General features: G+C 36.6%; 1 protein-coding gene and 1 long non-coding RNA gene across 5 annotated transcripts; one reads left to right on the forward strand and one right to left on the reverse strand.

The window, feature by feature from the left end:
* Window positions 1–2,187: 2,187 nt before the first annotated feature.
* SNX16 (sorting nexin 16) lies at window positions 2,188–45,159 on the reverse strand. Of its 4 annotated transcripts, XM_005563626.4 has the most exons (9): window positions 44,977–45,159; window positions 42,685–42,928; window positions 42,458–42,597; window positions 32,306–32,392; window positions 26,667–26,815; window positions 18,173–18,242; window positions 5,693–5,829; window positions 4,977–5,096; window positions 2,188–4,198 (listed from the first exon to the last, which is right to left on the reverse strand). In XM_005563626.4, exons 2-9 carry the CDS (start codon window positions 42,830–42,832, stop codon window positions 4,102–4,104), a joined length of 948 nt encoding a protein of 315 aa, XP_005563683.1. In that variant the 5' UTR covers window positions 42,833–42,928; window positions 44,977–45,159; the 3' UTR covers window positions 2,188–4,101. The 4 variants fall into 4 exon arrangements, 3 of the variants coding, with proteins under 3 accessions (XP_005563683.1, XP_005563682.1, XP_073855165.1); XM_005563625.4 differs by having other exon boundaries at window positions 42,458–42,928; XR_012416481.1 differs by lacking the exon at window positions 18,173–18,242 and having other exon boundaries at window positions 42,458–42,928.
* Window positions 44,806–116,630, forward strand: LOC135964762 (uncharacterized). Its single transcript, XR_010577363.2, has 3 exons — window positions 44,806–45,493; window positions 75,898–76,020; window positions 115,783–116,630. It is a non-coding gene; the product is annotated as an uncharacterized lncRNA (long non-coding RNA).
* Window positions 116,631–144,179: the final 27,549 nt, after the last annotated feature.

Here is a 144,179-nt window from a genome sequence, read left to right on the forward strand (position 1 = left end):
TTACCATTAGCTAGCATTTCTAAGTGCATTCCATATTATTCAGTGATCTTCTTTCAAGGCGTTTTCTTTTTTTTTTTTTTTAATAGTATTTTGCTCTGATGCCTGGGCTGGAGGGCAATGGTGCAGTCACAGCTCACTGCAGCCTCAACTCTGGTGCTCAGGTGATTCTTCCACCTCAGGAGCTGGGACTACAGGCACAGGCCACCACATCTGACTAGTTTTTTGTAGGGATGGAGTTTCTCCATGCATGCTATCCAGGCTGGTCTCCTGAGCTCAAGCAATTCACCCACCTTGGCCTCCCAAAGTGTTGGAATTACAGGCATGAGACACTGCACCTGGCCCCCAAAATATGTATGTTCTAATAGAACTAAAATAGGGGGAAAAAATGGAAGAAGATAAAAAATAAAGTCATGATTACAACAGAAAAGCATAACCATACAAGTGAACTACAATTTGGCCTAGAGCTGCCCAAAAGAGAAAGAGGAGCAACAAAGAGAGCTGCCCAAAAGACAAAAAGAGCAACCAAAAGACTCTTTAAGATGAAAACAAATCCCAAATGCCCATCAATGATAGACTGGATAAAGAAAATGTGGCACATATACACCATGGAATACTATGCAGCCATAAAAAAAGGGTGAGTTCATGTTCTTTGCAGGGACATGAAGCCGGAAACTAATTCTCAGCAAACACACGAACAGAAAACGAAAAACTGCATGTTCTCACTCATAAGTGGGAGTTGGAACAATGAGAACACATGGACACAGGGAGGGGAACATCACACACTGGGGTCTGTTGGGGGGTGGGAGGCTAGGGGAGGGATAGCATTAGGAGAAATACCTAATGTAGATGATGGGTTGAGGGGTGCAGCAAACCACCATGGCACGTGTATACCTATGTAATAAACCTGCATGTTCTGCATGTGTATTCCAGAACTTAAAGTATAATAAAAATAAAATAAAAAACCGCTAATAGAAAAAAGAGAGAAAAACAAATTAGGCTGGTTGCAGTGGCTCACACCTGTAATCCCAGCACTTTGGGAGGTTGAGGCAGGTGGATCACCTGAGGTCAGGAATTTCAGACTAGCCTGGCCAATATGGTGAAACCCTGTCTCTACTAAAAATACAAAAATTAGTTGGACATGGTGATGTGTACCTGTAGTCCCAGTGACTTGGGAGGCTGAGACAGGAGAATTGTTTGAACCTGGGAGGCAGAGGCTGCAGTGAGCCAAGATTGTGCCACTGCACTCCAGCCTGGGCGACAGAGTGACTTCGTCTCAAAAAAAAAAACCAACCAAACAAACAAACAAAAAAAACAAAGAAAAAAAACCCCACACTACCCCCACTGAAAATCAACTGTTTAGGAGAAGCACATATTTTGCTGAGATCAAGACCCAAGAGAACTTTCTCCTCTGGGTCTTCATAAAAGGCACACTATGTGATATATTTAATAGTAGCCATTAGCCTTAAAAACACATGTCTTGAAAATATGTTTTGATGACTGTGTTTGCTATTAGGAGCCAACAGCATAGAAACAAAGTGTAATGCAGTAACAGTAATTCTATGAAGAGCCAAAATGGGGATCACATATGTAGCTCTCTGAAGATTTCCTAGAGGATAAAATTTAGATTCCTCTCTCTGCTAGTTGGGAATACAAACTTGTCTTATCATAATCTCCAAACTCATGTGTTTCTATAAGTAATAAAATCCATTTCAAAACCAAATTATTTTTTATATCTAAAGCCACTATTCCCTTTTAATATCACAGACTGAAGTAGACCACATAATTTATCTAAGCATGGTTTTCTAAATAAATGTGCTGTAAATGGCTGATCTCAGTGTAGTAGATACATTTTAAAATGCTGTCTTATGGTTGTACTAACTATATGTAAACTTATCTTTAAAAGGTTAAGTTAAAAGATTGTCCACAAAAATGTTATGTTTCAGTTGCATTCAATTTTTAAAATTATTAATACAGGTTATGTTAAAGTGCATTGCAACTATTCACAAAGACTTTCAAAAAATGATCAGCAACATAAAGTGTAAACCTAGAAAGAAAATCAGACTCATTCCACATCTGTGAAATTCACCACTTAAATATAATTCAATTTACAATAATTGTAAAAGATAGGGAGAATATAGAAAATGGAGGGGGAAAACGGTATTCAACATATGAACAACACTGCTACTGTTGTAGTGAAAAAATAATTTATTAAATGAACATAATACTGGGAGTAAAATGCATTACAAAAGTAAAAAAAAAGTAAATTATAAATATAAATAATAGTGGTTTACCTAATTAACAGATTTTTTTCTTCATCCTTGCAGAACTTTAAATACAATCTTCCAAAAAGCCAGATTGAAAAAGTAGGTGGTTCACTTTAGAACAGACAGTCAACACTATAATATCTAGAATTTGGCAAAGATCTGTTATATAAGATTCAGAATTGTACTTATTAAATGATTGTTCTTTTTAAGACTTTTGCAAGTCCAGAATAATAATTTTAATAAATAAGCAGATCAACTTGTTATATTCATTTCTGTCTCTAAGGATAGCAAACATATTTCTAATATACATTATGAAAAATGTTCTGAGAGCATACCTGTGCACTTTGATAAAGACTAAAAATTTTTGGTTATTTGGTAAAAAGTTATCTCCTTTTTACTCCAAAGGTTAACAACAGCCATTGGATGTGTTGATATATGTCAGTAGAATTTTAAACAGCCACACCTTAATATATAAATCAAGATACTGATAAACTTTTAGATAGTGAAGAAAAAAATGGAGGTTGTTATTCTACTTCTTCAGTAAGTTTCCCTCAGTTTTTAGAAAGCATACCGACTGGGACTGCAAAATGCCAGCATGATTACAATGCATATTAACAGCAATATGCAAAACAGTGAAAACAGAAAATAAATAACTTCACACTATAAAAATGAAACAAGGCACTTTCAATGACTGTACACAAAGCTGAAATAAACAAACATTTTTTCATAAAGCTGACTCATAGACTCTAGGAGACTTTTGTAGAAAGTGAAATAGTAAAGGCACTACATAATTCTTTCTCCTAACTCTACTTACTAAAGAAATCCACCAATTAAACTTGGCACAAAAGAGTTTAATGATCATAAAGTGCATCACTTGGCTAAATATATTAAAAAGAAAATCAGCCATAATACAGTATAATAACATCTTCACATATATAGAAATAAAAATGCAATGTCAGGAATCAAGCCAGTTAGGAACTTTGCAGTATATATGGCTTTTTATTTTTTTTGTATAAGCCCCTATTTATATAGAATCTATATTTTCAAAAGAATATGCCTTAACAAAAGGAGGTAGTATTCTGAAAGAGGCAAACTCACTAAATCTAGGTAGGTAGAGATAAAGATTATGTGGAAACTAAACAAATGCAACATATTAATAACCATGACACTTATTAAAGTATTTTGACATTAATGAATCAGCTTTTAAAATCAAGGCTTTCTTATCATGTTAGCTATATGATTACAGCTCTTTCAAGTAGTTTTCCTTTGGTACTAGAAAGTCATTTTTTTTTCTGAAGAGCATTAACATTTCAAATAAGCAAATTTTATTTAGAGATGGTAAACATGTAAACATTAAAAACTCAACTAAATTTTATCTTTACTATGATGGTCACTGATTTATACCATTAATGAAAATATGTCATGTCAGAGATATAAAGAAGAATATATCACTCAGATAGTAACATGCAATTAATTTCCATTTGATTAATATAATTGGTGATTTAACACACATACATATATACACAGTAGTTTGGAGCAATATATAGGCAAAACACCATAATAATTTATGCACAGTATTTAAGAATGTGGGCCTTGATAACAGAATTCCAACAAGATTTTTTTTTTAGTGTATTAAATATAATTGGATAAAATTAAAAGCAGCAGTGAATATATTTCCTATCTTAATAACTTAAAAAAATTCTTTATGTAAACTTCATACATGTGCATTCTTGCTCTTTTCTATATGTTTTACAGTTCTTTTTTGCTTTTAAAATAGTATTTGCCACTCTTCTAAATTTGCTGAATAGTCTAAATGGAGGGAACCGCTTGTGATATATTAGTCTTCTTCAGCATCATATGCCACTTCTGCTACTTCTATCTCTGATACAGCATTTTCAGGTTCACTAAAACTTAAGCATGGTTTATTATCAGCTCTGCAAAAAAAAAAAAAAAAAAAAAAAAAAAAAAAAAAAAGCAACGTGTCAATGACAGGATTGGATGCATGCTATTATTTCATTTCACTATTACCTTTAAAAATCTTCTACCTTATAGAAAGAATATTTACGTATTTAGTGTGAAAGTATTTAATGTAAAAGAATATTTAAACATTCAATCAGAAATTTAATATTTTTAAGTTGTCATTGCCAGGTAAGACCCTTGGAGATAGGTTTTAAACACTTTCAGCTCTCCAAACTACCATTTACCAATAAAAATCTACTTGGTAATTACCTTTATCAACATAAAATTGTTCTCAGAATTACAGTCGACCATTACCACTAAACTATTAACAATTACCTTGGATTTGTATGCAATAAAAACTCTATGTGCTTTTAAATACATTACCTTTTCATCATTCCTATTAGGTAGGAAGGGTAGTTTGCTATTATAGTGTCCTATTTTTTTAATGGAAAAAGGGTGATATTGAGGGAGATTAAGGTAATCTGTCAATATTTTAAAAATTAATTAATTACCCGAGTCAGAGGCCAGTTAATGCAGACACAGCTCTAAAGTAAGTAATGAGAAAACTTACAGCCTGATGTCAAAGATACTTTTTTAGGAAGAGCCTAAAATATCTCCAATCATTCTCTGCTTGCTTAGTAGATTCGTGATACAGTAACACTGAGTTCATAAAAAAATACTCTATAGAGTATCAGAATCACTTTCCTCCAATTATTCAAAGGATTAAGCTATCATAAACGAAATATTATGTACCTAGATTCTTCATCCAGGACATCCTGATCAACCTCAAGTGCAGAGGACTTCACCTTTAGGATCTGTTCACCTTCTGTTTCTGACACATCCAGTGATTCTTCAGGTTCTACAGACAATGTTCTAAAAGTATGTTATAGCAACAAGTTATTTTCTATGAACAAAACAGGCATATGTTTAATGTTGTGAATACATGTAGCTATCGCAGTCTTTAGCTATTAAGGCTTAATGTAGTCACATAGCTAATAAACAGCTCACTCTGGAAGTCAACAGAGAAATTAGTAGCTGTGATTAATTTAAAATGACTTTAGCATCAATTCAAGATATGCTGATGAGATGGCAAACTAGAGCTTTCATATGTGAAAAGTTGGCATAAATGCCTAGAAACTAAAATATTACTTAAATAAAATAATGGTATTCCATTTAATAGGGATTATTTATTTAATAATGATTTAACAATGATTAAAATGAATAATGTTTATCTTGTTGAACAGTTAGCGGCTTATTTTCCTGATGTTTCCCATCCTTCAATGTTCAAAATTTATTTAGCAAAATTAAATTATGCTAAATAAAGTATACTTTTCCCAATGAAGTATGCCAAAAGCCTACAACTTTCAGAATCAGAAAATTCCTAAATCATATTAAAATATAAAGGGCATTTAGCCCAAAGTATTAAGGGTTGAATTAGTTAGAGTAGAAATTCAAGTATCACAACACACCTGATTCTGTTCTCTAAAGTGTCTATATGAAGTTGCTTCTCACTGAGCAGTTTCTTTAGTGATTCCATCTCCTTTTGTTTTTCAAGTAGTTCTTTCTGTAAGCGGTAGTTAGTCTCTTCTAAAGTTTCACAGAATGCCTTAAAAAAAAACAACAAACAAAACTAAACACATGCAGAAAAAGAATACAATTAATTACAAATGCAGGATCTTTCTCAAGGGCATTATTGAAGAGTCAAAGAACACAGATAATCAAAATAAAGTATGAAACTCCAAATGATTTGTTCTCTACTCTCATCTTTTTAGGTCACTGGTATGTTAACTTTCTTAGCCTCATCCAGCAGGGGGACATAACTACAAGTTCTTTTTCTTAAGATTTATAGTAGTAAGCTAGTGTGCCTGAAGTGAGTATGTGATATCCCTTTAGTGTAGAACTGGGATAAAAAATAATCAGCAACTATTGCTTTAGTTTTTATTCTCCTTAATCTACTTTTGCCTAGTCATACATGATTACACTTAAAAAAAGTCAATTGTGGTTGATTCCATCTGTATTAGCTCAGTAGACATACTACTGTAACAGCATTTTGGTAATATTGACACTTGGGATGCAGTAACAGGATGGTGCAAGAAATGAGGAGTCAGGTACATTTTGGGAAGTGAGTGACAAAAAATGGTAGATTCAGGAATAAAGCAAAGAACCTAAAGAGCAAAGCCATTAATAAAAGTCACTCAACAACACAGGAATACATCAAGAAAGACTGTTTGTTTCAATCTGGTCTCTAGGTGGGCGAGGTAAAGTCTCTCCTGAAGAATCTAATCTAAAAAGCCTCGTATGGATTTTGGGAAAAATAATGTATCCCAAGGAAGACAAATAAAAACAAATACATACATAAATACAGGATACTGAAATTGCAAATACCAAAATCAAATAGAAGATCTCTAAAACACCAGGAAGACAAACCAGTTTACTATAAAATTGTAGGACAGTAGGGGACTGAGAATAGATGTCATAAAACAGTCTATGTCAAAGGCAGTGGAAAACACTTTAAAGCACTGAGAAAAATAACTATCAAGGTAGAATTCTACACTCAGTTAAATCACACTTCAGGAATGAGAACAAAATTAAAAGACATTTGAATATCAAAGATCTAAACATTACCAATACACATTCACTGAAAGAACTATTAAATTACATACTTTAAGATGAAGTTAACTGAATCCCAAAGGAAAGAGAAAGATGAAAGTAGGAATGGTGAGGAATGAAAGTGGCAAACACTCAGGTAAATCAAAAGAAACACTGTGTGAAATGATAATGATGGCCAACTTTGAGGAGGGCTGTAAACAATCTGTTTCCAAAATATGAGAACATATGACCATTAAATAAAAGACAATGACTACAGAACTTAAAAACCAAGAGCAGAGAACAAAGAGAAAAACTCATTAAATAACATGAAAGGAAAGAAAGAAGGAAAAAAGCATTTTATAAAGCAGAATAAAAAGCACAAAATAATAGAAATAAATACAAATATATTGGTAATTACCATATATAAAATAAACTCAAAACTTAACAGATTTTTCAGATTGTATTAAAAAAACTATGATGTTTAAAACAGACATATTTAAAATACAAAAGTAGAAACATACTTATCAGGCAACAGACAAATGTTAGCCTTTTCTCCCCTACCAAAAGTTGTAGTTTTCTTAATATCTGACAGAATGCAGTTCAAGATGATAAACATTATTAGGCACAAAGAGTCTCTATCTAATAATAAGAGTAATAATTCACCAGGAATATTTTAAATGCATAATTACAAGAAATTGAACAAATCCACACCATAAGGGGTAAATTTGACATAACTCTTGGCAATTAATGGATTAAACAAAAAAAGAGTTAAGATTAAAAAAATTTAACAATACAAATTAGTAAGTTTGATCTAATGAACATATATTGAACTCAGAGTCTAACAATTAAGAAAGAAATACATATTCTTTTGAAGCACACATGGAAAATTTAGAAAATTTATTACATATATGCAGATCCCAAAGACTGCAGAACACTGTCAACAATAACCAAAACTGGTGTCAGAGAGAACATAATCTCTGAAAAAAATGCAAAGAGACTAAAAAACAGTCAATAATGTATGAAAAAAATGTTTGAAAAATTAAAGAGAATTCTAAATTTATGGAGCAAACAAGATATTAGAAGGAACAATATAAGATATGAATGATAATGAAAATATTAAGACTTGTGAGATGCAATTTGACTGTTATATAAAAGAACTGTATAATACTAGAAACAACTGAGAAAGCATCCAATTCAAGAAGTCAAAGAACATACTAAAACCAAGTATAAGAAAGGAATTAAGAGAGAGGAAAAGAATTTAATCAAGAGAATCAAAAAGGCAAAAAGTGGTTCTTTGAGAAGACTATTAAAATACACCCAACCCAAGGAAAAAAGACCAGTGGAAACAATAGTGAGATTGAAAGTGTATATATAACTAAAGATAGCTTAAGAGATTTTAAAAAGTCATGTGATACTACTAAGAACAACAGTCTCACGGTGGCTCATGCCTGTAACCCCAGCACTTTGGGAGGCTGAGGTGGGCGGATCACGAGGTCAGGCGATCAAGACCATCCCGGCTAACACAGTGAAACCCCGTCTCTACTAAAAAATACAGTAAAATTAGCCGGGCATGGTGGCTGGCGCCTGTAGTCCCAGCTACTCAGGAGACTGAGGCAGGAGAATGGCGTGAACCCGGGAGGCGGAGCTTGCAGTGAGCAGAGATGGAGCCACTGCACTCCAGCCTGGCGACAGAGCGAGACTCTATCTCAAAAAAGGAAAAAAAAAAAGAAAAAAAATGTATTTTAAAATCTAAACAAAATGGTCAATTTCCAGAAAAATACAAATTTTCAAAACTGAAACTCCCGCCCCCAAATAATCTGAATACACTACAGACATTAAAGAAACAGAATCAGTTGTTAAAAGTCTACTATAAGACAAACTAAAGAAAATATCAAATCCAGATTGTTTTACAGGTGAATTCTAACAAACATTTAGGGAACAACCAATACGCATTTATTCAAATGGTTCTGGATAACAGAAAAAGAGGGACTATTCCTTATTTTATAAAACTGGTATAATTTTGATGCCAGACCCAACAAAGGGTAGTAACAGAAACAAATATTATATACGCCAAAATTCTAAATAAAATCATTACAATTCAAATCCAGTAATTTAAAAAATGCTGAATTTGAGTTAATCTCATAAATGTTTTATCATCTGAAAATCTATGAATGTAATTTACTACACCAATAAAAAAACCCCTATGATCATCTATACAGATGCAAGTGAAAGCATTCACACAGACACACGCATACACACACACACACACACACACACACACCCCTACAACCTCTTAACTAGAAATAGAACTTCTTTATCTAAAAACAACAAACATGATAAACAAATCAACATAACTCACAACTACCACTAGCCAAGAGAAAACACCATATCCAACAGCAAAATACAGGATCATTTTCATTAAAGTTAGGATGAGAGGAAAAGGATGTCCACCATAATGGCTTCAATTAACGTTGAAAGAACCTATCTAGCAAAATAATACAGAAAAATGAAATGAAAGATATTAAGTATTAGGAAAAAATACATTGTTAATATTGTAGGGGATATGATTACCTATATGGAAAATCCAAACAGATCTATAAACTAATGAGAGAATGAGACATACAAAATAGATATATAAAAATCAATAATAAAACCAATGGCTTACAATGCAATAAAAATACCAATTATTTCATCAACAAAAATGATGAGAAATCCTATGACTTTCCCTAGAAGTTTAAGAAAAAAATGTAAACTTTTATTGAAGAACTTAAAAAAAACCTTCTATATGCAAAGATCTATTAATAAGAGGATTCAATACTATAAAGATACTCTTCAAAATTAATAAATAAATGAATTAAAATTCCAAACAAAATGGCAATAGGGTTTTTTCATGGAACTCACGAAGTTGTTCTAAAATTCATATGGAAAAGTGAATAACCAACTTGGAAGAATAAGGGCACCCTTGTTCTGCCAGTTAATAGGATTATTTAATTATAGTACTTAACACAATATAGTACTAGCAGAGGGATGAGACTACTAAAAATGAACTGAGTGGCCAGGCATGGTGGCTCATGCCTGTAATCCCAGCACTTTGGGAGGCTGAGGCAGGCAAATCACCTGAGGTCAGGAGTTCAAGGCCAGCCTGGCCAACATGAAGAAACTCCCCCTCTACTAAAAATACAAAAATTAGCTGGGGGTGGTGGTGCACGCCTGTAATCGCAGCTACTCAGGAGGCTGAGGCAGGAGAATCACTGGAATCTGGGAGGCAGAGGTTGCAGTGAGCCAAGATGGTGCCACTGCACTCCAGCCTGGGTGACAGTGAGAGACTCTGTCTCAAAAAAAAAAGAACTGAGTGATCATAAACAGACCTGTTCACACTGAACTATTTAGAATAGAACCATTACTAATCAGTGAGGTAGGGATGAACTTTTAAATACATGAGGTTGGGATCACTGGTCATCCATACAGAAAAAGTTAAATCAATTAAAAGACCTGAGGTCAGCTTGCTCCTTTCTGCCCGTCGATGCTGCCGAAGCAGCATCATTAAAGTCTCTCTTCTCCCTGCCGTCATGTCTAAGTCAGAGTCTCCTAAAGAGCCCAAACAGCTGAGGAAGCTCTTCATTGGAGGGTTGAGCTTTGAAACAACCGATGAGAGTCTGAGGAGCCATTTTGAGCAATGGGGAACCCTCACGTACTGTGTGGTAATAAGAGACCCAAACACCAGGCGCTCCAGGGCTTTGGGTTTGTCACATATGCCACTGTGGGGGAGGTGGATGCAGCCGTGAATGCAAGGCCACAGAAGGTGGATGGAAGAGTTGTGGAACCAAAGAGAGCTGTCTCAAGGGAAGATTCTCAAAGACCAGGTGCCTACTTAACTGTGAAAAGGATATTTATTGGTGGCATTAAAGAAGACACTGAAGAACATCACCTAAGAGATTATTTTGAACAGTGTGGAAAAATGGAAGTGACTGAAATCATGACTGACCGAGGCAGTGGCAAGAAAAGGGGCTTTGCCTTTGTAACCTTTGACAACCATGACTCTGTGGATAAGATTGTCATTCAGAAATACTATACTGTGAATGGCCACAACTGTGAAGTTAGGAAGCCGTGTAAAAGAAAGAGATAGAGATGGTAAGCTACAATGATTTTGGCAGTTATAAAAATCAGTTTTCAAATTTTGGACCCATGAAGAGAGGAGGCTTTGGAGGCAGAAGCTCTGGCCCCTATGGTGGTGGAGGCCAATACTTTGCCAAACCATGAAACCAAGGTGGATATGGCGGTTCCAGGAGCAGCAGTAGCTATGGCAGTGGCAGAAGATTTTAATTAGGAAACAAAGCTCAGTCGGAGAGGAGAGCCAGAGAAGTAACAGGGAAGCTGCAGGTTGCAACAAATTTGTGAACTCAGCCAAGCACAGTGGTGGCAGGGCCTAGCTGCTACAAAGAAGACATGTTTTAGACAAATACTCATGTGCATGGGCAAAAAACTGGACGACTGTATTTCTTACTAATTGTATAACAGGTTATTTTAGTTTCTGTTCTGTAGAAAGTGTAAAGCATTCCAACAAAGGGTTTTAAAGTATATATATATATATATATATATATATATTTTGCATCCAGGCTGTTGATTGCTAAATGTAATAGTCTGACTGTAACGCTGAATAAATGTCTTTTTTTTTTAATGTGCTGTGTAAGGTTAGTCTACTCTGAAGCCACCCTGGTAAATTTCCCCAACAGTGTGAAGTTAGATTTCCTTCAGAGTCATGACAGGTTCTATTTGGAATTTATACACAACCTGCTTGGGTGGAGAAGTCATTGTCTTCAGAAACCTTGTTGTAGTTAAACTGATGGTTACTGTTGTGACCTGAAGTTCACCATTAAAAGGGATTAAAGCAAAATCGTGGAATTATTGGTTATAAAAATGATTGTTGGCACATCCTATGCAATATATCTAAATTGAATAATGGTATCAGATAAAATTATAGATGGGAATGAAGTTTGTGTATCATCCATTATTAGGTGTAATCAATAAATGATTTAATTCCCTTAAAAAAAAAAAAAGACCTAAGTGTGAAAAGCAAAAGTTTACACTCATGAGGAGGAAATTTAGGAGAAATATTTTTATGTGCTGGTGTGTAGGGAACAACAGGAGCCATAGAAAATGTGACAAAGAATGTGGAGCAGGAAATTTACAGAAGTCTCAAACAGCTACTATGGAAGATGCCAGAGCTGGCTGGTAATCAAGAAAATTAGGCTAAAATAACAATAAGATACTATTTTATACCCATCAGACTGACAAAAATTAAAAGATTGACAAACAAATTGTATTTGTGGTGATACAGAGCAAAAGGAAAATATATTGCTGGTAAAAGTACAAACTGCTATAACCAATGCACTCTTTAGCATATGCAGTGAAGCTGAAGAGAAGAATATCTAACAATGAAACAATTGTATTCCTAGGAAAGTACCTTATATAAGTCCTTGGGTTTTTTCCAAGATTAACATCCATCCCTATGAGGGAGGTACCTTAGGAAAGATGTATATAGAAATGGAAACTGTCCTTATAATAATCATTGGAAGGCTATATTGATATAAATTTCCTTCTGGGATAGAGATCAAACAGTTCCATTAGGACTGGAAAATCTGCTAACAAGTGATTCTAAGAAAACAGCTTAATTATATATTACAATTCTCACTGCATTTTTAATCTGCCTTTCTGGGTTTCTCACACTTAGGAACAAGAAAATTAAGTTCTTAACCTGTAGCATAACTGAAGATTAAAATTTAGGTAGAGGATAGATGGCTTAAGAATTCTGCTTTATTTGTACTTATAATTCATATAAAATATTAAAAATTATAATTTTTTAAAATTATAATCTATTCATTAATGCTAATACAGTAAGACTTCATTTCTTCCAATTATATTATCTCCATACAAGTAATATATTTGAATTTTCCCAAAAAAAGGTAGACTAATTTATATCCCTAACCTTAATTCCCTCTTTTAGTACAAGTATATGAGGGGTAGAAATGACTACTTTAAATAGAGAACAGAGAAAAGTAGGTTAAAGATTTGCTGAACTGAGTATCCTTTGAATAAGTTTAATTTTACACTCCAAGAAATGTGGGTTAATAAGTCATTTTGGGATTTTTCTTAAAATGAGAGGCTGCTTAAGTAAGTCTGCAGACAAAAGAGATATATATCTCATTAGGTTACTGTAGATTTTACTTTGAAGCAGAGGAGCAAGCACAGAATTTTTTCATTCACTGTTCAAACAAACACATATTTTCAAATACACCTGTAGGAAAATGCATTTATTTTAGAGAAAGAGTCTAGGAGATACATTCCACAGTACTCTGTTGAGTATATAAACTTAATATTGCCTTGGTGATTTATTTAAATCAGTGGTTCTACACCCGGAGTGATTTTAAACTCAGAAGACACTTGGTAACGTCTGGAGACATTTTTACTTGTCATGAGTGGGTATGCTATTGGTGTCTAATATGTAGAGGCCAAGGATGCTGCTAAATATTTTCAAGGCACAGGTCAGGCTGTGCCCTAGCCATGGCCACCAAAAAGTTATCCAGCTCTAAATGCCAGTATCATGGATGAGAAATCCTAACTCAAATCAGTTAGGATTCCACTCTTCCCCTGCCCATTATGATACTTGACACTTACTAACTAGCATATATTTTGAACTAAGAACACTAAAAAGATATTCAAATTATTATTATTTTTGTAAAAGGGCTAATTTAAAAATTAAAAATGGGCCGGGCGCGGTGGCTCAAGCCTGTAATCCCAGCACTTTGGGAGGCCGAGACGGGCGGATCACGAGGTCGGGAGATCGAGACCATCCTGGTTAACACGGTGAAACCCCGTCTCTACTAAAAAATACAAAAAACTAGCCGGGCGAGGTGGCGGGCGCCTGTAGTCCCAGCTACTCGGGAGGCTGAGGCAGGAGAATGGCGTGAACCCGGGAGGCGGAGCTTGCAGTGAGCTGAGATTCGGCCACTGCACTCCAGCCTGGGTGACAGAGCGAGACTCCGTCTCAAAAAAAAAAAAAAAAAATTAAAAATGAACTAAAGGCTGTCTTGCAAGAAGAAAGAATACTATACTTTAAAGGAATAAAAATCCTGGAATCCTTGAGCTGGAAAGGAGTGATAAACACTTAGCTTCGTTAGCCCAATGTTCACTTAAAATATAAGTCAATTTTCTAAACAGATTCTGAATTGAAGTGACAAAATGGTAGCTAAAAGGCTGAATGAAACCTAGAAGCAATGATCTAGCCAGGATTTAACAGGGAGTTCTGGAAAACGATATATCTATGGGGCCTTGATAAGCTCTCCACAGATCCTGGGACCACATATCCTAGGACAACAGAGCCCATATACGTGTATAGAATAGGAGATGGGAGAGGATTCAGCAGAAACTAAAATCTATGGCATATCTGAAAATGACCTTAACCTTAAATGCACTCCTTAGACTATATACAGATCCATTACCAGAGTGTAAAAATCTTACTAGTTCAAGGTATATAAGCAAAATTTATGACCAACTGTTGACTGAACATTAAGCTATACAGAAACACAAGAAAGGCTTAAAAATAAAATGAGGAAAAAAAACACTGAGAAAAGACAACAGTGACCATACATTGCTGAGGAGACAAATTTCACAGATTTAGTCCAGTCAAGTTACTAAACAGACAGACAAAATAACAACAACCACTATAAGAGGCAGAAATCAGAGTCAAGAGTTACTAGAGTATATCACCGAAAACATCTTGTATTCAAAAAAAATGTATAAAACACTCAAAGAAACAAGGTCAATCTAAGCATACTCAGGAAAAAAGTTAGTCAGTTGAAGCCATCTCTAAATGGTCCCAAATGTTAGGCATATCAGGCAGTGATTTTTAATGCAACCATTATATACAGGAAATACACTAGAAAAAATTGAATTAATGATAAAGATAATGATAATGACTCAACAAATAGAAAAATCTCAATAAACAGAAAGAACAGTTAAAAAATAAGCAATTGAGAATTCTGGAGTTGAAAAGCACAGTAACTGAAAAACTAACAAGAGGGGCTCAACAGGAGATGAGACAGGAGATGACCAAAAAATAAATCTGTGAATCTGAAGATCAATAGAAATTTTCCAATCTGAAGATCAGAGAAAAAAGCAATTGGAGAAAAATGAACACCACTTCAGAGACATTTTGCACAACATAGGGTGTACAAATATACAAGTAATGAGAGTCCTAGAAGGAGAAGGGAGAGAAAAAGGGAGTGAAAAAGTATTTGAAGAAATAATGGCTAACAAATTCCAAAGTTTGATAAAAAACATTAATCTGCCAAGTCCAAAAAGCTCAATGAAGCCAAAGTATGAGAAACAGAAAGAGATCCACATCCCAATACATCATAATCAAACTGCTGAAAGTCAAACAAACAGAATATCTTGAAAGCAGCAAGGGCAAAACGGCTCATCATGCACATGGAAACAATATAATTAAAGGTTGATTTTTTTTTTCTCAGAAATAATAGAGGCCAGAAGGCAGTGGAATGACACATTCAAAGTGCTGGAAGAAAAAAATCTGTCAGTAAAACTATCTTTCAAAAATGATCATTTCCAGATAAACAAAGACTGGGAATTTGTTGCTAGCAGACCTGTCTTACAAGAAAAACTAAAGGAAGATTATGAGACTGAAAGGAAGTGATACCAGATGATCACATCAACCTACAGGAACAAATGAAGAGGGCCAGAAATAGTAAACATGTGAATTAAATAATAATCTATGAAATATATTTTCCCATTTCTTAAGTTCTTTAAAGCACAAAAGATTGTATAAAGAAATAATTATTGCACTGTATTGTTAGGTTTATAAGATATACGTAAACTAGATAACAATAGCAACACAAAGAAAGAGGGAGGAAATGGAGATATATTGGAGCCAAGTTTATATTTCACTGAAATATAATATCTTGAGCAGTCACTGAAAAATAAGAAAAAGTAAAAAATTCTATAGAAGAATCAAAATGGCATACTAAAAATTATTTTACACAAGAAAAAAAGAGGAACAGGATGGAGACAGAGAAACAGAAAACAAATTGCAAAATGGCAGATGTAAAAGACAGATGTCAGAAAGAATAAAAGATCAAGACTCAATTACATGCTATGTAGAAGGGATGGATCTCGAGTTGAAAGATACAAACAGACTGAAAGTAAAAGAATGGGAAAAGATATGCTATGCAAACAGTAACGATAATACAGTTGCAGTAAACAAGACAGTATCATACTGGCACAGGGATAGGAAAAAAGATCAATAGATAGAACTAAGAGTCTAGAAACAAACCCTTCTTTTCATGGTCATTTGATTTCTGACGGAAGTGTCAACATAATTAAACAAAAGGAACTAAAAAAAAATTAAGATACATATAGGAACTTAAGTCCCTTACTTAACACCTTATTAAAAAATTAACCCAAAACAGACCATAAACCTAACTGTAAGAGCTAAAATATAAAATTAAAAAAATATGAGAAAATATTTGTAATGTTGGGTTAGGCAAAGAGTTTTTATAATACAATAGTAAAAGCATAAGCCATTTTAAAAAGTGATAAAATAAACTTCATTAAAATTAAAAACTTTTGCACTTCAAAGAATGCCATTAAGAGGATGAAAAGACACCTACAGACTGGAAGAAAATATCTACAAATTGTATCTCTGATAAAGGATTAATATCTAAAGTAAAGATTTTATAACTGAATAAGATAAACAGTTCAAGTTTTTAAAAAATGGGCAAGACGTGAACAGACATTTCATTGAAGAAAACATGAATGGCTAAAAAGCATGTGACATGATGATGAATATCAAAAAATCATTAGAAACATGAAAATTAAAGCTATAATGAAATATCAATACCTATCCAAGAGAATGGCTATAATCCAAAAGACAGATAATATCAAATGTTTGTGAGGACATAGAAAAACTGGAACTCTCGTACAGTACAAGTGAGAATGTAATACAGGAACTTTCAAAAACTTTACTGGTTTCTTTAAAAAGTTAAACTTGTTACATGATCAAACACTCTACTCTCAGGGAAGTAGAATTTCTCAGTCCATGAGAAATAAAAACATATGTTCATACAGAACATTATATGAAATTGTTCATAGCATTACTCATATCACAAAACTGGAAACAATCTAAGTATCCCTCAACGGGTGACTGGATAAACAAAATCTGGTATATGCAAACAATGAAAAATCATTTAGTAATGAAGTAATTATAGAGGATAACATGGAATACCCTAAAAAGCATGCTAAGCGAAATAAATCAGGTGTAAAACATTATAATACTATATATTAGGCAGACTGTATATCTAAAAGTTATGTATATGGTAAACTAATACACATATACAAACACACATTGTATGATTTTATTTATATGAAATATCCAGAAAGGGCAAATGTAGAGAATGAAAGCAGATCAGTGGTTGCTTTGGGCTGGAACTGCAGACTGATTGTAAAATGGCTTATAGGAATTCTTTTTGAGGTGATGAAAATATTCTAAAATTGGGTTACAGTGATGATGGTGTTAACTGCTCTATAAATTTACTAAAAAGTATTAAATTGTACCTTTTCAGTAGAATAGCAAACAACAAATTAGTGAATACTATAGATGAAAATCTTACTCCAATAAAGCTGTTTTAAAAAAAGGCCATAGCATTCAATCTAACACAAAGAACTGACTCAGCTTGAGTGAAAAACATCACAAACCTACCAATTAAATCTGTTCCATTTAAATACCATTAAACATTTGGGGAAAAAACTTGCACAAAATCCTAGGTAATCTACTATTACCAAATCTGTTTTGTGAATCTAGGCTACTGCTTCAAGAAATAGGACACTTTAACATGTCAATTAATGTAATTTGAGAAGCATCAGGCATGAGCTAAACCGATAACAAGACAATCACTCCTACCCCTGAAGTTTTAAATTTGATTTTAGCTGTAGGTTCCTTATTTTGACACTCAAATGGAAGAAAACTCAGTTTGCACATAGTATTATTAAATATAAAAAGGTTCCCCAAATCATTTTATTTTGAAACGGTAAAAATAAATGAAAGGGGATTTAATTTTAGAGCTTTATTGACTATATGACATGTATGAATTTTTACTTTTTCCTTGAACTAAGTCTATGTATTTCAATGAAAGAAACCTTTGACTCAAACATTGAAAGCTTTCTGTGCAAAACTACCATAGCTTGAAATTATAACATTTTGCTGTTTGCTATTCCATTCAAGAAACAATGTAGTTATTGTACTGTATTATTTGTTCCTCTTTTCATGTGCTATATAATACAGCACTTACCCTGCTTTCTTCTAGGCTATCAAATGGACCCGGTGGATCATCCAAACAAAGAAATTCTCTCACTGCAAGGCTTTTCAAAGGAAAAAAAAATTATCTGAAGTACAAGTAAGTTTGCAAAAGACAGCAAAAAGCAAAAGTTACTTTGAAGCAATACAGTGTTTTAAACAAGTTGGTTATGTGCTTTCATACAAGTAACTAAATATAAATATAAAACTATAGAAGATGCAAAGATCTTAAGGTGTTTTCTAAGATCTTAGAACATAAATATCACAAATTTATTGTTACATACAAACTATTGGACATAAAACATACTTCACAATAATGGTTCAAGAGACCAACATAGTGAATAGCCTCTTTATGATTTTTCAAAGAAATATCAGTCTGAAGTAGTCTAACAGTCATTATCCTTTTATGAATAAATGCAATTTCTAATTTATACCTCATTTGTTTTTGTTTGAGTAGATGCTTCTAAAGTGACTGAAAAGCATTTATTCTTAAACAAGTTAAAGACTGACCTTGCTATCATGTTTATTATATTAATTTCCTTATTTTCCCCAGATAGTTCGAGAGAAAAAATTCTAACCATCCTATCTCTAAATGACCACAAATTTTAAAATTATTATTAAAAAATGATATTGTTATGCTTATACTTTGCTATTATCAGAGAAACAGGTTAAGGAGGTAGATAACCAAACTTCCTTATAATAAAAATGCCTCCCTGCCTTTCTAAAAAGCAATTCTGGACTGAGAGACAATTCTATGTACACATCAAAATATAAATGTGGATCCTTATTTTAGATTTGCAAAATAAAATCTTTACAAATTTCCTTTCACAAAGGTTTTTTTTTTTTTTTTTTTTTTTTTTAAGACCAAGTCTCGCACTGTTGCCCAGGCTGAAGTCTGGAGTGTGGTGATGGGATCTCGGCTCACTGCAACCTCTGCCTCCTGGGTTCAAGTGACTCTCCTGTGTCAACCAGCCTTCCAAGTAGCTGGGATTACAGGCTCCCATCACCATGCCCAGCTAATTTTTGTATTTTTAGTAGAGACAGGGTTTCTCCATATTGGCCAGGCTGGTCTCCAACTCCTGACCTTGGGCGATCTGCCCGCCTCCACTTCCCAAAGGGCTGGGGTTACAGACGCAAGCCACTGTGCCCAGCCAGGATTTCTTGATATACTACACAGGGGATGTCAACTTATTCTGAAAAGGGAATGGGGCTTTTGGGATCAGATTAGGCCAGACAGTTTGATGATGTCAGGAGGTGTCCATGAAGAGATAAATGGAATTTTACATATCCTATTGTATTTAATATGCTCACGTATTCAACTGCATTTAATTTTCACAACAATCATGTAAGATTCGATAAGTATTGGATCTCCATTTCACAAATGATACCAAATTTCAGAGAGGTGAAATTACTTGCCTATTGTCAAAAAGTGCAGGTGGTAGAGCTGTACCTTCAATCTGTTCCCTGAGTGTGAATATGTGTCCTTTTCTACCTTTAAATTCTTTTGTCTTATGCTTTGGTTCATTTGGATTCTCCTTGCTGGACACTTCTCTCTGAAAATATTCTATTTATCTGCATCCCTCTCTAGTCGTGGCCTCTAGTAGAACACTGCAGTTGGTCTGATAGCACAGAGTAGAACAAGGTCTTCTGATGTAGATATTATACTTCTATCCACCCATTATTTATACTGGGACACCTGCTATTACATACAAATGACTCCTAGGAAATCAATTGATCTGGGATTGAGAGGTCAAATTTGTATGAAACCCTGAGGAAATAGCACTTAAGACTGAAAGCAAACTGCTAAGAAATATATGGAAGGGTCCTGTTTAATACTTTCAGTATATGACAAATGTGAGACATGATTTTCTTACAGTTTTATATCCAAATTCCCTCATGCTTTAATGTTGTTTTTATGTTTACAAATTACTCTATTGGACTGCTGCTGCTAGGAAAGAAAAAGTGGGTAAAGGAGTACACATATATCCCTTTTTATATCTTTGGTTTACAGTAGAAATTTAGCCAAGATCGACAGTGAATGTTGACCATGTATCCAGCTGGAGAAATCTGTTTTTGGAGTGGTTATTCTGTTTCATTCACCTTCCCTAAAAATCTTTACAATGTATGGCTCACTAGAGTTCTACTTAAACGAAATCCAATGGATTCTCTAAGTTTTTATCCATATAGTTCCAAGGTTATAGTCTATGCTTTACTTTCTTTAATCAGTAGCAGAATACAATTTGAAACTGGCTTTACAACTTTAATTTACATAAAACCTTTTCAGTGGTTCATTACATTTCCTCTGCTTCAGCAAGACTCAGTCAGAAAAGGAAGTAGTCAATACCCTCAAACTCTATTTTCTATCTAAGGAGAGGCCACACAAGAATCTCTGGAAGATGGTAGTATTTGAGAAAACAATTCCTTTCTTCTTAGAAATTCTGATACATTTTTTCCCCTAGGAAAGGAAACCCTCATCCTTGCTTGAGAATCACTGACTACATAACTTTACTTAGATCCAGTGAATATTTATTGACTGTCTATGTGTGCCATTATTCCTTTTATTACCTGGAATACATTTTTACTGTGTTTGGGAAAACTATTTTAAAATTGGGATCAGGTGTTGACTTAAATTTACTAAAGGTAGATAAGGAAACCACCTATGGTATCCCTCAGCATTGTTTTAATTATCAGAGCAACTCTGTATTGTAAGTTCACCTCTTTCTTTGAGTCTCTTGAAGTTTTTTTTTTTTTTTTTAAAGAGTTTTACTGTATTTTCAAATTATGCTCTTAAGAACAACATATTTGACTTTATTGCAAATTTTATAACTATCTGTAATTTAATTTCTATCAAACTAACATTTTGTAACAAAAACCATCCAACCAACCTTGGTAATGTGTGGATTCTCATGAGATAGCATTATATGAACTACTGTATAGATAACTGAATTCTTCTTTCATTTTATATAAATACTAAGATTAACTTCCCTGAATATCTTAAATTTTCTTTTTTTAAATTAAAAAAATATGAAAACAACTTAGAGACATTAATGATTACATTTCCTGTGAAAAGATAGTTCAGGTTGCAAATGTACAAAAGTTATCTTTAAGTATTCTTGTTCAAGTAGAGAATTATTGAATTTTAAGTAGAAGAGACCTAATTTGTCATCTAATCAAACATATTCCATTTAATAATTCCCTCTTTGATACCACTGATAGTTATTTACTCTCTTCAAATAGTTAAGATAAAGAGAAATCTACTTTTTCAAAAGGCAGAACATTTTTATATTGGACAGCTTGAAATGACGGTAACTTTTTAAAATCTGAGCTGATAGTGCCTTCCTCTAATTTCTTGCCATTATTCTTATTTTATATGTTGGCCTTGCTATTCAAAATGAGGTTATTAGACCAGTCAGTCTCATCATCAGCTACAAACCTGTTAGAAATGTAAAATCTTCAGTCCAAGCTTGCTGAATCAGGGTCAGCATTAACAAATCCCAGGTGATTCACAGTCACACTACAGTTGGAGAAGCACTACTCTTAAATATACATGATAAATCTTTCCTTCCAGAAACAATCTTTCAAATCTTTCAAACACGTAAAGATGGCTATCATATCTCCCAAGCAGTTTTTTAAAAGGATATTCTCATTTCTTTCAATTGTTCTGTCATATTAATGTTTGGATACTATTTTCTTTTCTTTAAAGTCATGAACCGCTATTAATCCAGATCGATCCTGAACTTTTTTTTTTTTTTTAAATGTAGAAATAAAAATACTGAATTTTGGTACTGAACCCCTTACAGATAAATGAGAATGTGAAGACAAATACATAAGTTTAACTTTTGAATTTTGAAAAATCAAAAAGCAAAAAATGGCAAATAAGATATATGTGAAGTACTTCTAAAAATGGAGAATTGGAAAATATTTGCTGTGCTGATTGATGTAATAATTTAAAAGTAGTTCAAGACGGTGTAAAACAAATAGCTATACTTTAACTAAGACTGTGCAATGTAAGGCTATATTCAGCTTGATAAACTGACTTGTGTGTTGTTACTGGTACAAGACCTGTACCTTCTTGCTTCTGAGTTTTGATTATGATATTTCCTATCATTTGCAAAGTCCTTCTTCATCTTTCCTTGCTCGTCCAATTATCACTAATTCTTTAAAGTGCAGTTCAACTATCACCCTCTGCGAAGCCTTTTCTACTTTTCCTAGTCAAAAGTTCTCTTTTCCACCTTTAAGAGGTCTAATTCTCTATCCATTATGATTTCTGGGGGTATGTCTTCTTTCTATTCAGTTTATTTTAATAGGATGAGTATCTAACTCATTTTTATATAGTCAAAACATCTTTTAAATAGTAAGTCCTAAATAAATATTTATTGAACAGATAAAATCTCTAAATCTGTTTATTATGTAAATGTTAATATTTTTATCTGCATCCTTACTTTGAACTTTCTAAATAAATCTGGAAACAACATTCTTTTAAAATATTCAAATCAATAGTCCTTAATATTCATTCAGTTCGTATTTTCTTCCATTTCTGCTTTGTTAAGAGTTGGAGAATATGTAACATTAAGAGTTGCCCATTGTGTAACGGTAAGTGCTTAGCCAAGAGGAAGGTTAAAAATTAACCTTGTTGTAAGGTGATAAGAATATAAAAAGTGAAAGAACAATTAATAAACAATTAATATTAATGTATAAACAATATCAAATAATTATTTGGCCAGCTAAAGATACTGAGTTTTTTCTATGTTGCCATTCCAACTGTACCAAAATGCTAACAGGCATCCCAGCAGGTAAGTGCAACTAACTGATGTTTTTATGTAGTGATTCTTACATGCAGTTTTATGTTTTCATAAAGAAATGCTGAGATTTTGTCTTTTTTCCTTTTCTCCCTTAGGAGGGATTTCCCCCCTTCCTTTTCAATTGTAAAAAATGAGAGAATCTTCTTTCACTCTTCTACATTGTTGGATACAAATAGTAGTTGGAGCTTTTGTCTGATGAACTACCTTACGCTCCAACTACTATTTGAATTTAGATTGCAGAGATAGTTAAAATCTTGGCTATGCAGTACAACAGTAATACTGATGACAGAATCACTGCAATAATTTAGTCTGTGATACATTTAGAATTAGGTATGTATTTTATAGAAGCAACAGTACTAAGGGATGAAAAGATAAAATCTCAAAAAATGTAGGCAAGTACTGTGCTAGTTTTTTAATGGATCAACCATCAATTCATAAATATTTGGCAACCTCAGACTTTCTATACACTTTCTAATTATTTGTTTCTGACTCATATCCATCTTCCTACCCATAATCTTAAGCATTCCAGGCTCTCAAAATCCCACTCCCAGTATTGCTTGATCATTGCAAACAGCACTGATCTCCCCGCTTCTTTGAGTTCTTGTTACTTTTATAAACTGTATCATACCAGTAGCAATTCCCAAATGTCATTATTTTGTTCAAACAGGAGTCTATTTTTCTAAGTGATTTTTAAAACCACTGAGTATATCCCCTCTTTTATACCCTATGATACAGGGCAAATGCATAAGATTTGCTCTGTATCAGTAACCCTTCCTCCTCTTCCCCAACTCACATTTTAAGCAATATGTTATTAAGAAGTTTCTAACATTGTGAAATAAAAAATGCTACCTATCACCTATAAAAAAGATAGTGGGTACCAAGGCACAAGTACCCTGTTTTTAATTGAATTGAAGTTATCTTCCTGCATTCCCTAAATATCTGATGATATATGACAAAGGCAGGTAGGCAAACAAATGCAAGGCATATTAGATTCTTTCATGCAAGATTTTTTAGAACCTTTAATCCTCTAGGAATATCAAATGAAACCCTCCCCCAACTTATTTGGCCAATAAACCTTTCTTTCCCTAAAACACCTATTTTATGAATTGAGCAAGACCATTACCACTGTTCTGAGCTATGCAGCTTTAGAAATGACAGGATCTCAAATGGCCCTAGTAATCTCTACTTTAGCAACTAAGATCTATTATCAGTATTTTAAAAACAGAGAATTCATTTATAGAATACATTTGATTTTAATTCACCACAACATCTTAAATATAGAGACATAAAGGTTTACTGAACAAGGGGAAAGAGAAAAGGGGAGAGGATATGTCGATTTCTTGGTGGTAGTAAAAATCCTCTTTTATGGTATGCTATCAAATATATTTTCTTCCAAGGCTTTTTCTATAAGTTTGGTGTTTACTGGTTTTTATTCCTGCTTTGTGTGTCTGAATTAACACTAATCTTTTCTCTTTTTTCTTTTGAGATGTAAAAAGATATATATATATGTATAGAAAAGTGGGGAGCACAATGTTCTCATCACCTAGACCACATAATCGCTAACTCTGTCACACTGGCTTCAATTTTTTTTTCTAATACACAGTATATCAGTGAATATCAATAGTTCTATCATTCATTCAAGAAGTACTTATTGAGAACCAACTATGTTAGCACTGTGCTAAACATTAAGAGATTGGATGGTGAATAAAATAGCCACACGACCTGTTGTTATACATCTTATAATCTGGTGGGAGAAAGACAAATATTGACAGAAAAAATTATAAGCTGAAGTGCATTGACAGTGAAGTACCAATTAACCTTTCTCAACTGAGATTCCAAGAGAGAACTGACCCCTACTGATAATGATTTAAGTGATTATTGTCTCAATTCTATTGAGACTGGCACATAGCTAGTATCATCTTAGAATACAGGAAATAAGTTAATTCATTACCTATGGGTGATGAATGGTGTCTTAAAGCATCAGAGCCAGTTGAGAAGGGAAGGTACAGACTCTGTGATAAAGAACTGACCTAGTGTTTGGTGGTGGTAGTGGTGGTGAGTGGTCAGTCAGGAGGCCAGTTACCTAAGGAAGTGAAGTTTGTGTTGAAAACTGAAGGATGGGTAAGGTATGAGGTCAGGGTTGGGTGGGGTAGAAGTGTGAAATGTTGCCTTTTCAGGAAATAGCATATTTGAAGGCTCTGAGAGACAAGGAGCAAGCTGATTTTGGAGAATTAAAAGAAGACCAATATGGCAAATATACAGAGAATGGGAGGTGGGTAGGAATAACAAAACCCAAGGTTGGAAAGAAGGCAGGTAGGCAGGGACCAGAAAGAATACTTTAAGTCAAACTGAAGCACAAAGATCACTGTGGCTTTACTGGGCTATAGTAATAACAGTGGAGGAGGAAAACCAGTGAGAAAGCATCTACAGTAATTAAGGTGAGGGATACCTGCTTGGACTAGGGTAGTGATGGCAGGGATGGAGAAAAGTAGACAGACTTGAGTGGTACTTGCAAGGGAAATGTTAAGGGTAGTGAGGGATGTGTTAAAGATGACTCACAGGTTCTGGGTAGATGATGCTGCTTGTGCAAATTGGAGGAAAAAATGTCTGCAGACTAAACTTTCAAATGTATTTTATGTTTGAGGTAATTTTCAGATATCTGAAGGAGATGTCGAGGAGGCAATTGCATATATCAATCTGGAGTAGAAAGAATGGGTTTGGCTTGCAGTTCCTTCATTAAGAGAAAAATGAGGATGGGCAGAGACCTTGAGAAGCCATCAGGCTTATGTGGCACACATTGACAAGCAAGATGTGTATATATATATATACATATCTGTATATATATATGTGTGTGTTTGTGTGTGTGTGTGTGTGTATATATATATATCGCATGTGTGTTATGCAGGAAAAAATTTGATACATGCAAAGGGTGAGAAAAAGAGATAGAAAAAATTAGATAGAATGGTTTTCTTAATTTGTTTTCCATCCTCATGTAAAAAACTGCTCAAGACAGTTATGGGCCCAAGTTATCTATAAGCTATTGCTGCATTATAAATGCTCTCTAATTTTTTTTTCGAAATAGTTTTAATTTATCTGCTAACATGAGTTCCAAAATTAGATACTCAGCTAATACTAAACCACCAAGCAATTTTCTTGTAAATATACTCTGAAGCAAAAAACCCATATAGCTCTGTTCTTTTCCTTTTTTAATGCTGTTTGGTATTTTCACTCTACCTTCTATGTAAATTAAGCCAACTTCACAATTTTAATATTTTTGCACTACTTTGGAGAAATATAAAGAATATTACCCTTACAATTACATATTATCATATTAACCAAAATTTTACTAATATGTAAGTGGTTTTGTTTAAGTCATTGCTAAAATACAAAATACTAAACGTTTACCTTTGGGTGGTTTTAGTACATGGTACACTGGATTTTTCACTTTACTGACTGTTTAAAATAAGCTTTGATAAAAATGAAATGTCAAATGATAAAAATGAAATGTCAAATAAAGTCCTTATTGAAAGAAAGCAAGAAAATCCCTTGTAGTACTTTGTTAAAGAAGACAATTATACTCCAACTCTGTATTTTTGTTCTTAAATAACTATGATCATAGATTTATTCTTTAATTTACACCAGTTATTGGGATGCTTTTATAATTTCTTATTTTAATTCGTTACATACCAGTTAGCAATGTCCTTGTGAGCTACTAAATTTTGAAGAAACGCTTGTAATCCTAATTGTCTATCTTCTAAAAAGTCGGCATTGTAATTGTCTTTAAACCAGCGTTTTGGAGGAAGTGCTAGTCGAAAACCAGGAAACATCTCTTTTAACTGAAAAAGAAATAAAGAGCAAATACAACGTTTAACTCAAGCACTATCAATTCTACAAAATCTATCCTGTTGACTACATGAATTATTCATGAAATAAGTTTAAAATAAAAGAATTAAATTCAGTTAAGCTTCGTATGCCTTATTTCTTGTTTTCTACCAGTTGTGTACACAGAAGAGTTCCAGTCTTTCCACATCCTTGCCAGAACTTGGCATTGTCCATCTTTTGAATGTTAACCATTTTATTGGGGGTGTAGAACCATTTCATTCTGGTTGTAATTTGCATTTCTTTGCTGACAAATGTTGTTGAATATCTTCTCATCTGCTCATTTGCATTTGAATATCTTCAATGGTGAATTATGTATTAAATTTTGTAGCACCTTACCTTTTAAAAAATTAGGTTGCCTTTTTATTAAGTTAGAAGAGTTCTTTATATATTTCAGATACAAGTCCTCTGTCAGATATATGTATTACAAATATTTTCTCCCAACTTGCCCTGACTTTTCAATTTAAGTCTAAACAGAGCAGATGTTTTTTTTAATTTTAATGTTATTTAATTCATCCATTGTTTCTTTTATGGTTTATGCTTTTTTTTAATCATAAACAATTTTTTGCTTACTCCAAGGCTGTAAAGATTTTCTTCTATGTTTCTTTCCTAAAAGTTTAGTTTTAACTTTTATATTTTGATTATGACCTATTTTATACATTCGGCTTAAATTTTACTTTCTTAGGGAAGACTTTCCCAACCCTGTAAACTAGGTTAAGTCTTCCCTTCTACATTCTGCTCAAGTTACCACAATGTGTAACAAATTACCTGAAATCTCAGTGATATAAGATAACCACTTATTAATATTAAGCTCACAGATTTTTTTAGGCCAATAATTCATATGAGGTACAGTGAGAACAATATATCTCTATCATACAATGAATTCAGGCCTCAGCTGAAAGACTTGAAAGCTGGGTGCTGGAATTGTCTGAAGTTCACTCACTTACATCTATAGTGGATGATGCTGGCTGCTGGCTGAGAACTTTGCCAAGGTTGTCAGCCATAAGCCTAACACTGGCCTCTCCAGGTATCCTGGACTTTTCTTGCAGCATGGAGGTTGGCTTCAAAAGGGAGCATTCCAAGAAAGCAAGCCAGAATGAAACTGTGTACTTCTTGTAATCCAGGCTTAAAAGTCACACAGCATTATTTCCACTGACCTCTATTGGGTTGAGTAGTCGCAAGACCATCCAGGTTCAAGGGGAGGGGAAATGTATTCTACCTCTTGATGGGCCGTGGCAAGATTCAGGAAGAGCATATGGGACTGAAGATACTGCTGTGGTAACTTTTAGAAAAGACAATTTGATACACATTGTCAAATCATAAATTTATTTCTTTAATGACATCATTCACAATGTAAACAGCACATTTAATTTAGGCTCTCTTATTAGACCAGTGATTCTAAACTTTGACTGCACATTAGAATCACCCAAGGAGTTTTAAAAGATATTAATGATTGTTTCCCATCTCTGATAGATTAGGATTTAATTAGTTGAAATGAGGCCTGGGCATTGTAATTTTAAAAAGCTTTCCAGGGGAATCCAAAGTGTAATTAAGATTGAGAACCCTTTTACTACACTACAATTATTACGCATGCCTTTGTCATAGTTGCATCTTTTATGTCTAGTATAGTGACTGTGACATAACAAGCAGTCAACAATATATGTTCAATAAATGAATGACTGAAATGAATCCGTGTACATTTGCATTTCTATACTTAAATATAAAATGAATATCATAACTAAAAAGGAAAAATGCACTGGATAAAATAGTGGAAAAATGGAAAAATTATAATATTCTGTCTATATTTCTATACACATGTGAAGATAAAACAAATAGGGCAAAAACTACAGAGTAACTTAGATAACTAAAAACCTTAATTTGATTTCAAGAGGTAACTAGATATTTATGGCCTTGGAGCTTTGTTATTTAATGTATCTGGAAAGAAAAGAAAATGACAAAAGTCATAAGGGAAATGAAAATAGTCTTTTTATTAATTTTAAGCTTTATAATTTAAATGGTTAGATTTTTTTCGCCCCTTAAAAAATTATCCGCAGAAAAGGAGTTGTCCCACAATTGGGTAATTCAAGAAGAGGAAGATAAGGGATAGAGAAAATAAGATCCAACAAAGGAGACAAATGAAAAAAAATCACCAGAAAGACGGTGATTTCTTCAAGGCAATCTCAGGATGCCACTTATGAAGCTCATATGGTGGGCAGATCAGTTTAAGAGAGAGCAGCGTGACTCAAGAGACAGACGTGTGGAAGAATATCACTGAACTTGTTTTTAATGTGAGGACTGAATGCCTGGTTGAATCTGCCATGGACTTTTTATATGAACCTGGAATGTCTTGACAATGAGTTGGTAAGGTCCTGCTCTCTCCTCCCTAAGCTCTGCTGCCTGGAAGCAACTGAGAACAGTAATTGTACCTCACAGAAATGTTCAGCTTTGTCCTACTGCTGTAACCTGGAAGTAGAAATATTGAGCTTAAATTTTAAATAGAATTTAGAGAAAAACTCACTTCTTATGGCCATATTTCTACAATCAATACATCTCCCAGCCCAACCTAAAACCCTGCCTGGTTGCCCCAACTCTGATAAGCCCTGTGCATTCCAGAATTTGCTCATGACTTTGTCCTCTGACTTCCTCAGCAGAGGCTTTTACCACTCCCAGAGAAGCTGAAGTCAGACCATAACCCAGGAAATAAAAATAAAACAAAAAGAAAATATTAATGTTCTATATAAATGTTCTTTTTCTAAGCAGTGTTATTTTAGTTATGTTCAATAATGTTTGTATCACCAATTAGCTATTTTTACTTCATAACTATATAACTGTGAAATGTAAATTCCTTAAAGTTAGTCATATCTATATAGTTTCTACATAACAGTAACTCCAAATTCCTAGCACAATGCTGAACTCAATCTACTCATTTCATAAATACTTCATGATTGATTTTATAAAATGAAAGATCCTAAGCTTTTATTTTTTACAATTATGTCAATAATAACTACAATTTAAACTGTGTGCCTCTTGGTGTTTGACATACTTTTAAAAAATATTGCCACTAAAAGCAAGTGACAGGTAGAGCTCTTTCTGATACCTATAACACCGACATAAACATTTGTTAATTTTAAATGCCCATCTTGGAGGATCAAGGAGATATTTACTAAATTTAAATTAAACTGCTATCATCTTTTTTCAAAAAGATTTATCTAAATTTCAGCTTGCCTAAGAAAATATTTCAGCAATAAAGATGAAAACTAAAGAGATAATAGGAAGTAAACACTAAATAACAGTGGAGTCTGAAAAGAAAAATAATGTCATATAGGGTTAAATAGGTCTACAATGAAACTGTTTGAAATCAGTCTGCATGATAAAAATTGTAATAATTTCATTAAAAGCTAAGTATTCCACTTAACTATCAGGTAACTTCATGAATTGCTTTTATCTTTCTATTTATTTAGTCATTTCAAAAAATTAACAGAAGTACAGAATTATAAATTTTAAATTCATCAGTATAATATATGAAGCTCAGGAACAGTATATAAAATACATACATAATGGTAGGTATGCATTAGAAATAACACTTTATTTTGGCATATTACAAGAAAGCATCTTAACCAAAACTTAAAATGGATAAAATATTTTAGCATTCTATATTTTACCTTTTCATTTAAACTGAGGTTTTTAGAGTGGCAGAAAAATTTGGCAGCTAAATAACTACAAAGTTACATGGGTTTCCCATCACCAAACACTATAAAAATATACTAACTTTAAAGTTTCAAGGAGTCCAAAGAAGGAGGAAAGGAAAAGTGGCAAATGGGAGAGAACAGGACCAGTAAAACTTTCTTATTAAACACCTGTCAAAATTGGAGAGTAATTTCTGCATGTTCTAAGATCATCTTACTTGGCCTCTCAAAAGCATAATAAATGGCTTGCTTCTTTTAGATAAATGATTTTTCACTTGGCTTCCAAAATATCACACTCTCTGCCTATTGCCCCATCTAAATTTTCTCTAGCTCTGGGGACAAGGCAGCTCTTCTTTTGCTATTAAATTCTAATAATAATTTACTTAATTCTTCACTTTGAGAAATTTCGGTTGCTTCCAACTTTTAACTACTAAAAACAAAGTAAAACATAGATAAACGAAACAATATACAAAACAATGAGCTAAGTGTCCTTAAAGCTAAATATTTCCCATGTTTATGACTACTTATATAGGATAAATCCTAGAAATGTGATTATAATGTTAAATTATGCAAAACTTTTGGGTGTCCTCTAGGAAGATTCATACTTCTAACACTGGGTATTATCATTTAAATATCAGTCAGCTTGACAGGTGAAAAACAGTGTCTTAATTTCCTTTTCTTGGAGTATCTGTGATATTAAGTGTTTTCCAAGTTTATTGGTCATTTATATTTCTTCTGTGAATTATCCTGCTCATACTGTTTGTTGCATTTTTTACTCTGGGGTTCACTTTCCTAATTTAGTTTTAAGGGTTCTTAATACACTGAGGTTTCTTATTCTGTTTCGTAAGCACAGTAGACAGAATTCTAGATGTTCCATGACCTTTGCCTCTGGTATTACTTCTGTGATTTTATTATGTTACATAGAAAAAGGGATTTTGCAGCTGTAATTAAGGTTACTAATCAATTGACTTTAAGATAGGAAGATTACCTGGGTGAGCTTTATCTTACCACATGACTCCTTTAGACTGTTTTCTCTAGTTGGTGGCAGAGAAGAAAGCTGGAGAGCTTCAAAGCACAGGAAGAACTTGGCTCACTGTTGCTGGCTTTGAAGACGGAGGGGCTATGTGCAAGGACTGGAGGGCACTCTCTATGATAAACTATGAATGATTTTTGGCTGACAATCAGCCAGGAAACAGAAACTTTGGCCCTACAACTTCAAGAAACTAAATTCTGCCAACAACCTGAATAAGCTTGGAAGGTAATTCTTCCCCAGAGCCTCCATGTAAGTGCCTAGCACAGCTAACAGCTTGATTTTGACCGTGCTTGATGCTAAGCAATAAACACAGCTGAACCCACCCAAAAAACTAAATAATCAACAGGTGTCATTTTAAGCAACAAAGTTTATGGTAATTTATTATGCAGTAATAAGAAAATAATATAATATGTTAAATATGTTTTTGTTCATTATCTTATAGACATATGTAATTTTATAATAATTCAAAAGATCTTATACACGTCTTTTTCAAAATCACAATTATTTATATTTCTGTTGGCAATTTTAAAGTTTCATATTTTTATACTAAAAATTTTTTATAAAAAATTTTTATTTTTTAAATTTTTAATTTAAAAATTTAATTTTCTTATGAACTAGAAAGGATTTGATTGACTCAATTAAAAAGAAAGAAAAAATATAACAGAAGTATAGGAAATAGAAAAGAATTCAAAACTGAAATGTTAGTTTGGATTTATTATAGTACTTACTTTGTCATTAAGCCTAGAGAAGTCAGTGTATCTTCTGAAAACTACCCAGCTTTCTTCTGGGGTTTTCTTTACTAGTATTTTGTACACCTATGCACAGGAAGAAAAAGAGACAGACAGAAATATAAAAGTAAAGATATTTAAAAATTCAAGCCAAATATTTTAAAAACTTTTACTTGATAACCCAGTCTATAACAATTATTATGTAAAAAATATCAAAAATCATTTAAATCATCAAAAGTACAAATAATCAATGCAGGCACCAAAAGCCAGATTTTTTCCTTAAGTATATAAATATAACAGATTTGAGACAAAATGCTTTTTCTGTGCACAATAATAATAAACTCATCAGCTTCCAAAACATGATTTATGTCAACATATTCTAAAATTGATAAAGGAATTACACTTGAAGAAGCTATGAAAAATAGCCACTTTTGTTCTACACAATGTTTAAACTTAATAACTTCAAGCAAAGTTTTCAAATAAGTGTAATGTTTTTATTGTCAAGAATAAAATATGGAAGTCCTAGCCACAGCAATCAGGCAAAATATATAAATAAAAGGCATCCATAGGGAAAAAAGAGGTCAAACTATGTGATTCTATGCCTAGAAAATCCTAAAGACTCTGCCAAAAGTCTCCCGGAACTGATAAAGGACTTCAGTAAAGTTTCAGGCTATAAAATCAATGTTTAAAAATGAACAGCATTTCCATACACCCATAACATTCAAGCTGAGAGCCAAATCAAGAATGCAGTCCCATTTACAGTAGCCGCACACACACACACAAACACCTAGGAATACATCTAATCATGAAGGGGAAAGATCTCTACAAGGAGAACTACAAAACATTGCTGAAAGAAATCACAGACAACACAAAGAAACAGAAGAACATCCCATGCTCATGAATTGGAAGAATCAATATTGTTAAAATGGCCACACTGCCCAGAGCAGTCTACAGATTCAACAGTATTCCTATCAAACTACCAACATCATTCTCCACAGAATTAGAAAAAAACTACTCTAAAATCCACATGGCACCAAAAAAGAGCTGAAATAGCCAAAGCAATCCTAAGTGAAAAGAACAAAGCCAGCGGCATCACATTACCTGATTTCAAATTATACTATAAGGCTACAATAACCAAAACAGCATGGTACTGGTACAAATACAGACATCTAAACCAATGGAAGAGAATAGAGAACCCAGAAATAAAACTGCACACCTACAGCCATCTGATCTCTGATAAAGTTGACAAAAGAAAGAAACAGGGAAAGGATCCCCTGTTCAATAAATAGGGCTTGGATAACTGGCTAGCTCTATGCAGAAAAATGAAAGCAGAACTCTATCTTTCACTATATATAAAAACTAACTCAGTATGGATTAAAGATTTAAAGGTAAGGTCACAAACTGTAAGAATCCCAGAAGAAAACCTAGGAAACACCATTCTGGACATTGGCCTTGGGAAAGAATTTATGACTAAGTTCTCAAAAGCAATTGCAACAAAAACAAAAATTGATCTAATTAAAATAAAGAGTTTCTACACAGCAAAAAAACTATCAATGGAGTAAAGAGATAACCTACAGAATGGGAGAAAATATTTGTACACTATGTATCTGAGAAAGGTCTAATATCCAGAATCCATAAGGAACATAAACAATTCAAGGCTGGGCACAGTGGCTCACACCTGTAATCTCAGTTCTTTGGGATGCCAGGGAAGGTGGGTCACTTGAGGTCAGGGGTTTGAGACCAGACTGGCCAACATGGTATGGTGAAACTCCGCCTCTACTAAAAATACAAAAATTAGTCAGATGTGGTGGGTGCCTGTAATCCCAGCTGCTCGGAAGGCTGAGACGGGAGAACTGCTTGAACCTGGGAGGCAGAGGTTGCAGTGAGCCAAGATCACACTACTGCACTCAAGTGAGTGACAGAGTGAGATTCTATCAAAAAAAAAAAAAAAAAAACCCAATAAAAATAAAAATAACTTAAAAAATTCAACAAATAACCTCATTAAAAGTAGGCAAAAGACATGAACAGACACTTCTTAAAAGATACACAAACAGCCAAGAAACATTAAAAAATGTTCAACAATACTACTCATCAGAAAAATGTAAATCAAAACCACAATGAGATACCATTTCACAGAAGTCAGAATGGCTATCAGTCATTATCACAACAGATGTTGATGATGTTATGGAGAAAAGAGGACACTTATACACTGCCGGTGGAATTGTAACTTAATTCAGCCACTGTGGAAAGCAGTTTGGAGATTTCTCAAAGAACTTAAAACAGAACTCCCATTTGACAAAGCAGTCCCATTCCTGGGTATATACCAAAAAGAAAATAAATTGTTCTACCAAAAAGATACATGCACTTGCATGTTCACTGCAGGAACTACTCACAATAGCAAAGACATGGAATCATTCTAGCTGTCCATCAAAGATGGATTTGATAAAGAAAATATGGTACATACACACCATGGAATACTAATGGATTTGAAAAAGAAAATATGGTACATATACACCATGGAATACTATGCAGCCATAAAAAAGAATGAAATCACGTCCTTTGCAGGAACATGTATGGAGGTACAGGCCATTATCCTAAGCGAATTAATGCAGGAACAGAAAACCAAATAAATAATGTTCTCACTTATAAGTGGGAGGTAAATATTGGGTACTCATGGACATAAAGATAGCAACAATAGACACTGGGGACTCTTAGTCGGGAGGATGAGAGGAGAATGAGTTGAAAAACTGTTGGGTACTATGCTCACTACTTGGGTGATGGGTTCACTAGTATTTCAAACCTCAGCATCACGCAATATACCTATGTAATAAATCTGTGCATGTAATCCTTGAATCTAAAATGAAAGTTGAAATTATTGTAAAAAAGGGCAAAATATAAGCTTGAAATACCAAAAAACCCCAATTGAATAAAATTTACATTTTTGTAATTATGTACTATTATGTAGGCTACTGAATAGAAAAACCTGAAGCAAGTCAATATATTTTTAAAAGCGCTTAAGAAAAAAGTGGATTCTATTTTTTAAAAGCATAATTTTAGAACGTATTATGAGAAAGTGTTATTTATGATAGAATCTCAGAGAAACATCTAGTAGTTTTTGATAAGGTATTTTGCACTAAACTAGATATAGGCACATACGAGATATTCAATAACTATCTGCTGGATAAGAAAATCTCTTTAAAAAAGTAACTTCTTTCCTGGACATTTGCTGTCCAATAATTTCCAAGTGTAGCTCTAGGGCTGCACTTTTGGTCACACATGGCAATTCAGCATTCAATGTGTCACTAGTCAAAACTAAGATGTGCTAAGAGTGCAACATATACATTGAATTTCAAAGATTTAATGTGAAAAAAGATGTAAATGGCATTTATTAAAATGGTCTAATACTAACTACATGTTAAAATAATATTTTGGACATATTTGGTTGAATAAGATATATTAATAAAATAATTTCACCTATTTCTTTTGTTTTTAATGTGGCTCCTAAGAAATTTAAAATTACAGATGTGATTCACAATTATGGCTCACATTATACTTCTATTGGACAGTGCTGCCCTAAAGATAACTCATTAGTTAGGGACTACAGATTATCCTTATCCTTTGATTTTTCTCCCATACAAACTTCTCTTTCAGCTTTTAAGGGGAGAATAAGGAGGAGTTAAGGATTAATCATTTAGCTTTGAAGTAAAAAAAATAAGCAATTTATCTTTGTAACATATAAGGGTGGGAAACAAGGTTATTTGGATACTCTTTAAAGTCAGCAGAAGGTTCTGATCTAAAAAAGTTGCAATCGGGATACAAAAGAAATTCTTTTTAGTAGTCACTCATTAAAAGAAGAGAGGAGTCGACTTTAAAACTTTTCAGTATGAATGACTGATACAGCATAAAAGTGCATTTCATATAATAATTAGGTTTATCTACAAATAATACATACTGACTTTATTTACTTGTCTTAGAAAATGAACTCCCTCTTCTAAATAAGTTACTCTCCACTGTGGCCACTGAATACCCCTGTTTCTCTAGGCAAGATAAAGTACAGACTTTTGTGTTTTATCTCTTCCAGAAAGTGCTCTTTCTGCTTGTTTGAGTAGTGCTTTCAATGAAAACTTTATGAACAGTACTGATCATTCCCTTCTCTATATTCCAATAACTGTTGTTTCTACTTTTTACTTGAAGCTTCCTATGTATTCTTTTACTGTTTTTATTTTAATGTAGCTGTTTTTGAATTACAAAATATATACAAAAAAGTATGCAATTCATAAGCATACAACTTGACAAGTTTTCACAAAATGAACACACCTATGTAACTTGTACCATGAGCGTATTAATCCATTTCATGTTGCTGATAAAGACATACCTGAGACGGGGCAATTTACAAAAGAAAGAGGTTTACTGGACTTACAGTTCCATGTGGCTGGGGAGGCCTTATAATCATGGCAGAAAGTGAAGGCACACCTCTTTCGAAAGAAGAAGGCACATCAGACGAAAGAAGAGAGTTTGTGAAGGGAGATTCCCATTTTTAAAACCATCAGATCTCATGAGACTGTCACAAGAACAGCATGGGAAAGACCTGCCCCCATTGTTCAATTACCTCCCACTGGGTCCCTCCCACAACATGTGGGAACTCAAGATGTGGTTTGGGTGGGGACATAGCCAAACCATATTATTCTGCCCCTGGCCCCTCTCAAATCTCATATCCTCACATTTCAAAACCAATCATGCCTTCCTGACAGTCCCCCAAATTCTTAACTCATTTCAGCATTAACTCAAAGGTCCACAGTCCAAAGTCTCATACGAGACAAGAAGTCCCTTCTGTCTATGAGTCCGTAAAATCAAAAGCAAGCTAGTTACTTCCTAGATACAATGGCGATACAGGCATTGGGTAAATACAGGCATTCTGAGTGGGAGAAACTGGCCAAAACAAAGGGGCTACAGGCCCAATGCAAGTCTGAAATTCAGTGGGTCAGTCAATCTGAAAGCTCCAAAATACCCTCCTTTGACTCCATGTCTCATTCATGTCCAGGTCATGCTGATGCAAGAAGTGGGCTCCCATGGCCTTGGGCAGTTCCACCCCTGTGGCTTTGCAGGGTATAGCCCTCCTCCTGACTGCTTTTATAAGCTGTGGCTTTTCCAGGTGCATGGTGCAAGCTGTTGGTGGATCTACCATTCTAGGATCTGGAGGACGATGGCCCTCTTCTCACAGCTCCACTAGGCAGTGCCCCAGTATGGACTCTGTATGGGGGCTCTGACCCCACATTTTCCTTCCACACAGCCCTAGCAGAGGTTCTTCATGAGGGTCCCACCCCTACAGCAAACTTCTATCTGGGCATCCAGGTATTTCCATACGTCGTCTGAAATCTAGGCAGAGGTTCTCAAACCTCAATTCTTGACTTCTGTGTACTTGCAGGCTCAACACTATGTGGCAGCTGCCAAGGCTTGGGGATTGCACCCTCTGAAGCCATGGCCTGAGCTCTATCTTGGCCCCTTTCAGCCACGGCTGGAGCAGCTGGGATGCAGGGCACCAAGCCTTCTAGGCTGCACACAGCACAGGGACCCTGGGCCCAGTCCACAAAACCACATTTTCTTCCTAGGCCTTTGGGCCTGTGATGGGAGGGGCTGCCATGAAGACCTCTCATATACCCTGGAGACATTTTTCACATTGTCTTGGGGGTTAACATTGGGCTCCTTATTACTTATGCAAATATTTATAGCCAGCTTGAATTCCTCCTCAGAAAATGGGATTTTACTTTCTATTGCACTGTCAGGCTGTACATTTTCTAAACTTTTATGCTCTGCTTCCCTTATAAAACTGAATGCCTTTAGTAGCACCCAAGTCACCTCTTGAATGCTTTGCTGCTTAGAAATTTCTTCCACCAGATACCCTAAATAATCCTTCTCAAGTTCAAAGTTCCACAAAACTCTTGGGCAGGGGTAAAATGTCGCCAGTTTCTTTGCTAAAACATAACAAGAGTTACCTTTGCTCCATTTCCCAACAAGTTCCTCATCTGTAACTGAGACTACCTCAGCCTGGACTTTATTGTTCATATTACTATCAGCATTTTGGGAAAAGCCATTCAACAAGTCTCTAGGAAGCTCCAAACTTTCCCACATTTTCCTATCTTCTTCTGAGCCCTCCAAACTCTTCCAAGTTCCAAAGTCGCTTCCATATTTTCGGGTATCTTTTTAGCAGCACCCCACTCTACTGGTACCAACTTACTGTATTAGTCCGTTTTCACACTGCTGATAAAGACACACATGAGACTGGGCAATTTACAAAAGAAAGAGGTTTATTGGACTTATAGTTCCACATGGCTGGGAGGCCTCATAATCACGATGGAAGGTGAAAGGCAAGTCTCACATGGTGGCAGACAAGAGAAGACAGCTTGTGCAGGGAGACTCCCATTTTTAAAACCATCAGATCTCATGAGACTTATTCACTATCATAAGAACAGTATGGGAAAGACCTGCCCCAATGACTGCCCCGTGCCCCTCATCTGAGACAAGGTAAGTCCTTTCTGCCCATCAGCTTGTAAAATCAAAAGCAAGTTAGCTATACTTCCTAATTACCTCCCACCAGGTCCCTCCCACAACACGTGGGAATTAAAGATGAGATTTAGGTGGGGACACAGTCAAACCATATCAGTGAGCAAGAAACAAAACATTACCAAAGAGGTCTACAGCATGCTTCCTTCCCAATCCTACTCACTACCCATCCTAGTCAATTTTTGTCTTTAAACATCCTTTTTAAAGACTAGACACTTTATATATTATCAGATCAACAATGAGTCCTAATACTTTAGTTACGAGATCAATTCAAAAGACTACATCTAGAAAAAATTATTTTACAAACCTAACATTATCAAGCTTGTATCTCCAGCTCATACCACTCCCTTAAACTCAGCTTATGTGTATACACACACACAATACATATATGTGTACACATTAACACATGTAACGTCTCCATTTCAATGTCAAACAGACATATCAAATTTAGCATATCTAAAAACAAATCTTGATCATCCCCTCAAAACCTGTCATTTAATTAAATGGCAGCCATATTCTTCCCATTGCTTAGGCCAAAACTTTTGAAGTCATCTTTGACTTCTCTTTCTTCCACACTCCACTTCCAAATCATTAGGAAATATTGCTGGTTCTACATTTAAAATAGATCTAGAAACTGATTACTTCTCAGGACCTCCTCCACCATCCCAGTTCACAATACCATCACGTCTCTCTTGGATTGCTACAAGAACCTACTAACTGCTTCCTGCTTTGACTGTTCTCCATCTTGACCAAACCAGTCTCAATTCAGTAGCCAGAAGGAACTTTCTAAAACATTAAGTCAGATCACATGACTCTTGTTTTAAAAACCTTTTCAAAGATTCCCATCTCATGTAGAGTAAAATCCAAAGACTTTACAGTGCCTCCTTCCCTATGTGATCTGTGTACCACACTTCCCTGCCTGTCATCTCATTCCCTACACCTCCCACAGCTTACTCTGCTGTCAGCCACAAGGATCTTTGTAGTTGTCCCATCTGTGCTGAAAACACATTCTCATGGCTCATTCCCTGTTAGTACTAACATCTTTTTTGTGAGGCCACGACTGACAGTGCTATTTACATCCCAACCCCAGATTTGAGGAAATTCCCTTTCTTTCTTCTCTATCTTATTTCTCTCAATAGTGCTTATCACCATGTGACATATCAGGCGTCTTGTTATTTACTTACTTATCATGCTTTCATTCAAATTGCTGTACCACTACTACCCAGAACAGTGCCTGAGGCATAATAGGTAATTAAAAAAAAAGTTGAGTTAATAAATGAATATGACTAATTTCATGTCTGTCTGTCATTTACTTCCTCCTCTCCAGTCTCTTGAAATGCTTTATGTAACACCACCTTGTATTTGGCCACATACCTGCATCTTCACACATATCATCTGTCTTAGTCTGTTAGGTCTGTTATAACAAAATACGACAAATTCGGTAGCCTGTAAACAACAGAAATTTATTTCTCAAAGTTCTAGAGTCTGAGAAGTCCAAGATCAAGACAGTAACAGATTTGATATCTGGAGAGGGCCTGCTTTCTGGTTTATAGATGGTGCCTTATAGCTATGTCCTCACATGTGGAAAGGACAAGAAAGCTCTCTGGGGCGTCTTTTTAAGGGTCCTAATCCTATTTATGGGGGCTCTGCTCCCATGACCTACTGGCTTCCAAAAGCTCCATCTCTTAATACTATCACCTTGAAGGTTAGGTTTCAACATTTGAATTTTGAAGGAACACACATTCAGACCATAGTATCAACTCAATAAATGCCTATTCCTTAATTCAGGAAATTGGCCATCAGTTTATTATAATTTCTAAAAATTTTCTAAAAAAAAGAGAGAGAGTTCTCTGCAGATTTCCTATATCACAGTCTTTTGATAATTTTAAAGACCGTCTCTTCATAAATTATGTCAACAATTTTTCCTTGGAGGTCATCCTATCGTGTCATAAATTTGCAGCAGGAAACACTGAAGTAAACATTAAACTTTATTAAAAGAACAAACTCTTACCAAAAAAGTAAACCTCTTGAGTTAATAAGTGAGTTAAGCAAGGTTGCTGGATACATAAACATAAAAGGTCAAAATAGATAAAATAGCAGTAAATAGAAAACAAAAATAGATGTCTCTCACAAGAACATCAAACAACATCCATAACCTGAAACAAATCTAACCGAAAGATGTAAGAATCCTGCACCAGAAACAACAAAACATTACTAGAAAAAATTAAAGCTTTAAGTCAATGATGAGGTTCATAGATTTAAAGACTCAGTATTGTAAAGATGTCAGTTCTCCCCAGATTAATCTATAGATCTAACAAAATCTCAATGCAAAGGGCCAAGAATAGCGAAGGCCATCCTGAAGAAAAAAGCTAGAGTACTTACACTGCTAGATATCAAGACCTATTACAAGATTTTACTAATTAAGACAGTGTGAAATTAGTAAAGGATGGAAAAACAGAACACAGAAGCAGACCCATGCATTTATGGTCACATGATTTATGACACAGACAACACTGAAAATGAAGAGGAGAAAGAGGTATTTTAAATAAGTCTGATTAATTGATCCTATCTGGGAAAAAAAAAAAAATACTTGACCCTCATCTCACACCATGGACAAAAATCAATTCCAGTGGTTTACAAATGTGAAAGGCCCAACAGTAAAGATTTTAGAAGAAAACAAAGGACAATATCTCTGTAACCTTGGAGTAGGCAAAGATTTCAAAAAGTGATAGCCATTCAAAAAATTAACAAATCAAACCAAATTAAAATTAAGAACTTTTGTTTATCAAAGGTATTATCAAGGAATTGGAAAGGCAAAGCAGAGTGAGGAGGATAGTCGTAATACATTATCTGAAAAAAACATATCCAAAATGCGTAGAAAACTACAAATCAAAAGGGAGACTTCGCAAAAGAAAAATCAACAAAAATCATGCACAGATATTTCACAAGAGAATATCCAAACAGCCAAAAAAATTTTTTTAATCCAATTTAATTAGTCATTAAGAAAATTCAAAAACCACAACCAATTACTCTATACCCATGAGAATAACTGAAATGATAAAAATGTTAAAATATCACATGTGAGGAAGCTATGGATCAACTTAAACTCTTATATACTGCTTTTAGGAGTATAAATCAGTACAACCATTCTGAAACACTGTTCATCAATATCTTTTAAAGCTGGGCATGTAATTTGGCAATGCTAAAGAAAAGAGACCAGATGCAAAAAGAGTATGTAACTCCATTTAGATAAAGTACAAAAATAGGCAAAATTCATCTAGGCTATACAAAAGTATCGGGTGAATGGGTCCTGACTGGCAGAAAACCCAGAGCATTTAAGATTCTAGTAACGTCCTTTTCCTTGATTTATGTGCTATTAATAGTTACATAGGTGTGTCTGGTTTGTGAAAATTTATTAAGGTAAAGCAAAAGTTTACAACAATATGATAGAATTCCGTGGTGTAAAAACCATTAGAATTTCATATTCAAGAAATTATAAGTACAGGTTTACATTAATTTAACACTGGTTTAAACACACAGATTAGCCAATCTTTCACTTTGTACTGGTATACAGCAGAAGTCAATACTTACAGTAAATTTAGCTCTTTCTTCCATCACTTCATAACCCAGTATAGTAGGTGTAGATGGTCTATCTTCCCAAATCACTGTTTCCGGATTTTGCTCTTCAGTTTCTCTCGGTCTAGTAGAATACTCAATGGAAGAAGCTGCACCTGTAAATTTAGTCCTAATGAGGGGACTGCTACAGACAGGTGAAGTATTATCCATTTGATCAGGAACACTTGTCTGTTTAAAATTACCCATATTTGCGTCTTCTAACTGGCCTTTAGAAGAGTTTGAGCTTGTTGAGACACTGCCAAAAGAAGAACTTCTTTGATTTCTGTTGGTCGTAAAACTGGAAGCAGAGTTTCCTATGGGCATAGGAACTGGGACATAAGGAGTTGCCATCTTCTCTTGGCTTTTGCAACAAGCTTGCACACTGTTGAGTCCACTTAGAGAATAACTAATATGCAATCCATTATTTTCTTCTTAGGAATTCACTATCTAAAAATGAAAAGGACATATTAAAAGATTAGTCTTTAATCTGCAGCAGGATCCAAAAGAACAATGTTCTTTTCAATTTTATGACACTCTATTATTTTATTTGGAATGAAAACATACCTCAAACCCCTTTTTTTAATCCCAGTTGTCTTTAAGGACTCCTATTTGCAAGGTAGAGAGAGCAAAACTGCTTCACACTCTTTATCCTTGACCCCATGTTACATGTTATCCCTTTTCCCCTACTTTATTCCCTTGTGAAGTATTTCTGTAATGTTCATTTTAACCTGATTTCATCTATGTAAAATTGGTAGGAGAAAGATTGGTAAAGACCCTTCTGAAGCTTTATTCCACGCTTATCATCCTGACAGTATTACATTTCAGTACAAGAGAGAAAAAGAGAAGGAGGAAAACTATTTACATTACCTCTGGATTTAATCAGAAAGAGGGGAAATCTATTCATATTACCTTTCAATTTAATTAGTGAAACTACGAAAACTTACACAGAGTAGTAACAATGAACCAGATGCTTACATGCTACATAGTATAATTTTATAGAACCCAGGATTAAAAATACACTTAGTCAAGTTACTAAAATAAAACCCAGTAAACATTAAACTTATACGCATCAAAATTAAATAGCGAAAAGTGTAACCGTTCTTCACAGCTTACAGGTCATCACTAATTCTGCTCTGCGATAAACTGAGGGTATTTAAATCTTTATAACTTACACTCAAGGATCTGTTATCAAAAGGACTAGTATATCTTGTGTCAAAATAGTATCAAAACACAAAGAAGAAACGGTTTGCTATTACGTTGTTAAATAAACTCATAAGAAACTGTAATAACTACAGACCAACAAAATGACAAGACTACACACAATAACTGCCCAACTTTTCATACGAAACTCTGCTAGTGGGAAAGGTAAGAAATGAGTCGCCTGGACTTGGAAAGATGCTGAAATAAGATTTTTAACTCTGGGCTGGGCGCGGTGGCTCAACGCCTGTAATCCCAGCACTTTGGGAGGCCGAGGCGGGTGGATCACCTGAAGTCAGGAGTTCTTGGCTAGCCTGGACAACATGGTGAAACCCCGGGTCTACTAAAAATACAAAAATTAGCCGGGCGTGGTGGCGCGCACCTGTAACCCCAGCTACTCGGGAGGCTGAGGCAGGAGAATGGCTTGAACCCTGGAGGTGGAGGTTGCGGTGAGCCGAGATCGTGCCATTGCACTCCAGCCTGGGCTACAAGAGCGAAACTCCATCTCAAAAAAAAAAAAAAAAAAAAAAAAGATTTTTAACTCAAGTGACTCGGTAACCTTTCCCCATTATCAAAGATTTATGAAACTTTAGCTGCTGATTCACCGCTCCTCAGTTCCGCCTGACGGCCTCCCCCAAAATAAGTTAAGTCTGAAATCTCAACCTTCTCAAGGTCCGAGGGATCCACCTGGCCTTTGCCACTCTTCTACCTGAGGCCGCCTGGCTGGGGGAGGTCGCATATCAATACAACCACTGACGTCCGAAGATGTGAGCGCTACCCAAGCGTTCAAAACAAAACAAAACAAAACAAAACAAAACAAAACAAAACAAAGCAAAACACGTGCTGTGCTCATTAGGGGCGTCTTCGCCTCTGCCCTGGTGCGGAGTTGCTCCCAGGACGACCAGTTCAGTCTCACTCTGGAAAACCTCAGGTGAGATGGCCCGACTCTGAGCAACCCCGTGGGCTGGAGGAAAGAGGCAAATACCCGGCATAGTTCGACCCTCGGAAGGTAAGGCCGGGGTCCGCGCCGGCCACGGGTCTTCCACATTGCAGGCGGCGAGACCCGCCGCTCCCCGGGCTCCCAGACTCTCCCGCCTCCGCTGCCCGGTGCGCGCCCAGCGCCTCCCAGACGCACAGTGGGGTCGGCGGTGGCCTGAAGGTGGCTGGGCTTCCTGCGGCGCCTCTCCACTCTCCCGCGGAGCCTCCCGCCGCCCGCCAGACATCGAGGTTGCAGGTGTCACCCGTACGAGAACCCGGGACAGCGACCGCCTGTCCTGAGGTAACGACCCAGTCCTTACCTCAGCCCACTCCGCGATCCCGAACGAGCGCGCTTCCCGGTGACGGTTAAACCGGACTCTCCTTAACCGCAGCTTTTCACCTCCTCCCTCAGCAGCGAGAAGCCTCACGTGACACCCCCGCCCCAAAAGCAGCTGCTCCCCGCCTCAGCCTGTCTCTGCCCGGCTGCCGGGCCCGAGATCCCTGCCGTGTGGAAGGAGGAGCCGAACTTGGGACAGCTCTGCCGGAAGTGATGTCACGCCAAGGGTGCCCGCCCACCAGAGGCGCGACTGGAGTTGTCCGGCCGGGCCCTCAGATAGCGAAGATAAACGTAAACCTGTGGCAGGAAGTCGACATTCTCTGCACTATCTTTACTTTTCCAACCGAACTTCTGAGAAATGGAGGCTACAATACCTAGTTTGCAAAACAGGAGATTAGAAGACTACAATTCCCAGAAGGAACTACGAGCAACATTGGTCCGCGCTCATACTTTGCATCATGGGACTTGTAGTTATCACCAGCTTGCGCTGGTTCTAACAGGTTATAGATTGTTTTCTAGAATTAGCAGCGCTTTAAGGGATAATAATCGATTAGAAGAGTAGGAAGATAGAACACTGCTTAGTAGCTGCTCCATTCTACATAATTCAAAAGTCCTCACTGGCAGAGAACCCCTGAAATTCTGTAGTGTCTTTTTACTACCTGGTGAGCAATTTGATCCGATGATGGAATATTAGCCTTGTTAGACATGCGCTTCTGAAGACCTATGAAGTCGGGAAAGCCGAGCTTTTTGATAGGCAAATTCCAAGATTCAGACCGGTCTACAGGTCATTTCATCATTAGAATCAGATAATGTGGTTGAAAAATCATTCCATGATTTCTGAGGCTTTGGTGTAGTCCCAGTGTTACTCATGGAGGGTCTTGACTACACGTCGTCCAGGTTCTTGGTGTTCTGAACAAAGAATTGGACAAAACGCACAAAGAAAGCAAGGAAAGAATGAAGCAAGGAAAGCAGAGATTTATTGAAATGACAGTACATACACTCTACAGAGTGGAAGTGGCCTCCAGCAAGTGGCTCAAGAGCCCTGGTTACAGGATTTTCTGGAGTTTAAATATCCTCTAGAGATTTCCCATTGGTTACTTGGTTCCCACCCTCTGTAAATTAAGGAGTAGCCTGCAACCAATCAGAGGCAAAAGTTACAAAGTTATTCTCCTATGTAAATGAAGACTAGGCCCAGATACCAGGGGCCTAGAAGGTTGGGCAGGGGGTTGCAAAGGGAATTGCCTCTGGTCCTTTTGTTACTTGAGCTTGGAAAGTTGGAGTTTTCCTTTTGATTTACTTTTAGAAAGTCAGCATGAATGGGCCTTAGGTTCCCTGCCTCCAGACCCTATTCTACTGCCCAACTAAGAGTAGGAAAATATGATAGTGGTCATTTTGAAATGAAGGTTGGAAAACAGTCTGGTTTGTGACATGATGATGGTTTTGGTTTGAGAGATTCTGCCCTTTCAGTGTGAATGAAATAAAAATAGAATTCTATAGAAACAATGTTAGGTAGGAGAATAGGGTCTGGAGGCAGGGGACCTAAGGCTGATTCATGCTGACTGGATATCAGAGGCGACTCCATTTTCAACCCCTCCTTTTCCTGCGTGGCAGTCGCTGCATGGCAGTTGCAACGCTCCTTTCTTCGGGCGGCAGTTGAAAAATGAAAGTACCTCTGATAGGTCCCCTCCCACAACCAATCAGACTGGTTGAGGGCCTACTTTTCACTCTCATTGGTCTCCTTCCACAACCAATCCGATTGGGCATGGGCCAATGGGACATCTCTAGAGGGTATTTAAGCCCCAGAAAATTCTGTAGTTGATGCTCTTGAATCACTTGCTTAAGCCTGTTCTCCCTCTGTGGAATATACTTTCCTTTAAAATAAATCTCTGCTTTCCTTGCCTTGTTTGTGTGTTCTGTCCAATTCTTTGTTCAAAACACCAAGAACCTGGACAACTACCCTCAACTGGTAACATATTTTGGCGAGCCAGCCAGGAGGTAAGCCCAAAGTTTGGGATTTGTTTTTTTCTTTTTCCTCTTTCTCTCTCTCTTTTCCTTTCCAAGTTGGGACCCTTGATGGGCAGTGCCTAAGCATGGAGGCAACTGCAGGTTTCTGGCTGGGGCCACTCTCTGGTGAAACTAAAAGGTCTATGTGGAAGCACCTGACTACCACCACCTGGTTCAGATGAGGAACCTGAGTCCTTTTATTTTTGTCTTTCAGTGGGTGTTTCCTAGTAGCCCCTTGGTAATTGAAGGCAACCGGGGCCACTCTCTGGTGTTAACTGAAGGCCCAGGAGTGAATGGGGATAGCTGCCTTGCCCAGAAGGTGGAAGGACTCTTTTCCGTCTTTTCCAGTTACAGTCCCTGATGCCTGTGAGTGATCCAACTGGCAGTGGCAGCCTGTCCAGGGAAAATTCACACACGTTTCAGATGACTTAAGCCTTATTTCCTTATGTTAAATTCTTCCCTTCCTCTACTCGACTGGCTAAGGATAAGTCACAGGGTTTGGGCATATTTGTGGTCTGTGTAACTCATGGAGGGGATTCATGAAAGGGAATCTATGTACAATTTAATCTTGTCCAGATTTAGAAGGTTAAAGAATTGTTTTAAGTGGGATAGGAAAAAAATCCAAAGGTTTGTCTGAAAGTTAATTCTAGAAGTAGAGACCTACATCCAGGGGCAAGAGGGAAAGCTCATAGTGGGTCATCAGTGGTGATCGGAATGGGTCCCTGGCACCCATCTAAGGTCAGAGACGTCTGATGGGCTAAGAGGGGTCCCTGGCACTAGAGGATTGACTGCTCCCGCTCCCACCAAGGGGCTCAGTTAGGCAAAACTCTAGCAGTGTGAAAGGAGGAATTAGATGAAGACTGAAGGGGCCTAGAGTCTTCCTCACTGGTCCGGGAATATCATAATTACTATTGCAGAGCTCTGGGTAACTAGATGTCATGGGCACCTAAATTCAGTATTGTTTTTCCCCCATACAGGGGAGAATTACTCTTTCCTTACTGCTTATGCAGGAAAACTTTCCTCCCAGTCCAAGAGTGTTATGGGAACGGAAGGAAAGCCACAAATGAGATTCTTTACTCCTCCTTTGTCAATTTGAGAAACAAATCTTCCAACAGAAATCTTTAGTAGTTCCAAGCTGTCCCATCCATCTGTTGGGAAGAGATATTATCATTAAAATAGGGGTACTAATACAATTTAAGCATCACCCAGTAAAATTGCTAATAGTCAAAAATACAGGCAATATCCCAGACCACATTAATAAACACGTTAACCTGCTAGCATGGTATGCTGGGAAACCAGGTGTATTAGTCCATTTTCACACTGCTGATAAGGACAAACCTGAGACTGGACAATTTACAAAAGAAATACATTTAATGAACTTGCAGTTCCACATAGCTGGGAAGGCCTCCAATCATGGTGGAAGGCAAGGAGGAGCAAGTCACATCCTACGTGGATGGTAGCAGGCAAAGAGAGAAGTTGTGCAGGGAAACTCCCCCTTATAAAACTTTCAGATCTTGTGAGACTTGTTCATGATCATGAAAACAGCACGGGAAAAACCTGCCCCTATGATTCAATTACCTCCCACTGGGTGTCTCCTATAACATGTGGGAATTCAAGATGAGATTTGGGTGGAGACACAGCCAAACCATATCACCAGGGAAAGCTAAAACAGTAGTGCCAGTCAAAATACCCATTTAAAGACCTCAGCTATTTCCCCAATTGAAAACAATGCCCAATTAAGCTGGAAGCAAGAAAAGGCCTGACATTCATAGTTGAGATATTACTTATCCATGGGCTCTAAAAACCCTGCAATTCTCTCTTAAAAAGCCGCATCCTAACCATTCTAAAGCCCTTGAGGGAATACCTGCTAGTACAGGATTTCGGAATAGTTTGTGAGACTGTTATCCCTGTCCACCCATTGGTGGTAGATCCATATACCCTCCTGGCTCAGGTGCCAGGGGATGCAAAATGTTTCTCCTAGACCTAAAAGATGCTTTCATCTCTATTCCTCTGGCCCCAGAATCCCAATACCTTTTTGCCTTTGAATAGGAAAATCTTAATACCAGAAAAAAATAATGCACTTGGACAGTGTTCCCTCAGGGCTTTCGGCTTAGCCCTGATTTCTTAGCCTGATCTGTGGAGAGGGATCTGAGGGATCTGCAATTGGAGAACAGGAGTATATTCCAGTATGTGGATGAACTTACTGTGTGTAGCCCAACCCAGGAGGCTTCTGACCAAAATACTGTAAAAATCTTGAATTTCCTGACTGACAGAGGATATGAAGTATCCAAAAAGAAGGCTCAGATTACCTTCCAATGGGTCCAATATTTAGGGTATGTCTTAACACTGGGAACCCGGCAAATATCCCCAGAATGAGTGTAAGCCGTATGTGGTTCCCCCGCTACCACCAAGCAGCAGCTTTGTTCTTTCTGGGAAATGGCTGGGTTTTGCAGAATACTGGTACCAAATTTTGGGGTTGTAGCAAAGCTCGTATATGAAGCAAAAAGGAGGCCTGAAAATGAGCTAATGGAATCAACCCCAGAAATGAGAAGCCTTCACCAAGCTAAAACAAGCCCTTACCCAGGCTCCTGCTCTTGGCATCCCAGACATAACTAAGCCCTTCTCCTTGTATGTAGCTGAGAAGGGCATAGCTGTGGGAGTGCTAGCCTAGAAATTAGAACCAGAACCTAGACCAACTGCCTGCTTTTCAAGGAAGTTGGATGGAGTAGCCTTGAGATGGCCAAGTTTCCTGCAGGCAATAGCCATTGCTGTGTTTGTGGAGGAAGCCACTAAAATCACCCTGGGTCAACCACTGGACGTTCTAACCCACCATCAGGTAAAGCCAGTCTTAGAGATAAAAGGACACATGTGGATGATGGAGGAAAAGTTAAACATATACCAGGCCATGCTCCTAGACAATCCAGATGTAACCCTTAAAACCTGTAACACCTTGAATCCATCTTCATTGCTACCCACAGGCCCAATAACTGATCATTCCTGTGAGCAGGTCATTGTACACACATATATTAGCTGGCCTGATTTAAAAGATTAGCCTCTCCCAGATTCTGAGGATAACTGGTTCACAGATGGCAGTAGTTTTGTGTCAAATGGGGAGTGCTGAGCTGGATACGCAGTAGTAAATCACAACACCATTATTGAAGCAGTCACTGCCCCCTGGCACATCAGCACAAAATACTGAAATCATTGTTCTTACCTGAGCATTAATGTTGGGACAAACGAAAAAGCTTAACATACATACAGATTCTAAATATGAATTCCTTATGTTTCATGCGCATGCTACAATCTGGAAAGAAAGGGGATTACTAAATAGCAAATACTCTCCAATAAAGCATGGGCCTGAAATTCCTCAGCTATTGGAAGCAATACACCTGTCAAAGGCTGTAGCTATAATCCATTGTAGGGGCGTCAAAGGGACTTACTCCCTACAGCACAAGGGAACAGAAGGGCTGATAGAGAAGCCAAAGCCACATCCCTCAGGGTGCAATCCCAACAAATCCTAGCACTGCTTCCTTTCTATGATTCCCCAATGGATCCTGATACACACTACAGGAAGAACAGTTAATAAAGGAACAAGGGGGACAAAAATAAGAATCCTGGTGGTATATGGAATCAAACTAAATCTCCCTCAAACAGCCCAATGGAGATGCCACCCTGACCGTGGTTAACAGGCTCTTCATTGGGCCTAACTTAGATTCAGTGGTTAAGCAGGTCTGTCAAGCCTGCTCACTGTGTGCACTTAACAGTCCAGGAAACAAAATGCTTCCTCTAATAGAATCAGTCCTGAGGAGAGGAACTTACCCAGGGGAAGACTGTCAATTAGACTTCACCCAAATGCCCACTTGTAGAGGATACGAGTTTTTGTTGGTGCTAATAGATACCTTTACTGGTTGGGTTGAAACTTACCCTACCAGAATAGAGAAGGCTAATGAGGTTATAAAGTTTCTCTTACAATAAATAGTCCCCTAGTTTGGGTAACCTCAGGGTCTCCAAAGTGATAATGGCCCATCCTTTAACTCCCAAATAACTCAAGGGGTCGCTAAGACCTTCAGGATCAAATACTATTTACATTCAGCGTGGAGGCCTCAATCCTTCGGGAAAGTAGAAAGGGCTAACCAAACTCTAAAAAAAGCATTAGGTAAGCTATGTTAGGAAACATCAGAAATTTCACTGACTATATCCCTCTTAAGGATCTGCAATACCCCTGGAGCAAAAATTAATATAAACCCATACAAAATGTTATATGGGAGGCCATTCTCAACTAACGATCTAATTACTGATCCAGAAACAGCTGGTTTAGTAAAATACCTAGTTAACGGACAATTTCAGCAGGCTTTAACAAAAGTTTGGAACTCAAAGACTCCCCATACCAGGAGCTAACCAGCATCCCAAAATCAGGCCAAGAGATAAGGTACTCGTTAAAACTTGGAAGGAGGTATCACCTGCTCAACAACTACAGCCCAAATGAAAGGGATCATTTTCAGTGGTACTGGCCATGATTTCCATGGTCAAAGTATTAGGATTAAATAATTGGATACAACTTTCAAGGATCAAGTCTGTGATACCTGAAGCCTTGGACCTGGAACCTGAAGTTTCCATCAGCCACTACACCTGTGAACCAGTGGAAGACCTGAAGTACCTGTTTAGAAGACAGCCAAAAGGTAAGTAAATGCCTACCAACTTTCCTTGGTGTTTTTGTTGCATAGTTACTGTAGGCTGGATAATAGTAGCCATATTTTTATATATTTTTGCAGTTTTTCTTTTTTCAAATATTTGGAATCACTTCCTTTGGAGCAATTAAGCAGAATGTTCGAATTTCTCCCTATAACAAACATTCCTGATAGCATAGGTATCAACCCCCTGAAGTTCCCATTAGATCTTTTAACCAAATACATTTCCTCTCACCTAGAGACCATTGAGCTTCATATGATCATGCAACAAGATTGCCAGGCAGTTTTAAATGAAGATAGCACCCCCGGCGATCAATAAACTACCCTGCCTCCACTAGATAGAGCAGGGAAAAAGTTCCATGATCTCCAATAGGTAGGGACTGCTCCCCAAGTTAACTTGAAGCAGTTACAGAAGAAAGACCATCAGTCCCTCTGCTTCCCATAAAGATTTATGGCAATCACATCTCTCAGGGGGAAAATAGGGTCTGGAGGCAGGGAACCTAAGGCTGATTCATGCTGACTAGGTGTCAGAGGCTACTCCCTTTACGACCTCTCCTTCTGTGTGGCAGTTGAAAAATGAGACCAATATCCCTGATGAACATTGATGTGAAAATCCACAATAAAATACTGGCAAACCAAATCCAGCAGCACATCAAAAAGCTTATCCACCACAATCAAGTCAGCTGCTTCCCTGGGATGCAAGACTCATTCAACATATGCAAATCAATAAATGTAATCCATCATATAAACAGAACCAACGACAAAAACCACATGATTATCTTAATAGAAAAGGCCTTCGACAAAATTCAGCAGCCCTTCATGCTAAAAACTCTTAATAAACTAGGTATTGATGGAATGTATCTCAAAATAATAAGAGCTATTTGTGACAAACTCACAGCCAATACCATACTGAATGGGCAAAAACTGGAAGCATTCCCTTTGAAAATTGGCACAAGACAAGGATGCCCTCTCTCAACATAGTGTTGGAAGTTCTGGCCAGGGCAATCAGGCAAGAGAAAGAAATAAAGTGTATTCAATTAGGAAAAGAGGAAGTCAAATTGTCCCTGTTTGCGGGTGACATGATTGTATATTTAGAAAACCCCATCGTCTCAACCCAAAATCTCCTTAAGCTGATAAGCAACTTCAGCAAAGTCTCGGGATACAAAATCAATGTGCAAAAATCATAAGCTTTCTTATACACCAATAACAGACAAACAGAGAACCAAATCATGAGTGAACTCCCATTCACAATTGCTACAAAGAGAATAAAATACCTAGGAATCCAACTCACAAGGGATGTGAAGGACCTCTTCAAGGAGAACTAAAAACCACTGCTCAACAAAATAAAAGAGGACACAAACAAATGGAAGAACATTCCATGCTCATGGACAGGAAGAATCAATGTTGTGAAAATGGCCATACTGCCCAAAGTAATTTATAGATTCAATGCCATTTCCATCAAGCTACCAATGACTTTCTTCACAGAATTGGAAAAAACTTCTTTAAAGTTCATAGGGAATCAAAAAAGAGCCTGCATAGGCAAGACAATCCTAAGCAAAAAGAACAAAGCTGGAGGCATCATTCTACCTGACTTCAAACTATACTACAAGACTACAGTAACCAAAACAGCATGGTGCTGATACCAAAACAGAGATATAGACCAATGGAACAGAACAGAGGCCTCAGAAATAACACCACACATCTGCAACCATCTGATCTTTGACAAACCTGACAAAAACCAGAAATGGAGAAAGGATTCACTATTTAATAAATGGTTCTTGGAAAACTGGCTAGCCATATGTAGAAAGCTGAAACCGGATCCCTTCCTTACACTATATACAAAAATTAACTCAAGATGGATTAAAGATTTAAATGTAAGACCTAAAACCATAAAAATCCTAGAAGAAAACTTAGGCAATACCATTCAGGACATAGGCATGGGCAAAGACTTCATGACTAAAACACCAAAAGCAATGGCAACAAAAGCCAAAATAGACAAATGGGATCTAATTAAACTAAAGTGCTTCTGCACAGCAAAAGAAACTATCATCAGAGTGAACAGGCAACTTACAGAATGGAAGAAAATCTTTGCAATCTACCCATCTGACAAAGGGCTAATATCCAGAATCTACAAAAAACTTAAATTTACAAGAAAAAACCAACCCCATCAAAAAGTGGGCAAAGGATATGAACAGACACTTCTCAAAAGAAGACAGTTATGCAGCCAACAGACACATGAAAAAATGTTCATCATCACTGGTCGTCAGAGAAATGCAAATCAAAACCACAATGAGATACCATCTCATGACAGAAGAGTGATCATTAAAAAGTCAGGAAACAACAGATGCTGGAGAGGATGTGGAGAAATAGGAATTATTTTATACTGTTGGGAGTGTAAATTAGTTCAACCATTGTGGAAGACAGTGTGGCGATTCCTCAACGATTTAGAACTAGAAATATCATTTGACTCAGCGATACCATTACTGGGTATATAGCCAAAGGATCATAAATCATGCTACTATAAAAACACATGCACACGTATGTTTATTGCAGCACTATTCACAATAGCAAAGACTTGGAACCAACCCAAATGTCCATCAATGATAGACTGGATTAAGAAAATGTGGCACATATACACCATGGAATACTAAGCAGCCATGAAAAAGGATTAGTTTATGTCCTTTGCAGGGACATGGATGAAGCTGGAAACCATCATTCTCAGCAAACTATCACAATGACAGAAAACCAAACACTGCATATTCTCACTCATAGGTGGGAATTGAACAATGAGATCACTTGGACACAGTGCAGGGAACATCACACACCAGGGCCTGTTGGGAGGTGGGAGCCTGGGGGAGGGATAGCATTAGGAGAAATACCTAATGTAAATGACGAGTTGATGGGGGCAGCAAACCAACATGGCACATGTATACCTATGTAACAAACCTGCACGTTGTGCCCATGTACCCTAGAACTTAAAGTATAATAAAATAAAATTTAAAAAATAGATTAATGGATAAAGGAAAAAAAAAGGAAAAATGAAAGTACCTCTGATTTGTTCCCTCCCACAAGGAATCAGACTGGTCATGGGTCTATTCTTTATTCTGATGTGTCCCCTCCCACAACAAATCAGATTGGTTGTGGGCCAATGGGAAATCTCTAGAAGGTATTTAACCCAAGAAAATTCTGTAACAGATGCGCTTGAGCCACTTGCTCATGCACACACCCACCCTGTGGAGTGTACTTTCATTAAAATTCTCTGCTTTCACTGCCTTGCTTTGTGCATTTTGTCCAGTTCTTTGTTCAAAACATCAAGAACCTGGATAACTACCCTCAAGCAGTGACAAGTAGACTAAAACATAGGTAGTTTTCAGGATAGACTTGGCAGTCTTGGCCTTGAGGTGGCAATTATATCCTTGAGTTCTGTGAGTAACTAAGAGTAAAAGAGACCAGGCGCTGTGGCTCACACCTGTAATCTCAGCAGTTTGGGAGGCTGAGGCTGGCGGATCAAGAGGTCAGGAGATGGAGACCATCCAGGCTAATGTGGTGAAACCCCATCTCTACTAAAAATACAAAATAAATAAATAAATAAATAAATAAATAAAATTATCCAGGCATGGTGGCATGCGCCTGTAGTCCCAGCTACTTGGGATGCTAAGGCAGGAGAATTGCTTGAACCCGGGAGGCGGAGGTTGCAGTGAGCCGAGATCACGCCACTGCACTCTAGCCTGGGCGACAGAGTGAGACTCCATCTCAAAAAAACAAACAAACAAAAAAAAAAATTAAAAAATTAAAAAAATAAAAATGAGAGAGAGAGTAAAAAAAAAGCGAAGATAAAAACAAGCCTTGGAATATGTCCTTCGTTTGTGAACAGGGATGAATGTGGTAGCAAAAGAGACCCGTGATGAGGAAAACCTGATAGTCCAATGTCTAGGAAGCCAAGGAGAATTATACTTTGAAGAAGTAAGGGTGTACAGATAACAGGAGGAGGATAAAGATCTAGGTCTTTGAAACTGTCCTTCACAAACTATTGAAGGGAGTATAACATACATACTACATGTTTTCTTTATCTTTCTGAATATCTGGTATTGATAAATGTTTTTGATTTTACTTTCAAGAAATGAAGTAAACACCTTTGGTAATCAAGAAAGATTATTCTGTGATTGGTCAAAGTTATTAGACAAATTTATTATTATAAAAGTTATTAGATTTTCATAGACTATATCTGATGATTAGTCCCTATCTTTGTAATATTTTAGTCTAGCTTCTGGATGCCTCTGTATGGTACAATCAAACATAATTGTTTATATTTTCACTTATAGAATAACAGAAGATTGTTTATTCTGCCCCTTTCATTATTTTAATTTTATATAAAATATATACTTCTAGAAGGACAAGGTACAGTTTTATACAGTTATATATAAATATGGATAACTGGGGAAGGGAAGAAGGAAGTAAAAATCACACCAGAAAAAAACCTGTGCAATGGCAGGCATCGTTTGAGGTGCTTTGCTGGATATCAACATTTCTCCCTTTCTCAAACATTGGTGTCTTCTACAAGGCACGGTCTCTGATGGCCGTGTTTGTAATATATCACTCTTTTGATGTATGTTTTTGTCATAGTTGGTTGTGCTTGAGCAGGACATTTGACCCAAGTTGTGTTCAACATATGCTCTTTCCTAGAAATTAAAATTTGGGGACAGGAGGAGAGATACAGGAGGGAGTCACAGGAACTAAAGTCAAACTAAAGGAAAATCTGTGGCAAGAATGTCCATGAAGTTCTACTGCTAAGGTCCCTGAAGTTGATCTGATTCCTCCCACTTCTGGACCTTTCCTTGGACTACATGAGATAATCTAATGTTTTTTCAATAGATTAGCCTTTGCTTAAATCTAGCTGAAGTTGGTTCTTTTGCTGAAAACCAAAAGTACAACTAATGCAGCCAGTTGGAATAAGGCAAATTGACAATAAATAGTAGATGCTAAGAAAATACCTTCCTAGTTTTTGCAAATAGCTGTCAGCAATTTATCATCTAAGATCTTAAAACAAAGTATGGTATTTCATAACCTGTTGTCTGTTTATAACATAAATAATGCTTCCATAATTACTAAAATAACAGAACAGTTTCATTAATTATTTTGGTTTAATTCCATAGATTCTTTAATTCATGTATGTTGTTTTTCATAGGCAGTCTTTCTTTAATCTTAGTATTCAGAATCTGTAGTCCACCTGCCTCTATCTTCTTACTACCGTGAAATTGCAGGTCCAGAGGAAGAACCACAATCTATTTTTAATGTTAGCGAGGTAACCAAAACAGTAACAGGGTAACATGACAGTTGATATTTTCTCAATGAACCTGTGACCTATGCAACTCTTTAAACCCAGGGTAAGAGTTATATTTATAATGGCACAGAAATGACACTCTTCAATAGTGCTACCATTGATGAGTGATTTTATACTGATCATATTACACAGAAAAATTCTGAAAACGTGTGGAAATCCTACTGGAAACATAAGAGATCACATTGTTCTTCAAAATCAGAGTCATAATCTTAGAATTGAAAGGAAGCATAATGACCATGAGGATTAAGTATCCATTTTTCTAGCTAAGAAAACTGAGGCAAACACAGGCTAGATAATCTGCTGAGGTCACAGAGCCAATTACTCCTTGACTCCCAAATCCATAAATTTCTCACTACACACAAGAAAACCCTCTTTCCTGAGCACTTCTACACTCTGCCGTGTCATACGTGTCTTTCAGCTTTCCAGTATATCCAGCCTCTGGTATGTTCTCAATTAGCATTTGGTACCTGGGAAGTCTTCAAGGATTTTATGGTTGAGGAAGGTCTGCACTGGGTCTTTAAGGGTTGGTAAAAATTGAGTAAGTAAAGAAGGCAGAGCACACCAGGCAAAGTGAAAGACTTGAGAGAGGACATGGGAGTGTGGGGTGTTGCAGGACAGTTAGGAGACAAACCTGATTGGAATGCAGGGAGTATGTTGGAGTATAGCTAGAAATAGATAGATGAGCTTCTGCTTATTCCTCAAGTACACCCAAATAAAATATCAGTAATATCTTCCTGCTTCCCTGAGATCAATTAAGTAAGCCCTTCTCTATGATCTTACTGCTTTTGGTACATAAATGGAGACAAATCATCATGTTATATTGTTTGTACTTATTTATGTGTGTAGCCTAAGTGCCAGGAGTATGTATGAGACATTCATGTGTTGACAATAGTAAGGTGTAGTCTTCATAATTACTTTCTTTTTTACACCTGGCCAACTTATTCACATTTTTCAAGATCCCTGTAGACGTTTGCATTTTCAGGTCCTAGATTAGAGAATAAATCCAAATTATTTGGGTACACCTGTAAGCCCCTTCATGAACTGACTTTCACACGCTTATTTCCTCCAGAATAATAATGTAGTTGGTAAATGAATTAACCAGCTATTTATTGAGGGCTTACCATACGCAATTAACCTCAAAGTACAGCTACATCAATTATTTCCCATTCTGAGCTCTCTGTTTTTTTCTGTTGCTAGCTTTTGTTGTTGCTTTTGTGTGTAATTCTTGTACTTCTCTCATCGTATTAATTAGGCTCAGCCCTAGGTCATATCCTCTCTGAAACTTTGTCCAAATCTCCCTCCACCATGTCCTCATAGTGTTACTGGTGGATGGTCTTGACTACAAGTCATCCAGATTCTTGACATTTTGAACAAATAATTGGACAACATGCACAAACAAAGCAATGAAAGAATGAAGCAACAAAAGCACAGATTTATTGAAATGAAAGTACACATCACAGAGTGGAAGCAGGCTTGAGCAAGTCACTCAAGAGCCCTAATTACAGAATAGAATTTTCTGGGGTTTAAATACCCTCTAGAGGTTTCCCGTTGATTACTTGGTTTTACCCTATGTAAATGAAGATTTGGCCCATGACCAGTCTGATTGGTTGTGGGAGAGGACCAATCAGAGTTACATTCCATTTTTCATCTGTGCACAGTGGAAGTGGGGGCATGTTGCAAAGGAGTAGCCTCTGACCCTTTTGTTACTTGGGTGTGGAGAGGTGGGATTTTCTTTTTGATTCAGTTCTAGGAAGTCAGCATGAATTGACCTTAGATTCCCTGCCTCCAGACCCTATTCTCCTGCCTAAATTATTTCTTCGGTAAGCCTCTGCTATGGCCTTACTCCCATCAATACGGTTATCTCTGTATGTCTGCCTTCCTGACCAGAACAGTAAGGCCTTAAGGCTGAGAGAGTGTCTTTTTTTTTTTCTTCACTAGCTGAAAGAAACATGGGCACTTAGTGGTGCTAAACTGAATGATTAAATAAATGAAAATGAGTAAAGTTTTCTTATTAGATCAGTGTGATGGTTTAATATAAATAAACCTATACACACACATTCTCAGTGAAATTATGTTTGGTGAAACAATAAATGGAAGCTCATTCCATAAAACAAAAGTGAAACAGCTCCTGTTAAAGAGAAAGAACACCTTTAATTATTTGAGTAATTTGTAAACCAGTGGACTATATAGATACTTTCTAAGGTCCACTTCAGATCTAACTCTTGAGTTTATGTCTATCAATGGAAATCTGAAGTCAATAACAAAACAAATATTACAGCCTAGTTAGCATTGCTAATATCCGTAAAAGGCACTAGGAAGAGCCAAAATAAAATTTTAAAAAAGTTTAAACTTCTGAAATTAAATAGACCAATGAATCAGACATTATTGTATATTTAAGTATTTGTCTTAAGTAAGTTTGAGATAACTCGTGGCATATGTGTAGAGAATAATATATACATTCTCTGAGTTCCCAGTGCTAGGGGTTTTAACACCCCAGTTTATAAGAGACTCTTCCAAAAAAGAAAAAAAAAGTTTCCAAGGAGAAAACAGCCGTGAAAAGGAAGCAAGTCTAACCCATCAACACCAGGATTCCTGCTTATCTTCTAGAGGAGCTTGATACCTCTTCAGGGAGGACTTAACCATCTGGCTTACCCACAGGTCTTTTGTCTGGGTTACTTTTGATGTTTTTCATGTGAAATATGGGGCAATAATAGTTCTTATGAGGTTATTTTGAAAAATAAAAACAATCCTGCTTGTTAAATGCTTAGCAAAGTGACTGCCAAAAAAACCCAATAACTATTATCATTACCTCCTGAGTCAACTAGGAAACTCAGCTACTTTAAAAGATGTAAACAATATTAGTAATAATGTATATAGATATTTGTTAAATGAACAAATAGCAATTAAGAGCAGAGAACTGTGCTGTTGACCTTGTCCATTAATTTTTGACCTATATTTCTGTTTTTTCCTACTGACTTTTATTTATTTGTTTTTTTCCGGTTTTATTTAGATTCAATGGACAAATAAAATCATATGAATTTAAGGTGTACAACATGATGATTCAATATTTGTATAAGTTGTGAAATGAGTTCCATAATAAATTAACACATTGCATTGATTTATTTAACCCTCACAATAATCCAATGAGATGGTACTACTAATATAATTGTATTTCACAGATTTGAGTTGCTGAGAGGTTGATTAGCTTGTCCTTTGGGAAAGTTATTCTGAGCAGTTATCTTGTTTGACATCGTTAGGACTCAAAACCAGTTCTGTCTATCTCCAAAACCCATGCTCAGATTCCCACTCCACCTTACATTCTCCTTCACTCTTGGAAGTGGAGCCTGTACCTTTAAAAAGCCACACTTGGCAAGACACTGGTTGAAAACTAAGTCTCTGAACTTAATTCCAGGAAGCCCTGGGTTCTGCACACCATTTAATACACATGGTATCTAGCCCAAATGATTTCAGTTTTTTTCTTTCACTTTGACTATTAGTGAGTTCTAGCATAATTTATGCACCCTAGCTTTGGCCCCTAAAACTATTTCACCTTGGTAAACTGATGTTATCCTGTGCCTATTCTGTCCTCTAGTCTTCTGCTGTTTTTCTGACTTACTCTCTGGTATTAGTTCTGATGTCTCACTTCTTTCATTTTCCATGTTGAAAGATTGGATTAACTGGACAGATTGGAAGATGTTGATCAGACGAAGCATGTTTCTGGAGAGGAGATGAGGAATATAGTTGGGTAGCAGAGTGTCCCAGGCAGAAATCTGTAAAGGATATTATATAGAAGTTGCTTAATAATGAGACAATATTGTTTGAATTGAAATAAAGACCTGCAAGCATAAAATTGGAATTTTTATATGGTTATAATAATGGACTTAGTTCTATGAGGAGCCAGATCCTAATATTCATTTAACAAATATTTCTCAAGCGTCTACCATATGTGCCAGTTATTGTTCTAAAACTGCAGGAATTTACTAGTAACAAGATATGCAAGTTCACTGTTCTCATGAGGTCCATATTCTGGTGGACTCTGGTGAAGGCTTATGCAGGAGCAGTCATAAACATAATAACTAAGTTTTAAGAATTTAGATTCATATTCTTTGCAGAAAATAAAATAGAGTAATATAAGAGTTGCTTAGGTGGGGCAAGTGAAGCAATTATAGATTGGGGTATCAAATCAAGTTTTTCTGAGAGTGTGTCATGACTGCTGAAATTTTAGTTTCTACAAGAAAACAACTTTGCAAAAATCTGGTGGCTGAGCTTCCAGAAAAACTGCCTCACAAGAAAAAGGGAAACTTGTTATCAAAAGTGCTCCCTTTTCCTTCTTGTAAGAGCTCTGATTCCAGGAAGTAAATGCTAGATGTTTCTCTAATCACATATGTGATACATATGTCCCTGAGACATTAGATTTCTAAATTTAATACCCAATTCCTTCTCATTTCAAACCCTGACTTCCTTGTTAAGGAATTCAGGCCCTTGTAGATTTTTCTTTTCCTGAGTATTCTTGGCATCCCTAAAAGGCATATTCAATGCTCTGGGGAATCTGTTCTGGTTATTGTTCCCTGTCACAGTTGCTGGATGAGCTGCTGTCACTGCCTTTGCTGCTGGCTGAGTCACTGCTTGCCTTGACAGCTCTGCACTGGCCTTTGCCCTAACAGAGATTAGTCATGCAGTGTCTCTTGAGTTCAACTCTGACACTATGGATGCAAGCTGGAGAGCTGTCGTTAATGCTACCTACCTCCACTAAGCTGGAGACTCAGTACAAGTCAACTGAAATGGAGAAGCTTCTTTAATTTTTACATGAATCCTAAAGTGTTACAGAGTTTGGTGAGCCAGTTCTTTCAGTTCTGTTCACAATCCTCTTTTCCTCAGGGAGCACCATACTATGTGGGTGGCTGAATTGGCAGAAGCTTCTGTAACAACTGTCAAATGGACCTTATTGGCAGCCAACTCTCTGAATCCTTTTTTGTGTCTAGGGAATACTTGCCCTCTCTATTTTGGTAAGAGGTCAGAACCCACTTCCCACTATAAAATTGTAAATTGTAACATACTTGCTTTCTCAGCCTCCTCTGAAGCTAATGTATAATAGATACATGCCCTAGGCATTGCTAATCAAATGAACCTACTTGGTGTCTGAAGTACATGGTCTAATGTTCAGTGGTAAAAGCATCCTCACAAGACTAGTTTGTGGTTTGGTTTGAAGCTTTGTTTCTGGCTGCATTGTCCCCAAGCTTTCTAGAATTTCTATGAGCTAGTCAATATCTTTAATATCTTCTTTAAATAGGACAGAGCCACTTTTCGCTGCTTGTTACATAAGCTTGTGAAGAAAAGAGCCAAGAAAGAGGCTAAGAGAAGGAAAGTACTTATTTCTTGTGCTTGGGGGAGAATATTCTCCTCTTCTCTTCAATTGCATCTGAACAAAAAAAGCACAGAGTCCTGATTGCCTTTGGCAGTCGTCTTGCAATTGCAAGGAAATCACTTCCGAATGAAGCCAATATGACGACAGCAGAGTGAAGAATGATAAAGCATTTAGATAATATCATTGAGCCTTTGATTGTACTGTACCTAGAGTGTACTCTGCTTTTGAATTTGAAATTACATGAGATAATATGTTTTCTATTGATAAGCAAGCTTAAGTTAGGATTTTCTGCTGTAACTATCTATACTGCGATAGATACAATAGATGCAAATAATAATGGCTAGCCTTTATTGAGAATTTAAAATTTTGCAGGAAACTTTTATTTATCTGACAAATATTAATTGAGCATCTACTTATATTTAACTTTATTTAACAGTTATTATAGTTCTAATGTTACAACAATACAGGATAGTCATGTGTCTCATAACAATATTTTGATCATGATGAACTGCATATCTGATGGTGGTCCCATAACATCATTTTGGAGCTGAAAAATTCCTATCACCTGGAGATGTTGTAGCCATTATAATGTCATAGCACAACACAGTACCTTTTCTATATTTAGAGATGTTTTTATATACAGACACCATAGTGCTACAATTACCTGTATTTAGTACAGTGACATGCTGTATAGGTTTGTAGCACAGGAGCAATAGGCTATACCATGTAGCCTAGTTGTGTAACAAGTCTAGGTGTGACAGAAGCTCACATAACAACTCTCTAACAGACCTTATTGGTAGCCAACTCTCTGAATCTTTTGCTGTGCCTAGGGAATTTCTGCCCTATGTATCTTGGTAAGAGGTCAGAGCCCCCTTCCCAATATAAAATTGTAAATTGTTATATACTTGCTTTCTCAGCCTCCTTGCTATTTAGGTTTGTGTAAGTATACTCTATGTTTGCACAATGACAAAATCACGTAATGATGCATTTATCAGAATGTATACCTGCTGCTAAGTGATGCATAACTGTATTATGTATGCAGCTGGATGTATATATTTATACATAGACATATACATAAATATGGATATATATGTGCATAAATATAGACATGAGCATGTATATGGATATACATATAGGTATAGGTATGGCTATGGCTATAAGTATAGATAAACGTATAAACATGGAGATAAAGATTATGCAACTAGGCGACAAATGAGATTTCTATGTTGTCCTGAAATAACTAAAATACAAACCTGAAGATACAAGTTGCTAAGCATCCCCATGTCCTAAGAGTATAGTGCATAAGTAGTTAAATCTGCCAATATTTTCCAAAATTTGTATTGAGGAGTGCCAGTTCAGAGAACTGGCCCAATCACCAACATCACCCAGGTACTGTTAGAGGAGGTCTTAATATAGGCTGGTGTGCCCTTTTGGAGGATGCAGTATTTATAAAGTATGGCTATTTCTTCCCCATCAAAGCAGTTAACAGTTTAAACAACAGTTATTTTTTCTACCTCATAATCAGGATAGCCTACTACTCAATAGAAGATATTGCCCTGTACCCTGCCTCTCTCACTGAGCCCATTTCCTCTTTTAATACCACATCCTGAATTAGTATGCTTTGGGGCTGTAAATAATAGAAACTATGGCTTAAACTTGCTGAAACATTAGTAAGAAAATTTTTGGTTTAATTCTCTGAAAAGTCCAGAAATAGGACAAATTTCAGGTTTGGATGATTGTGAGACTTTCTGTTCCCCTTTCTGTGGTGTTAGGTTAATTAGCCTCATGGATGTAGAATGACTGCCAGTAGTAATCAAGCATATGTGTTTCTCTGGTTAGTCCAGTGAGAAAGAACTTTTTTTCTAAATATGCCAACCAAGAGTCCTGAGATTCATGCTGACTAAACTGTTTAAGTCACATGCCCAACAATACACCAGTGACTTTGGTCAGGGGAATAGATCATGCTTGCTGTTTTAGGTCAACCAAAGTCTACCCCTGAGGTTGGAGAATCTGAATCAGCTTTACATAAAATATGTAGGTTACATGGGCACGAATATGGATATCTAAATTAAAACCTGAAAGCTGTTAGGAAGGGAGAATAGAACATGAATGTTGAAAAACAATCAATAATGTTTCCTCCAAGGAGAGTTAATGACCTAATGAGAGTGATCAATAGTAAGAATCTATGTACGCCCTAGATAAGAGGCAGAAAAATTCGGTATCTCAAATAATAGGTAACAGATGTGCAGCTTTTAGAGCAAGGTTGGGATAGCTTTGAAGAATTCTTTCTCAATAAAGATCTTGTTACCCTTTAGCTGGCATCTGTATTTATTTGTGGAAAGTCAGGTTAGGTGGTATCGAGAACAGGTGGAGGAAGGCTATTCCTTATAGTGATCCATTGGTAGAATCACCGACTTTATTGTAGCTGCTTAGTGATGAGGATCATCTGCCCGCTCACAACAGTTCAGCTGGAGAAACGGTAATGTTGGCCCCTGCCTCCAGTTTTCTCTTCCCTAGAAGAGAATAGGCACACTCTGTGGAACAGAACAGGAAGGAGCACACCACCTAGGCTTATTTCCAAAAGCTGGTTGAATGTTTCTGTCTGAATGTTCCATCAGTACTTTAAAGTAATCATTTCTTTAGTGCCCTCTCCTCTCTACCTAGCTATTCCCTCTCCTCTCTACTTTGGTGATGATATCACTGCCTACCAGGCCACCCAAAGTCAAAAACTTGGGAATTGTCCTAGATTTCCCTACCTGTATTACTTCCCCTTGTCAGAAGCAATCCCTGTTGATTGGTTTCTAAATATCAGCTAAAACTATTTTCTCTTCCAGCATCACCACAAATACATACCTTAGGTATTTACATATATTGCCTTGGACTCATACAGTTAGCTCCAGATTAATCTCCCAGACACTGGATACCCTTTCTTGACTTTGCTACTAAAGTGAGCATTCTGGATTCTGGAACACAAACCTACATGCATTATAATTCATCTCTCAAAATTCTTTATTATTTCAGTCATTTAAGTTGGAGCCTCTACCAATGAAGATAAAATGAAAAACCCTTTATTCTGGCAGCTGGCACCCAAGGACCTTTATAATATGGCTCCTGCCTACCAACTCTAGCCATATCAATTCTTATTTTCTTTTTCTCTCCTCTTAGTCCAGGTCCTGGATCAATCACTTTTCATAAATGTGAAATGTCTCCTTTCCTTGGTCTGTGCTGTTTCTTTCCTATTCTCTGAAGACCTCCATTTATAAAGCTTACATTTTAAATCCTCTGTGTGTGTGTGTGTGTGTGTGTGTGTGTGTGTGTTTCACAAATTTTCCAAGCTTACTTGACATTTCTTCTTCTATGTTCCTGTTAGCTTTTGTAGAGAGTTTGGTCTTTGTCACACTGCATTGAAATTGTTTCCATGTTTGTTTCCCCATTCAGTCAGCCAACATTTCCTGAACACATTTTGTCTGTGAAGAATAATTCTAGGTGCTGGTCACATAAAAGTAAATACTTTGTACATATTGACTTCAATCAGCAGTTAGGTAGAGAAAGGCATTTAAATCAGTAAAGATGATAAAAGTGTTCTAGATGCTCAGATGTGTCTTTCAACAGAGTATCTGGTCATAAAGAAGCATAAAGAAGATAGGGGCAATTTTGCTTGGAGTTGGAAATTGTGTATCAGATCAGAGCTAGTTAACTTTACATGTGTTATCTCATTTATTCTTTTCACCAACAAAAGATATTTAGTGGGGATTGGGGAAAAGATGGCCAATGAGATGCAGCCAGCAGGTGTCACTCCCTCCAAGAAAGACCAAATTGTTGAGTAAACCAACATAATTTGGGCAGATCTTCAGAGAGAAAATGCCAAGAGTGGATGGAGAGATGATGCTGAAGCTGTAGCTGAAGGAAGAGGAAGCTGGGAACCCTGCATAGGGCACCTGAATGCGAGGGCTAACTCCCAGCCTTGAATGGCTCCTGGGAAAGTGGTGAGTGAGGGAACTGATGGGTGGCTCACTCTCACTGCAGACATCTGGGATCCTAGCTACCGGGGAACCCATATCTCCATGGGCATGTGAGCCATTCTCACTGCAGACATCTGGGATCCTAGCTACAGGGGAACCCGTATCCCCATGGGCATGCGAGCCACTCTCACTGCAGACATCTGGGATCCTAGCTACAGGGGAACCCGTATCCCCATGGGCATGTGAGCCACTCTCACTGCAGACATCTGGGATCCTAGCTACAGGGGAACCCATATCCCCAAGGGCATGTGAGCTGGCAGGTGAATTGCCCCTGGGAGAAGGCAAGACAGGATTTTGGACAGTAGAGATCCCAGGAGTTTTTGAGTGCTGGGAAGCTCTGATGAAGCATAGTCATAGGTACCCATTCCCCAGAGCTCCCAATCCTTTTCTGGAAGGCTCTGGCTCCAGCTGACCACCAAGCCAGGAGAAACTGGGGTTGGCTGCCTCATGAGACTGGGACATGTCTGTTCCATAAGCCGTCCTGCCCACCAGCCTCTCCCAAGGCCCATACCTAGCCACCTCACAGGAGTGGGTACCAAACACAGCCTCTGCAGCCCAACCTGAATCCATTGCCCCACCGGAGTACTTTTCTGGTGACCTGAAAGCACATCAGATTCCCCAGTGCAGTTGGAGCCGAGCCCCAAGCCACAGAACATCCTGGTACCCCCAGAGCTGTGGCATGCAGCTTGGGAGTACCAAGCTGAGATCTGTGGCCAGCAATTAAGTGGGGGTGGAGCCCTCACTCTCAGAGCACTGAGATGGGCAAGACTTGTGGGTTTCTAGAACAGGGCAGGAGTGGGGCATACCTCCCTCCACAGGACTGGCCCAGAAAGGGTGTGGCCTATCTTTCAATTGTAGCCCTTGCCCAAGGGAGCCCCATGGCCCAGAACACCTAACAAAAAATATGCAAGTGTGGCACCAGTGATTGGAGGAGGCTTCCCCAAGGCTAAGAAGCAGACCTGGTTGGGGGGCCATCTCTCTCCCATCCCTACACTGGAGAGTATGCCTTTGAATGAAAGGAAGTCCAAAAAGGCTGTACAACTAGGTACTAGCCTAGCTACCAACCGTTACTTGTAAGCACCATCTACTGGATCAGAGCTCAAACTATAACACCAAAAATTACTGGGCTAATATGTACATTGTTGAAACCAAGTACAAGAATTCACTTACATATAAAAATTCTTTTTTTTTTTTTTTGAGACGGAGTCTTGCTCTGTCGCCCGGGCTGGAGTGCAGTGGCCGAATCTCAGCTCACTGCAAGCTCCGCCTCCCAGGTTTACGCCATTCTCCTGCCTCAGCCTCCCGAGTAGCTGGGACTACAGGCGCCCCAACTCGCCCGGCTAGTTTTTTGTATTTTTTAGTAGAGACGGGGTTTCACCATGTTAGCCAGGATGGTCTCGATCTCCTGACCTCGTGATCCGCCCGTCTCGGCCTCCCAAAGTGCTGGGATTACAGGCTTGAGCCACCGCGCCCGGCCCATATAAAAATTCTTTACAGAGCCCTGGCCTTCTGAAAGTATCCAGAAATGAAGCCAACTGACTATACTCAACTTACATCACAATTAGAGGAACATCAACTCTCCCAGATGAGAAAGAATCAGCACAAGAACTTTGACAATTTAGAAAGCCAGAGTGTCACCTTACCTCCAAAAAGTCCACTAGCTCTCTAGCAATGGTTCTTAATGAGATTGAAATGTCTAAAATGACAGATATAGAATTCAGAATCTGGGCAGAAAGGAAGCTTATTGAGATCAGAAGGAAGTGGAAACCCAATCCAAGAAATCCAAAGCATCCAGTTAAATAATACAAGAGTTGAAATACAAAATAGCTATTTTAAGAGAAAACCAAACTGAACCTCTAGAGTTGAAAAATTCACTACAAGAATTTTATAATACAATTGGAAGTATTAACAGCATAATAAACCAATCTGGGGAAAGAATCTGAGCTTAAAGACTGGTTCTTCAGATCGACTCAGACAAAAAAGAATTTTAAAAAATGAACAATGAACAAAACCTCCAAGAAGTATGGGATTATGTAAAGAGACAAAATCTATGACTCATTGGCATTCCTGAGAGAAAAGGAGAGAGAATAAGCAACTTGGAAAATATATTTGAGTATAGAGTTGATGAAAATTTATCTAATCTTGCTAGAGAGTTGGCATGCAATTCCAAGAAACAGAGAACCCTAACTATACACTATACAAGGAGACAATCCCCAAGGCACATAGTCATCAGACTCACCAAGGGCAATACAAAAGAAAAAAATCTAAAAGGCAGCTTGAGATAAGGGTCAATTCCTGTACAGATGGAAACCCATCAGGCTGGCAGAAGACCTGTCACCAGAAACTGTACAAGCCAGAAGAGATGGCGGCCTACTTTCAGTGTCCTTAAAAGAAATTCTAACCAAGAGTTTTATATCCTGCTAAACTAAAATTCATAAGTGAAGGAGAAATAAAATCTTTCTCAGACAAGCAAATGCTCAGGGGATAATTTCAACTAGACCAGCCTCACATTAAGTCCTCAATGGTATACCAAATATGAAATCAAAAGAATGACACTTGCTACCTCAAAAAGACACTTAAGCACATAACTTACAGGCACTATAAAGGAATTATCCAATCAACTCTGCATAACAACCAGCTAACAACAAAATGACAGGATCAAAAGTTCACATATCAATATTAACCTTGAATGTAAATGGGCTAATTGCCTCACTTAAAAGGCTTAGGGTAGCAAGCTGGATAAAGACAAGACCCAGCCATCTATTATCTTCAGGAGATCCATCTCACATGTAATGACACCTACAGGCTCAAAGTAAAGTAATGGAGAAGGATCTACCATGCAAATGGAAATAAATGAGCAAAGAGCAGGAGTCACTATTCTTTTTTTTTTTTTTTTTAAGATAGAATCTCGCTCTGTCACCAGGCTGGAATGTAGTGGTGCAATCTCGGCTCAGTGCAATCTCTGCCTCCTGGGTTCAAGTGATTCTCCTGCCTCAGCCTCCTGAGTAGCTGGGACTACAGGCGCCTGCCACCATGCCCAGCTAATTTTTTGTATTTTTAGAAGAGACGGGGTTTCACCATATTGGCCAGGATGCTCTTGATCTCTTGACCTCGTGATCCACACACCTCGGCCTCCCAAAGTGGTGGGATTACAGATGTGAGCCACCGCAGCTGGCCAGGAGTCACTATTTTTATATCAGATAAAACAGATTATAAACCAATAAAAATTAAGGACAAAGAAGTGCATTACGTAATGACAAAGGGTACATTCCAACAAGAAGACTTAATTATCCTAAATTTATACACATCCAACACTGGAGCACCCAGGTTCATAAAACAAGTTCTTCTTGGCCTACAAAAAGACTTAGATAATCACACAATAATACTGGAGGAACTTCAACACCCCACTGACAACATTGGATAGATCATCAAGGTAGAAAACTAACAAACTCTGGATTTAAACTTGACACTTGACCAATGGGACTTAATAGACATCTGCAGAACATTGTATCCAACAACCACAGATACATTCTTCTCACCTGCACACAGAACATATTATAAGATTTACCACATTCTTTGTCAGTCTCTGAATTAAAAAAAAAAAAAAAATGGCCAGGCACAGTGGCTCACACCTGTAATCCCAGCACTTTGGGAGGCTGAGGTAGGTGGATCAACTTCAGGTCAAAAGTTTAACACCAGCCTGGCCAAAATGGTGAAACCCCGTCTCTAGTAAAAATACATTTGTTTTTTTTTGCACCTGTAATCGCAGCTACTGGGGAGGCTGAGGCATGAGAACCACCTGAACTTGGGAGGTGGAGGTTGCACTGAGCCCAGATTGTGCCACTGCACTCCAGCCTGGGCAACAGAGCGAGACTCTGTCTAAATAAATAAATAATTACATTTAAAAAATTGAAATCATACCAAGCACACTCTCAGATCACAGTACAAAAATACAAATCAATATCAAGAAAATCTCTCAAAACTACACAAATACATGGAAATTAAATAATTTGCTAATTAATAACTCCTGGGTGAAACTCAAAATTAAGACAAAAATCAAAAAGTTTTTTGAAGTTAATGAAAATAGGGAAACAACTTACCAAAATCTCTGTGATGAGCTAAAGCAGTGTTAAGAGGAAAGCTTATGATGCTAAACACCTTCATCAAGAAGTTATAAAGATCTCAAATTAACAGTGTAACTTTGCACCTAAAGGAACCAGAGAAAAATGAACAAACCAACTCCAAAGCTATCAGAGGAAAAGAAATAACTGAAATCAGAGAAGAACTGAATGGAATTGAGATGCAAAAATCTGCGTGAAAGATCAATGAAACCAAGAGTTGATTTCTTGAAGAAACAAACAAGGTTGATAGAACAATAGCTAGATTAACAAAGAAAAAGAAAGGGAAGATCCAAATAAATACAATCAGAAATGACAAAGATGACATTACAAACAATCCTGCAGAAATGCAAAAGATTCTCAGAGAATACTGTGAATAACTTTATGCACACAAGTAAGACAACCTAGATGGAAATATGTGATCCACCAAGATGGAATCAGGAAGAGACTGAAGCCCTGAATAGACCAATATTAAGCTCTGAAATTGAATCAGTAATAAAATACCTACCAACCAAACCACCCCTGGACCAGATTAATTCATAGCTGAATTTTACCAGATGTACAAAGAAGAGCTCATATCAATACTACTAAAAGCATTCCAAAAAATTGAGCAAAACGGGCTCCTCCTTAACCTATTTTATGAAACCAGCATCAGCCTAATCCTAAAATCTGGTAGAGACACACACAGTAAAACAAAACTTCATGCCAATATCCCCGATGAATATACATGCAAAAGTCCTCCACATAATATTAGCAAACCAAATCCAACAGCACATCATAAAGTTAATACACCATGATCAATTAGGCTTTATTCCTGGGATGCAAGGCTGATTCAAAATAACCAAATCAATAAGTGTGATTCACCACATAATCAGAATTAAAAGAACAATGCGATCATCTCAATGGATGCAAAAAAATGCTTTGGATAAAATTCAATATCATTTTATAATAGAACCCTCAATAGACTAGGCATCAAAGGAACATACCTGAAAATAATAAGAGTCGTTTATGAAATCCCCCCAGCCCACATTATACTGAATGAGGCAAAGCTATATTTCCCTTGAAAACTGGAACATGTCAAGGATGCCCACTCTCACCAGTCTTATTCAACATAATATTGGAAATCCTAGCTACTGCAATCAGGCAAGAGAAAGAAGGCATCCAAGTAGTAAAAGAAGAAATTAAACTATCTGTCTTCACTGATGATATGATTCTATACCTAGAAAACCCTAAAGACTCTGACAAAAGGCTACTAGAACTGATTAACAATTTTAGCAACGTTTCAGGATACAAAAGCAATGTACAAAAATCAGTAGCATTTCTATTCACAAGTAATGTCTAGGCTGAGAGTCTAATCAAGAACATGATCTCATTTACAATAGCCACAAAGAAAATGAAATTGAAATTAAAATTAAAATGAATTTAAAACAACCCCCATTTAACCCATTAATTCCATTCTTGGATATATACCTAAAGGAAAATAGGTATATATAAATAAATTATACCAAATAAACCACATTCACTGGTATATTCATTGCCACACTATTTTTAATAGCAAATGGAATCAACCTAGGTGCCCATCAATAGTGGATTGGATAAAGAAAATATGGTATATATACACTTTGGAATATTACATGGCCATAAAAAGAACAAAATCATGTCCTTTGCAGCAACATGGATGGAGCTGGACGCTATAATCCTAAGTGAATTAATGCAGGAACAGAAACTGCCTACCACATAGTCTCATATATAAGTGGGAGCTAGTCCCTTGTTTTCTCATAGCAGTGTCTGGGTCCCAAGGGCGGGCATCCTAAGAGAGACGGAAGAACATATTGAAGTTGTATCACTTTTTCTCATTGGCCTTGGAAGTCCTTGCATTCTATTCATTAGGAATGCTTCACTAAGGCCAGCTCACATCTGAGTAAATGGGAATTAGACTTTTGATGGATGGCGTGTCAAGGAATTTGCCTATATGATTTAAATCCACTACAGCACCTAGTAATAATAGCTACCACGTACGAAACACTTAAATATAGCGAGCATTATTCTATAGCCCTTACTTGTACTCAGTTATTTAATCCTCATGACAATCTTATATTATTATACCTATTTAACATATAAGGAAATCTAGGTGTAATAAGTTAAGTATTTTACTAAGACCACACTGATAATAATAAGTGTAATCACTATTGAAGGGCTGACAGTTTGGCTCCAGGGTCTATGTTCTTAACCACTATGCTGAACTGTCTATCTATTGTACTGTCTGGAATATAGGCTAGACCAATATACATTTGTTTAACGGATAAACACTTTGTATTTGGGGCTTTCATCTAATGCTAGTAAAGCCACTCCTTAAGTGAATGATTTCATATGTCATCCTTCATTGGATATTGAATGGGAGATATGCTCCTATACAAGTGAAGAAAGAGCAATCATGGATTGCCAAGTAAGTGATCAAAGTACCTGTTCAGGGTGCCTTTCATTTAGGAGCTGCTTTCCTTAGGAGGTACCACATTCTGCTACAGTAACTCAAGAGCCTGGATATCTTCTAAATAAATACATTATAATGGCAGTCTCTCTCTCTCTCTCTCTCTCTCTCTCTCTCTCTGTGTGTGTGTGTGTGTATCTCACACACAGTCACCAGAAATCATTGAAAGAATCCAACTATTTATCTTAGATTTTTCCTCTATTCCCAAAACTTGTTTTATATCAATAATACTCACTTTAAAAGAACATTTAGGAGATAATACAGTCTTTACGGAAATTTTTAAAAAGAGCTGCTTAGATGATACAGTTAGAGTCTATGAAGAGCCACCTTGTGGCAAAAGTTAGCATTTCTCATTTGTGTATTTTTAAAGAAAAAATTATTGAATAGCAAAAAGTATTGATATTGTATACAAGTCAGATAAAATGATTTCTGAGATATATAGTGTTGATTTTAACAGCAAATATTATTCAAAGTCACTTATTGAGAATTTAAGAAACCCTAGAGTAACACATGCAGCAGATGTTACATCCACCAATGAATTTATATTTTAAATAATAATGATAATAAACTCATCCACTAGTTTATATTTAAAATGTAATTTCATTTGTATTTAAGAGGCCCCAGTTGCCTCATAATACTCTCAGTTTCAGCACTAACGTGGGCCTTAAAAATGAAAACTTAATAAGTATATTCAATTAGATTTTTTGATATTTAATTTTAATAAAGCTTATATTGTATATTTCAATGTATTTACATAACTTCAATTGTAATCCTGTATGAATAATCAAGAATATTAAATTTCATTTTTGGTTCAATTGTACCATTGATACCTTTGCAATTTTTCTTCATTTCCTTTCTTATGCTTTGGCAACTAACTAAACTTTTCTTTTTCAAATTAATTCAAAATTTTTAAGTTTTTCATAAAACTTTCCCATTTAATTGAATGTGGTGGGAAGTTTGCAATTTTAATGAGTATTCATAATGTCCACTCAAGAATAAATAGCCACACCGTTGTAGAGCTATCTTTCTCTTTTCCTTTCTCCACGGGCGCTTTGAAAACTTGCTGGAAGTGCTGAGGTTAATTCAGCATATTACTATCTGCCCTTCCCTTCTCCTACTCTATCTAGTTTCCTTCATTCCCGGTCTCCAAATTTCATTTGATACCAGTGCTTGGCTGGTAATGGTGGGGGATGGGGTCAGGATAGGTGATAATGATGTAGGTACTGGCATGGAAATATAGCAGGGAGATTTGGAATCTAAATATCATAGATAGCAAGAAGCATAGCACAAGAAGCAGGAATGAATTGGAATGAAAATGAGAGAAAGAGAAAACAATGGGTCATGCTGTTACTCCTCAGTAACAAAAACTCTCTGTGGTTCCTGCTTCTTTTCCATTCCTCAGAACTCTTCTTCCTCTAAAACCACCTCTCTCATCCAACCTCCAGTCTTAATTATTTTCCTTTCACCAGCTCTCAGTTTACAGATTATTCTTAGAACAGTGGTTCTCAAACTTTGGATTTCAGGACCATTTCATGCTCTTTAAAATTACTGAAAGAATCCCAAAGAGCTTTTGTTTTTGTGAGTTATACAGCAGCTCTTTGTCACCATCATATTGAACTTGTTTGGTCTCGGTACGGAATTCGCAAGTTATCATGTCAGGCCAGTCGAGTGATTCTTTTTGTTTTCTTTGTGTTTTTGTTGCTGTAACTGGAGTGGGACCCTGTGATGCAGTGTGGATAGCTGCATACAAGCATTAAGACTCTTGAGAAAATACAGTGCACCAGGAATACTGCTGTGAAAACTATCAGAGAATAATGGCAAGAGAGTGAAGTACACTTCTAATAGGAACTCTCATAAACTAAACAAATTAAAATCAGACAAATTTTAAAAAATAAGCCAGAAGATGAATCTACTTGTTTTAACCAAGTAGCTTGTTTGTTGATTTCTTACAATGGAGCTGCTGTCCTACAAGACACATGTATCTAAGTGCAGCAAGAGATCTTAGCCATCACCCTCCACCTTCTGCCAGCCTCCCCACCCACCCCGCCCCAGTTCAGCCAACAGGCAGTCCAAAGCAATGCTGTTATCTAAAAAAATCTTAGCAGGAGGATTTTAAAAGTTTGCTGGGCAACTAAAGCCTTTGCAGTTGAGTCAGATATAGTAGCTAATGTTTAAGACAGAATTTTAATCATATCTTTACTTACATTTATGCCAAGCCAGGGAAGGAGTATTCCACCAAAAATGCTCTCTAAATCTCAAAATCTCTCTACATGAGAGATTTATGACTGCTGACAAATTCCTCTTTATTTTATAGAGCAAATTAAGAGTTGTAGATCAATATTTAGTTTCCAATTGGATATGGAGTGACAATGGTACTGTTAGAACTTCTAATCCACATTGGCCTCTTATTTTCCACTTATTGAGATATAAAGTTGTCCATGCATGTAGTTGATGATTAAATGCTCCACATATAAAATATCTCCTGGAAGGACACAATAGGTAGTTCCCTGCGGGATGCCTGTGTGTTAGGGGTCACCAGTAGGGAAGCAATACTAGTAATATTTATCCAAGGCTTCTTTTTCTTTCTTTCTCCTTCCTTCCTTCCTTCCTTCCTTCTTTCTCTTTCTTTCTTTCTTTCTTTCTTTCTTTCTTTCTTTCTTTCTTTCTTTCTTTCTTTCTTTCTTTCTTTCTTTCTTTCTTTCTTTCTTTCTCTTTCTTTCTTTCTTTTTCTTTCTTTCTTTCTTTCTTTCTTTCTTTCTTTCTTTCTTTCTTTCTTTCTTTCTTTCTTTCTTTCTGTCTCTCTCTCTCTCTCTCTCTCTCTCTCTCTCTCTCTCTCTCTCTTTCTTTCTTTCTTTCTTTCTTTCTTTCTTTCACGGAGTTTCACTCTCGTTGCTCAACCTAGAGTGCAATGGTGTGATCTCGGCTCACAGCAACCTCCACCTCCCAGGTTCAGGTTCAAGCAATTCTTCTGCCTCAGCTTCCCCAGTAGCTGGAATGACAGGCATGTGCCACCATGCCCGGCTAATTTTGTATTTTTAGTAGAGATGGAGTTTCTCCATGTTGGTCAGACTGGTCTCGAACTCCCGACCTCATTATTGCATGATTAGAAGCCACTGACAATTAAGGAATTGGGGTTATAAATTTGTCTATAAACTTTCAAATTATTTCTCCTTTGGTTTTCTTATTAAGTTTCTGGCATACTTTAACTACAAAACCCTCACTATGGGTCTTACCTATTGTTAGATCTAAACAGTTGGATTTAAACATGGAACTTGATTATGTGACTCTAAAAGCCTCACCTTATAGAAAGCACCAGACGTGAAATTTGAATAAATAGTCACACTGAAAATAATGGTGAAATTTGTTACAGGGTAAACTTAAGGATCTCTAAAATCATGTAAGGATTTAGGTTTAACATGACATATCCAACATTTAGTGCATTTCTCTGTAGAAGCTGTTGATTATCACAGAAGCCTTAATTATCACATTAGCTTGCCACACATAAGCAGAAAAGAAACACAGGGCAACTGGAAAAATAACAAAGGTTGCATGATGACAGAGGAGAGAAATTTTGATCTGTGACCTTGGAAAAGCTGTCCACACCTAGGATGTTGTCTGATTCTGAGGAGAAACCTCTCTGGTAAGTTTTACCTTGAGGTCTCCAATAGGAGTACAGTCCCAAGAGTTTGGAAAGATTCTCTTCAATTAAGAAATGTAGACCTAATACTCAAGACCCTAAAATTTTGCTACAGTGTGGCTGGTGAGAAGAACTTGGGATGGTCCCTTCCAGTGGGGTTCAAGAGCAGTCTTTCTCTGGTGTCATTTCCAAAAGATCCAGTCTCCAAGTTCTAGGTCATAAAAGGTTTGTTTGTCCTCAGTTGGTGGATCATGAATGTTTTCTTTTACTTGGTAAAAATATACTTTGGCATAACAATAATCATTGTTTCTTGATATATTCGGGTGTTCCAAAATATATGTAATAGTGTTATATCTAGAAAAAAGCTATGGTTTTTCTATATTTTATTTTCATAGCCAATGTACTCCTTTACAGAACTACTTTAAAATGCTGGAGTTTCCACTCCAGCCTGGGCGACAGTGTGAGACTCCATCTCAAAAAGAAAAAAAAAAAAGCTGGAGTTTCTACCTGTTAATATAAATTTTCCCAAGAAAAAGATAAGGGACAACATTAAAACTTCACAATTATACTGTAACCCTTGATTGTGTTTTCAGAAGTTGTTTGGGATGAATGAAATTGTTTAGGTTGTAATGAGTTTTAGAGAAGATGAGGAAAATGGATGAATTGGAAAATAAAGTATGTCTCTTAATTGAAAAGAGACTATGATTGTTTCTTTCCAATCTAAATCAAATTATTATGACAGTGGTTTCAGGCAATTGGAAGGAGGAATTATTCTCTGGAAATAATGACCTCATTATATAACAAAAATACAAGTAAAAAAACTTCAATTGTCTTTCTGCTAAAATAAATGATTTAAAAAGGGAAAATATTTGTATTGTTTATCTGCAGAATTCATTTATTTCCTCAAAATAATATACATATAGACATTAGAAGATAGGTGTCTGGATTTTTTTTATTTTTTATTTTTTATTTTTTTTTGAGATAGTGTTTCATCCTATTGCCCAGGTTGGAGTGTAGTGGCGTGATCTTGGCTCACTGCAGCCTTGACTTCGTGGGCTCAAGCAATTCTCCCACCTCAGTCTTCTGATTAGCTGGGACTATAGGCATGTGCCACCACACCCAGCTAATTTTTGTGGGTTTTTTTTTTTTTTTTTTTTTTTTTTTTGGACAGACAGGGTTTTGCCATGTTGCCCAGGCTGGTCGCAAGTAATCTGCCTGCCTTGGCCTCCCAAAGTATCAGGATTACAGGCATGAGCCACCGCAACTGGCCAGGTATCTGATTCTTTACCAGAATTTTCATTTGGGCCACCATGATATGTAAACTACCTAGGCAAAGGAAGTTAAACTATAAAAATACATAAAATATTACATAAATATTTAGGGTAAAATGTTTATGATTTTATGGGTTTATTTTCATAAAAGTTTCAGGAAATTAATTATTAAATTTATAACTTGAATGTAATTTCAGTTTTTAGAAATATAATCTATATTTTCATAACATACATACTACTAAAAACACAATCCCAGAACATGAATGAAATACTACATTGGACACTGAGTGTCCCAAATATTGATGCTTTTATAAAGATGCCATCATTTGCCATCTGGGAGAAGAAATACTTTCAACCATTTATTTTTTAACTTTTAGGGAAAATGATCTCCCTAAACTCCAGTAGTCACTAGACTTTTTAATAATGTGAAAAAGTACCAATTTATAACCTCATGAACAAATACTAATTGTCCAAATCCAGATGTTAGAAATAATTCCTAAAGCCTTCAATCATTTTGCTTTTCCCATTTACCAGTACATGGACCATGCAAATATTATTGAGGCATAGCTTTTCAACTCATGGAGTTATCTTGATCATGACTTCCACATTTTGGAAACTGGGAAATTTGGTAAAATAATGTAATAATACTTACTTCCCTGTCTATTGATCCATCTATCTAGTTAAAATATCTATCGATTGATCTGCCAATCTATTAATATCTCTTATCAGTCTACCTATGGCACATACACAGTGCATGCTGCTCTTCCTTCTACTGAACACATACTATCTTCTGCATATATACCGTGTTAGCTATCCTTTTCTATTTTTGTATAACGTTCTATAGATTGAATATTTAGAAAAGAGGAATTTGGGGATTAAATGCTCATAGAATCATGTCAAGTCAATTCATCCTTAAATTGTGGTTGTTTGAAATATTTTCTTTGTTTTGAACCAGAACTTCAAATTCTACCCTTTGAGCCTCATTGTACTAAAAAGCAGACTTAATCTTTCCTGAAATACTGATCTTGTTTCTAGCCCTAGTGTTTGTTTCTCCTTTCATCTTCAACCCAACCCTCTTCTACAGGCTTTCACATCGAGCTTTGGAGCTTCGTTTTAAGTACGTATCTCTAAACAAAAAATATGTGTGTGTGTAAATACACATATGTACCCTCTCTTTATGGTCACTTTTCTTTCTGTGTTTTGGCTGTTAATCTTATTCTCCACAAGTCTTAGTTGCAAAGAATTCCTAAAGTTGTCACATAAGTTTATAACAATGAGTAGAAAAGGGGTAAAACAATAAATTTGAGGTGATAAACCAATATGATTAAAAACAACCTTATGATTCTAATTCAGATTCTTTCTGTATGCTGCTTTCAAATGTAAATCTTCCAAAAATAGCCTTGCTCAAATCAGTTTCTCAAAACTTTTCATCAGCTCCACACTGTTTAAGGAATAAAGTACAAATAGTATAAAATACCCTTTCATTCATCTTGGCAACTTTATCTACTACAATTTTTTTCATCAAAAACTTTAACAAAATATATCCGGTCATTATTCCCTGATAGTCAGGCTATTGCAGAGGAGTCAGGGTGCTTATGTTTAATTTTTGCTTTGCTATCTCCTCACTGCATACTTTTTATACATTTGTTAAATTGACTCTATTTAACTAAAAAATTATGCCACACTAAAAACTAGTAATAATATTTACTCTGTAGGATTATTTTACAGAGTAAAAGTGGTAATACATGTAAAAACACAAAATTGTGCATGGTACATGGTAAGAATTCAATGTATATTAGCAAAAAATGGCAGGTATGCCTCATTGAGTTTACTTTTAAATACCATTCATTTTTCCTATAAAATCATTACTTTTTTCTCTTTGTTTAAGCCCTCCCTTCCTTCAAGACATATTTCATCCTTCAGTGAAGGATGTAATATCTTTTATCCTTCAGCGATAACTCCTCTTCTGAACTTGTGGGTTTCTTCTCTGTGTCTTTGATGCGGTGCTTAGGTAGGTTGACCACATTATTTTCATTGTTCAGGCTGGGACTGTGGATATGGAAAGTGAGTACTATTGACTATTACACTGAAATAACAGGCATAGATTGAGTCTGACCTGGGCAGAGGGACAGATGGTTACCCTATGAATAATGGAACCGTAAGTGATCAAACCTGTTATTACCAAATCAAGGCAAACTTTATCTTTGTATGCAAATTATTATGGCAAATATCCCATCAACTTAATTATCAGGAAGTGAGTCATCAAAATGAACCTTAGCTGTTTCTGGCTATTCTCAGAGTACTGGTTCTCATCTGGTCCAGCACAAACCCTTCCGTTTCTCCTGTTCAAGCTTCTTCGTTTGATCCTCATGCTTCTGTCTTCTTGTCCGCTGATCTTTAGTAGAGGGCCACTCCACCTGGTGCGGCTGCATTGGCCAATTCCACTGACTCTAACTCTCTCCTCCCCACCCTCACGCTCACATGCTTTTCCAGGGTCTAGAGAGAAGAAACTTTTCTCACTTGTATCATTCCTTCCCAAAATGCAAATAGCAGGCCTTTCTTAATTATCCACAACACAACTGAGACCATTATACTATTTGTTTAGGCTTTAATGAAGCATCATGGATAAAAGAAGTGTTTATATCAGAGAATTCCTAACAACCATTGCCCCTAAATATGCCCACATCTGTAGTGACATGGGTCGGCTGTGTACTCATCTAAATCTCATCTTGAATTGTAGTTCCCATAATCCCCACATGTCATGAGAGGGACCAGGTGGAGACAATTGAATCATGGGGGTGGTTTCCCCCATCTGTTTTCGTGATAGTGAGTGAGTTCTCATGAGATCTGGCGGTTTTATAAGGGGATTTTTTTCCACCCTTTTGCTCTGTACTTCTCCTTGCTGCCATCGTGTGAAGAAGGATGTGTTTGCTTTCCCTTCTGCCAGGATTGTAAGTTTTCTTAGGCTTCCCCAGACCTGTTTAACTGTGAGTCAATTAAATCTCTTTCCTTTATAAATTACCCAGCTTTGCATGTCTTTATTAGCAGCATGAGAATGGACTAATACAATGGTAACTTATAAGCTTGTTTTTTGCCTTGTTTTCAGCCTTTCTCCTCTGACCAGGGACAGCTCAAACCCTACCATTTGAACCACTCCATAATTCTCAGATTTTTTTCATTCATCAAAGGGTGCTTCTTAGAAAGAGGCAAGTTTCCTCTATAATCCAGCTCTCCGCTCACATTCTCTGGTTTAACCCCTTTTAGGATCATTGACAATAGGAAAAATGCTCCTTTTTGGAGATACTCTACCCTATTCCCTAAAGATGTGGTCTGGTTCTATATCCTTGATTAGATAATCATAAGAGCCTAACATCATTATAGTTTTGCAAACTTCGGTATTTAACTTTATTCATCATCACCTTGTTACAAATGTCTGGTACTTCATTATTTGTCTTTTCATAGATAGGATCTGTGGCCAGGCATAGTGGCCCACGCCTGTAATCCCAGCACTTTGGGAGGCCGAGGCCAGGATGGATCACTTGAAGTCAGAAGTTTGAGACCAGTCTGGCCAACATGGTGAGACCCCCGTTTCTATTAAAAATACAAAAATTAGCCAGGTGTGATGGTGGGCACCTGTAATCCCAGCTACTCGGGAGGCTGAAACACGAGAATTGCTCGAACCTGGGAGGCGGAGGTGGCAGTGAGCCGAGATCGTGCCACTGCACCCAGCCTGGGCGATAGAGCAAGACTCAAGCTTCAGAAAAAAAAATATATATATACATATATACATATAATATATATAATCTGTATCCTCTACTATATTGTCCTTCAGGACAGTTATTTCCTTTGGGGAACTTGCTAGGGCAAGTTTCCTGTTGCAGAGACTGTGCTAAATAAAATTTTCTGTGGTTGATGAGTGTTAGTACGGTAACACGAAACACTCTCGGCTTATGAAATATCTATTCCTCCCTCAAGTATTGTTTCATTTTTACACAGTGGTTCACACATAGAACAACTTGCCATGAATCTTCAAGAGAACTCAAGTTCTCTTGGCAGAGCCATGTAGCTTACTGATCTACTCCATGCATTCTCCTTCTGGCCTGTGCTACTTATGTTGTAACAACTTCCCTCCTGGGACAAGTTGGTCTTATACTGTTGACCTCAAGCACAGGGCAGCACAGACCTTGGTGAAAGGAAGGTTTCATTGGAAAGTGAAATCCACAAGAGATATGTGTCACAAAATCACCAAGACTGGTGCTGGGCTTACCATGGTGATTGGCGTTAGGAAATCCACCCCTCTCCCCACCTCCACCTGAACATTATCTTTCTCTGAACATATCTGTCAGTAAAACTTCAGTGGCATGTTCTGGCAAAACCTCAATTGTTTAATACAAAACTATTTCTCTCAAGTATACATTTTCCTCTTTCAACTGTGATAGTGTTCACATAATAATATATCTTTGCCAACCAATACTTTCTGTATGTGCCCCTTTGGATATCAAACATGACACAAAACCAGGAAGGTCTTGCTCTTTTATGAGTGCAATGTTTCCTTCTATCATTCATGCTGACCTGGTGTCAGCAGCTCTTTTACCAGACGCCATCATCAGCACTTACAGTTAGCCACAGAGATGTATTCTCAGATTTTGACCTCTGTTTCATACACTGAGGATAAAGGAGCAGAAACAGAAAATGATGAAAAGATGGAAAAGATAACTCTAAATGAATTTTTTTACCATTTGTTATAATTTAATAGTTTTTTAAATGTACATATTTATTTTAGTTAAATATATTGAAATCTTCCAAACAATAGCAAAACTATTTTTCTTTATTTCACTGACTGCTATAGAATTTTAAGGCTTTGCATTTTTTCTGGGCATGATAGTATTTTTGGTTTTTAAAATAAGTAATTAAATCACAACTTAGTTTTGGTGATAAGTTGATATTTTTTATTTTATTAAGAATATTATACTGAAAAGTATGGAATATTATACTGAAAAGTATGGAATTTAATTTGAGGGAATTTTAAATTAGTATTTGTTGGGGATCACTGGGAGGAAAAATAAATATTACCTCTTTTCCCCAAGAAGCAAGGCAGCTGGAAGTCTGAATATTACCTTTATCCCATGTAAAGCTAGTATTCAGAATGTGCCCTGTATTTGCAGACAAGTCTATTTTTGAATACTGGATTGTGCAATTATGCAAATTTTCTCACCGAGTTATAGCTGTCTGGACTAAGGAAGCCGTCCTCTCCTGCATACATACATGCCATAAACCAAGAGGCAGGAATCTGGCTGGAGCTGAGCTGACTGTCCAATCGTTGTAGGCAGGGTCTTCCTAAGAAAATGGAAAGAGCAGGCTGGGCACGGTGGCTCACGCCTGTATTCCCAACACTTTGGGAGGTCGAGGTGGATGGATGACCTGAGGTCAGGAGTTTGAGACCAGACTGGCCAACATGGTGAAACCCCGTCTCTACTAAAAATACAAAAAAGTTAGCCAGGCGTGGTGGCGCATGCCTGTAGTCCCAACTACTTGGGAGGCTGAGGCATAAGAATCGCTTGAGCCCCGGAGGCGGAGGTTGCAGTGAGCTGAGATTGCATCACTGCACTCCAGCCTGGGTGACAGAGTGAGACTGTCTCAAAAAAAAAAAAAAAAAATGCAGACAGGGATTTGCATACCCAGTTTCCCCTTCCAGACTCACCTGTCATATAAGTCTCTCGAGGAATTGATGAGTGAGGGGGTGGATAGAGGACAAGAATATTTTACAAATGGGATTCCCTCTGCATCAAAGAAAACATCAGGAGTGGGCAGTAAACAGCTGTCACTATCAAAATTTCTTTTGCTCTCTTAATCCATTGGGCTTAACTATTAAATCTTTGTTCAACCAAAGGTATGAACGTGCCCTGGTAAAGGGAAGCAGCAGCCTCTCAGGATGACCCTTCCTTCCTCCACTTCTTTGAGGCTGCTCTGAAAATACTAGTCATTGCTCCTTTGAGTACCTACTGGGACCACTGGTAGGCCCTGTGGATTTTACATACAGAGGCTTACAATAGGTCACAGTGAGAGGCAATTAAATTAAGTCCTCCAAGACCACCATGTACCCAAGATTGAAGTTTACTTATATGCTACTTGACATCCCAAATATGTTCAGCTACATACCCAAAATGGCCTATCAGAAGTTCTTCAAAGACAGCAAATGACAAATCATACAATACAACCCCTTTCCTATTATCAAATTCCTAGGGAGAGGTTTTAAACTCAATTTCTCTTTCAAGTTGTATCCACCAGGTCCTAGTAGGAAGCAGATGGTACACTCAAACTGGGCAGTTGAGTTTAACAAAGGGAGTTTTTACACTGATGTGGACACAGTGTAGGGAAGCCAACAAGGATGGACATCGCTCTTGGGTTATCAATAGATAGTGCCTGCTACCACCTTAGGCCTGAAGAGGCATGGGGAGGAAAAGATTTTTGGAATCTAAACAATGTAGTTGTATGGAAAATGATGCCTTAAATAGAGGGATGCCACCAACTCCTGGTAAACCAGCAGAGAAGGAACCAAGGGGAAAAAAATACCCTGATCTACTTTTCCTCCTATCCTGTTGGTGCTTTCCACTGACTGAATCCAGTGGGAAGTCAGAGGGAGGGAGACTGCAGCCTCTGGGGCACAGAGCAGGGTATAGAGTAGATCTATCTGTAGGAGTAAGCAGAAAAAAATCTGGCTCATACATTCAAATTTAAGAAGAAGAGTGAAGGAAATAAAGTTCAAAAATCAAATTCTCTTGCCCTTGTGTTGTAAGATGCTAAAGAAATCCATTCTTTTTAGCTTAATATTCTGCTCAGTCTCAGCTAGAGGGCTTCTAAGTGCTTGGTAAGGTTGGAGTTCTGTTAAAAGCTGCAACCTGGGCTATCTGTTACTGAAATGGGTGTAGCACCTTCAGGGCCTCAGAACTTCTATTAGCTTAATGCCCAATGATTGGTGAACTACACTTTAAAGAGTCCAAATGATAAATAGGACACATCAGATGATCACAGCCCTAGGCCCATACCCAACACATTTTGAAATGAGCCAATCTTCAGTCCCAGAATGCAAGGCAAATAATGTTTCCAGAATCTAGGACCTGGGATCTAGTCTAATTAAATATTGTTGCCAAATACCACAGCATAGGCTCAATGGTATTTGGGTGAAGGAGCTCAGGCTGAGAAAATATTCCTGGTTTACCTATAATGCTAGCCAGTTTATGCTGGTTGTCCAGAGTTTGTAAACTCAATGGGGAGGAATCAGCAAGAGGTTAATTTTAGCATGTACATGGGGGAAACAATTTACCTCGTTGAGCTATCTCCTCTCTCAGATTTCAGCATTTGAGATACTGCTGCTGTTTTTCAAGGTTTAGAAATTTTTAATGATGGAAGCTCCAGAGAGCAAAACTTATTTGGGAACACCCTGTGCCATCCCATATTCAGAGCTTTTTATTTTTGCATGTCTCTTTGTACTGTTCATCTATGTCTGACACTGATAATGTAAACCTAGAACCTTACAAGTACAGTGTAGTACATGTAAAACTCAGATTCAGCATTGCTAAATCCTTTCCACACAATAGCAGCAAATGTTGTTCTGCCTCCTAATGTTTAATAGGCCTTGGTATAAAAAGAATGTTTCCTACATTCGAATTTTTGCCTCAGCTACACCTGTTTAGGAAGCTGCACCTGAGCGGTTGAAGCTGAAACAGCACTATCTTTTGTCCTGTATCAGCCCAAGTTTGCTGTAGATCAACCGTTTGATGAAGCTCGCAAACCAACCTTTCTTACAACAATCATCCAATTTGGTCTTGGTGTATGTGGCACTGTCCTTGAAGAAAGAGCTTCCATAGGCTGTGGTTACCACCAAATGAAAAAATGCCATGGAACCTAAAACTTAAAGCCTTTCAAGCCAGGGCAGAGGAACAAAACAAAACAAAAAACAACGACAAAAAATTGCACAATTGCAAACTTCTAGATAAGCCTGATATAAATTTCTATACATCACCAAACTCAAAACTGAAGCCATATATCACAGCTACCCTAGAAGATCCTCAGTCACTATTGCTGTTACGTCTGTTCCCCAAATTCAATTCTTATTTTGGTTACAAAGACCTTGTCCTCATGTACTAGGTATTTCCTCCCTTAAAAACAAATGCTGACCCCTTTACCCACCTTCGTAATAGTAAATCTTACATGTTTACTTGGAGCGGTAAAAAGCATAATCTTTTGCAAGGAATTCAGATGCCAAAAGGAGAGAAGCAGCAGCTAGGTAACACATGCCGTTTCTCCTGTGGCAGCCAGGAAAATGCACTGCTTGCATCTTCTGCAGCAGGGAACATAATTGACTGACTGCCTCAACTTCTGCCCCTCTGGATCCAACTCTGCAATTGCTCAGAAGCTATGCTAGTTGTGGGCTACTCCCAGTCAGTGACTGAGCACTGCTTAGGGACTGTGCTAGCCCGTTCCTGCAGACTCCTCTAATGGGCCCATTATGAGGTCCCACATTGGCCTTGTCAATCCTCTCTTGGAAATAAGAGGCTGCAATCTGAGACTCTTCTTACCCAATTCTACCAAATAAGCACCAGACTTACATCTCTACTTCCTTGGCTCACTTCCCCTCATCCTTCACAGGCGTTTCCCCCAAAGTACCTCTTGCATGTTTAATCCCATCTTAGGTTTTCTTAGGATTTGAACTAACACAACTTCCAAACTCATATTGTTGGGTAACTCCCCATCTCTCCTGGGACCGAGTAAGGAGAGAGAGGGACAAGAGTGTGAAGCTAACAAGTGTTCCACCACATGGAAGATGATGTTAGAATTTGGAAATAATCTGTTCTCCCTGCAGTTTCATTAAGAGAAATTAGAGTATATACATCTGATCTTTTGTCTACTTCAACTATGTCTACATCAAAATATGTCTTAACGGGGTTGCCAAGAGCAGAATATTGAGCAGGTCCTTGATATGGCCCCACATAGCTTTACTTAGTCATGAGAAAATACATCTGATTAAGCAGTGAATAAAAATCAAATAAGTCAATTGTTGAGTTTTCAAATTTCAATTGTCAAATAATTACTATTGCATCTTGCACATGCTGTGACCTCTGGATTCTTTCTTTTTAGTGTACTTCCATCTATTTAATTAAAGTTGTTAGCATCCATTAAGTTGTCCACACTAGACTTTTTTTTTTTTTTTTTTTTTTTACAAACTTATGGGGTGTCTGTAAAATTTTGTTACATGTCTATAATGCGTACTGATCAAGTCAGGGGGTTTAGGATGTTCATCACCTCAGTACAATACTTTTTTAAAATGTTTATTTACTCTACTCTGCTATCAAGCATTGAATTTATTCCTTCTATCTCATTGTATGCTTGTCTCCTTTAACCCACTTCTCTTCATCCCCTCCCTTTCCCCAAGTACACACTTCCCAGTCCCTATTATCTATCTTTCTACTCTCTACCACCATGTGATCAATTTTTTTATCTCCCATATATGAGTGAGAACATGTGGTATCTTTGACATTTGATTCATCTCTTTCCTTAGTGGCCCATAATTAATCAATTATCAAGTCCTTTAGCATGTATTATTCAAGGACATCCAGGATCTGTTCTCTCCTTTCCATTCCTTCTGGTTCTGCTTGTGTCATCTCATTTGACCGACTGAAATAGCCTTGTTACAGCTTTTCTGCCTTCAGTCTCTTCATTATTCCACTGATTCTATTTTAATGTATAAATCAAATTATGTATTTCTCCCCTGTTTAAAAATTACTTCCCATTACCTAAAAGATGAAGTTAAAACTCTTTATCATGATGCAAAAAGTCCTTTGTAATTTGACTCCAGTCACTCTTTCAAGAATCATGACAATAAGCACCCCCATGTTCATATTCTCTGTTGTAGTCACATAAAATCTCTGGATATTCCTTATACTTGCTGGTTGTTTCACTTTTCTGTATAATTGTGAATGTTTTTTGTTAGATTCTGAGTTTTGTTTCTTCTTCTCACCTTTCTTCATCTGATAACTTCCTCTACATTCTCTAAAGCCTGGCTCAAAATCACTCCTCTAAAAGGTCATCTAAGGTTTTCCCAGGCAGAATTAATCATTTATAATATTTACTCTGAAAATACTGCATATAGAGCTATCAGAGCACTTTAAAATTATATTTTAATTATTTTTTGTATGTGTTTTTGTCCCCTTTGATTATGAACTCCAGTGAGGGTAGGCAATTCTGGTTGGTAGATAATATTATTTAGGTAAAAATTTCAAGATTTAATAGGAAAAGGGTCTGGATATAATGAACATTAAATGTATTTCCTCTTTAATGTATATATTTCTGTTCAATAAATAGTAAATAAATAGTAAATAATATGTAATAAGTAATACAAATTAAAGTAACAGAGTCTTACTACAACCTAACTTTCAATGTCATAAAATTTCTTAGCCTTTAGCCTTTATCTAAAGGCTTTTAATATGCAGAATTACTTAAGTTATATGATTATACCCAAGTGTCTCTCATATTAAGTCCCAAAGAAAAGTTTTAGTTTAGGGTATAGTAAAGTCATAAATCTAAAACTGATTGCATACTTTACTTGGATTACGTCTTGTTGTTCCCTCTTTTATGTTTTTAGCCAACTCTTTTAATTAGAAGCAAAAATTACCAATGCAAGCTGAAAGAACCTAGATGTAGTTGGGTGTACTTGTCAATTTTAAACTAAATTACCAGAGCAAATACTAAAAATGTACATGTAGCTGATAAGGCATTGACATGTATAAACCATATTAATGAAACATTCATACTGAGTACAGATTCATTTTAGCAACATTTTAGTTGTTCTGAGAGAGGAGAGAACATATATATACATGACCTATTTAGGTCTCAATTTACTCAGCTATGAATAAAAGGGCTGGACTAGGTTTATTCATTTATTCAAGAAATGCTTTTTTGCCAAATGCTAGTGCTGGAAACACGAAGATGAGATAGGTAGAGTCCCTGTCCTTGGGTGACTTAAAAGACAGGTGAATTTAAAATTCTCTAAATTTAAATTTTAAATTCTACTCTGGGACCTCATAAACATGAGTTCTTAGGGGCGAAAAAAAAAAGAATTTTTGAAAAGTTAAATGAGATAAATAATGAAATGTTACTCATATTTGGTTTTGAACTTATTTAGAAACATATTTTACTGAAGTTTATATGATTAAAAATTCTTTTTGGAAGACAAGTATTGTTGGGTTATGATAAACATATCGTCACTACTTTGTTTCATAATTAGCTTTTAGCTTTAAACCACAGAAAATTGGTCAATGTATTGACCACGTATAGACTATGGTTTAGTTAGACATAAGCACTTTAATTCCCAACCAGAGTACCTTATAGGGATTTCACTTTATATACTGATACTTACTCAATTCCAGGTTGGCATTATTGTCTATGGCCTTGCATACGAGTTGGTAATAGGAACAAGATTTTTTTCTGTTGTTTTAAATAGTGTACAGAGGGGATATTTCATTCAAAAATATAGATCATCTAGCCCACTTGTTTTGGTAGATACAATGTTTTATTACTCTAAATATTATATATGCATTATATAAATTCTGTTGTATATAGCAAATATTTTGTAAGTTTTGTTTTTTACAAAATGTACTAATTTATACACTACCAGGTAGCTATATGAATGTGGTAGTTTCACCACGTGCTCACAAAGATTGATGATTACTACTCATTAACATTTTTACTTCTTTATTCAAGTTCAGTCACTGTCTCTTGATGGGTAGTCAAACAGGTTTTTGAGTACCTGTGAATTATTTTCCATTTCTTGAGGTGTTCAGAAGTTCTTCATCTTAAACACTGGTCTCTAATGTCTTTGAAAATACATGTTTTCTTCAATTGTGAGCACACATGTTTCAGATTCAACATCATTTGTATTTGCTTTTGAAAATGATGTCTTTCTTTACTGGTCTCCAAGTGATTATCCCTAATGTCTTCCGCCCCCAGCGCCAGGTGAATTTTGTGTATGCTATCGTGTCTATTTACTAAATTAGACTTTCTAACTGTCCACTTGTCTGTTGAAAAAATTCTATCTAGCTATAGTAACAGAAACACAAATAAACATAAACATATTTATTTATTTTTTGACACCGAGTCTTGCTGTGTCGCCCAGGCTGGAATGCAGTGGCGTGGTCTTGGCTCACTGCAACCTCTGCCCCCCAGGTTCAAAGGATTTTCCTGCCTCAGCCTCCTGAGTAGATGGAATTACGGGCGTGTGGCACTCCACCTGGCTAATTTTTATATTTTTAGTAGAGGCAGGGTATCACCATATCGGCCAGGCTGGTCTGGAACTCCAGACGGCAACTAATCTGCCCGCCTCGGCCTCCCAAAGTGCTGGGATTACAGGTGTGAGCCACTGTGCCCAGACAACATATTTATTTAAATTGGGAAAATATATGACTGTTAGAGTGACCAAAATGGGTGTCATACAAATACATTTTTTCTCATAGGTTTTGGGATGGAATGGGAGAATCAAGTACCCAAATGAGAATGCACCCATGATGCACATGCACATTTTCTGAAAGCTAGAAATGACTGCTACATAAAAAAAAAAAAAAAAAAAAAAAAAAAAAAACTGGTTGAAGTGGCATATGCCTATAGTCCCAGCTACTAGGGAGGCTGAATCAGGAGGATCACTTGAGCCCAGGAGCTCGAAGCTAGCCTGGGCAACATAGTGATAACTTATCTCTAAAATAAAATAGAAGAAAAGAAAAGAAATGACTCCTATAACCAAAGCCCTGGGAAAGTTAAGAGATCCAGGAGTGCCACAGGAAAGAGCTAGTGCCTCATGTAGTCAGTGGCGAAGGGAAGCCAAGAAGCTGTTTGTCTCTCTCTTCATTTTGTCCCAACTGAAAGACCTTCCAAAAATGATAAATTTTGCATGCATAAGCAAAAAGGGTCTGGATATAATCAACATTAAATCTATTTCCTCTTTAATGTATATATTTACTGCCTTAATGCTTATTGTTTTTAATTTGAATGTTAATGACAACTTATTTTTAGAATCTTGCATAAAAACATTTAAATTGAATGTGTACTATGTGTTTTAATTATTGTTTTAATTTCTTGGGGAAGAATTCAAGGAAGCCTATTTAGACATGCAGCTACAATTCCTTATTATACATATATACCTACATGTATATACTATTGCTTATAATATTGTGTTCCAAGATGATGTTGTTAAAAGGGCTTTAGATAAAAGACTTTGTTTTGGTCACAATATTACTATTAAATAGGAAGTAATTTCTCTTTGTAGGGCCTTTAGCTTCTTTATGCTAAACAATAAACAAGTGTGTTAGGCAAAATAATTTCAAAGTCTCCATTCAGTAATATGAATTTATTAGTTTGTCTTAATTTAAGAAGGTGGTAAAGAATAACAGAGAATCTATAATTTTACACAAAATGATTCTCATGTACATGTACTTTCTACTTGGTCACACACTGAAATTTATGATGAAATTGCATTAGGAGGTTTTGAATATTTCTTACCTATATAACTTGAAATAGATTGTGAAGAATCAATAAAATTATTGAAATAGTTTTCATTATAAGGTGGAAAAATTTTCTGTATGATAACATAACATTTCAAATAAATTTAGGAATACTGCAAGTGAATTAATGTAAAATTAAATTATCATGGAACTTCAGGCAAATTATAGAATTTCATTTTTATTCATGTGGAAGAATAGAAACATAAACTAGTGGAGACAGTAGAATATTTTAGAGAGAAATAGTCAATTTAAGTGCAAGTAACTAAGAACGATTGTTGATAGGTGTTAAAAAAAAGAACTTCCCCCCCTCCAATTTTGGTAATTATTGTGAAAGGTAATATACTTATTTGAGAAAACAGTATCTAAATATTTATCTTTTTTTCAGATTGAGAGTATATTGTCTTAAATTGTGACTCAAATATTTTGTCATTCTTGATTACAGTTGAGATTTTACTTAATATTACATTACATAAACCATTAGCTGAGAATAACTGAAGCATATTGCAAACCACTAAACATAATAATCTTTTTTAAAGAGTGAAGACTGGAAATGAGCTTTCAATTTTTTATGACAAAATTCCATTAGTGGTGATTTTTATATTTTTAGCCAGAAAGAATTTTTTTGCCAAATAATACCATATGTAAAACTGCAACTTAGAAATAGTTTAAAAAATTGATTAGAGTGATGCTGGTGGACCCAGAGTCCAATTTTCTTGGACACTTAGTTCTCTCCTTTTTTTCACCCAACGAGGCTCAATAACCTAGAACTCTGGGCATTGGAAGAGCAGTTTGAAAATCAATACCTTATTGCATAAAGTATGTAACTGCAGCATATGCAGTAAATTATTCTATAAATGGAGACATTAACTTATAATGAATATTTGAGAGACATTATTAAAATTTTTTCATTTATGTATATAAAATACAAATGATTGTTTTCTTACCAATAGAAATTAAATCTTTGCATCCTAAGGAGAGTTTAGACTAGACTATGAAAAAAGGGTAGTCTAGTTTAAAATGGTGCTCCTGATTACTTAGAAATAATCAAATGAACTATGGAGCGTCTATTTAGGAAATCAATGTGCATTCTCAAGCAAATGAAATAAAGTATTGCTCCTAAGTTTGCTCAAACTGCTGCATTAAAATCCTGGCTAGAATCAGATGGTTGTGAAAAACAGCGCACTGTTGATTTATCAAAATAGTAGAAAACATATTTTATTTTGGGGTCTTTTTATTGAGTGTCTCACTTTGGAAAGATTTAAAATGACTGGAGTTTCAGATCCGGATGTTTCTCTGGCTGTTAATGAACTGCTCAGATGTACTCAGGCGAGGTTAGCTGGAAATCTCTCCAACATGTTTGATGGCATTTATATAATGTGATTATCTTCATAGAATGTTTACCACTGAGCATCTTCCCGAGAAGCAGTCAATAAATACTTAACTGATAGTTCACAGAGCTGCTAAGCTAACAGATGTCTCTGTTGACAGTCTCAATATAGCCAAAGCAGACTTACTCATCATTGTTTACAAGTTTTCCCATCTTCCCCAGTTTTCCGTCAGGCTGTCATAAACACTGTACCATCTTCTCTGAGCATGTAATCTCAGATGCACCTTACTTTTTCACTTCTCATATTCTAGTAGTCAACAAATCAAGAAAAGTTATCATTTCCCTAATTCTACAAAGCCGTAACTGTATTTTTCAACCAAAATGTGCCCTTGAGTCAGAATTGGATTATTCCACTGGCAAACCAGGCAAAGGTCTGTTGGGCCTCAGATTAACTTGTATTTTTCTAGAAAGGGATGTCTTGATAATGACATCACACTGGATGACACCAATCCTTGAAAACCTTCAAGGTAACTTGATGTTATGGAAATTATCCATGCCCCTGAGCAGATTTCATTAGACACTTTTGTGAGCCAATGGGATAATTACATTGTGCTAGGAACCACTGGAGAGAAAGCAAGCATGCATAGTCTATCACGTGAAGAACCTAAACAGGGCTCGATTGGCAGTATTGTACTGTGATGAAGAACACAGACTCTAGAGCCAGATAGCCTGAGTTCAGATCCCTCTTCTGTTACTTACTACATGTGCAACCTTGAGCAAGTTAAATCTTTTATCTTTCGATTTCTATGTCTTAAATGAGGATTATGAAAATAACTATCTCATGAAATTGTGATAATTAAATTAGTTAATATAGGTGACTTATAGGTCCCAAGTGCCTGACACATAGTAAGCCCTATGTATATTTGCTACTGTACTTGACAGGGCATTTCTTTGTCTCGTTATTTCTCATTTCCTCATGCCACATATATTTTGAATTCATTGAGTTGAACTCCAAAAGCAGTAATGCAGAAAACACCTCTCTAGTATTCATTTGTACTAACTGATGTATGTATGTGTGTGTATGTGTGTGTGTATGTATGTATGTATATGTTGCATTTGAAAGAGAAGGAGCTGAGACTAAAGCCAGTGGTTTGGTATTTATCTGCAGGTCTATGGACTGGGTTTGAATGGCCATGTTTAAAACACTGACAGAATGACAGCTGTAAGAGCGATCTGGGAAGATGCCAAGCAGGCTGTGATGGTCAGAAGCTGAAGAAACTCTCCAGTGAGACTTTGTGAATAGCAAACAGTTACTCAGGAGTGTTGAATAACTTCTGAAGGCTGACTTTATTGATTAACCATCACTATTGCACTTTACTTTAGTCTACTTGCCTAGTTCAAATAAATCAATACCCCCTTTAATATTCGGCACTTGAACAAACAAACAAAAACATCCTATTCAGTGGGCACAAGCCCATAATAGGAAAAGCTAAGACTGAATAGTTTTTCAGGCCTCATTCTTCCACTCTTGGCTTCAGAGCAGAAAACCCTCAGTGATAGAATATTCTATCCCTGGAGCTTGGTCAGCTCCAGTGTGGTTCCTCCTAGGCCATGAGTAGCCTGGATTGATATCTTTCCAGTCCTGGGACAGTTGGAGAAAGGTCCATTCTGATGGATGGGTAATACCAACTGTAGCAGGCCAGCCAGTGAATAGAGCTCAGACCTTTCAAAGCATTTCCCCTACTGCCTTTCCAAAGACTTCTGTCTGTCAGGATCTTGCAGGTTCCTATCTCTTAAGGCTGTCACAGTGAGCTAATGCCCCATTGCCTTATTTCCCCCTAGAATCGAGAAAGAGAAGAGAGGCCTCAACTACTGTAACAAGCCAGAAGACAGTAGCTTCTTGTTATTTGTGGTAATTGTATTCTTATGTTTGAATTTTAATTAATCCAGTACATGTACATAAGTAAAAATCAGTTTAAAAACTTATAGCAAACACAGTAGCTTTCTACCCTGCTCCTCTCCACCCCAGATCTTGTCCCTTAGAGGAGAGCTGCATGCGCTTCTTTGCATCTGTATAATTTCCACTATTTCTAAAGAATCTGCTTCTGCTGCTAGCTTTTGTTTTATTAATTTTAGGTATCTATTGGCTTCTGTTATTGTAGTTAAGGATGGATCTTATTTACACGACTTCCCCTTCCTACTGCCTCTCAATGTAGTTTTATCACTATTTTTGATTTTCACTATCAATCTTTAGAATATTTTGACCACTGAACTCCATGTAGATTGTAGCATGATTATGTTTCATATCTTTTATGATAATTTTGACAGTTCTTGTTTGTTGTTCTCTACTCTCCTGTTTTCTTCATTCTTAGGGAATTATATTTTTTCATTTATTTTCAATCTTGAGTAACTTGTTTTTGCTCTGTGAAAACTTGTAAAATTTTCTCTTTACCTTCTGTGTTAGTGTTCGATGGTTGCTGTAATAAATTAGCACAAATAGGGTGGCTTAAACAACAACAAAAAAATTATTTTCTTACAGTTCTGGAGAATAGAAGGCCAAAATCTGCATCACTGGGCCGAAATCAAGGTGTTGGCAGAGGTGCACTCCCTCTAGAGGCTCTAGGGGAGATTCCACCCTTTGCCTCTTCCAGTTCCTCAATGTGCTACAGACATTTGCTTTAAATGTTTAGGGGATCATTAAAATAGACGAGCAATGAATAGCAATCAGAATAAATCTTATTTTCCAGGCTCTGATGGCATTCCTTGAGACTGGACATCACTCCAATCGCTGTCACTGTGGTCACATGGCCTTTTCTTCTGTCTATGTGTAGTGTCTGTCTGATGCTCTCTTATATACACATATGATGGCATTTAGGCCCCATCCAGATAATCCAGGATAATCTCACATCAAGATTCTCAATTTAATCACAACTGCAGACTTTACTATTCAAAGTAATATTCATAGGTGCCAGGGATTAGGAATTGCTATCTTTGTGGGTCATTATTCAGCGTACTACACCTTCAAATTCCATTATTGCCATGTATGCCCTGCTGTGTGACTTGTAAAATCTTCCTGATCCTCAGTAAGAACCTTAAACGTACAGATTCAAAACATTTTTTAAAATCACAACTGTTTTCGTTATAATTTCTTTAATTTTTTTCTTTGTTACTTTTTTTTCCCTGAAATTTCATGATTTATTTATTAGGTATTTTAGATCTATTTTTTTCTTTTTCCTTATGATTACCTTCTCCGTAATTTTTTTTCTTTTGAGATATGTCTTCCTCTGGATCTTTAAAGACACTAATTGGGTTCCCAATAGTGGCCATTCTTTCAATTAAACTATTTAATTTTTTAAAGAAAAATATCTAGTTATTTTTGACTCACAGAAATCTTAATGTATTTAAATCATAGGTTCTTTAATTTTGGATGCTGTCTGATCTAGTAGTTTTGATGTTCTATTTGATCTTTCTCTTCTTTTTATGCTTATCGTTACTTTTTTTTTCTCTGTCTTGAGTGCATTGTGCTTTTATTATTTTTATTTACCGTTGGGGCTTATGTTTAGCTGCTGGGATATCTTAAAGTAGCCTCTGCTGTTATGGTCTTATTTCTTCACATCTAGTAGTTTTTGATAGTGTACTAGATATTGGAAAACATATTTATAAAAGTCTGATTTTTTTTTTCTTTAAAAGTTTTGGACTTTGAGCTGGCAGGCAGGCAATTTACTGGTGGATCATCACAATTCTTTGAAACCTGTTTTTAAGCTATATCAACTTTATGAAAGGTCTAGGGTAGCTCTTCTTCTATAGCTAGAGTAGTTCTACTTCTAAGCTATGGCCTTTGTAAGAAGTCTTAACTGAGTGCCTGGGAGGTTTAGCAAGGTCTTTCCATGGTGGCTGGTCAGAATTTCTGTTTCTTCCAGCAATTTGAAACCACAAGAATATATATTTTACTTCACAAATACCTAGCAGTTGTTCTCTACTATCTTCCTGAGTCTCATCATGTGCATGCATGGCTTTAGAATTTAGCCAAAGTAGTAAGAGGACCCCTATACAGATTTGTGAGGTCTTTGTCTTCATGGCTTCCTTATCTGCAGTAGCCAGTTTCATACACTTCAGCCTCCTTAGCAACTACAAACATTTATTTCTGCTTCCTCAGCTCAATGATACTGCTGTGTTCTGCTTAACTCGCTTCCCTGCATTATAGTCTGGAAAGATTTCCCATGTAGAAATTCCGGCCAATGATGGGGCTTATTTGTGTGTTTCCTCTTTCTCAGCGATCAGAGTTTTGTGCTGCCTTTTCACTAATGTCTGACGATATTGCTATGTGTATTGTCCAGTTTTACAGTCATTTACCATGGGAGGAATAGTCTGGTACCACTTACTTTATTATATTTATAATCAGACATTTTCCTGCTGCCAACTTAATATATTCACTTGAATATTTTAAAGGCATTTCAAATGCAACATGTCTAAGCAAAAAATATTAATGGTCCTCTTTTCCCAAATCTGGTTCAGTTATACAAGTTGGAAACTTAGAAATCATCTTTGATGTTTCCTTCTTTCTCATCTTCCACATCCAGTGAATCATCAAGATACCTAAGTATCTCTTGAATTTATACTTCTCTCCATCTTCACCACTCACCTGTTAGATGAAGCATCATGTTGAAATAGCTTCCCAACTGATTTATTTAATAGTTAACTCTTGACTCCTCTATCAGTTTATCTTCTCATTGTAGCCTGGCTGATCTTGTCTAAAAGTAAACTGGGTCATGTTTTTCTCTTCTCCACATCTTGGTTTGAATCCTTCAATGGCTTTCCATTGGTCATAGAATGTGGGCAAAACTCCTTAACATGGTCTTGTAATCTCTGCATGATCTGTTCTCCACCTACTGGACAGCTTTGTTAAAGATCTCATTTACTTTATTCTCTTCACTCCATTCCGTGAGATTTTGCTCATGCTATTCTCCTAGGAATGGTTTTCTTTCATCTATTTAGTTAATTTTCTATCACCTTTTAGGACTCAGTCTTATTATTTATCTCTTCTTTACAGAAAATTCCTGACTAGGTCAAATTCCTAAATTAATATGTGCAAATTCATATATATCAATTTAAATTTCACATTTGTGTGACTTCTTTAATGTCTTATCCTCTGCTACAGTAAATACTATAAAAGCAGTTTCATTAATATTTTTTGCCCATACTTAGCAGAATGTCTGAAATAGAAGTGATAACGTAATATTGCTTGAATAAGAAAATGTGCTCAAAATCAAGAAGATGGTATCTGTAGGTACATTACTGCCCATAGCTGTTATCATATGAGAATTGCAGGCATAGTTTCCATTAGAAACATAAAGTTCATATTTATATCAGTGTCAGAACTGTCACAATACCAATTTCTAAATTGGATGGCAGCTCTCTTTTAAGTAAATTCTGCTAATATCAGGTCATAAATAAATACTTAAAAGTTTCTTGCTTTTTTTTCAGAATTTAAATACTAAAATCCCAAAAGCAGGTACAAAAAGTATTTCTAACATCATATAAGTGTTAAATTTACACATAAAATGAACAACATCTAAAGTTATATTTAGTAGCTGTATACTATTATTCTATCATACTTATATTAACTTATGCTGGTTTGCTTGTATGCCAGACACTATTTGAAGTGCTTTGAAAGTATTAACTCATTTAACTATTAAAGCAACATTATGAAGAAGGTATTATAATTATTATTTCCACTCTATAGATGAAGAAACAGAGGTACAGATATATTAGATAATTTTATAATGTTCAACAACAGAATCAAGATAAAACCCAGGCTTGTTGGCTTTAGAGAGTTTAATAATTTTGTAGATTCTTTTTGTGTGGCTTCTGGATTCTAGCCAGTTTCTTGAAAGTCACAGTAACTTGACAGTGAAAGTTTGGCCCATTTATATGACAGAGTTTTATTATACCTAGTCTTTGAAAATCCATATGTCCTTCTACATCTCAGTAAAGAAGGAGGTGAGACAATTGAATATATATGTGGAGATAGGGATAGGTACATCGTTAACATTCTATGTGGTATGTTTTTCTTACCTCATGCTTCCCTTGAAGAAAAATAGTGTTGACTCTGAAATATTTGTGGGGGTTGTAAAATAGGCAGAATTTAAGGATTTCAATATAACCTATTAGATTGAATGAGCACAGCCAGAAAATTAGTTAAATACACTCAATTTGGTAAATGGTCTGTCATAGGACTCAATTTAAAAAATCCTTTTAAGCAGAATTTAGGTTTTGTGGATTTGGCAAGGTATCAAATCTTATGAAATATTTGGAGGTCTTAATTCAGCAGTGGACTCAAAATAGATTCTCCTTAATGAGAGTTAAAAGATAAAAGGCAAAAATCGAAATACAGCTTGCTGTAATGTTTCATGAAATTGCCAGATTGCCAGATGATACTTAATTGGAAGCTCAGAAAATAATGATGAGCAACCTATCAGAAAAAATGTTTTTCGTCTAAATTCCAGAAGAAGGAGGTTGCACACACAGTAGACTGGAGACATCTAAAAATGAGTTTGTGAAAAACAAAACACTAGTCCCTCTAAACAAAAACAGGCATACAAACAAAAAATAGAAACTAGCGATTTACATTAACATATCACTACATTTTTTGAGAAGGACAGAATTTACTCAGACTGAAAAATGAAAAGTAGCTCTAGTGCTTCTGTGCAATAGGGTGTCTCTGTACTTAGCAGGGACTGCTGAAAGTCTTTCATCAAAGTATATAATATAATTGCTCTATTTAACAATTACAGCTTGGCATCCAATGTGTCCAATTTTGTCCTTACTTGAGGGAGAAGAAAAAGTGTGATCAGGATACTAGAAATCTTGTTCTGGAAATTCAGAGTTGCATTGCTTTTCTTGTAATTACCATCTTAACCTCTGGGTATATTTTATTAGAGGGACAAGAAAAATTCCAGGGATCCTGTAAAGTTGTACCATCTAATACAAGTGGCAATTTAAATTCAAACTTAAATAATTAAAGTTAAATAAAATTACAAATTTAATTCATCAGTTGCATTGGCCACATTTTAATTTCTCAATAGCTTCTTGTAGCTAGTTGCTACAGTATTGAACAGATCAAATATATAGAATATTGGACAGCACAGACACTAAGCATTCCCCCATCATCTTAGAAAGTTATATTGCACAGTGCTACTTTTGAGTACTTATATTTGGTCATCTCAGTTCTGTTTTCTTATTTTTATTTTTATTTATTTTTTAGAGATAGGGTCTTGCAATATTGCCCAGGCTGGCCTTAAACACCTGGCCTCAAGTGATCCTTCCACTTCAGCCTCCCAAATCTCTGGGATTACGTGTGTGAACCATCGTGCCTGACCTCAGTTCTGTTTTCAGTTTCCATGGTTTTATTCTATTTGTCTGAAACTCATATTAATTTTCTATGTGGATATATTGTAGCAAAAATGTCTTTCCATTATTCATTTCTTAAAACTCACCACTAATCTGTGGATATTAAGACTTAATTTACAGGGTTTTTAACGAGCATTAAAGTGAAATAATATAAGAAAACCGTCTGACGCATAGTACATTTGCAATGAATACTAATTTGCATTCTTTATAATATAATCTTTTTTTCAATGATAATAGATCATACTCCTTGGGGAATCTGGTGAAGGTTATGAGAACTAAGCGCTGATTTTTTTTGTCTTACGCAAATTCGTATCTAAGGGGTTTGGGGAGTCATGCCCTACAAACCGTAAATTCTTATCAGATGGGTTTTATTTAACTCTATTTATCATGACTTACTTTCCAACCTGACTCTGGCATAATATTATGAGATGAGAAAGAAAATCAAAAATTTTAACCCCAAACCATATTTCTTTGCCATATCTTAAAATGGCCCTGCACAGCTGACCTTTGTGGGGGAAAATTTGCATCTGTAAAGAATCTCTGTTAACATAGCTAGATCTTTTTCTTCCAGGCCCTCCCAATCCTAAAGAGATTAACTAAAAGTCTAGCACCTCTTAAAGATCTGAATAGGAAACACTTGTCATCTATTGTCTCTAAGGGCAGCCATTGTAAGACTTCAAAAGAAACTTGGTCGCCACAATCTTTCATCTTAACCTGAATATTTACTTTCTACTGATCCCAAGTCTTTAGACAAACTCAACTAATTATCAACTAGAAATGTTTAAATTTACCTATAGCCTGGAAGCCTCCCCCTACCCCCCAGTGCCCTTTTGAGTTGTCCCACCTTTCTGGACCAAAACATTGTATTTCTTAGATGTATTTTGACTGATGTCTCATGCCTTTCTAAAATGTATAAAATCAAGCAGTGCCTGAGCACCTTGGGCTTATGTTCTCAGGACCTTCTGAGGGCTGTGTCATGGGCCATGGTCACTCATATTTGGGTCAGAATAAATCTTTTCAAATATTTTACACAGTTTGACTCTTCATTGACAGTTATAGGAGAAATATATATATACTCTGAGTTTAGAGAAAGCCTGTTTTAACTTCTGCATGACTTTCATCTAATATTTGTGTCTTCTTATTTTTTATGCTCCTTCTATGTTATCCTGTCATAGTACTTTTTAGGGAGTGTATTGTTCCTGGTCTCTATGCCCTTTTCAGGCCACAGCTTCTGTATTTATCCATTTACCATCAAAATTGGGCAAAGGAATAACAGGCGACATTAAGTGGCTCACTTATGTGTTAAATATGCTTCTCCCTGCCTCTGTTGTATATTAGTAGCTTTATCTCCTCCTGATAATCAAATTCAATTACCTCTACCAACCAGGTGATTTTTCTTGTCTGCTGCTCCTTTGTTATGTGAAGCCCAAAGGGCTAGACTGACAGCCATAGATTAAAGTTCATGGGGACTCTTGCTGTTTCCCCTAGTAGAAGCTTTATTTCTTTGGTAGTGAGGACTTCTCAACCTGCAGAACCCAGCACTGTGAGGCAGGAAACAAAAATTCCCCATGCGGTGGTTCATGGGGAGTGATATAAGTGAGATGATCTATTCTTCCATCTCTTGGTTTTCAGACCCATGCATTTACGTCTTGAGGACAGAGCCATTATCTATGTATATGTGTGTATGTGAATATGTGTGTGTATGTGCATATTGCATTCTGGAGAACAGTGGCCCATTCTTGTAGGGTATTGTCTCTGAGCTGGTGCCTTAGCCATACCTTCTTGAGTAGGCTTTTCTTTGCTTTAGCAGGCTGGCTAATTCTGGGCAATGCTGTATGTGAGAAGACCACGGAATCTCAAGCTCATGTGTCTACTGCTGTGCTTCCACTGGTCAGATGTGACTTTGTGTGAGATTCCATGTGGATAGAGCAAACATCTTTAAACTTTTCGATAACAATATAGTCTAAGGCCCTATAGAAAGGAATGGCAGCTGGCAGTGGCTCATGCCTGTAATCCCAGCACTTTGGGAGGCCAAGGCAGGCGGATCACCTGAGGCCAGGAGTTCAAGACTAGCCTGACCAACATGCTGAAATCCTGTCTCTACTAAAAAATGCCAAAATTAGCCAGGCATAGTGGCATGTGCCTGTAATCTCAGCTACTCAGGAGGCTGAGGTAGGAGAATCATTTGAAACTGGGAGGTGGAGGTTGCAGTGAGCTAAGGCTGTGCCACTGCACTCCAGCCTGGGTGACAGAGTGAAACTGTCTCAAAAAAAAAAAAAAAAAAGAAAGAAAGAAAAAAGAAATGGTAACCTATATCTTAATAAGCTTTGTAGCAGGAAAAATAATCATTGCTCTTCCAAGGTAGAAGGTGTCAACTTGCCACCAAGTATCTCCTTGATGTCCTTGAAAGCCTCCTTCTTTTACCCGTAGTCTTTAATTGCTATTTACTCACCCTCGGCTATTTTTAAATCATATTTTCTAAAGCATGGTCTCCAGCAGCAGCCATCCGATTCCATTGTCATTATAATTTTACTATTTTCCCAACACTTCTCGAACTGTAGATTAATTCTGTCATGCATATCCATGTGAAGAGACCACCAAACGGGCTTTGTGTGAGCAACAAGGCTGATTATTTCATCTGGGTGCAGGTGGACTGAGTCCGAAAAGAGAGTCAGCAAAGGGAGATGGGGGTGGGGCCATTTTATAGGATTTGGGTAGGTAGTGGAAAATTACAGTCAAAGGGGGTTGTTCTCTGGTGGGCAGGGGCGGGGGTCACAAGGTGCTCAGTGGGGGAGCTTTTGAGCCAGTATAAGCCAGGAAAAGGAATTTCACAAGGTAATGTCATCAGTTCAGGCAGAAACTGGCCATTTTCACTTCTTTTGTGGTTCTTCAGTTACTTCAGGCCATGTGGATATATATGTGCAGGCTTGGGCTCAGAGGCCTGATAAATTCCATATGCTTGTGTAATTCCTTCCATTTGTATGTCATCCCAATTTACCACCAGTCAGAGGTTAATATTTATGCTGCTATGCTATTACCTTGTGTTGGGCACTTTGTTCCTATTCCCAACCTTCTTAGAAAAGCGTTCCTTATGGCCAGCCAACCAGCAGCTGATTAAGTTCCAGAATTTAGTAATTATTGTAGCTTGGATTCCCTGGGAGGTCAATTCTGAGACTGAGATTAACAAGAAGGAAGTTTACTAGGGAGCTGATATGGTTTGAATCTATGTCCCCACTCAGATCTCATGTTGAATTATAATCCTCAATGTTGGAGGTGGGGCCTGGTGGGAGGTGATTGAATCATAAGTGTAGATCCTTCACCAATAGTTTAGCACCATCCTTTCGTTGCTGTTCTCTTGATAGATTTTCATGAGATCTGGTTGTTTTAAAGTGTATGGCACCTTCCCACACTCTCTCTTCCTCCTACTCTGGCCATGTAAAGACATGCCTGCTTCCTTTTGCTTTCCATCGTGATTGTAAGTTTCTTGAGGCCCCTTCAGCCATGCTTCTTGTACAGTCTTGGAACCGTGAGCCAGTTAAACCTCTTTTATTTATAAATTACCCAGTCTCAGGTATTTATTTATAACAGTGCAAGAACAGACTAATACAAGAGTAGGCTCAGAATTAAACCTTTGGATAGGCTTGTCATATTAGCAAATAATAATACAGGACTACCAGTTAAATTTAAATTTTTGGTAAACAATGAGTAATTTTTAATATAAAATACAGTATTTGGGACACAAGTATCTGAAATTCAAGTTTAATTGGGTGTCCTGTATTTTATGTGACTACTCTATCAGTGGAGGAAGGGAAGGAATTTGACAGTGTCTTTAGCCTCAGCTGGCCCTTTAGGGAACTCTGAAGTTAGGCTGCATCTTCAATTTTGTCACTAATTGGGGCAAGGAGGCTGAATTCTATGTCCCAGAATTTACCAGTCATTGGGTGTAGACTGTAGCCAAGAGAGAATCATGACCTTGGGGAAGGCAGCTCTCTTCAGCTGAGATTAATTTGCTGAGAAAGCTAGCAGCTGAGGGCTGTCAGTCAACAGTACTCCCAGAAGCCAGGGGAATACAGTCCTGAAGGGAGTACCTGGCAGGGTACATCAGAGTGTCTATTTTCATCATCATCATTGTTATCAACATCCTCATTCTTTATCTCTTCTCATGTAAATGCTCTTAAGGTTATGTGAAAAACCACTTTGGTAACAGTTCCCAACCAGGGTCTTTGTCACTGCTAAAGGTTGTGGATGAAGGTCATCTCCCCGAATAAGGCCTTGATGCTAGTTTCTAAGACCGTTGCTCTCCCTCCCTAAACTCTATGGTATACCATCCATAGATCAGGGTCCTGCCATTGCTCTGGAGACCACACAGGAACTCTTGCTCAGAACAAGCCTTGTTTGTGGCCTTGGATACTTATTCCTATATGTTCTTTCTTCTTATACTAATGGGGGTCAAGACTTTGGATTAAGGCTGAACAGTTCCTCTATGTTCTTGATTTTATCTTGGCTTCTCTCTTCTGGGACTTTAATCCATTTACTTTTCCCTCTTTCCTGCACTTTTGAGTTCTCTTCAGCTTAATAGAATTCAAGTCTCATATACTAAAAGGCACATACTCTTGACCCATATTTTCTTTAGCTTCAATTTAGTCAATCCTCTTGCATCTTTAGTCCTTTAAAAGTAATCTGCGCTTGCTATTTATTCTCTCTCATTTTCTCTACCTGCTGCCATTTGGCTTACAACAATCCTCACCTACTAAAGGGGTAAAAGGCTACTAGTTTCCTCATAATTGCCTAAGCCAGTGACCACTCTTTCAGCCTTTATTTTCCTGGAATTTCCTACTATATTTGAAGTCATAGTTTAACCCCTCCTTTTGAGAGTCTTTACTACCTTGATTCTACAACTCTACAATCTCCTGGTTCCCTTCATTTCTCAGGACTTACTCCTCTCACTTCATCTTTTGCTTTTGTGCCTTAAATGTTAGTGTTGTTTTATTTTATCTCAGCTCTCTTATGATTCTATATATTTTTCCTGAATAATACTATTTCCTCTATAGCTTCAACTAACATTTATATGCTGCTTACTCTTGATTTTATCTCTCCACCTAAGATCTTTCCAAAAATGTACAGATTTGAAACTCAAGTTTGTATATTCAACTCTTCATAAGTTATTTCTATTTGGGTGTTCCACAGATGCCTTGAGGGTAATATGGACAAAACTGAAATGGCCACAATACTAGATCTTCTTCCATATATAAGTTTTTAACACTCAGACACCCAAACTTGAATTCTTAGAGCTATCTCTGATTCCTTTTTCCTCCTCGTTTTTTATATTCAGTAAGTCATCTAGAGTTCATGTCCTTTGCAGGGACATGGATGAAGCTGGAAACCATCATTCTCAGCAAACTATCACAAGGACAGAAAACTAAACACCACTTGTTCTTACTCATAGGTGGGAATTGTTCAGCTGAACAACTGAACAAGATCACTTGGACACAGGGCAGGGAACATCACACACCGGGGCCTGTCACGGGGTAGGGGGCTGCGGGAGGGATAGCATTAGGAGAAATACCTAATGTAAATGACGAGTTGATGGGTTCAGTAAACCAACATGACACATGTATACCTATGTATCAAACCTGCACATTGTGCACATGTACCCTAGAACTTAAAGTATAATAATAATATATATATATATGTCATATAGTCGTCATAAATTTACCTTCTAAATAATTGTGGAACTTCTCTCTTTCACAGTCTAATCTTTCTCACATTTTTCTTCCACAGAACTGCTACAGTGATCTGAGATAAAAATATAACAATGGCAGTCTTTTGACTAAAATCCCTTATTGGTTCTCCATCAAGTATAATTTGAAGTCAAAGATGAAACTTGCACTCTGGAACTAGACTTACCATCCTTCCACACACAACTAGAAAACTGGACTACATATGCAGCAACAAGTTTTGGATATTGATCAAGCAGTTGGCACAGTTCTGAAAGAAGGAAAACAAATAAGATAAGCCTACAGTCAGATAAGTCCCAGCTTTCTGCTTTCAGGCACTTTCTGAACTACAGTGCAGGAATGGTTATCTCCATCAGAGCACAGTGGTATCATTGAGTTAAGCAGACAGAGTCTAGTGTACAGGAAGATTGATGCACCTGGCATTTGTGAACAGAATAACAAAGAGGTTAAAGTTGCATGGAGAAAGAATGTCAAAAATCTGTATAAGAATCCCATAGAGTTTGTTGCTAAATACTAAGCTGTACATATGTCAAAGAAACTCCCCGAGGCCAGGCAAAAAAACTGCTAGAAAGCTGTAAATTGAAAAGTTTCCAGAATTCATACAGGGTCGGGAGACATTTGAGTTTTGGTCAGCTAGAATCAAGAGTCTTTTTGAACACCTGGCCTTTAGGGGTGATGTCAAAGGGGCTATACCTTAGTCATGTGCCTAAATTGTCTTTTTCAACTGAGGTTCTATGAAACATAATATGAAGAAGTATTTTCTTAATTCTCTCAAGGTTGGTATAATACCATTCTAAATACATTAGAGAGAAATTAATTCATTACCTACAGCATTGCCTTAGACATTAGGGTTTACTTCTCTTGTGGAACATCCATTGAGAGGGAGTATTTTAATACCCTCTCTTCAAAGCTTAAAAACAAGTTTTAAAAGGATCAACTAAATATATTGCCTGTCAGACCAAAATCTAGCTCCCAGCAATGTAAAATACACAATATCTGTCACCTAATCAAAAATTCCTAGACCCTGACATTCAGAATTTACAAGGAACTTAAACATATTCACAAGAAAGAAACAACCCCATCAAAAAGTGGGTAGAGAATATGAACAGATACTTCTCAAAAGAAGACATTAATGTGGCTAACAAACATGAAAAAAAGCCCAACATCACTGATCATCAGATAAATGCAAATCAAAACCACACCAGTCAGAATGGTGATTATTAAAAAGTCAGGAAACAATAGATGCTGGCAAGGCTGTGGATAAATAGTAATACTTTTAAACAGTTGGTGGGAATGTAAATTAGTTTAAGTACTGTAGAAGACAGTATAGCGATTCCTCAAGGATCTAGAACCAGAAATACCATTTGACCCTGCAGTCCCATTATTGGTTATGTACCCAAAGGAATATAAATCATTTTACTATGAAGACACATGCATGTGTATATTTATTGCAGCACTATTTACAATAGCAAAGACATGGATTCAACCCAAATGCCCATCAATGATAGACTGAATAAAGAAAATGTGGCACATATATACTATGGAATACTATGCAGTCATAAAAAGGAAAGAGATCATGTCCTTTGCAGGGACATGGATGAAATTCAACAAAATTATGTTTTAGGGTAAAGATTTTGTGGTCCATAAGCCATTCTCTTCGAAGGAATTTATGATGGAAGCCAACTAGAGAGATGTGTGGCTTCCTATCTTTGCAGTTATCTGTTTAGAAACAAAAAAGAAGATAGTTTTTGTGTGACTCTGTTCCCAAGCTGAACTTCCCTTTGATACAGTGAATTTGGTGTCCCAAAATTTTATTTTCCTTTCACAGTCTCAGTGAACTTTGGGACAATATAAAGCAGTCTATCAAATGTGTGTTTTCAGTCCCAGAGAAGGGAAAAGCAGAATAAAAATTATTTAAAGTCCACGACAATTTACATCTCTCACTATGCATTTAATAATCTAGCTTTTGCCTGTCTTTCAAGTTTCAAATCTAGACCATTTCCTGACATTCAGTTTTCTCTTCAGTTCACTACATGACTCAGTTTATCACACATGCCATGCTATTTCTTATCTCCATATCTTTGTTCATTCTACAGTCTGTGCCTAGAATGCCTCTAACTCTCATCCTGTGCAACCTAATTCCTACTTGTGTCATCTCCAAGGAACCTTTCTTTATACTTTCCATTCATTTTCCACCCAACAAGAGATAGTTGTACTCTTTGGTGCTTCCAAAAATACTTTTGCATATCTCTAGTGCTGCATTAAACCATTATATTGCTGAGATCTGTTTTTCAGTCTGTTTCTTTTTTTTTCTACTAGAAGGAGTGTGTGTAATACATATTTGTATCTCCAGCACTTAGTAGAAGGATTGGCATAAGATTATTTAAAGAAGAAACAAGTAATGACTTCATTGATCTGGCTTTGGGTCTAAGGTTGATACACATACCATTAACAATAATAAAATACCATTAACAATAATAAAAATCAAATTTCCCTTAAATCTCATTCAGTATGGCTCATATATTTGAAAATAAAAATATATTATAAATAATAAGTCTACATTTAAAATCTGAATATAATATTTTGGTAACTTATTTGTCATATGTATGTATATAGTAGAAATATATTTATTTTTCACTGCTTAAAGCTTCAGTAAATAAGTCCAGGAATCCAGATGAGGTATTATGGAATCTATAATTCAAACACTTTCAAATTTTAATATATCCAAAGAACTTTTGGGAGACATTAAAATGTAGTGTACCTTGCCTCACTTCCAGAAATTCTGATTCAGTACATCTAGACAACAGCTTAGAAATATTCATTAAAAATAACTACTCAGGAGATTCTGTTGTAAATGATATATAATGTCTGGTAGATACAAATATTTATGATCTATTGATAAAAAAATTGATTCTTTTAAGTTGTAGTTAGAGAAATGTCATTTAATAATGTATCCTACATTTTCACTTTACTAGATAAGAAAAAATTGAGGTTTAAAAGACCAACATTTACCCTCTTCTGAAATAACACACATTAACTACATTAATTTTAAAGTTCTGAATAAACTTCATACTTGAGCAGTTAATGGAGACTAGTATGAACATTTTCAGATACAGAAAGAAAAAGCAAGCAGAATTATTCTCTTTATTATATTTTAAAATGTGTTTTCTAAAGAAGAAAACATTGTCTTTAAAATTTTTTGTTTGATTTGGAGAGCTTGATTCCTGGAGGAACAAATTGTCACTGAAGGCTCATGACTGAAAGGCTGAAGGAAGACTGCTGTAATCTATGTGCTCAGCAGTTGGTACAGTTAAGAGCGAGATTTCCCACCTGATTGCTCCATTCTAAATATTGTATTAACTCAGTTACTTAAGGGTATTTTAGAGAACAAGTTAATGGGCAATCTTGTCATATTATATTACATGCAGCAATCATGCTGTGTTGAATGGCCACATAAAAGAGAAACTTTAGAAAAACTGAGCCAAATTAGAGAATAAGAGAGTTAAAGACTTATTTTTATATACAAAGTTACAAGCCATGAAATGTCTTATAGAATATTACATTTGGCCTATGTAACTTGGGCAAATAATTTACAATAGAATCTCAAAAGCGCATTATTTTGGATACAATTTTGAGTTTAATTCATTCTTTTTGATTACACTAAGTTTCTCACATCATAGTTTACATCGCATATTCACAAGTTCTCTGAAAAACTACTTATCTACTTTTCTACCTATCCGTCTATTTATAAATTTAGTATTTAAATGTATTCATGTGAGAAATGCAAAATGCTTGTTCCTTGGTGCCGCAAAGAAATAGCACTTGAACATAAATTTAACTCTCTCAGCAAGGCAATTTTTACTTCTGTAGAAGGGTGTGACTCGCGAATGGAGTCAAGAGCACACCCGGACAGGGGAGGGGAAAGAATTCTTATTCCTGATGCAGATAGCCCCTACTGCTCTGTCGTTCCCCTGTTGGCTACGACTGGATGGCACAGTCTAAGCTAATTCCGACTGGCTATTTTAAAGAGGCCAGGGGTATGAGCCAGAGTGGTGGGGTGAGTAGTTTGGTGGGAAGGATGGTTAGGAACAGGTAACTAGAGGTGACTTAGGTCAGAGCAGGTGACCAGGAGTGACTTAGGTCAAAGCAGGTGACCAGGATGAGTCAGGATGGAGCAGTGACCAGGGAACAGATGTGAACTACTGATTAAGACTCGTGGGAAAGTTGTTTACTGAAATTAGAGGCAAGGGAGCGAAGAGAACCAGGAAGTTAAACTTTAAAATGGAGAATCAAAGAATAAGAGAGCTGAACATACGAAGAGAAACTTGGGGTTCATTATATTTAGCATTCGCAAAATTTGGAAATGAAATTCTCCAAGAAGATGGTATTTCAATTCTAGCGGGTCCTAAAACCCCTATCCCAATATAGATCAGGTGTGGTAGAATCTTGAGTCGTTTTCAGTCAGGTCCATTGTACTATTCCTCAAAAGACCAGGTAATTCCTTTCTTGGATCAGACTACTGAGGGTCTCATTGGATATCTGATTCACGGGTCAGCAAATATGGAATATGTAATTGCCACCATAACAATTATAGCAAAGAGGAAAATAAATGTCAATGTGAACATAAAAATGAATATTAATGGCTCATTGAAACCAATATAATATTGAACCACATGATTTCACCACCTCCATTTTCCATGCAGATCTCTATGTCAATCTTTTTTGATTCATTTAGGTTTTTATATTCCTTTTCTTTTTTAATACTTTATTCATTATGGAAATGTATTTAGTTTTATTAAAATATGCTCAATAAATTTAAATCACTTATAATTAAACTCTTTTTTAAACTTTTAATTTTTTGTTTTAGATTCAGGGAGTACGTATTTATGTTTGTTTCATGGGTACATTGCCTACCGGTGGGAATTGGCCTTCTAGTGTACCCGTTACTCAAACAGTGAACACCGTACCTCACAGGTAGGTTGTCAGTCCTCACCCTCACTCCCACCCTCCTTCCTTTTGGAGTCCCCAGTGTCTATTATTTCCATGTTTATGTCCATGACTTACAATTAAACTCTTAAAATATGTTCACCCTGAAGGAGAGTAGAGTATCTCACCCCCAAATATACTTTTTTGGTATATTTTGAGATGAATATTCAGAGGGGCTACAGACACAGGAATAGTTCTGAAGAGTTGTCCTTTTGTGGAGGAGATTTACATCTGTAGAGGAAATCTACGTTAGTGAAGTAAACAGTAGATGCGAACAGGATTTCCATGAGACCTTATCTACATTATCTTGATCTAGGTAAGATTAACTTAGGAAAAAGAGACACTTTTGAAGCTCTAACAGAGAAACTTTCGCTATAGGCTATTATCTAATCTGAGAGCTGCTACCTGAGAGATTTCATCTGCATAACAAGATAGTTTTTATTTGATATGCAATTCCTCCCCTCTCCCTCCCATAACTGATCTCCAGGCTCCAAGCCTCTATTCCTTTCCAAATGGTATTAAAACTTCAATACTCTCTAAGAAGTGTGAGATTTCTTTGAGTCTCATACTTTTGTGTGTGGCCTCCATGCCTATGCATGCAATAAGTTTTTTCTCCTGATAATCTATTGTGCCAACCTCAAATAATCAAAAGAGTCAGAATCTAATTTAAAGAGAGTTTATTCAGGTGCAGAATTTGAGGATAACCTTCTTGGAAATACCAACTCCTAAGGGATGGAATCAGCATTCAGAAGTAGGGAAGTTAAGGTTTCATTTAGATAGTTAGAGACAGATGAGTTTTTAGCAGGATTACAACATTTTACATACAAGGCTAGAGCATAATTACAGCAATAAGATTGGTTACAGTTGGTGTTTCTTTTGGGGAAGGGTACATTTAACATTTTTTACAGAGGGCATAATAGTCATTGGTTTTGTCATCTGGTCTAAGCAAAGCAGGACAACAAAGGAGAAGTTAATCTATAGCAAGGGTCATTAAAAGGCAGAGATTTGTGTCCCTGATATCATTTAATTCTGTCTAGTCACTGTAAAGAACAAGATAAATAAGAAAGTGAGTTAATTTATAATCTGAGAAACAGAAGTTGTAACCATATGTGACTCAGATCACAGTCACATCTTTCCTAAGGCTTAAAGTGTTTCAGGGGTTCCAACAGCTTTTAACTTGTGTTTATTTTCACAATTGTCAAATCATTTCAGCAGACTTAGACTCAAATTTTCAGAGGCAAAGTTTCAATTTCCCTGAAACCCTTAGCTTTGCCTTTCCCATGCACTGGTTAATTGTGGTTTATGCCTAACTACCTCCTGTATCAATCTTGAGTTTTAGAGAATGTTTCCAGAAGGGATTAAGGCACCTTTGAATTCCATTTAGTACATGTCCAACAGATTGTTACTTCCCCTTTCCTTATTTTTCTTTGTAGGACCAGAAATCACCCTCTTCTTTTGATGCCTGGTTTATATCTTTGAGCTCAGCTCTAGTAAAATCTACCTGCCACTCTTACTCTTTTATGCATAAATCTTTGTTTTGAGCAATGTAGCAGCTTGCTTATGCATGGTGGCTTTGGAATCAGACAGCCTTGGTTTAAATCCCTATCCTATCACTTGCTAGGTATGAACAATTTAGATATCCTTTCTAAGTATTGGTTTAAAAATCTATAAAATGGGGATTCTTTGAGGTTTAATTGAGGTTTAATTGAGATAGTAAAGGTAAAATACCCGGCACATAATAAATATTCAATACATGTAATTCATAGTTGTTATCATTGCTATTATTGTTACGGTAGGTAGGTAGTCAGAAATGAGCAGGGCAGGAGAGGCTCCCCATCCCACCAGAAATGTCAGGCAACCATCTGGTGATGGTCAGGTAGTTGTTAAACTGCCTCTCTAAAATAATAATCGATCACAGCCAGTGCCAGGGAAAGGCAGTCTCCCAATAAACAGAAACACCTGAAACTGGTGATTAGCAGTTTCCCCATAAGATCTCAGGAGCTGGGCAAGTGTGCTCCCGCATGTACACTAAGAGGCAAAAAGGTGGAGTTTAACTGGCATATGACCATCTAGGAACATTTGGACTGCTAAGGGAAGAACGCCTCTAGTAAGCATGCGTACAACTCCATTAAACATGCTGTGCATGCCGCCCCTTCCAAATGCTGATAAGTCATTGCACATGCAGGCAGCCCATCCCAAAGGAAGAATCAGGGGAGAAGGGACGCAAGACCCTGGAAGCATGCTAACATATAAAACCCCAAGTCAAAGGTCAAACAGTACACTCGATCTCTCAAGTAGTCTGCTTGGTCCTCTTCCAAATGTACTTTCTCTCATTCTTGCTCCCAAAGTGCTGGGATTACAGATGGGAGCCACCACACCCTGCTCTCTAAACCTTTTTTTTTTTTTTGAGACAGAGTTTTGCTCTTGTGGTGCAGGCTGGAGTGTAATGTCTCCATCTCGGCTCACTGCAACCTCCGCCTCCCGGGTTCAAGTGATTCTCACGTCTCAGCCTCCCGAGTAGCTGGGATTACAGGCATGTGCCACCATGCCTGGCTAATTTTGTATTTTTAGTAGAGACAGGGTTTCACCATGTTGGTCAGGATAGTCCCAAACCCCTGACCTCAGGTGATCCACCTGCCTCGGCCTCCCAAAATGTTAGGATTACAGGCCTGAACCACTGTGCCCGGCCTAAAGATTTTCAATAAACTTTCACTCTTGCTGTAAAAGTTGCCTTGGTCTCACCTTCTGCCTTATGCCCCTCAGTTGAATTCTTTCTTCTGAGGAGGCAAGAATTGAGGTTGCTGCAGGTCGATACAGATTCATGGCCACTTTGGTGCTGTGTGACTTGGATATGTTCCCTCCTGCTAACATTATCTCCTGTGCTTTCCAAGGTTTCTGGGATTTCCGCTTTTTACTTTTTGTTGGATCTCTGCAACTGTGCTATACTGAGAGTGATTTAGAAGAAGTAACAAAGCTGTTTGGATCATCATGTACTACCACTCTTTTCTCTTAATACCATGTTTCAACTGACTATATAAGTCTCCTCCCACTGCCAATTTCTAGGAAATTTAAGAATGGCTGGCTCCTGAAGACTGGAAACATGCCTACAGAGACTGCCTGTTCCATTTCTCAGTTCTGGTACAAGTTGTATAAAATACTGGGTTCTATAATCCTGCAATCATTAACATAACAGAATCTACCTTTACATATAGTAATTGTCAATACATGCATTTCAGAGCAGAAAGGTTGTTTAGAACACACCATTCTAAAGTATTTATTAGCTGCTAGGTGGCTATGTGAGAAGAGTAGATTTTACTTGAAGTCAAGTTGTAGATATGGAGTATAAGCCAAAAATATGCTTATTTCTTCAGAGTATTCATGAGACACAGGTGAAAGTAAATGTGTAATAACAAGGACCTAGTGAGGCAAAGGATTTGTTCACAGGTGAATCCAGTGTGCCTGGAGGAAGGTTGAAGCTGAGAAGACTGCAAGACAGTTGGAGTTTTCAGGATCTAAGCTCATCGAATAATGCAAAATTATAAACTTTTAATTACATCTTCCTTATAAAGTTTGAGGTCTAAGATTTCTAAAGCTGTGTTAAAATAGCCTGGACTTTTGAACCACATACAGTAAGAAAGACTACCAGTGGAGAAAAGGGCTTATGAATACTAAAATTGTATCTTTGAAGGAGAAATATTCTCTATTATTTTAACTGGTGACAGCTCAATTTTAATGGGAAGATTGTGGATGGCTCAGAAATTCTGTTGGAGATTGTGATCAACATTTTTCATTATTTATATTTCTGATTATTGGAATATAGAAACATTCTTATGCTTTTGAGAATTTTGTTGAAGTTCTTGATTTAGTGATAGCTTGTATCTTTTCAGCTGTGCATTAACATCATGACTGCTTAGCAGTATTTTGATGCTTTGCGTTTCTTTTAGCTTAAAGGAGCATTGCTTGCAGAATACTTAGAAGTAAAATGATTCCTGTTGAATTAATCTTTATTTTATTGCTTATGAAATTATCTATAGAATGAAATTTTATATGACATATAACCATGGTCTGCCTCTTAAAAATTGCTGTATTCTTGGTTTTATATGCTTTCTTTGGCTCACATCAATGGCAATATATTCAAGGCATTAATTTGTTGGTCAAATTTACATAGCACTGTATATGAAATACTCTTACATTTTATTTAAAATTAATTTTATCAGAGCAGAATGGGCATGCTAAAAATTCAACTAGTACAGAAAAGGTTATAATAAAAAATTTCTACTCTGCATACTCACTTGTCAGAAGCAATCATTTTCAACTGTTATTATCATTTGTTGGTTGATTCCATAGCTTATAATAAGCTATTTCTTGAAATATCGACTCTGCTGCCTGTATTATGAAAGATACATATTTAACTCATACTATTTAAGCCTTTCTGTCCTCCCAATTATTAAGATTAGTATTATTAATTATTCCATTAGCTCCCCTTGTAATTTTAAACATTGTATGTAAACTTATATGTATTATTTCATCATATTCAGACAATAACTCTTGATTTTGAACTAATGTTAAAACATGTTTTTTTGCTACTTTATTATTCATTTTCAAATTTTGCCACCTAAAATTTTACTTTCACATTATTGATGTTGATAATATTTATATTTGACTCTGCAGATATAATTGGGTCTTCTGTTGTTAATTTGTTTCTTGGTTCAACATAAATATTCCATGCTTTATTTATATCCATATCTGCAGAAATATTCCATGAATTATCTACATTTTAATAAATATCTCAGTATTTGTTTATAGATTGATTATAATAAATTTTATTATTTTAATGTTTTTAGCTTCAGATCCAAATGGTATGCTAGAATTCTCTTCCTAACAGTCCACTGTCAAGACTTCACTGTTAGAAGAAGAATCACACCAGAATTAAGGTCGAATGGATGATCTTAATTGCTGAAAATCACACCTCATTGAAATTTGCTTCATAACTGAACCATGAATTTTTCATCAGACATACTTTTGTGTTTCTCCTCATGGCATTCTTTATGAGGAACTTCTTTTTGGAGCTTACTGGCTTTCTGTTCTAATTTGGTTCAGTTATTTTCTAGAATTGCTACATGACTGTCATCCTGGGACTTCCTTCTGTTGGAATCTTGGAGAGCTTACAGCTTTTCATATCCTTTCTTCTTTTTTTGTGTTTTTCACCGTGAAGTGTACAAAGTCAAATGAATTTCCTAGAAAAACTAGTGAGTTAATATTTTGAGTCCTTGTGATGGGGGGGCAAGGAAGTGCTGGGTAGAGAAGGGCGGGGTCCCTGGTGAGGGCTCCGCCCTCAGGCCTGTACCCACAGACCTAAATGAGGACAGGCATTTCTGTTTTCATGCCCCAAAAGTTGCCTTTTGGCCCACCAGGTGCCCCATCCTGTACCCACAAGAACTCAAGACCCTAGAAGGCACAGACACAAGTGGCTGGATGTCAAGAGAGCAGAAGAACACAGTGACAGACACCAGCAGACAACATCAGGCAATAGACAGCAGCATGATGTGGAATTTGGCTGGGGGCAGAATGGCTATTGGGCAACCTGACTCCAGGGGAAGACCACCTTTCCACTCCATCCCCCTTCGGGCTCCTCATGCATCTCATGATAGCTACCTCCACCACTCAATAAAACCTTGCACCCATCCTCCAAGCCCATGTGTGATCTGACTTCTTGGGTACACTAGGGCAAGAACCCGGGATACAGAAAGCCCCCTGTCCTTGTAATAAGGCAGAGGGTCTACTGGAGCTGATTAAGCCACCTGGAGAAGGCAAAGCTGAAAGAGCACATGGCAGCACATGCCCACTGGGGCTTTGGGAGCTGCAAACACTCAACCCTAGACACTGTCGTGGGGTCAGAGCCCCCAAACACTCCCCACGACCTGCTCATCTGCATGCTCCCCTCAGGAGTTTGAGCAGTGGTCACTGAAGAAGCAAGCCACACCTCTGTTGCATGCCCTATGAGGGGGATAAGGGAACTTCTCCTATTTCATCTGAATATCTGAAACTATCTTTAATTTGGACTCATGTTTTATTTATAATTTGTCTCGATATAGAAGTAAAGGTATGATTTCCTATAGAAATTTGAAACATTGTTCCCTTGTCACATCTTGCTGATAAGAAACCTTACATTAGATGATTTTTGGTCTGATACTATAGAAAGTTTGATTAACTTACTAAATAATTATATTTCAATATGATTCATTTGATAATCATTTTATTTTATTTTTATTCTGTCATGTCCATTTAAGTTGTATAATACTTTCAGATATAGACATAGAATTTGACAAAGTTCCTATGGCAAATATGAAGCTGCATAAAATCTGCTTCCTGACCCAGGGAACTTGGAGGTTGTTGTGATTATGATTATTTTATATTATGCTCATACTACTTAAAACTCATTTGTTCTTTCTTAGTTATTATAATTTCTTAGGACTTTCAGATCACAGATTATTGTCCCATTACTTTGTAATATATGTTTTGCTTTTAAGAAAAAAAGTTCAGCTGCTTTATTTTTTATATCAAAATACACAATTTTGGCATTTGGAACATGAGAGAGGATGAGAAAAGAAACTTAGAAGATATCATTAGTATTAATTAAGGTAAAATACATGTGTATCACTATAGCAACATGTTATATCATTTAAAAGTATACATTTTGGAGCTAAGTAGAAAATGGATTCAAATAACAACTCTTTTCTTTGTGTCGATTTTGGAAAGTTACTATTTCTCAGCTCTAGTTTCCTCATCTATAGAGCAGAGCAAATCATTTCTACCCATGAAATTATTAGGATGTGTGAAATATGGTATACAAAAAGCCTGGCTTATAGTTGGTATCAGTGTAATATAAGCATTTTTGTATGCACTCTCTTTATATGTATTATTATTATTATTATTATTATTTTGAGATGGAGTCTTACTCTGTTGCTCAGGCTGGAGTGCAATGGGGCGATCTCAGTTCACTGCAACCTCCGCCTCCCAGGTTCAACAATTCTCCTGCCTCAGCCTCCTGAGTAGCTGGGATTACAGGTGCCCACCACCCACACCTGGCTAACTTCTGTATTTTTAGTAGAGATGGGGTTTCACCATGTTGGCCAGGCTGATCGTGAACTCCTGACCTTAGGTGATCCGCCCACCTTGGCCTCCCAAAATGCTGGGATTACAGGCGTGAGCCACCGTGCCTGGCCTATATGTATTATATTTTTAAACAGCTCTTCACATTAGATTATTAACAAGTAGCCAAAATTGTTGGCATATTTTTATTCAAAATATTTCATCATTGTCCTTTTACTATCTTTAAGGATCTGTAGTGACAACTTTTCTTTCAGTGTTGATATTGGTAATTTGCATTTTCCCTCTTTCTCTCATTATTTCTGAATTAGTATAGCCATTAATTTATCAATTTTGTGGATTTTTTTTTAAACTGGCTTTTTACTTTTCTCAATTGTCAGTTTTCTGTTTCTTCCATTTCTGCTCTTTATTCCTACCTTTCTTTGATACACTCTTGGTTTACTTTTCTTTTTCTAGCTCCTTCAGGTGGAAATTTGGGTCATTAGGTTAAACCTTTTTGATTTTCTAATATGAGTATTTAAAGCTATACATTGCCCTATATGTACTGTTTCAGTTTATCCTACATATATATATTTTAAATTTTACTTTTGTGTGTGTGTGTTTTTTTTTTTTTTTTTAGACAAGGTCTCTGTCACCCACACTGGAGTGCAGTGGGATGATCTTGGTTCACTATAGCCTCTGCCTGGCAGGCTCAAAGCAGTCCTCCCACCTCAGCCTCCAAAGTAGCTGGGACTACAGGTGCACCACCCCACCAGCAATTTTTTTTTTTTTTAATTTTTTTGTAGAGATTGGGCTTTATCATGTTGCCCAGGCTGGTCTCAAACTCCTAGGCTCAAGCAATCTGTTCGCCTTGGCCTCCCAAAGTGCTGAGATTACAGGCGTGAACCACCACACCTGGCCCATCCCACATATTTTACGTGTTATGTTTTTATTATCAGTCAGGACATAAGTTACACTTAGTCTTGAAGTGTATTTTATCTGACATTAATATAACATTACTCCAGACTCTTTATGCTGCTAACATGGTATTATGTTTTTTCATCTACTTATTTTTGATCTATCTATTCTTTATTTTTAAAGTACATGTCTGCAAAAGCCAGCATATGCACTGTAGTTGGGATTTGCATTTTAAAAAATCCGATTTGACAGTTTCATTTGTTAATTGGCATATGTTGTCCATGAACGTTTAATTTAATTATTGATAATATTGTTGGATTTATTTTATCAATTTATTATTTGTTTACTATTTGCCACTTCTGCTTTTGATTCTTCTGTTCCTCCTTTTCTTGGCCATCTTTTGACTAATTGAATTTTTTAAAATTCTATTTTAAATTTAGTTACTGGCATTTTAGCCATATTGTCTTGCATTTGCTTGCTTTAGGAATTATAATTTCTTCTTTGCTTTTCACATTGTGCCTAAAATTAATATTTTACTAATTCACATAAAATATAATATTTAAATAGTTCCTCAGGAAGAAAAGTATGGCTTTCAGAATGTTGAGAGAATATCAGGTAAATCTTTACTTTTAAATAGCTGATCTTTTAAGGTTGTTTACCTATAGTAGTCCTAGAGAAACTCAAGGTAGAAAAGGGGTTAACCTGATTAGACTTGTTGATGTGATTTTTGTGAAATAGGGTGAACCACACAGTATTTACAACTGCACTGTTGAAAACCTCAACAGCTTGGAATAACAGGGATGGAATTAATTTAAAATATGATGAAATAAAATGAAAAGAGGGCATTGGACATCTAAATATACTGGGCAAAAGGCAGGCTGAGATACAAGCTCTTTGTTTCATAATTTTGTCTAGGTTAGTTCTGGATAGGGCTACGGTAGGTATAATACAGATTCATTCTGGGAATGTCTTATATTTCCCTTGATGAACTCTATAATTTAAGGCACATTTTAAACCCTAGTAATTTTGCAATTTAAAGTGGACCACACAGAATAAGACATCGATTAATTCATTTGAGGAGACAATATTCCAATTTATTTAATAAGTATTTTTACTAGATCTTTACTAACAGCATCTATAAATAAATAATGATGGACATACCAGCTGTAATTATCAACATCAGAGCATGCATTTTAAAAGTTTCAGGACTGACTATTAACATTTACTAATTTTGGGTGTTTAGAATCCTACTTTTCCAGAGTCTACTAATGAGATACTTAATGAACAGCAAAGCTGTCATATATCTTCTTGGGAAGATTAGAAATATCCATTAATCCACTAAAATTAAGAAGGGAATGGTTACATATGGAATGCTAATTATAAAATAAATTCTTGATTTTAATGAAAATGTTCACAGCCTTTTTGGGATACATCTGAAACATTTGCTAAAACCATTTTTTTTTTTCTCCTGATGGTGACAGCCAGACTGTTTAAGCTTATGACATATAATTTTCCAGGCACTCTTTTTAGAATGCTCAATAATATCATTTGGATGTGGATTAAGGCATGTGCAGATGCTAAGGCCCTACTCAAAGCTGCATAACAAATAAGAAACCTCATGAAAGTGTCCTTTTGCATTTCATATTTTTGAAAGATGGCCAATTATCTGTATGAAATGATAATGTGTAAGCAATAGTATAATTTAAAAAATTATTTCTGTATGCTATCTCTGTGTATACAGAATACATACAAGAACTGAGACAATTTTTAGGTATAATTTAAGCTAAACAATATTTTCAAATTAAAAAAAGATATATCCAAGTAGTTTCCATTATGGAGAGTTGCCTCAAGTTTTCCTGTTAGGTAGAATGTATGTATTAGAGTGTGTAGGATGGGTTTGCACATATGTCAGTGTATGTAGCATATGTATCAAATGCAGAAGGAATTTTCTAAAGGGCGTTACTTACCTGGGATTTAGACTTATTGTCAGAATCTTGAATGTAATTGTCAACATACCCAATCCAAGAATCAATTTCAGGGTGTCTCAACCTCAGCAGTTTTGACATTTTAGGCTTTGTTTTGTTGGGCTGCCCTTTTCATTATTTGATGCTTAGCAGCATCCCTTACCTATACACACTAGATGCCAATAGAAACCTCCCATTTGCAGTGACAACCAAAAATGTCCCCAGATATTGTTAAATGTCTCATTTGGGAGAGTTTCAAAATTGTACCTGGTTGAGAACCATTGGTCTCTATATAACTTGGTTGTTATAATCTTCACTTTCTAAAAGACTTTACAAGGATGGCTAAGTACCAAAAAGAGCCACTTACTTTCACTGTATCTTATCAAGAAGTTAATTGAGACTGTGGACTGTCCAAACAAGATGGCAAAATAGAAGCCAACACCATTTATTACCACTCACCTCACTAGAACAACAACAAACTTTGACAACTATCTGCATACAGAAAACACCATCACAAGAACCAAAAATCAGGTGAGCAATCATAGTACCTGGTTTTAATTTCATACTGTGGAAGGAAACATTGAGGAGGGAAAAAGAGGCAGTGTTGAATTGCTGTTGTCACCCCTCTCACCCCCATCCACTGGCAGCAGCTGTGCCTTTTGGAGAGAGAATCTGTGTACTCTGGGGAGGGAGAGTACAGCAATTGGGGGACTTTACATTGAACTCAGTGCTACCCCATCACAGTGGAGAATAAAGTTGTGCTGCGTCCAGCCAGAACCAGCATGGAGGGAGCATTTGGACCACCTGTAGCCAGAGGGGAATTGTCCATCATTAGAACTTGAGTTTCTTGGCAGGCCTCACCAGCACGAGCCAAAGTGCTCTGGGGTCCTAGGTCAACTTGAAAGGCAGTCTAGGACACAAGCACTGCAATTCCTGGGCAACTCCTAGTGCTAGGCTAAGCTTACAGCCAGTGAAATAGTGTGGCATGTGACCTAGGGAGACACCAGCTGGGAAGGCCAAGGGAGGGCTTATGCCATTTTTCTCACAAGCCCAGGCGGTGCAGTTCATAGCAACGAAAGTGACTCCTCCCTTCTGCTTAAGGAGAAGAGAGCAAAGAGTAACTTGCATCTTGGCTACCAGCTCAGCCACAGTAGGACAGTGTACCAGGCAGACTTGTGAGGCCCACATTCAAGATGCTAACTCCTGGATGACATTTCTAGACACAGTGTGGGCCAAAAGGGAACCCACTATTTTAAAGGGAAGAACCTATCCTGACAGGATTTATCACCTGCTGGTAAAAAAGCCCTTGTGCTCTGAATAACCACCAGCCATACCCAGGGAGTATTTCATGGGCCTTGTGCTCTGAGACATGCTGGATTCAGGGGAGACCCAGCACATTCTCAGCTACAGTGGCTATGGTGAAAGACTCCTTCTGTTTAAGGAAAGCACAGGGAGAATTAAAGGGGACTTTGTATTGCACCCTAGGTACCAGCTCATCCACAGTGGGGTAGAGAAACAAGCAGGCTTTTGGAGGTCCTTGAGTGCAAGCCTAGGACTTTGGACAGCATTTCTGGACCTTCCCTGGGCTGGGGGAAAGCCTACTGCCCTGAAAGATGAGTCCTAGGCCTGGCAGCATTCACAATAAGCTGATGGAAGAGTCCTTGGACTTCAAGCAAACATCAGTGGTGGCCTGGCAGAACCCCCCATGGAATGATGATGGCCAAATGGAAAGGTTACGCTGCCTGTGGAAAGGGGAGGTAAGAGTCTCTTAATATAATTAATCAAACAGAAGAATCAATGAACTTGAAGACAAGCTATTTGAAAATACAGTCAAAGGAGATAAAAAGGAATAAAAACAAAGAATCAAGCATACAAGATCTAGAAAATAGCCTCTAAAAGGCAAATCCAAGAGTTATTGGCCTTACAGAGGTGGTAAAGAAAGAGATAGAGGTAGAAATTTTACTCAAAGGAATACTATCAGAGAACTTCCCAAAACTAGAGAAAGATGTCAACACTTAAATACAAGAAGGTTCTAGAACACTAAGCAGATTTAACCCAAAGAAGACTACCTCAAGGCATTTAATAGTCAAACTCCCAAAGATCAAGGATAAAGCAAAGATCCCTAAAAGCAGCGAGAGAGAAGAAACAAATAACATACAATGAAGCTCCAATATGTCTGGCAGCAGACTTTTTAGTGGAAACCTTATAGGCTTGGAGAGAGTGGCATGACACATTTAAATGGCTGAAAGAAAAAACTTTTGGCTGGGCATGGTGGCTTATGCCTGTAATACCAGCACTTTGGGAGGTTGATGCAGGTGGATCACCTGAGGTCAGGAGTTTGCAACCAGCCTGGCCAACATGGTGAAGCCCTGTATTTACTAAGAATAGAAAAATTAGCCAGTTGTGGTGGTGGACACCTTTAGTCCCAGCTACTCAGGAGGCTGAGGCAGGAGAATGGCGTGAACCCGGGAGGCAGAGCTTGCAATGAGCTGAGATCCGGCCACTGCACTCCAGCCTGAGCGACAGAGGGAGACTCCGTCTCAAAAAAAAAAAAAAAAAAAGAAAAAGAAAAAGAAAAAAACTTTTACCCTAGAATGGTATATATGGCAAAAATATCCTTCAAGCACAAAAAACATAAAGACCTTCCCATACAAACAAAATGAGGGATTTCATCAACACCAAAGCTGTCCTACCAGAAATGCTGAAGGGAGTTCTTCAATCTGAAAGGAAAGGGTGTCAATGAGCAGGAAGAAATCATCTGAGGGAACCAAAGTCAGTGGTAATAGTAAGCCTACAGAAAAACACGGAATAGTATAACACTGTAATAGTGCTGTGTAAACTTTTCCTGGCTTAAGTAGAAAGACTAAATGATGAATTAATTAAAAATAAGAGCTACAATAACTTTTCAATACATAGACAATACAGTAAGACATAAAGAGAAACAACAAAAAGTTAGGAGGAATGAAATTAAAGGGTAGAGTTTTTTTAATTGTATTTTTATATGTTTCTTTGTTTATGCAATAACTGTTATTAGTTTAAAATAAAATAGAATTTACAAGCATCATGGTAACCTCAAATTAAAAAACATACAAGGGATGCAACGAAAATTCAAAGCAAGAAATTAAAGCACACCACTAGAGAAAATCATCTTTACTAAAAAGGAAGACAGGAGAAAATAAAAAAAGAAAAGACTAGAACAACCAGAAAACACTAACACAATGTCAGGAGTAAGTTCCTACATGTCAATAATAACATTAAATGGAAATGGTTTAAACTCCCCAATCAAAAGACATAGAGTGGCTGAATAGATGAAAAAAACAAGATCCAACAATCTATTGCCTACAGGAAACACACTTCATCTATAAGATACACATAGACTGAAAAGAAAGAAATTGAAAAAGATACTCCATGCAAATGGAAACCAAGGAAGAGCAGGAGTACCTATACTCAGGAGTACCTATAGGAGCAGGAGTACCTATACTCAGGAGTACCTATAGGAGTACCTATACTCAGGCAAAATAAATTTCAAGACAAAAACTGTAAGAAGAGAAGAAGAAGGTCATTATATACTAATAAAGGGATCAATTCAGCAAGAAAATATAATGATTGTAAATATATATGCACCTAACACTGGAACACCCAGATATATACAGCAAATATTATTAAAGCTAAAGAGAGAGATCAACCCCAATACAACAATAGCTGGATACTTTAACATTGACCTTTCACCATTGGACAGATCTCTCATACAGAAAATCAACAAAGAAACATCGGACTTACTCTGTACTATAGAACAAATGGACCTATACTTATTTACAGAATATTTCATCCAACAACTGCAGAATACACATTTTTCTCCTCAGCACATAGATCATTCTCAAGGATAGACCATATTTTAAGTCACAAAACGAGTCTTAAAACATTCAAAAAATTGGAATACCACCAAACATCTCTGACCACAATGGAATAACATTACAAATCAATAATGATAAATTTTGGAAACTATACAAACACATGGAACTTCAACAATATGCTCCTGAATGAACAATAGATCAATGAAGAAATTAAGAAGGAAACTGAAAAATTTCTTGAAACAAATGATCATGGAAACACAACATACTAAAACCTATGGGATACAGCAAAAGCAGTACTAAGAGGGACATTTATAGCTATAAGTTCCTACATAAAAAACTTCAAATAAATAATCTAATGATGCATCTTAAAGAACGAGAAAAGTATGAGCAAACCAAACCCAAAATTAGTAGAACAAAAGAGATAATAAAGATCAGAGCAGAAATAAATGAATTTTCAATGAAGAAAACAATACAAAAATCAATGAAACAGAAGTTGACTTTAAAAATAAAATAAAATTGACAAACCTTTAGCCAGACTAAGAAGAAAAGATCCAAATAACATCAGAGATGAAAAAGGAGACATTACAACTGATAACACAGAAATTTCAAAGGAACATTAGGGGCTATTATGAGCAACTATATGTCAATATATTGGAAAATCTAGACAACATGGACAAATTCCTAGACACATACAACCTACCAAGCTTGAATCATGAAGAAATCCAAAACTTGAACAGACCAATAATAAGTAGTAAGATCAGAGTCATAATAAAACATCTCCCAGTAAAGAAAAGCCTAGTACCTGGTGGGGTACTGCTGAATTCTACCAAATATTTAAAGAAGAACTAATACTAACCCTATGCAAACTGTTACATAAAATAGAGGAAGAGAAAATACAAACTCATTCTATGAGGCTAGCATTACCCTTGAGAGGTGACAACGTGATAGCAGTGCCTCTTCCGCCTCGGCATCCACTCTGGCGGTGCTTGAGGAGCCCTTCAGCCTGCCACTGCACTGTGGGAGCCCCTCTCTGGGCTGGCCCAGGTGGGAACCGACTCCCTCTGCTTGCTGGGGAGGTATGGAGGGAGAGGCGTGGGTGGGAACTGGGGCTGCACGTGACGCTCACAGTCCAGCCTGAGTTCTGGCCGGCGGGTTTGGCGGCCCTGCACTCAGAGCAGCAGACTGGCGCTGCAGGCCCAGGGCAGTGAGGGGCTTAGCACTGTCTCCAGCAGCTGCGGAGGGTGTGCCCTCCAGGTCCCCCAGCAGTGCCGCCTGCCAGTGCTGCGCTGGAGTTCTTGCCGGGCCTCAGCTGCCTCACTGCAGGGCAGGGCTCGGGACCTGCAACCCACCATGCCCAAACCCCACCCTGCCTTGGGCTCCTGTGCGGCCAGAGCCTCCCCAACGAGTGCTGCCCCCTGCTCCACAGTGCTTGGTCCCATCAACTGCCCAGGGGCTGAGGAGTATGGGTGCAGGGCACGGGACTGGCAGGCAGCTTCACCTTCAGCCCCTGTGCAGGATCCACTAGGTGAAGCCAGCGGGGCTCCTGAGTCTATTGGGGACTTGGAGAACTTTTATGTGTAGCTAAGGGATTGTAAATACACCAATCAGCACTCTGTGTCTAACTCAGGGTTTGTAAATACACCAATCAGCACTCTGTGTCTAGCTCAGGGTTTGTAAATACACCAATCAGTACTCTGTATCTAGTTCACCTAGTGGGGACTTGGAGAACTTTTAAGTCTAGCTAGAGGATTGTAAATGCACCAATCAGCACCCTGTCAAAACAGTCCAATCAGCTCTCTGTAAAATGGACCAATCAGCATGATGTGTGTGTGTGGGGGGTCAGATAAGGGACTAAAAGCAGGCTGCCCAAGCTAGCAGTGGCAACCCCCTGGGGTCCGCTTTCGCGCTGTGGAAGCTTTGTTCTTTAGCTCTTTGCAATAAATCTTGCTGCCACTCACTCTTTGGGTCCAGGCCGCCTTTATTAACTGTAACACTCACCACGAAGTTTCTCTGCAGCTTCACTCCTGAAGCCAGTCAGACCATGAACCCACAGGGAAGAAGGAACAACTCCAGACGTGCCACCTTTAAGAGCTACTGTAACACTCACCCCGAAGGTCTGTGGCTTCACTCCTGTCAGCGAGACCACGAACCCACCAGAAGGAAGAAGCTCCAGACACATCTGAACATCTGAAGGAACAAACCCTGGACATCTTTAAGAACTGTAACACTCACCGTGAAGGTCCACAGCTTCATTCTTGAAGTCGGTGAGACCAAGAACCCACCAATTCCAGACACACCCTGATACCAAAATCAGACAAAGATGCATCACAAAAATAAACTATAAGAATATCTCTGTTGAATATTGATGCAAAAATTCTCAAAATATTAGCAAACAAAATTCAGCAATAGGTTAAAAAGATCATTCATCATAACCAAATGGGATTTATTCCAGGGATGCAAGGATGATTCAACATAATTGTTCAGTGTGATATATCATATCAACAGAATGAAGGATGAACACCATATGATTATTTCAATTGATGCTTAAAAAGAATTTGATAAAATTCAACATTACTTCACTATAAAAACCTTCAAAAAAGCAAGGTAAAGAAGGACTATACCTCAATTCAATAAAGGTCATATATCACAAACCCACAACCAGTGTTTTACTGAATGTGGGAAAGCCTTTGCTCTCAGATTTGTAATGTGACAAGGATGCCCACTTTGACTACTGTTATTCAACATAGTAATGGAAGTCCTAGCTAGAGCAGCCAGACAAAAGAAAGAAGTAAAAGGCATCCAAATTGGAAAGGAAGAAGTCAAATTATCCTTGTTTGTAGATGACATGATCTTACATTTAAAAAATACCTAAAGATGCCACCAAAAAACTATTAGAATTGACAAATTCAGTGAAGTTGCAGGATACCAAACCAGCATTCAAAAATCAGTAGCATTTCTATATGCCACTAGCTAACAAACTGAAAAAAGAAATCAAGAAAGTAATCACATTTTTACAATAACTACAAATAAAATATCTAGGAATTAGCCAAATAAATGAAAGATTTCTACAATGAAAACAATGAAACATTGATTTTTAAAATTAATTATGATACAAAAAAGGAAAGATATTGCATGTTCACGGATGGCAAATGTCCATAGTACCTAAAACAATCTATAGATTTACTGAAATCCCTATCAAAATACCAAAGACATTCTTCATGGAAATAGAAAAAAATCCTAAAATTTATATGGAACTACAAAGACCCAAAATAGCCAAAGCTATCCTAAGCAAAAAGAACAAAACTGGAGGAATCACATTACCTTATTTTAAATTATACTACAGAGCAATGGGAACCAAAACAACATGATACTGGCAACAAAACAGACACATACACCTAGGAAACAGAAGAGAGAACCCAGAAATAAATGTATACATCTACACTGAACTAATTTTCAACAAAGATGCCAAGAACATACATTGAGGAAAAAACAGTCTCTTCAATAAATGGTGCAGGGAAAACTGGATATTCATCTGCAGAATGAAATTTGATCCCTATCTCTTCCCTTATATAAAAATCAAACAAAAACGAATTAAAGACTTAAATCAAGACCTCCAACTATAAAACTAATACAATAAAACTTTGGAAACTATACAGGACATTGTTCTAGGCAAAAATTTCTTCAGTAATACGCTAAAGCAGAGGCAACCAAAGCAAAAATGGACAAATGAGATCACATCAAGCTAAAAAGCTTCAGCACAGCAATGGTAACAATCAACAAAGTGAAGAGACAATCTATGGAATGGGTGAAAATATTTGCAAACTACCCATCCAACAAGGGAATAATAACCAGAATATATAAGAAGCTCAAACAACCCTATAGGAAAAAATCTAATAAACCAGTTAAAAAAATGGGCAAAAGATTTGAACAGACATTTCTTGAAAGAAGACATACAAATGGCAAACAGGATATGAAAACATGTTCAACATCATTGATCATCAGAGAAATGCAAACCAAATCTAGACTAACATATCTCACCCCAGTTAAAATGCCATTTATCCAAAAGGCAGTAACAAATGCTGGCGAAGATGTGGAGAAAAGAGAACCCCTGTACACTGTTGGTGGGAATGTAAATTAGTATGACCACTATGGAAAAAAGTTTGGCGCTTCCTCAAAATAACTAAAAGTAGAGCTATCATATGATCCAGCAATTCCACTGCTGGGTATTTATCCCAAAGAAAGGAAATCAGTATATGGAAGAAATACCTGCACTCCCATGTTTGTTGCAACACTGTTTACAATAACTAAGATTAGGAAGCAACTTAAGTGTCCATCAACAGATGAATGGATATATAAATGTGGTATTTTACATAATGGAGTACTATTCAGCCATAAATGAATGAGATTCTGTCATTTGCAACAACATGGATGGAACTGGAATGCATTATGTTAAGTGAAATTAGCCAAGCACAGAAACACAAACACTACATGTTGTCACTTTTTTTGTGGGATCTGAAAATTCAAACAATTGAACTCATAGAGATAGAGAATAGAAGTATGGTTACCAGAGACTGGGACAGGTAGTGGGGAAGTGGGAGGTGAGGATGGTTAATGAGTACAAAACAAAAATTAGAAAGAATATCTAAAACCGAGTATTTGAAAGCAGGGGGACTGCAGTCAATAATAATTTAATTATACATTTAAAAATAACTAAAAGTGTATAATTGGATTGTTTGTAACACAAAGGATAAATGCTTGAGGGGATGGATGTCCAATTTTCCATGATGTGATTACACACTGCATGTCTGTACCAAAATAGTTTATGTATTCCATAAATATATACACATACTATTACCTGCAAAATAAAAAAAAAACAGTAAAAATAAAAGTTAAAAAAAGTTAAAATCTAGAGGATAATATAAAATCATTCCCTGATATTTCCATTAATTTCTGTTTCAGTTCATACAGGGTTAGCCTCTGTGAATGACGGGAAAATTATTCTATCATTCTATTACGGTCAAACTAAGAACCCTTCCCTAGTTCCATGATAGAAGGAATATATTTGATTCTTTTTTCAGATTGGAAAACCTATAACAAAAAAACTTGATCTTCTCAGTATTGATTGCTCCTTCCACTGCTTGTATGTAATTTTATGCTAAAGGAAAAATTTCTGCTTAGGGATGAGGGTAAGTAAAGCTGAAGTGAATGAAGTGGTCAGTATATCATTCTACATAAAGTAACAATTAATAGAGGGCTTTTAAATTTTAGTTGGCTAAATCAGGAGTCAGCAACATGTTTCTTTAAAGAGTGATATAACAGATACTTTAGGATTTGCAAGTCATATCTTTTTCACAAATATTCAACTCTGCTGTTGGAGCACAAAAGCATCCACTGAAAATATATGCACAAATGCACATGGTTGTGTACCAGTAAAACTTTACCAAAGAAGGTGCAACTGGATTTGACCCCTGGGCTACAGTTTGAAGGCTTTACCTAGACACCAGCAATAGCTTTTATCTTTGTGTTCTTCCTTTATCCCATATCCTTGCCTTTCTTCCAATGGTGATTACTCTTCAAATTTCTATTTCTAATTTTCATTTAGTTATAAATGTGTGTCATTCATTTGCTTTTTATAAACATAGTTTATGACACATATATATGATAATACGTTTAATTTTCCTTGGTTTTGAGCTTTATAAAATTGTACTCTTGTAAGGGTTACTATAAAAACATTATAAATTATGAAAGCATTTTCAAGAGTTGTCGATGATATAAATTAATTAGTAGTACAGATGGTTCCCAACTTATGATGGTTCTGCTTACAATTGTTTGACCTTATGTTAGGTTTATTGAGACATAACCCCATTGTGAGTGGAGGAGCATCTGGACTTACGATGGCTTGACTTATGATTTTTCCACTTTATGATAGGTTTGTTGGGAGTATTAAATGCATTTTTGACTTACAATATTTTCACCTTACCATGGGTTTACAGGGACATAATCCCATTGTAAGTCAAGGGGCATCTGTAATAGCCTACGTATATCTTTGCATTTGGTTTCCTTCTATTATTTACTTTAGCTTAATTTTAATCCATTAAGAAAGATGGAATAAATTTTTAATAAGTATATTGGAAGGAACAATAATTACAGTATAATGAGATGATTTTTAAAGCATAGACCAAGTTCATCTCAAAATAGAATCAATTGTATGGAAAAGTTCATCAATAATTAGGTAGACATGCAAAATTTTGATTATGTTTATGCTCCCATTTTATAGCAGTCATAAGTTGGGTCTTCTTTAACCATTTCATTTCTGTGTAATGATTAGTATGATGAAGCATCAATTTAAAGAGTGATATATTACTACAATAACTTGAAATAATTAAAATCAATTCCAGAGCTGATAAGCTTACTGAAATTCCATTTATTCATAAGATACTCCTATGTCAAATCAGTTTTTTTAAAAAGGTCGAATCTAAAGGATGGAATATCGGCTTACTATTTTCTTGTTTCTAGAAATCATTCAGCTTTTCCTCCTTCAGTCCTCCTCCCCAACTCCCAAGCCAAGAGTGCCTTAGTTTAGTACCTAATCAAGCTCATGGGTAGCAGCTGAGGCCACTGAAGTTGCTTTTTTGGGGGAAAATTGAAAATTCAGGGACAATGTAAAACTGAAAACAAGACCATAAAACCACTCAATGCATTTATTATCAAGTATAAAATATAATTTCTACTTAGTTATAACTAACTGCAAAAGGCAATACTATCAATGACCAAATGTTCGGCGTCACAAAAGTGAAAACTTATAAATCAAATGTAATTGGTATAAAAAATACAGAACCACAGTGGAGTGCTAACACTCCCTGAATGACAACTTTAAATAACTTCTCTAAATTGGCTTGTTGCCATAGGGTTAATAACAGCTCCATAACTATGGATGGGTAATTTTACAGCCTTTCCACATTCTGTCTGTAGCATTTAATGTGATTTCTGTTTTAGGGCTCTGATCTCCTGGCTGTGAATAAGTAATGTGAATGCATAAATAGATTTTAACAAAAGTATAAAATAGCATGTGGCAAATTGGAAGATTCATCGGGGAAGGGTTGGAGGGTCATGCAGATTGTTAATAGTTCTAAAAACAATTTTAAGTCAGCTAATTAATTTTTTGACTTGTTTTCCAAAAGAGCTCAGTGTCTAATCATTTCTCAAAGTTCTCTTTTTTTTTTTTTTCTAAAATATTCGACTTAAAAGAAGATAGAGAATTCACCTTACTGCATTTAACTCTGAAGCATTTTCAGGCTAACTCTGAAGACAAAGACATTTTGATAGTGTTCTTTAGGAAAAATGTACTTTTTCCTTTCTTTTCTTCTTCCTTTTCAACAATAACAGAGTCAAGTATGTCTGTTATGTGACTTTAGGACACGTGAAAAGCACTCTTTGGTGATAAAAATTCCTTCTTCATCGGCTCACCAATCTTTGACATCCTTTACTTAGAAATTTCTTGCTTTAGTTTTAGACTTCTAGTGCTCAGGAATGGAAACATTAAACCATCATTTATACCAATGAGTAATTAGTTTATCTTCTTATGCGAGTTGGTTTCTATAGCAACCATCATGGTTAATATATATTGAGTTCTTTAACATGTTCTAGATACTTCATGTCGTATTTCATTTCATCCTCACTTTAATATTATTAATATGCTAATTATTTTATTCCCATTTATACAGGTAAAAAAACTGAGGCTCAGAGTGGTAAGCAGCCTTGTTTAATGTCACGGAACTAGTAAGGGGCAAAGCTGAAGCTCCAATTCAGGTCTCTAATTCCAGTGTTTGTGTTCTTCAATACTACACTATGATGTTAGGAAAGGAGACAAAAAGCATTAGGCAGTGATGGAGGCATAAAACGGAGTGAAGGTCAGGAAGGGACAGATGACGACACTGGAAGAAAGTCCTGGCTTTGCGTTGTTTGTGTTTGTTTTTTCATTATTTTTGGTAAGGCTGAACCTGGAGTAGGCATACAATGATTCCTCAGTTATTACAGGTGGCACAGAGTCATCAGGCCGGAGTGCAGTGGCCCGATCTCGACTCACTGCAGTCTCTGCCTCCTAGGTTCAAGCGATTCTCCTGCCTCAGCCTCAGGAGTAGCTGGGATTACAGGGGTAGCACAGAGTTTTTAAACTGTAAATTATAACTTATTCATGGGGCATGCAGTCAATTTAGTGGATTATGAGCAGCATTTCAGAGGAACTGACACAACACTAGATTTTCTTAAAATATGTCTTAAGCCATATTGTGGGAGTTAAACATTATTAAGAACCAATGATCAGAAAATGAGAATTTCCCAAGGTATTTACTCACAGGTATGCAATAACACATGCACAACAGTGAATACTGGGGTGGTCTTCTCAACATCCACCCACTCCTGTCCCATTATGAAGTGTGCAGTTTGGGGGATTTATCATAGCTCCAGGGGAAGAAAATGATTAAGCAGTTTTTATAATTATCCCCCAAATTTCCATCATTATTATTTTAAGCTTCCAGGTCTCAGTCAAGCAGCCTGTAAGATTCCCAAGACGGAAGATTTATGTGACCAGCATGTAAATAAAATCAAATAAAAAAGAATAGAAAATAGTTGAGTGCATCATAGAGATCTGCAGCAAGAACAGATCTGTAGCACATCAGAACTAACGCTGTGGCCACTTGTAATTTGTGTGTGATACAATTAGTGGAAGAGATGTTATAAATGTAATATCTTGGCTGGAAAGAGATTTAATCTTTTGCTCTCAGATAGCTTTCTGAATTTGAGGCGTATAATAACAGTAGCTAATTAATGCAAAAAAGGCCCTGATTCTGTGTCGGGGGCTGTTCTAAGAACTTTACCTACATTAATTATTTAATAATCACTGCAAATCTATGATTTAAGGACTCTTCTTAGTCCCATTTTACAGATGAAGAAATGGGCAGGGTGCAGTCATGTGTCCAGAGTCCACAGCAAGCGTGAAGAGGAGCAAGGTTCAACACCAGGCTGTTTGGCTCTATAATCTGTACTCATGAACACAGGGCTGTATTGATCATTTTACATTTGGGCCAATACTATATTTTTTAATTTTATATTAACACAATTGGCATTTCATTGTGAAACAAGGTGCGAAGAAACTGACTCACAATTGGCAAAGTGTTGAGGTTTTCAACTTGGTTTAAGTGTGTACGTGCATTTTTAAAAAAAGAACCTTGCCAGGGCCAGGCGCGGTGGCTCAAGCCTATAATCCCAGTACTTTGGGAGGCCGAGATCCAGACCATCCTGGTTAACACGGTGAAACCCCGTCTCTACTACCCATGCTATTGAGTAAAATCACTCCAAACATTTGTTTATACTGGAAATTATTTGCTGCATTTATATTTAAATATTAATTAAATTGTTTTAGACGTTAACTTCATTATGTTCTTTATCACAAATAATTGGGGTAAGTTTTTTGTTAACTTTTGTTTCATATGCGTACTTCTGTGCATATTGTAAAGTAAACCTTGTTTCTTTTACTGAGGTTGACAAATCAGCAAAAGGCAACACCACCATTGTAAAAAAAGTCTGTGGTTAGAGAAAGAATAAGGGAAGAAAATAGAGGCATAAAAACACATAATGTGGCTAAATTAAGACTGTGCAGGGATGGATGCAGTGGTGGAACAATGAAGAATAGGAAATGGCCTTGGGAGCAACTCATGACTGAGGTTGGGTGGTATAGCAGGAAGATGCCCACAATGAGAGCTTTCTAGTTCTGTAGTGCAGCTCAACTTCTTGTCCATAACACAGGCCAGGTCTGCTGTGGAGATGGCCACGCTCCCTCTGCTAGCATTGGCAGTGGGTATATAATGGTTTCTGTGGGAGTAGGAGAGCCTTATCATTCTGCCTACTCTATTTTTAAAATTTTTAGATTAAGTCTGGTAAAATAAAGGGAAACATGTTATTACTTTTAAGGTGCTCTGTCTCATGGAGTGTGAGAATGTCAAGAAGATCCAGAAAACCACTATAGCAGTTTTTGGTTTTGCAGCGACATTTGCTTATTTCCCTACTGTGTATGGAAAGATTGTGGGCTCTGAAGTCAAGGCTCCACCTCCAGTCATGTGATCTCTAACTCATTAAATAATAAATTGGCAGGGAAAAACATTAAGATCATGTTAAAAAAAAAAAAAAAAAGCAAAAAGCAAAAGAAAGACCTAAAGTACAGTGTCTCAGATAACATAGGATTGGGATTTATGTTCTCATGTAACAGTCAAGATGATGGTTGTGGTCTATGAAGGGAGGCAGGTCTGCTTCAGGAGGCCCTCGAGAACCAATCTCTTTCTATCTCATTGATCCATCATCTCCTAGTGTAGTGTTCTCACTCAAAGATTGAATCTGGCACCACCACCACCACAGTCACCTTGCAGCCTAGGGTAGGAGAGTAAGTAGGGGGGAAATAGTCTTCAGTGACATGATCCAGAAGTTGCAGAGTTTAATTTTACTTACAAGCCAGTGGCCAGGGCTTACTCAAATGGAAATAGAGTCTCTAGCCTGGATGCCATGTGCACTGCTAAACCTTGACAGTTTATCTTAAAACTAAGGAGAATGGAGAAACATTTGGGGAAGCTCAGTCTCTACCACTAGTAAGAAAATGAATACATACCTTACTAGTATCAGTTTCAGTTTAACATAAAATCTGTCTCAGAGGGTAACTCTGAGGAATATATGAGAAGACATATACAGGCATATCTTATTTTATTGTTCTTTGCTTTATTCCACCTCACTGTCTTTACATGATTTACAAATTGAAAGCGTGTGGCAACTCTGCATTGCGCAAGTCTATCAGCACCGCATTTTCCACAACTTGTGCTCGCTTGGGGACTGAGTGCCATATTTTGGTAATTCTCATAGTGTTCAAAAACTTTTTCATTATTAGTATATCTCTTAGGGTGATCTGTGATCAGTGATCTTTGCTGTTACTATTTTAACAGTTTTAGGACACCATGAACCATGCACAGATAACAAATTTAATAAATGTGTGTTTTGACTACTCCACCAATTGGCCATTACCAGTCTCCCCTTTCTTGGTCCTCCCTATTCCCTGAGACACAACAATATTAAAATGAGATCATTTTAATGCTGCAATGGCTTCTAACTGTTCAAATGAAAGGAATAGTTGCCCATCTCTGGCTTTAAAGCAAAAGTTAGAAGTGATTAAATTTACTGAAGAAGGCATGTTGAAGGCTTTAAGGCAAAACTAGAAAAGATTACGTTTACTGAAGAAGGCATGTTGAAGACCATGACAGGGTGAAATCTAGGCCTTTTGTGCCAAACAGTTAGCCACATTGTGAATAAAAGGAAAAGTTCTTGAAGAAAATTAAAAGTGGTACTCCAGTGAAAACATGAATGATAAGAAAGAGAAACAGCCTTACTGCTGATATGGAGAAAGTTCGAGTGGTCTGGATAGAAGATCACACCAGTCACAGCATTCCCAGAAGCCAAAGCCTAATCCAGAGCAACGCCCTGACTCTCTTCAATTCTGAGGCTGAGAGAGGTGAGGAAGCTTCAGAAGAAAAGTTGGAAGCTAGCAGAAGTTGGTCATAAGGTTTAAGGAAAGAAGCCATTTTCATAACGTAAATGTGCAAGGTGAAGCAGCAAGTGCTGATGTAGAAGCTGTAGCAAATTATCCAGAAGATCTAGCTAGATAATTGAGTAAGGTGGCTACACTGAACAACAGATTTTCAATGTAGATGAGGAAACCTTCTGTTGGAAGAAGATGTCATCTAGAATATTCAAAGCTAGAGAGTCAATATCTGGCTTCAGATCTTCAAAGGACAGACTGACTCTCTTGTTAAGGGCCAATGCAGCTGGTGACTTTATGTTGGAGCCAGTGCTCATTGACCATTCTGAAAATCTTAGGCCCCTTAAGAATTATGCTAACTCGACTCTGCCTGTGCTCTGGAAATGAAATAATAAAGCCTGAATGACAGCACATGTGTTTACAGCATGGTTTACTGAATATTTTAAGTATACTGTTGAGACCTCCTGCTCAGAAGAAAATATTCTTTTCAAAACATTACTGCTCATAGACAATGTACCTGATCACCCAAGAACTCTGATGGAGATGTAGAAGGAGATTAATGTAGCTTTTATGCCCACAAACACAACATCCTTTCTACAGCCCATGGATCAAAGAGTAACTTCAAATTTCAAGTAGTTTTATTTAGGAAATACATTTCCTCAGGCCATAGTTGCCATAGGTGTGATTTCTCTGATGGATTTTGGCGAATTACATTGAATATCTTCTGGAAAGAAGTCACCATTAGATGGCACCATTAGATGCCATTAAGAATATTCATGATTCCTGAGAGGAGGTCAAAATATCAATGCTAGCAGGAGTTTGGGAGCAGTTGATTCCAACCCTCATGGATGATTCCGAGGGGTGAAAGACTTTAATGGAGGAAGTAACTGCAGATGTGGTGGAAATAGCAAGAGAAACAAAGTGGAAACTGAAGATATGACTGAATTGCTGCAATGTTGTAATAAAACTTTAATGACTGAGGAGTTACTTCTTATGGTTGAACAAGGAAAGTGGTTTCTTGAGAGGGAATCTTCTGTTGAAGAGTCTATGAACATTATTGAAGTCACAACAAAAGATTTAGGATTTTCCATAAACTTAGCTGATAAAGCAGTGGTAGAATTTGAGAGGATTGACTGCAATTTTGAAAGTTCTACTGTGAGTAAAATGCTATTAAACAACATCACATGCTACAGAGAAACATTTTGTGAAAGAGTCAACTGATGTGGCAAATTTCATTCTTGTTTTATTTTAAGAAATCGCCACAGCCACCCTAACTTTCAGCAACCCCTGATCAATCAGTAGCCATCAACGTGGAGGCAGGACCTTCCACCAGAAAGAAGATTATGACTTGCTGAAGGCTCAGATGATTGCTATCATTTTTATTAGCAATAAATTATTTTTAAATTAAGGAACATAAATAGTTTTTTTTGCCATAATGTTATTGCCTTTTTAATGAAGTACAGTATAGTGTAAACATAACTTTAGTATGCACTGGGAAACCAAGAAATCTGTGTGATCTACTTTGTTGCAATATTTGCTTTATTGTGGTGGTCAGAAACTGAACCCACAATATGTCTGAGGTATGCCTGTACTAGAAAAGTGCTTTTAAACTGTAAAACACTAGTCAGTTACATTATTTTTATACTTCTACTATTAAGTTACCATGTATGAGACCTAACTGTATGATGCAGATGTACTAAGATATATGTACTAAGACTATATAGGTAAATTTAACTTATATTTAAATATTTCTGTTGCAAGTTCAAAGTTCTTTGGAAAGTACCTTTAGTCTTAAGATCCTATTATCCTGAAAAACAAATGAATAAATTAGCCTTGCCTATAAATGGAAAATCAGTCCATTAAATTTGCATTTGCCTATCCATATTGCCTTTGCAGGTGTTTGGAAACCTTCACAAAGTGTGTGAATTAGTCTATTATTTATTTATTTCCTTGGTGATGTAGGAAAATAAAATATCTGTATATGCAGTTTCTACATATTGTCTTTCAAAGCATGCTTCATCATATGTATTTCTATAAGAATATGCATCATTGAACACATCCTAATAAAATACTGCAGCAGCCTAGTAAATGAAATTGAATGTCAGATTCATGGTGATGGGAAAAATGTCCGTGGTAATAATTAACAACTGCTGAGGACTTTTTATTTGCCAGACATTGTGCTAAACATGATCTGTGCATTATCCTATTGAAATAGATGTTATTATCCTCATTATATCAATGAGAAAATTTAAGTTTAAGAAGGATAAATGTAACTTAGACACTTTAGGAAATGCTTTGTTAGCAAGGTCAGGATTTGAACTCATGTTCTTTACTACCCTGAATTATAAATAAGACGTGCTGAGATTTTTTTTCCAGTCACATGATCATTGAATCCCATTCAGAATCAATAGTCAAGTAATAGCTTACGTAGTCTCAAAGACAGACCCTTTTGGATAAAGCTTATGTTGTAGCAAACACTATGAAAGATGAAGTAGAATTCTTTATGAGACCAGTAGATAGTTTACTGGAACAAAGGTAAAAATGCAACAAAAGAATGATTCACTGGGTGTTTTCTTTGCTTCAAGGGGTGGGAGGGAGGTGGGTGAGTAGGGAGAATACAGCCAAGAAGCAAGTATATGCTGGTATAAGATTTTATATAAATTAGGGGTAATACAATTTTTGTTAAGAGAAACTTTTTGCTGCATATCTTTAATAACTTTTTTTCCCCCAAATTTTAAGTGTTTCTAAGCTTTGTATTTAGTAAAAGGAGTGATCTTCTTTTAATTGGTGACTCTGGGTATGAAATTTGAAAAACATTAGTAGAATCAATAGATGACATTATGAAATATATGCAAGTGGAAGGCTTTTGTCACATTTGCAATTTGCAGCAGAAATTGATGAAGAAAATATTGCAGCTGTTTCATGAAATGGACACAATAGTATTATAAATGATATATATATAAAGGCTGAATCATTGCAGTAATGAGACTGTAATTCCAGAAATCAGTTACTCAAAGTACACAATTTGACTTCAGGAAAAAATATGGTAAGTGGTAATAAATCAGATTTTGAAATGTTAGGTTGCTTGGACTAGATCAGGCATAGGAAGGGAAGTCTGATGTTATGTTATTTTATTAACATCATTGCCTTGGTCAGGAATGTGGGAGGTTTACTGATTTATTTGTTTCTTTAGTGATGTAGAAAAATAAAATATTTGCATATGCAGTTTCTGCATATTTTCTTTTAAAGCATGCTTCATCATATGTATTTCTGTGAGAATATGCATCACTGAACACATCCTAATAAAATCCTATAGCAGCCTACTAACTGAAATTGAAGGTCAGGTGAATGGTGATGGGAAAAATATCCATGGTAACAATGAACACGTACTGAGGACTTTTTATAAAAAAGACCCCTTTGGTCTTTTTGGCCTTTTCAATAAAAATTGCTGTGAGCAGCAAAGATGAACTTGTAGCACCAGTAGTGATACTCTTTTGGTGAACTCGCCTCCTACTCTAAACAGTGACTACTGTCAGGAGTCAGAAGTGCCATATTAGATGAGAGTGTGCATAAGATGCCAACAGAGCCAGTCGAGAAATGGAAACAACAAAAATAAATAGTAGTTGGAATACCAAAGGTGCTATGTGATCTTTATGTTTAAGTTTTTCGTTTTCTTTTTTTTGGCTATTTTCCTTTTTAAATTTATTTAGCATGCATATGATCTTGACATTTTCAAAAATAGATGACTGTAACAAAAAGGGGTGGTAATAAAATATAGTCTTCAAAGAATAGAGGGGTGTGTGTGTGTGCCTTTAAGTGAGGAGCTGGAGTAATAGTTGGAAATGGCAAGGGAAAATGATGATGCCTAATCTGCTTCTAGCTCCTGAGGTCTGTGGAGCTATGAGAAGAAAACAAACAAAAACCTGCTTTACTTCCAGTGCAGTTAAGAAACAGTGTCATTAGGAGATAGGTTTCTCCTTGGCCAAAAAGTTGAAAAAATATTAAGAAAAAGGTTGAAGTTACAGGATATAAGTATGTATGTGTATATATATTATATATAGACAGTTAATATGGTCAGATGGTCTTTGATAAAAATTAAACTAATTTCTTTGCTCATCAGAAAAGGAGAGTGTCTATTTCCCCACATTCTCATTCACTATGGGCATTTTAAATCTTATTTATTATTTTGCAATATGGTAGATGAAACATACTGACCTGATGTTCTAAATTTCATTAATTTGTTAGTGAGATTCCATGCCCTCTTAAATGGCTATAGATATTTTAAATTCTTAATATGTGGGTCAAATACTTATTTTTGTAATTCTAATTTAAACAAAGTAAAATTATTGAGTTTGTTCACCATCCTTTCTAATTGTTGATTTTAAAGTTATCTATTGCTTTGTTATATTTTTATTAAATTATTAACTCCGTAGAAAGGTTATATATCTTATTAAGTTATATAACCTTATATAATAATATGTAATAGCTTTATATAATAATAATATACAATTGCTTTAGTGAAGTCCTTAATAGTGTGTTAATCAGTTCAAAGACTCAACATTTATGTTAAATTTAAAAAATAAGCAAAGATCTGAGGTTAAACAAGTATAAAAGTCATTGGAGATAAACAAATATTTAGTGAATTATGTTGGATAGTGTGCTCTTTTAAACTGGATTCCCTGGAAAGGTTTATGGCTTTCATATTTGCTTTACTATTTTTCAGGAATGTGTCTCACAGAAACACTAAAGAAATCCAGACTTTTGTCTTTACAGTTACAATATGAAACGCTTATTTGATTTTATAGCTTTTCCCACTGAGGTGGTATCAATATTTTGTTTTATTGAGGCACTTTTATTGTTTAGGTCAAAGTATTCATTTTTGACAAAGCCCTTTATTGAAACTTGAAACTTGGTTAAGAACCCAGGTTCCTGTATCCCCTGCAAAGCCACCCACTGTATTTTTCAGTTTAGTGATTTGTGAATAGACTCAGAGAGTCAATTAAAGTTTTCATCAGGCTGGAATCCATGAAGCAGGCCGAAAAAATAAATATTGGTGACTACTTTACCTGGCAGCCAGAGGGAAGGTTCATAATTCTGATCTGTGGTCTTCACTCTGAAATGGTTTATGTATCTAATGAAATGGAACCTTGTTTTCTACCCATCTGAATTTCCTTTAAAATTACTTTATACCTGATATTTCTTTGCAACACCCTAAGATTTCTCTTGGTAATTTTTCTTTTTTTATTTTCTTAAAAGTCTTTGTTGTAGTATTATCTTTTGGTTCTGCTTTGATATAGCATTTGAGTCCACTTAATATGCTGTTTTGATGTTAAATAAAATAGATATAGTATGAAAAATAGAAAAAAGTTCTAAAAAGCTATTATAAGTTATTCTTTACTGATACATCAACTAGGTGCTATAGTATAAATTATATGTTCCATTATTTTTGAAACATGTTTATACTTCTTCATGTAGCATTCTCTTTTCCTTTTGTACTTACTTCCCAGGAAATGTTTTTAAGTAACAGAATAATTTGAAGCTGTTTCGTTTGTCCCAAATTATTTCTCTTCACATCATTGATTAGGAATAAAAATCTTAAATACTTACAAATAAAGTATTTCTAAATATGTGCCAGTACCTTTTACCATCTACTTTTGTCGTTCATTCGTTCATTCATTTATCAAACACATTTTGGCATATAGTGTGTGACAAATAATGTACATATGCAAATAGGTAGACACCTGCATAGAGTGTCCAGCATCTGGTTGGGAAGGGGACAGTACGACATAGTGTGATAGGTATTCTGAGGGAGGTAAGCCTGGAATGCTATGACCTGGGAAAATCATCCAATCTCTATTAGGGTGAGTGGCTTAGGAAGGGAATCCTGAAAGAGACCATATGATTTGAATCTTGTCATTACAGGGAGGAGTTAATCAGGTAATCAGGTAAATGGGATGGACCTGGGGATAGTGAGTGCTGGTAGCAAAAGAAGAGTGTAGAGTTAAGCTCCAGAGGTGGAAGAAAAATCAGATTGCTTTTCCGAAAAGAACTTGGCAAGGTAAGAGCACAGGGTTGAGGGGGAAAGTGAGGAAAGATGATTCATAAGAGAGAAGGAGACCTAAATCATGAAAGGTCTTGATTATTATGCTGAGGAGTGTGGCACTTAAGGTCAAAGAAATAGGGGAGTGACATGAACAATTTATGTTTTCTTACAATCGCTTTATAATGGAAGAATTTATAGAGACTGACACCAATAGATTTAATTATTTGAACATTAAAAGGCTTCAGGTCCAAAGTAAAAAAGACTAAAATTAAGAAGCAAGCTAAACTGGGTCAACTATTTATAATGAATGTGACAAAGGCTAATAGTTTTAGTATTCAAAGATTCAATTCAATTCAAATTGAGAACAACAGCATTAAGGAGATCCTCATAGATAACAGAGTAAGATACTAATAGATAATTAGGAAATAAATTAGGTTAAGAAACTTATCAGCATGTACATTTAAATAATGGGGAGGTCTCATTTTTTGCTTGTCAGATTAGGAGATTTTTGAACAAGAATTACAGTCAAACCGGATGGTGACAAAAGTATAGAATAAAAGAAGATTTACATGCGTTGCTGATGCGAACATAAATAAAATCTTTGCGGATACAACTATGTATTGAGTTTGCAAATTGCCCATATTCAGTGACCTAGAAATCTCTCATCTTGAAGTTTTAGCTAAGGAAATAATCTGAAGCATATAATAAGATACTCCTCCTTGGGTTATTTTGGTATTTAAATGAGATAATTCATTCAATATTTACCATATGTACTATATTTCCTGGTACATATAAAGACAAAATGAATGTTATTATTATGAAACAAATCTGAGCCATAAAACATATTCAGAATCCATGCTAGTAGTGATCCTGTAGATTATTGTGTTACAGAGAATAATAAGTTTAATTTGATTCACTGTTATTTTAAAACTTCTCTCAGAAAATAATTTGACAGTCATGACATAAAAACCCACATCTTGAGGCATTTTGTATCTAGAAGAATTCTTCTATAATGTAAATAATGTTGTACTTGATCATTAACAAGAGTGATAAAAGTTTAAAGAGAAACTTGAAATAATAAGAAATCCAGTATATAAGCAGAGAAAGGAGAATGGTACAATAGACACTTGGACAAATATGTGCTGTTATCTGAAATTATCTTCAAATGGCAGAATTAAGGTAAGACTTGAGGCAATTTTTCTTATGGTCAGGAGGTTGCAACCTAGCTGGAAGCGGGGGAGTAGAAAGCAAAATTTTAACTGAATTATAGATAATGGCTTAAATTGCACTTTTGGAAACTGCATGTAGTCCAAAATTTGGGACAAATCTTTTTTTTTTTTTTTTTCTATTTGAAATAACTTTCTTGGGCTTAGAATTATATAACGAATCAGACTAACTCAAATTACCCAGCAAATGGCAATTGACATTTGGTAAAATATACGCAGTTGCAAGTTTCAATGTTCAAGGCTAATTTTACTTTTGAAATGCATTTGTCGTAAAGAACTGTGATGTGCACAGCATGTTACATTCAATAAAGTGGAAGACAGAAATTGAAGCATTAGATTGGCTCCCAGCTATGCACTTACCAGAAATGAATACACGTGCCTCATTTGCTAGAATTTAATCGCTGCCACCATGAAGTTATTTTGAACTCAAAATGTACCCCGGACAGAGGGGGAGAAGTGAGATGGGGAGAAATTGATGGTTTTCTGGGTCTCCTTCATTCCCTCCCTTTCTCTGTTTCCTTTCTGCTCTTCTGCCTTTTCTTCTTCCTTCCTTCTTTTCCTTCCTTCTTACT

The sequence above is a fragment of the Macaca fascicularis genome, chromosome 8 (assembly GCF_037993035.2).
Source record: "Macaca fascicularis isolate 582-1 chromosome 8, T2T-MFA8v1.1".
Classification (NCBI taxonomy): Eukaryota; Metazoa; Chordata; class Mammalia; order Primates; family Cercopithecidae; genus Macaca; species Macaca fascicularis.

What these genes read in the sequence shown, in the direction of transcription:
- SNX16 (XM_005563625.4), bottom strand. Translation starts at nt 42,832, where the DNA reads ATGGCAACTCCTTATGTCCCAGTTCCTATGCCCATAGGAAACTCTGCT. An exon ending in AAGAAAGAGCTAAATTTACT is followed by an intron (nt 32,393 to 42,457) that starts GTAAGTATTGAC and finishes TCCTGTGCATAG; the next exon opens with GTGTACAAAATACTAGTAAA. An exon ending in CACAAGGACATTGCTAACTG is followed by an intron (nt 18,243 to 26,666) that starts GTATGTAACGAA and finishes TCCTTTGAAAAG; the next exon opens with CCTTGCAGTGAGAGAATTTC.